The 117,011-nt window shown below is 41.0% G+C and overlaps 1 protein-coding gene across 2 annotated transcripts; it reads left to right on the forward strand.

Annotated features, from left to right (window-relative positions):
* Positions 1-8,186: 8,186 nt before the first annotated feature.
* On the forward strand, positions 8,187-105,004 carry snx7 (sorting nexin 7). Of its 2 annotated transcripts, none has more exons than XM_087990486.1 (10): positions 8,187-8,344; positions 43,796-43,978; positions 59,890-60,000; positions 63,026-63,184; positions 69,347-69,545; positions 70,648-70,847; positions 72,360-72,446; positions 72,649-72,753; positions 83,324-83,476; positions 102,957-105,004. In XM_087990486.1, exons 1-10 carry the CDS (start codon positions 8,222-8,224, stop codon positions 103,035-103,037), a joined length of 1,401 nt encoding a protein of 466 aa, XP_087846612.1. In that variant the 5' UTR covers positions 8,187-8,221; the 3' UTR covers positions 103,038-105,004. The 2 variants fall into 2 exon arrangements, with proteins under 2 accessions (XP_087846612.1, XP_043554808.1); XM_043698873.2 differs by lacking the exon at positions 8,187-8,344 and adding an exon at positions 42,251-42,327.
* The last annotated feature ends 12,007 nt before the right edge of the window (positions 105,005-117,011 follow it).

The following is a 117,011-nucleotide window of genomic DNA, read 5'->3' on the forward strand; positions in this document are numbered from 1 at the left end:
AGTTGGAAGCTTGGCACTGGGTTAATGTGGGGGGAGGGGAAATGAGGAAGCTGTTGGAATCTACATTTATCCCGTGTGGTTGCAGGGGTCCAAGGCAGAATATGAAGCGTTCCTTCTCCAAGCATCGGGTGGTAGCAGTTTTGTGGTGGAAGAGGCCCAGGACTTGCATGCCCTTGACAGAGTGGGATAGGAGTTGAAGTGTTCAGCCACGGGGCGGTGGTGTTGGTGGGTGTGGGTATGCCAGAGATGTTTGTTCGATCAATGTTTACAAGATCAGCATTATTTGAGGCTAGGAACTTCATTCCTCAGTCCAATAACAGCCGGGAAGAAGCTGTTCTTGAACCTGTTGATGCGTATGTTCAGGCTTCTGTATTTTCTGCCTGAAGATAGAGGTTGTAGGAGAGCATTACCGGGGTGCTTTGGGTCCTTGATGATGTTGGCAGCCTTTCCATGGCAGCAAGCCATGTTAATGGAGTCCATGGATAGAAAGTTGGTTTCCTTGATAGTCTGGGCTGTGCACAGCATCTTCTGTAGTTTCTTACGGTCCCAGGCAGAGCAGTTACCATACCAAACTGTTATGCACCTGGACAGTATGCGTTCAACATTGCATCAGTAGAAGTTAGTGAGGGTCCTTACAGACGTGCCAAATTTCCTGAGCCGCCAGGGGAAGAAGAGGCATTGACGTGCCTACTTGACCATCGTATCTACACGTGAAATCCAGGACAGGTTGACGGTTATCATCACTCCGAGGAACTTGACGTTCTCCACCCTATCCACCTCAGTTCCATTGATGTAGTTGGGGCCAAGTTCTCTTCCTTTCTTTTTGAAGTCAATGATCAGTTCTTTAGCTCTGCTGATGTTGAGAGAGAGGTTGTTCTCATTGCACCCCAACACCAAACCTTCTATCTACTTGCTGTATTTTGACTCATCATTGTTAGATATCCATTCAACTATGGTGGTGTTGTCAGCAAACTTGTAGATGGCATTTGTTTGGAATTTGGCAACACAGTCATGGGTGTAAAGGGAGTACATTAGGAGGCTGAGGGCGCATCCTTGGGGGGCTCCACTGTTGAGTGTTATTGTGGAGGAGGTGCAGTTACCTATGCTCACTGATTGTGGTCTCTGCCCCAGAGAAGTTCCCAATGCAAGAAAAATCTGATGCCCTCATATCTTCTCCAGTTCTCCAGCCATTGCATTCACCAGCTTGTGGACATTCCTAGTAGGTGCAGAAAAAAGGCTTTGACAACTTTTTGTTCAGCAGTACTCATGTTGTCTATGATTGTGAAAGGCTGTCAACATTTAAAGCATGCTCTTGCCTACCAACTGGACCCGTTGGTCTGGCCAAGTGTCCACACAATACCAATTAATCTTGGTCACATTTCTGCTCCTGTCATATTTGGTGGAGTCAGCCATTATTCTAGTCTTTACAAGATTAATCCTGTTCTTTTGACAGTATTTCTTTGATGGGAGAAAGTGAGGACTGCAGATGCTGGAGATCAGAGCTTAAAAATGAGTTGCTGGAAAAGGGCTTCCTGAAGAAGGGCTTATGTCTGAAACGTCGATTTTCCTGCTCCTTTGATGCTGCCTGACCTGCTGCGCTTTTCCAGCAACACATTTTTAAGTATTTCTTTGATTCCCGCTGTTTCTAATTTATTTGCTGTTACATACTTGCTTCCTGCGTTTACCACAAGTTAAAAAAAGGTTTCCTGCCTTTTCCAAATCCTCAATGGTCTCCTAACATTCTTCTTCTGTTAGGCCTTGTCCAAATAGACTTTAAACGAACCCTTTATTACTTTATATTCTGGCTTTACAAAGTTCCCAGGTTTACGATCCAACTTAAAATTGCTTTGTGGTCTTGAAGCTTAACTTTGCAGTGCTCATTCATCATGGTCATGGAATCATAGAATCCCGACAGTGTGGACGCAGGCTATTTGGCCCATTGAATCCACACCAACCCTCCTAAGAGGATCCCTCCCAGATCCACCTTGCTATCCTGTAACCCTGCATTTTCATCTAGCCTGCACATCCCTGGACATAATGGGCATCTTAGCATGGTCAATCCATTTATTCTGGTAGTGACACTCAATATGAGCTATAAGTGTTTTTCTTACTTTTCATGTTCTCTGCTTGAAATTTTTCAAAAACACTTTCTTTTGCCCACCTTACAATTTTTGTACCTGAGACTTTTAATGGACTAAAATCATCTTACCGAAAAGGGAAATAACTGCCATAAAATTGCTGCTGTAATCACCTGATCACTGATTGAGGCTCGTCCAAGACACTCAAATGGAATAAAACCATTTGAACTCAAGTTAACATTGTTTAAAGCATTGAAACCATGCAACTGAGTCAACAACAAGGAATTTGCATCTCCTGTTTTAATTCAAATTTGAATGATAAATGCAGACATTAGGCAACAGTTCACTGACATAGTCATAAAGCAATGAACCATAATTCAGTAGCTGGTTTTCAGCAGCAGAGTGAAGCAACAATGAATTTGAGAGTGGTCTCATGTTAAAACTTTAACATCTCAAGATCTCTAAGAACATTTAAAGAATATAGTTTTTACTCTTCCTGTATGCACCAGATGCTCTCCTAATTTAAATGATCAAATGTTGTCTGTCATTGATTTTGCATATTATTCACTTATTTCTCAGGGTTAGTAAATCAGAAAATTCCTCTCTTTTCAGACAAGAAAACCTTAATTTTGACAAATGTGCTGTTGTAATTGAAGTGGGATACCTGGTTGCAATTGACCAAGAGGGAATAACAAATAGGGAAATTAAATTACCTTTTCTCACTTAGTCAATACAGGCTGAAACTCAATTCAGGACTGCTTCTGTCAACTCTGGGATCAAACTATAAATACCTCTTACCATAAGTCGATCAGGCTGTGGTCAGCATCTAACGTCCTTGAGACACTTCAAGAAAAGGAGAGTTGATCCTGTCTGGTGGTTCCTGGATCGGACTGTCAAAGTAATTTGATAGAGTGCCTTCTCACCAAAACTTTCCAACAAGCATCAATACGTCACTTTGCTGGTGGTGAGAACGGCATTACCTGTGAGACCTTTTATATATATCTGGACTCTCCACCACCGCTGCTGCCCTCGAAATGGGGGAGGGACTCTCAGACATTTCTTCTGGATTTTGCCTTTGCAAAGAAGTTCTGGAGAGAGATGGAATGGTTTTTGTTAAGGGTTGCCCTGAGCAGCTTCATGATGCAGGACTCTGTGGCCTATTGGCCTGTTCCCTGCGATGCACGCTAGTACAAATATTGACTGTGCCTGAAGGGCTATCAATTCGGTGAAAGATGCTCTTTGGTTTGCCAGAAACTTTGCTGGTCTTTCAGTGCAATGAGTTGACCTCGATCAAGTGATGCAGACTGGCACTTTCCAAGGTCCAGGACTACATGTTGAGAGATACTCTAAAGCCTGAGCGGCTACCGGTAAGGTACAGTGGAGAAAGACCACCACTTTTAAGGTGTTTCTGCCAAAATACAAGAGGGGTCCATTTAGTTATCAGACCCTTCCAGTGTCTCAAATATACATAAATACATGTAAGAAATGCTTTGGGTTTTTTGAAACTGCAGGGTATGCCAAATTCCAATGTTTGTTATTCATGTGCAAGCACTGTACAAATATGCTTCAGCAGCTCTATGTATATAAAGATTATTTATGAATAAAGCATATTTTTTGCAACTCTGGGATCATATACAATTTGTGACTGCCTTTGAGTGAATAGTACTCAAACTCTCTTACAGCAGTGCTTCTGGGGATTGGCCATGGAAATGCACCGAAGGCGTAAAGTTGGTACTAGAGTCCACCAATGCATCCGGAGGACAATGTTAAACCCATCAATCATAATGGCCTCAATAAAGATTTCAGACTTTATGCAAACTTCCAGAGAATATCAAATTTATCATTGAAGCCACTTGGCCCTTCTTGTTCATGTGGGCTTTTAGACAGAGCGCCTCAGGGTGGTGTCAATTTTCCTGCCTTTCACACAGAACCAAGTTAGATCCGAGATGGTTGAACTCCTGGAACCTTTCATCGTTTGAGTGATGTTATTTTATGTTCCGAACAAAAACGAAGAATTGCTGGAGAGCTTCAGTGTGTCTAGTAGCGCCTTTAGAGAGAGAGAGAGCAGAGTTGATACTTTGGGACCAGGGACTCTTCTTCCAAACCCTTTTGAGTTTGATGTTGTGCAATGGAAAAGGGCTAATTAATTGTGTCCTGTGAAGGATCGTTGGGGAAACAACAACCCACAACATAGAAACATACAAAATAGGTGCAGGAGTAGGCCATTCAGCCCTTCAAGCCTGCACCACCATTCAGCATGATAATGGATGATTGCACAATCTCAGTATCCCATTCCCACTTTCTCTCCATACCCTTTGATTTCTTTAGATGCAAGGGCCATGTCCAGCTCCCTTTTGAACATATCTAATGAACTGGCCCCAACAGCTTCCTGTGGGAGAGAATTCCACAGGTTCACACCTCTCTGAGTGAAGAAATTCTTCCTCATTTCATATAGTCTCATAGAGATGTACAGCACAGAAACAGACCCTTCATTTCATTCTTCCTGATGAAGGGCTTTTGCCCAAAACGTCGAATTACCTGACCTGCTGTGCTTTTCCAGCACCAGTGTAATCTTGACTCTAATCTCCAGCATCTGCAGTACCCACCTCCGCCTACATTCCATCTCGTCCATGCTGATCACATATCCCAATCCAATCTAGTCCCATTTGCCAGCACCAGCCCCATATACCACCAAACACTTCCTATTAATATATCCATCCAGATGTCCTTTAAATGCTGTAATTACACTAACCACCCCCCATCCTGTGACAGCCCATTCCACACACGCACCACCCCATGCATGGAAGTTGCCAATTGGGTCCCTTTTAAGTCTTTCCGTGCTCACCCGAAATCTCTGCCTTTTCGTTCTGGACTCGAGTAGGGTCGAGCTAATTAGATTATGGGGGCGGAATTAGGATGGGGGCGGGGTTAGGATAGGGGCACGGTTAGGATGGGGCGGGGTTAGTGTGTGTGTGGGTTTTGATTGGGATTGGGTTTAGTTTGGGGACGGGGTCAGAGTGGGTTGGGTTTGAGGGTGGGGTTAGATGGGGGCGGGGTTAGATTGGTGTTGGTTTTGGGGGCAGAGTGAGCGTGGGGGAAGGGTTAGTTTGGGTTGTGTTTGACTGCGGGGTCAGTGTAGGTGCGGCGTTAGATTCCGTTTGGGTTTGAGGGCAGGGTTAGATTAGAGGCAGGGTTAGATTGGGGGTTATGGGGGCGGGGTGAGTGTGGGGGCAGGGTTAGATTGGAGTTGAGTTTGGGGGCGGGTCAGTGTAAGGATTGGTTTGGGAGCGGGGTTATATTGGGTTTGGGTTTGGGGGCAGGGTTAGATTGGGATTTGGTTTGAGAGCGGGGTTACATGGGGTTGGGTTTGGAGCGGCGTTAGAGTGGGGTTGGGTGAGGGACAGAGTCAGAGTTGGAGCTGGGTTAGAATGGGGTTGGGTGTGGGAGGTGGCGTTGGGGCGGGGTTAGATTGGGGTTGGGTGTCGGGGAGGGATCAGTGTGGTGCGCATTTTGATTGGGGTTAGGTGCAGGGGCGGGGTCAGAATGGGGGCGGGTTTTGATTGGGTTTGGGTTTGGGGTGGAGTGAGTGTAGGGCGGGGTTAGTTTGGGTTTGGCGGCGGAGTCTCCCCTATCCCCCACTTATTTTGTCACATAGCACTGGCTTCAGCCTTGGTCTTTCACAGCTCCTACTCTCCCTATAATCTCTCTATGCACTGTCATTATCACCTCTTTATTGTTACCTTTGCTTCTGGAGCAATGACTCACCTTTTCTCAGGTAAAAACGAGGGTTGCAGATGCTGAAAACCAGATTCTAGACTAGAGTGGTGCTGGAAAAGCGTAACAGTTCAGGCAGCATCCGAGGAGTAGGAAAATTGATGTTTCAGGCAAAAGTCCTTCATCAGGAATACGGGCAGAGTGCCTGCAGGGTGGAGAGATAAATGAGAGGAGGGTGGGGGTGAGGAGAAAGTATCATAGAGTACAATCGGTGAATGGGGGTGGGATGGAGATGAGAGGTCAGGGAGGAAGGTGGGGGAAGGTAGCAAAGAGTACAATGGGTGAATGGAGGTGGGGATGAAGGTGATAGGTCAGAGAGGAGGGTGGAGTGGATAGGTGGAAAGGAAGATAGGCAGGTAGGACAAGTCACGGGGACAAGTGCTGAGCTGGAAGTTTGGAGCTGGGGTGAGGTTGGGGAAGGGGAAATGAGGAAACTGGTGAAGTCCACATTGATGCCCTGGGGTTGAAGTGTTCCAAGGCAGAAGATGAGGCGTTCTTACTCCAGTCGTCGGGTGGTGAGGGAGCGGCGGTGAAGGAGGCCCAGGACCTCCATGTCCTCAGCTGAGTGGGAGGGGGTGCTGAAATGTTGGGCCACAGGGCAGTGTGGTTGATTGGTGCTGGTGTCCTGAAGATGTTCTCCAAAGTGCTCTGCTAGGAGGCATCCAGTCTCCCCAATGTAGAGGAGACCGCATCAGGAGCAATGGATACAATAAATGATATTGGTGGATGTGCAGGTAAAACTTTGATGGATATGGAAGGCTCCTTTGGGGCCTTGGATGGAGGTGAGAGAGGAGGTGTGGGCGCAGGTTTTGCAATTCCTGCGGTGGCAGGGGAAGGTGTCAGGACAGGAGGGTGGGTTGTAGGGGGGTGTGGGCCTGACCAGGTAGTCACGGAGGGAACGGTCTTTGCGGAAGACGGAAAGGGGTGGGGAGGGAAATATATCCCTGGTGGTGGGGTCCATTTGGAGGTGGCGGAAATGTCGTCGGATGATTTGGTTTATGCGAAGGTTGGTATGGTGGAAGGTGAGCACCAGGGGGTCTGTCCTTGTTACGGTTGGAGGGTTGGGGTCTGAGGGCGGAGGTGCGGGGTGTGGACGAGATGCGTTGGAGGGCATCTTTAACCACGTGGGAAGGGAAATTGCGGTCTCTAAAGAAGGAGGCCATCTGGTGTGTTCTGTGGTGGAACTGGTCCTCCTGGGAGCAGATGAGGCGGAGGAATTGGGAATACGGGATGGCATTTTTGCAGGAGGTAGGGTGGGAAGAGGTGTAATCCAGGTAGCTGTGGGAGTCGGTGTGTTTGTAAAAAATGTCAGTGTCAAGTCGGTCGTCATTAATGGAGATGGAGAGGTCGAGGAAGGGGAGGGAGGTGTCAGAGATGGTCCAGGTAAATTTAAGGTCAGGGTGGAATGTGTTGGTGAAGTTGATGAATTGCTCAACCTCCTCGCGGGAGCACGAGGTGGCGCCAATGCAGTCATCAATGGGTCAGTGTGGGTGGGGGTTTTGATTGGGGTTGGGTGTGGGGTCAGTGTGGGTGCGGGTCTTGATTGGGGTTGGGTGTGGGGCGGGGTCAGTGGGTGCGGGTTTTGATTGGGGTTGGGTGTGGGGGCGGGGTCAGTGTGGGTGCGGGTTTTGATTGGGGTTGGGTGTGGGGGCGGGGTCAGTATGGGTGCGGGTCTTGATTGGGGTTGGGTGTGGGGGCGGGGTCAGTGTGGGGGCGGGTTTTGATTGGGGTTGGGTGTGGGGGTGGGGTCAGTGTGGGTGCGGGTTTTGATTGGGGTTGGGTGTGGGGGCGGGGTCAGTGGGTGCGGGTTTTGATTGGGGTTGGGTGTGGGGGCGGGGTCAGTGTGGGTGCGGGTTTTGATTGGGGTTGGGTGTGGGGGCGGGGTCAGTGTGGGTGCGGGTTTTGATTGGGGTTGGGTGTGGGGGCGGGGTCAGTGTGGGTGCGGGTTTTGATTGGGGTTGGGTGTGGGGGCGGGGTCAGTGGGTGCGGGTTTTGATTGGGGTTGGGTGTGGGGGCGGGGTCAGTGGGTGCGGGTTTTGATTGGGGTTGGGTGTGGGGGCGGAGTCAGTGTGGGTGCGGGTTTTGATTGGGGTTGGGTGTGGGGGCGGGGTCAGTGTGGGTGCGGGTTTTGATTGGGGTTGGGTGTGGGGGCGGGGTCAGTGTGGTTGCGGTTTTGATTGGGGTTGGGTGTGGAGGCGGGGTCAGTGGGTGCGGGTTTTGATTGGGGTTGGGTGTGGGGCGGGGTGATTGGGTGCGGGTTTTGATTGGGGTTGGGTGTGGGGCGGGGTGATTGGGGCCAGCCCCTGTGTGGGGGAGGGGCCGGTCCGGAGGTCGGGCTGACACATCAGCGACCGTTGGAGGAAGGGGCGATGGAAGGTACGGGCTTGGCCGGCGGCAAAAACGCCAAAGCGGCCGTTCCCCACCCGCTGTCGAAGGACGTGTTGGGTTTTGAGGAAGACGATGATGACGATGACTTGGAGGTGTTCAGTAAGGTCAGTTTATCCGCCCTTCCCTTCATGTCGCTGCCAGTGCCGGAGCCCGCTCCAACTCCCCGGTTAAAGTTTAATGTGAGCGCCGGTACCGCCGAGCCACCACAGCCCGGGCCACTGGGGCTTGTTCCCCCGCCGCTCCGCTGCAAGGTGAATGTGAAAACTGTCCCAGGAGCGAGTTCACTGCGGCCCTTGTTTTAAAAGCAGTGATTTTTAAAAATATGTCTTTACTCACACTCTCGGTTTTCCACTGAAAGGAATCTGCCTTTCCCTTCCCAGGCGGAGCCAATCTTTATTGTTTTATTGTGTTTGCAAAAATAAACCAATTAGCCGAGTTTGTTGTTTTAACTGCCGCAAGCGGGGGATTTGGAGTTTTCTCCTGCAGTTGCGGGGAGACTTGTTGTCAATACTTGACACACACACACCCACCTTGAGTGAATTCAAATGCAGACTGCGTTCCTACAATTGTCTGATTCTTTGGATTGTGAGGGAGAGTGGAAAGGTTCCCACCCCTATAAAGTATTTTTAGTGTTGGTAATTAGATTTGTTCATAACCAGATAATTGAGATGTGTTTTTGTTTTAACTTTCTTAACTACATAAATTGTTTTTTGTAAGTGCTTAGGCATGTACAAAATAATCTACCTAATCTTAAGCTTCTGTTTTGAAAATGCATTAGGCAAGTCAGGTCATGTTTGGAAGTAATTTTCAGATTTTAACAAATTTGCTGTATTATATTTTTGATTTGGGCTGATTATTTTTGTAAATATTTGTTTATATTAAGTTGAGATCTGACATTGTCTTGCCTCTGTATTGTGTACATAAGGGTAAATTTCTGTTGAAATGTAAGGTTGGAGTAACTTTTCATTTAATAGCAATTCAGGCGTCACACTGGAATCTAGGCACAACACTGGAATCTAGGCACAACGCAACTCCATCAGAAATGATGCGGAGGAACATACTTCACAATTGCCTGATGTGGAATTCTAGTGCTGTGCTAATTTCAAATATGGATTCAAAAATATTTGAGTAGATCCTTTTAAGCCTACCTGGCAATAATTTAGTTGATTATGACTAGAAACAAAATTCTAGATCACACTGTCACTTTGCTAAAATTGTTAAATATTCGTCCCACCAGTGCACATTATACTTTTAACCAGTGCACTTGGAATTCTGCACAACAAGTTGTGGTTGAAAGGATTGTGGTTTAAGCTGTGCCCTGTACCTGAATTGGTTGCTGGCTGTAATCAATATTTACTGTTGTCAAGCAGCTAAATTCTAAATGCACAGAAGCTGGTTAACTTAGATTTTATTTTTAAGCAGATTTGTCTTTTGTCTATAATGCATCCTCATTTGCATCTGAGGTGCTTCACAGGTGCATTAGCAGAGATGACTCTGAGCTGTATGGGATATTGGGGTAGCTTGGTCAAACTGACAGGTGTTAAAGGAGGAGAAAAAAGTTGTGGTTTCAGGAGAGGATTCTAAAGCTAAGAGTTATGCAAGCTGAAGGTACATTTACCAACAGTAGAGCTAGAAAGTATGGGATATGAGGAAATTAGAATTGGAGTATAGATATACTGGAGGAGGTTTGAGATGGAAGGATGTAGACGTAGATGGAATTGAAAACAAGATTAACAATTTTAACCTGAGTTTAGACCGAGCAGAAATTGGTCTTGGTTAGGCAGCAGAGGATGAAACACGAATGAACTTGATGTAAGTATGGTCTAGGAGAAAGTGAGGACTGCAGATGCTGGAGATCAGAGCTGAAAGTGTGTTGCTGGAAAAGTGCAGAGATCAGGCAGCATCCAAGGGGCAGGAGAATCGACGTTTCGGGCATGAGCCCTTCTTCAGGAAGTATGGTCTGCAGAGTTTGGAAGAGTTCAAGTTCAGACAAAGATGGGAGACCAGCCTGGAGAGCATTGGAATATTCAAATCTATAGCTCACACTTTACAGATAATGGTCTCTCGCAACCGATAAAGTAATGATTCGGAGATGCCGGTGTTGGACTGGGGTGTACAAAGTTAAAAATCACACAACACCAGGTTATAGTCCAACAGGTTTAATTGGAAGCACACTAGCTTTCGGAGCGACGCTCCTTACAATCACCTGATGTTTAATTGAAAGCACACTAGCTTTCGGAGTGACGCTCCTTCATCAGGTGATTGTAAGGAGCGTCGCTCCGAAAGCTAGTGTGCTTCCAATTAAACCTGTTGGACTATAACCTGGTGTTGTGATTTTTAATCCGATAAAGTAAGGCAGGATCAGCATTAGTGCTATTATGAAACCACAAGTCAGTGCCTTGGTGATCACTGGGGTCAAAACCTTGAGTGGTCTGGTTTGGTTTCAGTCAATTGGCAGAGAATGAGTGGAGTCAGTAGCCTTATTCTTTGTAGGAACCTTGTGCTTTCAGTTCTGAAAAATGGAACTAAGGTTTTTCAGGAAATTATCAATTCTTTTTTATCCTCCAACTTTGTTGTAGTTGATGGTACATATAAAAGGTGAAATTAAACAGGCAACATTATTTTCCATGCAGGTATTATTCCCATTTTGCCAGCATGGAATGGGTATAATACTTGCATTTTCCCTCCAATGCCCACGCCATCCTCTCTTGGAACTGAATTGCTATTCCTTCACTGTTGGGTCAAAATTCTGCATTCCCTTTCTTAAGGTATCCTAACTGTGGATGTATCTATTCCCCAACCCACCACTGAGAATGCTGTGGTTTGAGAAGGAGCCTCAGCACCATCTTGCTGAGGGCAATTAGGGATGAGCAATAAATGTTGGCCTAATTCTCAGTAACTCCATAATCCCATCTATGAATGCAAAAAGAAATGATGTTGATGTCGTTCTTTTCTGTCTTTCAGTTGGCTGCAGAGCAGAAGCATTTACAAGACTAATTTTGCCAGTTTACAATTGCACGAGCTGAAGTTTCTTAATTCGATTGGAAAGAATTTGTATAACCAGCTATTATTTTTGCAGTTTTATAGGATTGGAAACAAATTTATCTCCTGATTGAGTGGTAGAGAAACATTGGCATCCTTATTGATTTCTACACTTGGTTTGGGTTTCTAAAACTAGAATAAAGAAAACCTGAAAGTTTGAGTAAAACCAGTTTCGATTTTTGTCTGAGAGGAAAGCCTACTTCAGTAATAGATGTAGGAAGTGGGGTTATAGACAGTTTCATTAATTCATTTGTAAAGTGTGATTTATCATTATTTTAAAGTCATCCTGATATTAAAAACATCTTCAACTTCAGGTAACTAGTCTTAAAATTAAAAAGAAAATACTGAAAAGTTCAATTTTGAAATATTTTGTGACAGATTATCTTACAAAATAGATTAATTGCAAATATTCATTTAAAGTAATTTGCTCAAAATTATTTTACAACATAAATAGCAGGGGTGTCTTTGAATATTAGTGGGATAACTAAATGCCAGAAAGATGCGGAACAAGAACAATTAAGTGCTTCGTGAAGCCACCTTGTACTTCTGAATGTTACCAGTAGTAGTTTTGAGCAGTAACAATACTTAAATGCTTGTGATTTATTCTTTAAAGTTTAATCTGTATATCATAAGTTTTTTTTAAGAAAGGACATATGTTGAGCTGTTGTTTTGTTTGGGTTATATTCTTCGTATAGGGGTCAGTTAGCTCAGTTAATTGTCTGGCTGGTTTGCAATCCAGTGATGCCAACAGTGTGGGTTCAGAAAGCCTTTCCCTTTAACTCAAATCCTCCAGTCGTGGCAACACCTTTGTAGCTCTTATCTGCATCCTCTCAAGTTTAACAACACCCTTCCAATTGATGGGCAATCAGAATTGTACTCGGTACTCTAGAAGTGGCTTTGCAAATGTCATGTACAGTCACGACATGATGTTCCAATTCCTGTACTGATTGTTCTAACCAATGAACGCTCCTATGAACCTGTAACCCTAGGTCTCTTTAATCACTAGTACTGCCCAGGACCCTACCATTAAGTGTATAATTCCTACCATGGTATGGTTTGCCTTGCCAAAGGGCAACGCCTCACATTTATCACATTTTTCAAACTTCATCCTCTCAGCAGCTGTATTAATATTCATAAACTCTTTACAAGCACCTCACAGCTTCGCCCAACAAAGATTTAGCAACTTTCCCAATTTTTCAGCTCGAGAACTTTCCTTGGGTCCTGACTCTAACACTTAGCCATATATCAATTCCTCGAACTTTCTGCTGAGTTGAAATAGCATAGATCTATCAACTGCACTTGGTTCCTTACTGAGGTCCATACACGAGTTGTGTATCTTCCCAGCTGTACAGTTAACTACAGCAGTCTATCTCTGTCTCCTCCCCAACAGGGCACAACTTAAAAGTATTTTTGCAAAAGAAGAGAAGGCGACATAAAAAAATCTTTACATGTAGAATAATTAGAATGTAGAATTCACTGTCTGGAATTGTAGTGGAAGCAGGTTCAACTGAGGCATTGATAGTTACATTGTCTCCATTTAAATAATCTTCCAATGTGCAGGGTGTTGGGGAAAATGCAGGATGGCAGGAATAAGTTAAAATTATCAGAAAGCCAATGCAGGCATAATGAGTACTGGGCTCTTTCTGCACCTTAATGATTCTGTGATTAATAGAAACATAGAAGATAGGAGCAGGAGGAGGCCATTTGGCCCTTTGAGCCTGCTCAGCTGTTCATCACTATTGTGGCTGATAGTTCAACTTAATAGCCTAATCCTGCTTTCTCTCTATAAGCTTTGATCCCATTTGCCCCAAGTTCAATGTCTAGCCACCTCTTGAATACATTCAATGTTTTGGCATCAGCTGCTTCCTGTGGTAAGGAATTCCACAGGCTCGCCACTCTTTGGATGAAGAAGTGTCTCCTCATCTCAGTCCTAAATGTCCACCCTGAATCCTCAGACTGTGACCCCTGGTTCTGGACGCACCCACCATCGGGAACATCCTGCATCTACCCTGTCTGGTCCTGTTAGAATTTTCTAATTCTCTGAGATCCCCCCTCACTCATCTGAACTCCAGCAAAAACAATCCTAACTGAGTCAACCTCTCCTCACATGTGAGTCCCACCATCCCTGGAATCAGCCTGGTAAACATTCACTGCACTCCCTCGAGAGCGAGAGCACCTTTCTCAGAAATGGAGTCTAAAACTGCACATGACATTCTAGGTGTGGCCTCAACGAAGCCCTGTGTAATTGCAATAACATACCCCTGCTCCTGTACTTGAAACCTCTCACATTGAAGGCCAACATACCATTTGCCTTCTTTACCACCTGCTGCTGTACCATGCTTACCTTCAGCGACTGGTGCGCAAGGACACCCAGGTCCCGCTGCACACTCCTCTCTCCCAGTTTACAGCCATTCAAATAGTAATCTGCTGCCTTGTTTTTGCTTCCAAAGTGAATAACCTCCACGTTTATCCAAATTTTACTGCTTCTGCCATTGATTTGCCCACTTACCCAACTAGTCCAGATCATACTGAAGAATCTCTGCATCCTCGTCACAGTTCACCCTCCCACCCAACTTGGTATCATCTGCAAACTTTGAGATGTTACATTTTGTTCCCTCATCCAAACCATTAATGTATATTGTGCTTAGTTGAGGTCCTAGCACCAATCCTTATTGCAATACTCTTTTTGTTTCCTCTCTGTCAATCAGTTTTCTATCCATCTTAATACACTTTCCCCAATCCAATGCACTTTAATCTTGCATAATAATCTCTTATGCAGGACTTTGAAATGTTTTCTGAAAGTCCAAATATACCATGTAGACTGGCTCCCCCTTGTCAACTCTATTAGTTCCATCTTCATAGAATTCTAACAGATTTGTCAAGCTTGATTTCCCCTTCATAAATCCATGCTGACTCTGTCTGATCCTGCCACTGCTTTCTAATTCCTCCGCTATAAAGTCCTTGATAATGATTCAAGAATTTTCCCCCACTACCGATTTTAGGCTTACCGGTCTGCAATTCCCTGGTTTCTTTCTACCTCCCTTTTTGAATATTGGAGTGACATCAGCTACCTTCCAATCTGCAGGAATTGTACCAAAGTCTGTAGAATCCTGGAAGATGACCACCAGTGCATCTGCTATTTCTAGAATCACTCCTTAAGTATTCTGGGACATAGATTATCAGGCCCTGGAGATTTATCCACTTTCAATCTCTTCAATTTTCCCAGCACCCCTTCTCTACTAATATTGATCTCACTCAATTCTTCCCTCTCACTAAATCTTGTATTCTCCAACATTTCTGGTTTCTGATTTGTGTCCTGTTTTGTGAAGACAACCAAAGTATATATTCAGTTGCTCAGCCATTTCTTTGTCCCCTATTATACATTCCCCCGTTTCTGTCTGTAGGGAACCTACATTTGTCTTCACCAATCTCTCTCTCCTTCACATACCTATTGAAACTCAGTGTCAGTCTTTATGTTCCCTGCAGCTTGCTTTTGTACTGAATTTTCTTCTTTTTAATCAATCCATTGGTCCTTCTTTGAATTCTAAACTGCTCCCAACCTCAGATCTATTTTTGTGTCTTGGCCAATCTGTACGCTTCTTCCTTGGATTGGATACTATCTCTAATTTCCTCAGTAAGTCATTGATTGGCTCTCTTACCCATTTTGCTTTTGTGCCAGATGGGAATAAATAGTTGTTGCAGTTCCCCCATGTGTTCCTTGAACATTTGCCGTTGCCTATCCACTGTCATCCCTTTAAGTAACTCTTCCCAATCTATCAAGACCAACTCATGCCTCATATCTTCATAGCTTCTTTTATTAAGATTCTGCACTCAAATCTCCGAATCAACTATCTCACTCTCCATCTTAAAAAATTCTCTCATGTTATGGTCTCGCACAGCTAGACTAGCAATGATTTCCTTCTTATTGCACAGTACCCAGTCTAAGATGGCCTGCTCTCTAGTTGGTTCCTCCACATATTGGTCAAGAAAACCATCCTGTATACACTCCAGGAATTCCTTCTCTGCAGCATTGTGGCTAATTTGATTTGCCCAGTCTATGTGCAGATTAAAGTCACGCATGATCACCAATATTCCCTTACCACATGCATTTCTAATTTCCTGTTCAATGCCATTCCCAACATCATCACTGCAGTTTAGGAGTCTATATATGACACCCACTAAATGTTTTTTTTGCTCCTTGGTATTTCTCAACTCTACCCATACAGACTCCACATTGTCAGAACTAATATCCCTTCTCACTATTGTGTTAATTTCCTCTTTAACCAGCAATGCCACTACACCACCTTTTCTTTTTTGCCTGTCCTTTCGGAATACCAAATACCCTGGGACATTCAGTTCCCATCCTGGGTCACCCTGCAGCCACGTCTCCTTAATCTAAATTATTATCACACCTGTTTACGTTTATCTGCATGGTTAGTTCATCCATTTTATTGTAAATGCTCTGTGTTAAAGCATGAAGCCTTTAAGCTTGTCTTTTGAACATTGTTTGTCTTGCTACAATATTTTTCTCGGTAGCCCTGTTTGAATTTTGTCCATGTTTCTCTGTCTATCACTTTTCTTATTCCCTTTTCTACCTTTCGTTTTTGTTCTCGCTCCCTCCTTCTGATTCCTTACAAAGATTCCCAGTCCCTGGCACATTAGTTTAAACCCTCCCCAACCGTTCTAGAGAACACTCCCCTTGGGACATCAGTCTCAGTTGTGCCCAGATATGACCTGTCCTATTTGTACAGATCCCACCTCCCTCAGAACTGATCCCAGTGCCCCAGGAATCCAGAACCCTCACCCGACAGCATCTTTTCAGCCAAGTATTCATCAGATCCATCCTGTCATTCCTACTCTGACTAGCACATGGCATCAGTAGTAATCCTGAGATCACTACCTTTTGAGGTCCAATTCCTTAACTTTCTTCCCAGCTCCCTGTATTCTGCTTTTAGGACCTTATCACTGTTATTACCGATGTGTACCACAACCACTGGCTGTTCACCTTCCCCATCCATTATGTGCTGCATCCACTTTGAGACATCCTTGACACTATCACCAGGGAGGCAGCATACCATCCTGGGGTCTTGTTTGTGTTTAAAAAGTCTGTGTATCCCCTATAGTTAATCCCCTATAACTATTGCCCGGCACACTTTTTAACACCTCCTCTCTGCAGCAGAGCCAACCATGGTGCAACAAGTCATGGAGCTGCTTGGTATGAGCCTTGTTTCTCACTGAATGAACACCTTGACAAATACCACTGCATTCCTCTCCAGGCTTCCTTTGCATAAGCACATTCCAGAAGGGAGAGTGTGACAGTGTCATCCCCTTCTTAGCCACTTCGAGGGCAGCGTGCGGTGGCGCAGCCAGTCCGGGGATACATAAAGGATCTCGCAGGCAAAGCCCTTCTCACCACCAGCCAAGCGATGTCCAAGTGCTTGTTTGAAAGTTCTGGCGATGAGACATTCTGCCAAATGACTTTGACAGTAGAGAAGGAGGGAGGGAAGGAAACACTGAAGTACTGTTTGGGATTGAATTGCCCCTTGACAACAATTGCCCCCTCCACAAACCACTGTTTGAAGTGGTGACTGCACCAATACAAATCTTCACCCCTACAGCCAATCAGCGTCGTTACAGTCCTCTGCTTGTTTTATTTATTTGTCGTATGTGATCACCACTGAGGCCAACCTTTCCCTAATTACCCTTGAGAAGGTGGTGATGGGCTCTTGCTATAATCCCATGTGATGTAAGAGTATCCTAAGTGCTATTGCGGAAGGAGCCCCAGGACTTTGACCTAGAGACAGTGAAGCAACAGCAATATACTTCCAAGTAAGAATGCTATGTGTCGAGTGAAACAGGTGGTGAAGTTTCCATGTGTTTGCTGCTGTCCTCTTTCTGGGAGACAGTGTGAAGCTTTGGAAGGGACAGTTGAAGGAGCCTTGCTGAGTTGATGTACACTGCTGCCACAACCCATGGAGGGTATATATTCAAAGTGGGAGATGGTATGCCTGTTAAGCAGGTTGCTTTTTCTTAGGTTGTGAACTTCTTGAGTGTTGAAGGTTTTTGACCTAACGAGAGGAATTGCTATATTGCTTCCTCAGCAGATAACTTGGTAACACAGAAGATATACAGCATAGTTTCTATGCTGCAGACCTAACAAAGTGTTTCTCAGTGACTGAATGAACACCTTCCTGTTGTCATTAAAGCAAGTTCATCGTATTCCATTGTTGTTTGTGGAACCTTGAATGACTGGCTGTTTTGTTAAAAGTTAAAAATCTCTCAACACCAGGTTATAGTCCAACAGATTTAATTGGAAGCACACTAGCTTTCGGAACGCCGCTCCTTCATCAACCACCTGATGAAGGAGCAGTTTTCCGAAAGCTAGTGCTTCCAATGAAACCTTTTGGACTATAACCTGGTGTTGTGACTTTTAACTTTGTACACCCCAGTCCAACACTGTCATCTCCAAATCATGTTTTGTTAAAAGTCATGTTGATCTTTTCAATAGTCTCTCTCCTGCAAAGATGAATAATCTGTGAAATAGTGCCTTTCAAATCTATTTGAACCATCATTTGTTTTAACATCTTATCCAAGCAATGCCAAATTACAGAATTCTCCAGTTGCACTGAAGCGTTAACCTAAATTATTCATTTTCTGGAGCATGGCTTGAACCTGTGACCTTCTGATATACCAGTGACAAAGATGATACTAAGCCAATCTGACAGAAGATATAATAAGAGAACAAGAAACAACAGCATGGCTATAACAGTCTTGAGAAACATTTCTTAAAGGGTCACCCACTTCTCAGCCCCACTCCAACATTTATAAACCTTGATCCATTAAGTCTCTCTCTCAATTTCTTCTGGCTGTTTCATCTGTGCACATACTTTAAGATTTTTCATCTGGTTCACTTTTTTTTCCCCTTGATTCTGTACTTTGTGCAATTTCTTTTGCCTTACTCCACCCTGTGATTCTAGTTTTGACCTTTAAACCTCCTTGAAACTTTCAAAAGAACCCGAATGATGGAGTCTGCTTCTGATCACCCTCATACTGCGCTGCTTTTTCCAAACATTTCAATGCTGAGCCGACAGTGCGGTGCTGGCAGAGATATGAATCGTAGCACTCAGCAGTTTGTTACTTTAACTTATTTAGTTTCCTGATGTTTATATTTTTTCAGTGTCTCTCCTGTTGTTTCTTATTCTAAGTATAGTTTTTTATTAATTCACGTTGATGCACTTTCTTTTAAAATATAACTCTGCCTCTTTTAACTAATGTTCCTGGTGTTTCTTTTCTTCCATTCCGGTGTTTTTTAAAATACAATGCTAATTTGCAGTAACTATTTTCTAGTCTAATTCAGGCTGATGATTTCTTTAGTTTTTTTTCTGACTCTTGGAAAGGAAACCATGATTCTACTCTTTTCTCATAATCCTTTTCAATTTTTTAAAATGCTGCTTGCTTTATATTCTTTACATTCCTCTTTCGACATTTTACTTTTATTTTCTCTTGCTGTACCGCTCAATTCATCTACCACCAATTTTTCTGGAAATTCTGGATTCTCTAGATTCTCAATGTTCACTACCACCACCACCCAGACCATTGTTCTTCTCTCTCCACTGCAACATCTTTCTCACTGCCAGTGGCCATTCTAATTCCACACTGATTCCATCCTTTTTGCTATTGTTTTCCATCTCCTAGTCTTCATGTACAATCTGAGCATTCATAAGTGAATTCTCTGAACATTGTTGCAAGCAACCTGGAAGAAAAGTTTGAGACTGGAATTAAAAATGTACACTGAAATGTTTTTAATACCTGTTCAAACATTTTGAATATTATTAATGCAAAATCGGAGATGGGGGACGAAAGGCTCTTTAACAGGATGCAGCAACAGAAGTGAGAAGTAATGTGGTTAAACCTTGACAAATATACCTGACTATTGTAATCCTGTCCTCGAGCAAACCTGTCAACGTGCTGTTTTACCAGGAAATGTTCATCATCCGTCTTGCATTTAAAATATGGAGGTGCAAAGCCATTAGAAGCTGTCAAAGGAGTGATTAGTGAAAGTTCTAATGAGGTAAATGATGTTTGTGAGGAAGGGTCACTGGCTGCAAAACGTTAACACTAATTTCTCTTCATGGGTGTTGCCAGACCTGTAAAGCTATTCCAGCAACCTCTGGTTTTGTTTCTTTTTAAATTGATTGGCCAGACTAGCCAAACTATAAATAAGATTGAAACAATAGGTTCCTTCCATTAAAGTTAAACTACAGCAGAAAAAAATGCCTTGCACTGAACAGACAATGTACTGCACCACAATTTCTTTTAAAGAGGAGGCAGTGGCATAGTGCTGATTACACTGGAATGACGGTCCTGTTGCTTTGAGGTTATTTTATCTCTTTTTTTTTGGAGAGATTTTAAGGCAGAGGTGTCATGCAGTCTACCAAAACCACCAGAGCAAACAGTTTGAGGGCTTGGGTTTTTTGTTTCAAGATTGTAGCAATAGAAGCAATCTGAATGGATGGGATCGAGCTCGTATAGAACCAGGATTTGTAGTTTTTTTCAGCAGTAGCAGTTGCTGGGGTCTCAGCAGGGTTGGAAGACAGTGAGTCTCTCCCAGTTGCTTCTCTCTCGCATGCGTTCACTCAGGGTTTTCTCTCCTGGGCTGCTGGAATTGCATGTGAGACAATGCTGTTTTCTGAATTTGCCTTTTGCCAAGGGTGTGTTTATGGGTTGTTACTATCTTGGAACAAGTACTGTTTAGTAGTAAAATTATCTATTATTCTTGCAAATTGAATTGTTCCAAGTTTTTTTTTGTATTTTAACTATAGTATTAGAATAAATTTATACTTTGCTTAATGTCGAATACTTTGACTAATTGAATTGCATCTGGGACGTAGCACCTCACATTTCCTTTTAAAATAAGAAGTTAGGATCTAGGCAACCTTAATATATTTTGGGGTCTAGTCTGGTCCGTTACACTGGGTTAGTAGTCTAGAAAATCTTTCCAAGCCTTTTTAATATCAAGACACACTTCAGTGAGACAAATCATTCAATGGCACAGCCATTTCTTTCACCTCAATTGATTGCTCATGAGCATTACATTTACTTGCATTTACTACGCCATAGTAAGAATCGAAACATCAAGTGATTGAGGCTTCCCTGTGGGGTCCTCTTTCCCTGCCTGCCACTCATCCAACCACCTTTCTCAATATATGGCAATCTTGACAAAATCATCTGGCCTAGTCATGAAGAGGAAGCCTAATAAGCCGGATGGGATTTATCTTAGGATTCTCTGGGAAGCCAGGAAAGAGATTGCAGAGCCTTTTGGCTTTGATCTTTTACGTTGTCATTGTCTACAGGAATAGTGCCAGAAGACTGGCGGATAGCAAATGAAGGGAAGTAGAGACAACTCTGGTAATTGTAGACCAGTGAACTCACTTCTGATGTTCTTTTCCACTTTTGAGTCCTTTACCATTTTTTGCTGCTAAAACAAGTCATCAAACACTGCAGATTTTATTTTGGATGATGCATTCTTGGAAACTGTAATCATCAGCAAATTTCTGTGTTGGAAAAGGTTATAAGAGATAAGATTTATAATCATCTGGAAAGGAATAGGTTGGTTAGGGAATAGTCAACACGGTTTTGTGAAAGGTAGGTCGTGCCTCTCAAACCTTATTGAGAGGGTGACCAAACAGGTGGATGAGGGTAAAGTGGTTGATGTGGTGTATATGGCTTTCAGTAAGGCATTTGATAACGTTCCCCACAGTAGGCTATTTTACAAAATACAGAGGCATAGAATTGAGGGTGATTTAGCATTTTGGATCAGAAATTGGCTAGCTGAAAGAAGACAGAGGGGGTGGTTGATGGGAAAATATTCATCCTGAAGTTCAGTTACTAGTGTTATACTGCAAGGATGTGTTTTCAGGCCACTGCTGTTTGTCATTTTTAGAAGAATGGGTTAGTAAATTTGCAGATGATACTAAGGTCACTAGAGCTGTGGATAGTGGCGAAGGATGTTGTAGGTTACAGAGGTACAACAGATAAGCTGCAGAGCTGGGCTGAGAGGTGGCAAATGGAGTTTAATGCAGAAAAGTGTGAGGTGATTCACTTTGGAAGGATTAACATGCATGCTGAGTACTAGGCTAATGGTGAGATTCTTGGTAGTGTAGATGAACAGAGAGATCTTGGTGTCTATGTACATACGTCCCTGAAAGTTGACACCCAGGTTAAGAATGCATACAGTGTTTAAGCTTTTTTAGTAGGGGGATTGAGTTTCGGAGCCACGAGATCATGCTGCAGCTCTGCAAAACTCTAGTGCAGCCACACTCTGAGTATTGGGTACAGTTCTGGTCACCGCATTATAGGAAGGATGTGGAAGCTTTGGAAAGGATTCAGGAGATTTACTAGGCTGTTACCTGGTATGGAGGGACAGTCTTACGAGGAAAGGCTGAGGGACTTGAGGCCGTTTTTATTAGAGAGAAGGTGGTTGAGACATATAAAATAATCGGAGGGTTAGATAGGTTGGACAGAGAGTGCCTTTTTCTTTGGATGGTGATGACTTGCATGAGGAGACATTAGCTTTAAATTGAGGGGTGATAGATATAGGATTGATGTCAAAGGTAAGTTTTACACTCAGTAGTAGGGGTGTGGAATTGCCTGCCTGCAGCAGTAGTAGACTCGCCAACTTTAAGGGCATTTAAATGGTCGTTGGATAGGCATATGGAGGAGAATAGAATAGTGTAGGATAGATGGGCTTCAGATTGGTTTCACAGGTTGGCGCAACATCAAGGGCTGTAGGGCCTGTAATGTTTTATGTTCCAATCAGCAGCAGTAACCATGGCCCGTGCTGAGGTAGTGAGCCAAAGCCTTCTCCCTTGGAGTAACAGTGGCGCTCAGCCCTGTAAAAGGGCAAAGCCCAAGGTAACAGACTTAGTGGCTCTGCACACTGAGTGCCAGTGTCCTTTGCCAATCAGACCCTGAAAGCTTTTCTACTGAGAGTCCAGGCCAAATTAGTCTTGAAGCAGTGTTGGAATAACAGAACAAGAGCATATAAAGAGATGATTCATTCTTTATTTTAAAGTCATGCATTTTGTTCTTAGTCTGATCATTCCTTCAGTTAGTGTTCCTGTCACACTGAAATTACAAAATCTTGCCACTGATGGCACTGCAGTATTTGAAATTTGTTTGATTATAGCATAGCAAAATTATGTTGCTTCTGTTCTAAAATTGCACATAGGAAATTAGTGTCAAGTGCCAACCGAAGTTAAATTTATTAAATTATAAGATAATAGAAAGTGTATTCAATGACAAGTCAGAATCTCCTAACTCTATCTTCCTTTGTCCTTATGTTATTGCTTCATGCTTTGTCTCTTTTTCTGTTTCTGACGTTCTTTTCCATGTTTGAGTCCTTTACCACTTTTTGCTGCTAAAACAAGTCATCAAGCACTGCAGATTTTATTTTGGATGTTGCATTCTTTGAAATTGTAGTCAACGGGAAATTTCTCTTCCCCCTTAACTCTGCTTATCACAGTTGCTTTACCCTCGTACTTTGTTCCCACTTATCATCCACCTGTTCGTTTTCTCATACTTTTCCCCTCTGCTGCATTTACTATCCTAAACTTTTTGGTTAGAGGTTAAATATATAGTTGCAAAGAAAATATTGCTTTATAATCATTCATCTCGCCCAGAATTCTCCAGCTATCCTTTCTCCATATTTTAATCATTTGCTATAGGAAAGTAAGTTGTAACACCCCAATCATGTTTTTTTTTAATCACTTCCTCACTCTGCATTTTAATTTTAATGATTTGGGGTATGAGGGAAAAAAGCCCAGTAGATTTAAACACTTGCAGATTCGTGTCCTAGATCTTAAAGTAAAACGAAGATGAGACAATTTGTTTAATTTCGGTTACTTGTGGTTGGTTAAATTAAAAGTGAGAGAAATGACTCTTAAAGTGGCTAAACAGGTCCTAGGTTTTGAAGATGATTCCCAGATTTGCCAAGAAAGCTTAGAAAAATAAATCATGCTCTTAAAATTAGCAAAGAGATTAGAATTGGGTTTAACCAAGGACAAAAGTAAAGCTGAAATTTATGGGGATTACTCAAACACTTAGGTGTGTCAGAGAAACAGACAAGTGCAGTAGAGTTAGAAAAACTTAAATTGCAGTTGAGGAAAATGGAGTTAGAAGTTCAACAAAAAGCAAGGGGTGGGGGGAACGAGAGAGGGGAAAGAGAGGAAGATTCTTAGCTGAGCAAAGGGAAAGAAGAAAGAGGGGGAGAGAGAGAGTGAGAGGAAAGAGAATGAGAAAGAAGGTTCTCAGCTGACCAAAAAGAGAGCGACTTGGAACTTGAAGTTGCAACTTAGTCAACAAAATCACTTTAACAGGATGGAGATTAACAGAGAAGGTCATGATATATGCAAATATGTCAAAACTGCCACGTTTTGATGAGAAAGATGTCGAAGCCTTCCTTATTTCATTTGAAAAATTGGCTAAGCAGATGTGGTGGCCTGAGGATTTATGGGTAATGCTAATTCAGATTAAACTGGTGGGCAGAGCTAGTGAAGTATTTGCCACACTGTCAGATAAAGGGTCAAGAGGTTATGAAGAGATCAAAGAGACTGTTTTAAGTGTTTATGAATTGGTACCACAAACGTATAGACAGCGCTTCAGTAACATAAAGGAGAAACCAGGTCAGACTTGTGTTGAATTTGAAAGAATTAAACATAGTCATTTTGATTGAAGGCTGCGGGCTTTAAAGATTGATAGGACCTTTTGAGGCTCTACGAGAAATTATGCTGCTGGATTTAAAAACTCACTTCCAGAGATAAGAATTCCCGTGGATGAACAGAATGTTCAGGAAGTAGAAGGGCAGCAGAGTTAGCAGAAGGATACATGTTGGTGCATAAGACAGGCTTCCGGCCAGAATTTCATCCTGTGGGGGATAGAAGTTGGGAGAAGAGCAGATCCTATACTATGAAACAGAGTAGAGAACACTGGTAAGTGTCTACCACCGATTAAAGAAACCCAAGAGGGTGGAAAGGATGTGAAAGGCCTCAGTTTTTTTCACTGTAATGGAGTGGGACACAGAAAATTACAACACTGGTGGTTGAAGAAGGGCACTAGGAAAAGGTATTTCCACTGTGGTAAAGTGGGACACGTAAAGTCACAGTGCAGGTCATTTAAAAAAAGGCACTGTGGGAAAAGATGTGGTAAAACAAGCTAAGCCGGTGGCATTAGTGAAAGTAGTAAACAAAACTCCAAGAAGAGCCGAGGAGCTGCAGGAGAGTGCACAGCCTAGGCAGGGGCTGGGTATGGAGTTAGTGCCTCACCTCTCTAAAGAATTCGCCTGTGTAAAGTTTACTTAGAACAAGGAGAGAAGGGCAATAAGTTATAATTTTGAGAGATACAGAATCTAACCAGTCTTTTGAGATGTGTGTTTGCACACTTTCTGATCTGTTTGCACACCTGAGAGTGTGGTACTTTGTGGAATAGATGGACAGAATTTTAGCATTTCCCTATGTAAGACCAGGTTGGAGTGCCAACTCAAGACTAGAGAAGTAACAGTGGGGGTGATTGACAAGGATGTCAGTTCCAGGAATTCAGTTTGTTTTTGGGAATGATTTAGAAGGGTCCAAGGTGGGAGTGGTTGTGGAAAAACCCAAGGAAGATCAAGAAAGTGAGGAGTCAAAAGAAAAACGTCTTGGTATTTTCCCAGACTGTGGAGTAACAAGATCCCACTGTCATAAATCACAGCACAAAGCAAAAACTAAAAAGAAAGATGAAGTGGGGTTCAGTTTGCAGATATCTGGTTTGACGTAATGGTGTAGGAAAAACCTGAACAAGCAGGGGGTCAGACAGCAGTGTTTAGTCCTGACGGGCTAAGGGACTTGCACCAGAAAAACAAAACAATGAAAGATATATGTGTGAATGCGTACTCCGAAAAGGAGGCAGAGAACATTCTTGAGCGTTATTATCTAAAAGATAGAATCCTAAGACAAAAATTGAGACCACAGCAGGTTAGTGCAGAGAAGAAATGGGCTGAAGTGCACCAGGTTGTGTTGTTGGTAGCATACAGATGACCCAGGTAAATACAGAGAAAAATCTACAAAGGAGAATTAACAAAGCTGACTGGTTTTGAAATGTGATTCTTTTGTTTTTGTAAATCTTAATTGTCTTTTTTTATGGGACTAGTAGAGTGGGAGGTAAAAAATAGGCTTAAGAGAAAGGAGTTGTAAATAGTTGTCCCACGTTCTTATTTGGACTTAAAGAATAAAACTGTTAATTTTTACTTTAAATAGTGACATCTGGGATAGTTCTTTGCCTCACGAAATTTAACAGGTTACGGCATGAGGTGAACTTCTCTGTCTGTTGGGTTTAAATTAGCCGACGGGTTTATGCCATGTCATTACAATGGATTCTTTCAAGATACTCTGCTTGATATCAAACATCATTTGTTTTTGAAAACAAATGAATTTAGAATTAGGAAGGAAACTTGATTTTAAGCAAAAAAACTAGTTGTTCAAAAGTTCATGAAGCATTTTCCCACATTTTTTGCAGAAGATATGTTTTTACTGCTTTGTATTCCAAATAGAGCAATGTTGTACTAAGTTTGGGATAGTGTTGAAATTGTTTTTAGTATGACAGCATTTAATTACTATTTTTCATATGAATATTGCAAAATTAAGATGAAGCTGTCAATTGAGTCTTTAATTGACATTTAGGTTCCGTCTGGTTCGTTGCTCATGGGATTTTTCTATCACTTCATGGAACCAGTGGCCTTGAGTTTTTAGTTTACTTTAATGACTGTACTGCCATTTTCACGCAGTCTGAGTTCTAGAGACGATAGTTTAGCCTCACAGCATTGCACAAAATATGCTGACATTTTCTCTTATTTAATGTAAAAATTAAGCTGCAGTTATGAAATGTAAAGCAAATGTGGAACAAATCAGTTTGTAATTTTTTAAGCTGCTAAGTCATTATTTTCAATCTAATTCACTGACATTGTATGATATACTTAAAAGTTTTACTGTTGCTGGCCCAGATTCTGCCATGCCAATTATGTCATTCCTGCTAATGATCAAATTCCATGCGATTCTGCTGAGCTCAGTACTGTTATCTCCTCATAGTGAAAGTAAGTTTTTGTATGTTAAGCCTGTTATCCAGATGAGTGTCAGAAGGATGAATAAATGATTTGTCAATCATTTGCTTTTGCAGATAAGACTGGAAAGTCTTTAACAATACTCTGTATGTCTGCCACAATAATTTACTTTTAATGATTTTGAAACCCTCTTCACATTGATGAGGAACTTCATTTTCTTCAGCCATTCCAATCAGGTTTTTATTCGTTATTCTTTCATGGGAAATCAGCATTGTTGGTAAGGTCTGCATTTGTTGCTCATACCCTGTTACACTTGAGCTGAGGGTGGCATGGTGGCTTAGTGGTTAGCACTGCTGGCTCACAATGCCAGGAAACTAGGTGCAATTCCAGCTTGGGTGACTCTCTGTGTAGAGTTTACATTCCCTATGTTTGCATGGATGTCTGCCTGGTGCTGCAGTTTCTTCCCACAATCCAGAGATGTGCAGGTTAGGTGGAATAAGCATGTGAAATTGTCTGTAGCGTTTGGGGATGGCCAGACTAGGTGGATTAGCATGGTAATTACAGGTAATAGGAAGGGGGCTGAAACTGGGTGCAATGCTCTTTGAAGGGTTAGTGTAGACTTGTTGGGTTGAATGACCTCTTTTCACATTTGGAGGGATTCTATGATTGAGTGACTTGCTAGGCTATTGCAGAGGACAGTTAAGAATCAACCTCATTGCAATGAGTCTAGTGTTGCATGAAGGCCGGACTAGAATTGCAGATTTGTTTCCTGAACTACAGGGGAACCTCGATTATCCGAGTGAGATGGGTGGGCACTATTTCGTTCGGATAATTGATATTTCGGTTAATTGATTAAATGATTTTCCTCTGGAGCTTGGTCTGCTTCCCTTTAAGGAGACTGCAGCAGGACACAACATGCGAGACCCTGCTCACAATGCCCCCGCCCACCCCACAACCCCGTCCAGCCCTGCCCCCCGCCTGACTCTGCTCCCCGACCCCATACAACACCGCCCCTCGACCCTGTCCAACGCTGCCCCTGTCGTGTACCCTCTCACCCTGCCCCTCTCTGGGGCAGCCGGACTGGACACCAATAATAAGGTGGCTGCTGCTGCTTTAGTGAAGTAAGTCTCCAAATAGTGCGTGCGCGCAACTTTTTACTGCTACTTTTTTGACAGGTTCCACATTTGCCCTGTGCAGGACAATGTTGGCGAGATTATCTGGGGTAGCGAGGGTGGGGGTGGGGGTGTGGTTAGGGTACACCCCTCTGAAGAACTCCAGGGAAAGTGTGGCTGGAGAGAGAGGGTGGTAGGTCAGTCATTTGGAGATGGTGCCTGTTAAATCACTGTAAACAAAAGACGCAATCACTGTAGGAAACGCGTCTTTGATGTAATGTTTCAATCGGGACCTTGAGACCTCCTTCGGATAATCCAATTTTCGGATAATTGGTATTTGGATAATCGAGTTTCCTCTGTACATAGGTGAATTAGACAGTTTTCATGTTCTATCTCCCTTCACTTTTGCAATCTTTTCGATATATTCTCCCCAAGCCTCCCTCTCTCTGACTCTTGGTCTTTTGTTTAGCTCTTCACCTCATTTGCTGCCCTGCTTTCACACTCTAATTTCTTCATTAAACCCTCCACCTTTCCAACTTACTTTCTTCCTTTTAAAAGCTTACATGAAGCTAAATTCTTTCAACATGTTATTGGTCAGAGTGACTGGATAATAATTGTTACGAGGCGCCCTACTATTTTTTTCATCCTATTTCTTGTATCTTGGAAACAGTTGTTGATTCTCAACTGTTACTAGAACTGAGATTAGCTAGTGTTTTATTTTGTGATGACCTTTGACATGGAAACAATGCAGTCAGCAAATTTTTAAATTTAATTTTGAACCTGTTTTTAAGAATCAATGTTCGAAATGAGCTTTAGGCTCTCATACATTTAGACATAGACATAGAAAAATACAGCGCAGTACAGGCCCTTTGGCCCTCGATGTTGCGCCGATCCAAGCCCACCTAACCTACACTAGCCCACTATCCTCCATATGCCTATCCAATGCCCGCTTAAATGCCCATAAAGAGGGAGAGTCCACCACTGCTACTGGCAGGGCATTCCATGAACTCACGATTCGCTGAGTAAAGAATCTGTCCTATACCTACCACCCCTTAATTTAAAGCTATGCCCCCTCGTAATAGCTGACTCCATACGTGGAAAAAGGTTCTCATGGTCAACCCTATCTAAACCCCTAATCATCTTGTACACCTCTATCAAGTCACCCCTAAACCTTCTTTTCTCCAATGAAAACAGCCCCAAGTGCCTCAGCCTTTCCTCATACGATCTTCCTACCATACCAGGCAACATCCTGGTAAACCTCCTCTGCACCCGTTCCAGTGCCTCCATATCCTTCCTATGGCGACCAAAACTGCACACAGTACTCCAGATGCGGCCGCACCAGAGTCTTGTACAACTGCAACATGACCTCAGGACTCCGGAACTCAATTCCTCTACCAATAAAAGCCAGTACGCCATATGCCTTCTTCACCGCACTATTTACCTGGGTGGCAACTTTCAGAGATCTGTGTACATGGACACCAAGATCCCTCTGCTCATCCACACTACCAAGTATCCGACCATTAGCCCAGTACCCCATCTTTTTGTTACTCTTACCAAAGTGAATCACCTCACACTTACCTACTTTGAACTCCATTTGCCACCTTTCTGCCCAGCTCTGCAGCTTATCTATATCCCGCTGTAACCTGACACATCCTTCCTCACTGTCAACAACTCCACCAACTTTCGTATCATCCGCAAACTTGCTCACCCAACCTTCTAGCCCCTCCTCCAGGTCATTTATAAAAATGACAAACAGCAATGGTCCCAAAACAGATCCTTGCGGAACACCGCTAGTGACGGCACTCCAAGATGAACCTTTACCATCAACTGCTACCCTCTGTCGTCTTCCAGCCAGCTAATTCCTAATCCAAACCTCCAACTCACCCTCAATGCCATACCTCCGTATTTTTTGCAGTAGCCTACCATGGGGAACCTTATCAAACGCCTTACTAAAATCCATATACACCACATCTACCACTTTACCCTCGTCTACCTCCTTAGTCACCTTCTCAAAGAATTCAATAAGGTTTGTAAGGCACGACCTGCCCTTGACAAAATCATGCTGACTATCCTTGATCACATTATTCCTATCCAGATGTTCATAAATCCTATCCCTTACAATTCTCTCTTAGACTTTGCCCACAACAGAAGTGAGACTCACCAGCCTATAGTTACGAGGGTTATCCCTACTCCCCTTCTTGAACAAGGGAGCCACATTTGCTATCCTCCAGTCTTCTGGCACTATTCCTGTAGACAACGAGGACATAAAAATCAAGGCCAATAGTTCTGCAATCTCCTCCCTTGCTTCCAGGAGAATCCTAGGATAAATGCCATCAGGCCCAGGGGACTTATCTATTTTCACCCTTTCCAGAATTTCCAACACCTCTTCTCTACATACCTCAAAGCCGTCCATTCTAATTAATTGTGACTCCGTATTCACATCGGCAACAATGTCCTGTTCCTGAGTGAATACTGACGAAAAATATTCATTCAGTGTCTCCCCAATCTCTTCAGCCTCCACACTCAACTTCCCACTACTATCCTTGACTGGACCTATTCCTACCCTAGTCATTCTTTTATTCCTGACATACCTATAGAAAGCCTTTGGGTTTTCCCTAATCCTACCAACTAAGTACTTTTCATGTCCCCTCCTTGCTGCTCTTAGCTCTCTTCAGATCCTTCCTGGCTACCTTTATGACTCTCAATCGCCCCAATTGAACCTTCACGCCTCATCTTTACATAGGCTGCCCTCTTCCATTTAACAAGGGATTCCAATTCCTTATTAAACCACGGCTCCCTCACACGACCCTTTCCTCCCTGCCTGACAGGTACATACTTATCAAGGACACTCAATAGTTGCTCCTTGAACAAGCTCCACATATCAATTGCGCCCTTGCCTTGAAGCCTATTTTTCCAAGCCACGCATCCTAAGTTGTGCCTCACCGCATCATAATTTCCTTGCCCCCAGCTATAACTCTTGCCCTGCAGTGCACACTTATCCCTCTCCATCACTAGAGTAAAAGTCACCAAATTGTGGTCACTGTCCCCAAAGTGCTCACCTACCTCCAATTCTAACACCTGGCCTGGTTCGTTACCCAGAACCAAATCCAGTATGGCCTCACCTCTTGTTGGCCTGTCTACATATTGCGTCAGGAAACCCTCCTGCACACATTGGACAAACACCGACCCATCTAACGAACTCGAGCTATAGCTTTCCCAGTCAATATCAGGAAAGTTAAAGTCCCCCATAACAACCACCCTTTACTTTCACTCTTCTCTTGAATCATCCTCGCAATCCTTTCTTCTACGTTTCTAGGACTATTAGGAGGCCTGTAGAAAACTCCTAACAGGGTGACCACCTTTCCTATTCCTAACCTCAGCCCAAACTACCTCAGATGGCGAGTCTTCATCCATTGTCCTTTCCACTGCTGTAATACTATCTTTGACAAGCAATGCCACATCTCCCCCTCTTTTACCCCCACCTCTGACCCTACTAAAACATTTAAACCCTGGAACCTGCAACAGCCAATCCTGTCCCTGTTCTCCCCATGTCTCCGTAATAGCCACAACATCGAAATCCCAGGTACCAACCCACGCTGCAAGTTCACCTACCTTATTTCGTATACTTCTTGCATTAAAGTATACACACTTCAAGCCACTTTCCTGTTTACAGGCACCCTCCTTTGAGATTGATGCCATGTTCCTAACCTCCCTACATTCCAGGTCCTGCACCCTAAAGCTACAGTCTAGGTTCCCATGCCCCTGCAGAGTTAGTTTAACCCCCCCCAAGAGCACTAGCAAACCTCCCCCCAAGGATACTGGTGCCCCTCAGGTTCAGGTGTAGACCATCCTGTTTATAGAGGTCCCACCTTCCCCAGAAAGAACCCCAGTTATTCAGATACCGGAATCTCTCCCTCCTGCACCAACCCTGTATCCACGCATTTAACTGTTCTTTCTCCCTATTCCTTGACTCTCTATCACGTGGCATGGGTAACAAACCAGAGACAACAACTCTGTATGTTCTAACTCTAAGCTTCCAACCTTGCTCCCTGAAAGCCTGCCTAACATCCTCAGCCCTCTTCCTACCTATGTCGTTGATGCCAATGTGGACCACGACTTCGGGCTGCTCCCCCTCCCCCTTAAGGACCCGGAAAACACGATCAGAGACGTCACTTACCCTTGCACCTGGGAGGCAACATACCAAACGTGAGTCTCTCTCGCCCCCACAAATCCGCCTATCTGTGCCCCGAACTATCGGGTCCCCAATAACTATTGCTCTGCTCTTCTCCATCCTTCCCTTCTGAGCAATGGGGACAGGCTCCGTGCCAGAGGCCTGAACCCCATTGCTTACCCCTGGTAAGTCTCCCCCCCCCCCCCCCCCCCCCCCCCCCCCCCCCCACAAGTATCCAAAACGGTATACTTGTTCTTGAGGGGAACGGCCGCAGGGGGTCCCTGCACTGGCTGCTTCCTCCCAGTCCCCCTCACTATCACCCATATGTCTGCAATCTTTGGAGTTACTACTTCCCTAAAGCTCCGATCTATGACCCCCTCTGCCTCCCGAATGATCCTAAGTTCATCCAACTCCAGCTCCAGTTCCCTAGCACGGTCTTGGAGGAGCTGGAGATGGGTGCAGTTCCTGCAAGTGTAATCAGCAGGGATGACCATGGCATCCCTCACCTCAAACATGTTGCAAGAGGAACATTGCACTGCCTTCACTGCCATCCCTCTAAAAGTAACCTTTTTAAAAAAAAACTAGGTCTAAAGAATGGAACAAGCAAAATGCAGCACTTACCTACTTACCACAACGGGTCTTATTATTAGGTTAGAGGAGGAGGGCGGGTGGGAGACACTATCTCTGTAGTGCCTCGGATTCCTCTCCTGCATGCTTTTATAGGAAAAAAAACCTACCCAGGTAAGCTTGCGCTATACCAGCTTCCGGGTCCGCTCCATGCTTTTTTTTAAGAAAAACTTTCAAATTTAAACCGTTAAACAAATGTCACCGAGCCTTCAAGCAGCCACTGCCAAACAGCCCTTACCTGCTCTCCTGAGAGAGTGTAAAGAGATCTGTTGGAGGGTTTGGTGGTTACGCTGAAGTGTTTGGGATGGATTGTGTTTTGGAGTGGGTGAATAGTCAGTGATGATACTCCGGTCAGTTACCCTGGATAACTGATGCGTTACACTGTTTAACATCCTAACGTTTCTCAAGTAAGAATGCAGGTGAGTTTCACTTATCTAACCCAAGTTGTTGCAGTATGGAGTCAGCTGATTGGAAGTTCAGACTTCTTGGATTGTTTTCACATACGCACAGTCCTTAGGTTGAGAATTTATTCTGTTCTGCATTCCATTTGCAAGTCGATTTGAATGCAAATCAAAACACAGTGCAGGACATGGAAAACAACTGTACATTAGTACGTGAATTGTTTTATATTGACAAACGTGGTGCTAGAAAAGCACACCAGGTCAGGCAACATCCGAGGAGCAGGAAAATCGATATTTCGGGCCAGAGGTGGCCTTGAATTGTTTGTATGTTGTGTCTTTTAAATTATGACCATGTATGAGATTGAGTTCGTAAGTGTGAGTGTTCATAAAGCAGACATTCGCAAATTAACGACCTCCTGTATATCTGTGCTTCACAATTTCTGCGGGGCCCTGATTTCTTTTCTCCCAATGTGTTTTCCATCTCTGATGATCTGGCAATGAAAAGCTTTAGGCCATGGTTTTCCTAATCACTATTTAATGGTTTGGGTAATGAACTTGAACTTGATTTTTGATGTCTTATGGACTCAAGAAATATGGGAAGCAGGCAGGGAAACAGTTAAAATCCAACATCACGTGTGATATTAAAGGTGGAGCAAAGATAATGAATCTTAAGGTCTTTTGCTTCTATTTATTTTCTTCTTATGGATCCACTATTTTTCTTGCAGAATAGGTGCTGGTTGGTGACTTGGCAACCATTTGACCTGGGAGCAGTACCAACAGGAAATAGATTAAGCTAAAGGATGTAGTGGGGCCAGAGACCACACAATCTGTAGCTTCTTTGAGGAACAGAGAAGGCATATTTACAAGGTGTTGTGTGTGTGCAATAAGGATGGAAAAGCAAAACTCAATCCATCAATGTTAACATCATTTTATGAAGGATAAATCACATTTGACTAATTTGCCAGAGTTCTTTGAAAATGTCACAAGCATGGTGGATAATGGAGGTCCTGTAGGTGGAGTATATCTGGGCCACCAGAAGGCATTTGATAAGGTGCCGCACAAAAGGTTAACACACAGGGTAAGATCAAATTCGTTAGCTTGGATGGAGGATTGGCTAGCCAAAGAAAGTTGAAATAAATAGGTCTTTTTCTCATTCTAAGATGTAACTAATGGCATGCTACAGGTTTCAGTCATCTGGCCTTAACTAATCACACTCTGCATTCATGACTTGCATGTAGGGAGAGAAGGTACTATAGCCAAATTTTCAGATGACACTAAAGTAGGTGATAAGCTAAATTACAATGAAGAATTAAGAAATTTACAAATAAATAGGGATAGATTAGATGAATGGACCCAGATTTAGCCAGTGAAGTTTAAATTGGATAAGTTTGAGATTATCCATTTTGGTCAGAGGAATAGAAAGGCAACTTATTATCCAAATGGAGAGAAATAGCAGAGTGCTTCAATGCATGGGGATCTGGACGTCCTCATGCATGATCACAGAAAACTTGTAGGTACAGCACGTAATAAGGAAGGCAAATGAAATTTTAATATTTATTGCTAAAGAAATAGAGTAGAAAAGTAGAGACATGTTGCTGCATCTGTACAAGGCAATAATGAAATCGCACCTGGGGTATTGCATAAAATTTTGGTTCTCTTACTTGAGAATACATATAGTTACTTTGGAGGCAGTTCAGAGGAGGTTCACTAGATATATCTCAGATGGGGGATTTGACTAATGAACAGAGATTGAGCACTTTAGGCACAGACTTCCTGGAGTTTAAAAGAATGATGGAGCAAGCTTGGACTGAATTGCCTCTTGCCCCTTGTCCTTATGCTCTAAAGCTGAAGACAGTCTAAGAGCAGGGATGGGGAATTAAACAGTTCTGCTGTAAGGCATTCATTTTGCTAGAACAAAGCAGACTGTTTGCTTAATTTATATTTTTTTTAAAAAAGGGGATCAGACAAAGGAGTCTTGAGGGAATTTGTACCCTAACTGCTGTTAATGTAGGTAAGGAAGTTCTGGGATTGTATCTTTGACTGATGATTATCGTCAGAAAACTCTTGCAGAATATAGTTGCTAGTGAAGTATTCCGAACGGCAAATTGATTGAGTTGTGAAGTAACAGATCCTACATACCAGAGCGCAAATTCAACAACTTGGGAACTGCATATGGCACCACACATTTCTGGGTGCTTTTATAGTCATTCAGCATGGAAACAGACCCATTTGGTCCAACCAGTCGGTGCTGACCATAATCCCAAACAAATTTTGGTTTTGTAAGATACATCTTTCTTATATTGACTGTCTTAATGTGAAATATTTTGTTTTATTTCAGTTATCATTTGCCTGTTAATTGATGTGCATTGGTTCTGATTCATGATAAAGGAAAAGCGAAATCCTTTTGATAATTTCTTTATTTAGGGGTTATTTGGGTACACTTGGTTCATTTACCCTGGCCCATTTCAGCACAGCTGATTCTTAGTGTTTTATAACCTTCTGGTTGTGATATGTTTGTGTTACTGCAATACATTTATTCTCATTCCTGATTATACTCAGAAATACCACTTTAAGAACTGTCACTTTAGAGTCTGAAAGTTTCACTGCTAAATGTGGCTAAGACTCTATTTTACCTGAATTAGTGTAATTTGGGAAGAATCAAAATTGAATTTCTCAATATCTTGCAAAATGTTGATGTGAGACTACAAGAGCAAATTAATGTTTGTCACTTTGAAGGAATTTCATATTTGAGGTTAGTTTCTCAGAATTGTGAAATTACTGAATCTAGGTAATTCAAATTACTGAACAAACAAGTAGACATTCTGAAGGACTGAGAAAGATCTGAGGACTGAGCTAGAAAACAAATGTGAATGTAAGATGGCTGCTGATGACGATGACATGTTGCTCAGGCAACTTGATCTAAAGACTCCAGAAAACCCTGCTTATGAAAACTAATCAACTTTCCAATGAACGGTGGAAAAAGCTTCAAAGCACCAAATGATTCCTATTCTATTAGAAAATGAGACCAGCTTGCCACAGTAAAGCAGTAAGGATGAGTTGAGTAGGTTGAGTTAGACAGCACCCAGTCTTACAGTCTCAATGAATGATGATACTGATAACTGCAGAAATCCTTTTCTAAGAAAGAAACAGCTACAGAGAATGTATATGAAGATATGCCAGAGCTGAAAGTTGCCTCAGTTCGAGAGATAGGTAGATACTGCATTTTTGTCAATGCATCGAATCTGAAAATAATTAGTGGCCCAAAATTTTTGCTCTGTAAAGGAAAGTCAATGATGTTGAATCTCCCCAAAACATTTGTGATGGGTACACTACTTTAAATCTGGCACTCTCAGAATGGATGCTGGTCCAAATTTTGGATATTTCCAGAGTTGAATCAGACATTTTGAGTCCTGGGCAGTCAGGTCAGACTGTTGGATAGAGTCAAGGATTCTTGGGCTGTCAACAAAGTCCGTAACTCATCTAGAATTGCACTGTGCTTGTGCCGTGCCTGACCGAATCAGCCACGTAAGTTTTTAAATTTTATTCCATTGAAATTTCTAAAAATGGCTGATTTTCAAACACCACCAGCTTTCAACTTGCCAGATTTGTCAATCTTTGTTGTATTTACTGGCACAATTGTTCTGCAGGAATTGTTGCTGGGTTCACTGTTTGTCATTTATATAAATGAGTTGGATGAGAATGTAGGAAGCATGGTTCATAAGTTTGTGGGTGACACCAAAATTTGTGGTATGGTAGACACTGAGGAAGGTTATCTAAAACCACAAAAGGGATCTTGATCACTTGGGCTAAAGGGCTGAGGAGTGGCAAATGGAGTTTAATTTATATGAATGCAAATTGTTGCATTTTGGTAAGATGAACAAGGGCAGGACATACACAGTTTAATGGCATGACCTTGGGGAGTGTTGCAGAACAGAGAGACCTGGGGGTTGAGGTACATAGTTCATTGAAAGTTGCTTCACAGGTAAACAGTGATAAAGAAGGCTTTTAGTCGGCTTGCCTTCATTGCTCAGAGCATTGAGTATAGGAGTTGGGATGTCATGTTGTAGTTGTACAGAACATTGGTGAGGCTACGTTTGGAGTACTGGCTATAGTCAGGTCCCCTTGCTATGGGATGAGTATTATTAAATTGGAGAGTGTGCTGAAATGATTTATAAGGATGTAACTGGGATAGGAGGATTTGAGTTACAAGGAGAGACTGGATAAGCTGGGACTTCTTTCCGTAGAGTGTAAGAGACTGAGGAGTGTTTTTATTAGAGGTTTATAAAATCATAAGGGGCAAGGATAGGATGAAATGGCTAAGGTCTTTTTCCGAGGCTTGATGAATTCAAAACGAGTGGGCATAATTTTAAGGTGAAAAGAGAAAGATTTAAAAGGGACCTAAGGGGCAGCTTTTTCATGCAGCATGATCATTACTTGGAATGAATGGCCAGAGGAAGTGGGAGATCCAGGAACAGTTACAACATTTAAAAGTCATTTAGGTAGGCACAGGAATAAGCAAGATTTAGAGGGATATGGACCAAATGCAGATAAATGGGACTTGTTCAGTTTTGGAAATTTGGCATGGGCGAGTTGGTCTGAAGGGTCTGTTTCCATGCTGTATAATTCCAAGAATTATTTTATTAAAATAAACTGATTATTTCTTTACAACTTAATATGTTGATACTATATTCACTCCAGTAAATTTTATATTTTTTTAGGTATCATAGCTCATATATATTACCTCTTGAAACCACCTAACATCCACCTGAAAATGGAGGTTGACTTGATGTACCAAGTATAAAATGTGAACCAATGTATGGTTCCTATTTTGAAATGTGAAAAAAAGACAGTAATGCATCTTAAATCAGTGTGGTTAATGGTCTATTAATGTATTCTATTAGGATAATAAAAGGTGTCTTAAAGCATGTCAAATTAGTTTAGTCAAGTGGCTTTGGCATTTTTTGTAAGAATCTGGCTGCAGATCAGGTATGTTTTCAGTTTCATAATAACCCTCCACACAAATCATTTTCATCTATTGAACTAAACAAGCCTCACTTTTTATGAACGATCTGATGAACTTGGTATACCTGTTTGGTGGTGAGATCACAAAATATCAAATGAGATATCTTTGCGTATGTTATTTTTATTGTTGTAACATCCTCCTCACCCATTCAGCATGCAGCAGGTACTTAAATGGCTTGTTGAAGCACACACATCCAACGGTTGAACAAGAAATGTTTGACTCTGGGTGTAACTGCAGTTTGGTTATCTTTGCATGTGCCTTTTGATATCATCAATTTATATGGGGCCTGAACGTGACTCAACACGAATAAGCTGTGTTCTGGGTAGGCCATCAGGATGCCCCATCCATACATTCCATTCACAACTTCTCTTCATCCTCATTCATTCAATTGTTATTGCTGACATTGTAATGTAAACTGCAATTTAGTTTGGATTGGGTTTTTGAGTTAGTAATATAGTTTTTCTGTGTGTCTGAAGTTAAGAATTCTAAGCTGCACTAAGTGGTTAAAAGCCACCAAAATCTTAAATGTTGCTGATAAATGTACAGATCTAAAATAAGCAGGAGCAAAAAGTACAATGCTGGAAGGCAAGAATCCTGACAAACAATAAAAATAAAATGTTAAAAAAGTACTCAGAGTTCATTGGACAGACTCTTACTCTTTAAACCTTGTGGCAACATAGAGTGTGGAACATCAGTATCCAGTGGGTTTTCTTACCTTGATGGTCTTCATTTACTTGGCTATTCCTAGCATATGTTTGCAAAGTTATCTTACATTGACGTATTAGTTATTTTCCAACAGTACTAAAATAATATGCTGTACTTCGTCATGTTGTATTGTGAAAAGGATTGAAGAGAAAGGGACAAATACTGTGGTATGTGCATGAAGAAGTGATATCGTCTTGCTGTAAGGAGAACAAGATTGTGTTTTGAACTTAGTTGTATAGAAAGAGACCATAAGAACACTGTTGTGTCATGAAGACTTTTCTGGCTTCATAGCAAATAGTAGATTCAACTGCTTTTTAAAATAAGCATATGTAGCAGCAGAATTTATAGAATAGAATTACAAAATGATTACAATGCATGAGGAGAATATTATGCCAATTGAATCCACACTGGCTTTCTCAAGGTATAGTGAGTTCCATGCTGTAGCAATCACAAGATTCAGTCCTCTTTTGAAAACTGTAATTGATCTTCCCTCCGCCATCCTCCTCAGTCAGTGCTTTCCAGATCCAAACTTCTCTCACTGAAAATGTTTTTCATGATGTGTGGGAGGAAACCGCAGCACTCAGGAAACCCACACAGACAAGGGAGAATATGCAAACTCCACACAGACAGTCGCCCAAGGCTGGAATCGAACCTGGGACCCTGGTGCTGTGAGGCAGCAGTGCTAACCACTGAGCCACCGTGCCACCCTGTTATTATAGTTTCCCAGCTACCAGACAGAAAATAGACTGTGACTATTCTTGACTATAAAGTCAAAGACTGGCAACCCAGTTCACAACTTTCTCCTCAAGTCCTTCATCTTGGCAGCCCTCACTAACATTTTAGGGCAGGTTTTACAGGCAGTGACTGCCCAGCCCTATTGGTGGATTTCTGATCCATCTGAAATACTGTTCTACATTTCATTGCTGTATTTCGAAGCATGCTGGCATTTCTTATAGAAATGATACTGCCAGGGCACTTTGCACACAGCAACAGGCACACAATTCATGAACTTATTTTATTTATTCATTTTTGGGATGAGGGTGTTGCTGGCTAAACCAGCATATATTGCCTCTCCCTGATTACCCAGCCCAGCAGGCAGTTAAAAGGCAACCACATTGCTGAGAGTCTGGAGTCATGTATAGAGATGACCGTTTCCTTCCCTAAAGGACATTAGTGAACTAGATGGGCTTTTCTGTCAATCGACAAGAGATTCATTGTCATCGTTAGACTCTTTTTAATTCCAGATTTTTATTGAATTCAGGTCCTGCTGTCTGCTGAGCCTGGGTCCCCAGAATATTGCCTGGGTCTCTGGGTTAACAGTCTAGTGATAATACCACTGAGCCATCAACTTTTTGGGATTGGACCAGAATGTACCTCATGGCTCCTCGCTTGCTGTCTTAGCACTCAGTCACTTCACAAGTACTTGAATACTCTCAGCATGTTGTCATTACTGTGGCTTTTGACCCTTTGCCTCTCAGTCAGAACTTAAAGGCGTATAATATGTCAATCCTGCTTTTAGTGCAAGTACAAAGTCTGGCACCTGGTCATTGTCAGTAGTAATCAGTCGAGGGGTTGGACATTGTTGTTGTGGGGTATCACAAGTCTGTATGATATGCTTCAACCAAATAGTCAAGCCTCAAAGTTGGAGGGGAATAGACCTCCATCAGGTCAAGAGTGACACCTTTCAGTCAGGGGAACTCAATTGTGGGGCCTAGAGGCAGCATGCTTGGGTGCAGAGGGAACAATATTTGTGAAGAGGAAAACTCAACATTTAAGGGATAGGAGAGGAGAATAGTGCATTTGAGGACGTGGGTCAGTGCAGGAGGGAGGGATTGTTGGTCATCACAATCTTTGTCTTGGCACAGGGATAATGCAGCATGATAGCATGGCTAACCTATTGGGCTAAAGCTGTGGGCAATGCTAAGAGATGAAATTTTAATTCACTGGTATATGGGACTATGTGGAAGCTAAGTACTGATGGGCTGGACAGGGTGTTAGGGAACCCATGGCTGAAGCAACATAAAATGGCTGTGTGTGGTTCTCAGTTGACATGAAATGGCTGAGCAAGATTTTTAGTTTAAACTGCAGCTTCTATCGTCTGCTGTTTGAAGTTAAACTATAAACTAGAGTAATTGTAGCCTTCATAGTGTACCCAAGGTAACAAGATTAAAATAACAGTTTTATGCAATACATACAATGGATGCTGTTGAAACAGAAACAAATGCAGCTGTTTGTGTCAAGACAGTTTGATACGGAACATCCTTGAGAAATCCTGATCGAAGCCCCCTTTTCAGGCTAGTCCAGAGTTTGATATTTAGTATGTATTAAAAAGAAAGGGACTGCTAAGAACCCTGAGCAATTATAGCTGCATGTTTTATGATATATAAAGTATACAGGCATTAAGGGATTTAACTGCATTCCTGTGGAAAGGGAGCTAGAGAAGGGCCCCTTCCTATGAACAGAGATTATTGCAGCAGCCTAAAGTCTGGAATGTCACCGAATGAGAGATGTTACGAAGGCCCAAGGTTATGTAATTAGGGAATTGTTGTAAACATCATGAGAGGATCTAAAATTGATCGTGCAATCACATAATTGAATGTGCATGTAATCAATCATTGGTTTACAACAGCCAAAAGTGGCCTTAGAGCAAGTATATAAAAAGGGTATCTTTGCCTTTGATCATTGAAGTCCCTCGATTGCAAAGAGGTTTTCTTCCCCTTTGTAAAGCAATAAACTCACAGATGCTGGAAGCGAGCGTGGGTCTGACATGATTAATTTAGTCATGCTGCCCAACAAGTGATGCCAGGAGAAAAGGAATGTGGGGAGGGGATGGGCCTTCATTAACAGCCTGACCCTGTGCCAAGCATGATCTGCATTGCCTTCCATAATCATACAACTTGTAAATGCACAGTGGAAAGATAAAATGGTTGTGACCCCACCTGGGGTGGGTGGCATAACTAATTTTTTTCTGTCTGGGCGTGTGGACTCCACTTGTGAATGACACCATGCACTTGAGGCAATTGCATTAATTAGGCATTTTCACAATACAGGTTGACAGTAGCTCTCATCATTCCACCTTTCATGTGAAATGCATGCAGCATCGAATTGTGTTGGTACACATGGTCTTGAGCAGTCTTGATCATGTTATTGAAAGCTGTTCGTGGTAGATAGTCTGTCTGTAAAGCACAAGCAATTCCAGCTATCTTAGAGATAATAAGGACTCCAGATGCTGGAAGTCAGAGTTGATAAAATGATGAAGGATACTGACTCGAAATGTCGACTTTCCTGCTCTGATGCTGTCTGACCTGCTGTGCATTTCCAGCTCCACATTTTACCAGCTACCTTAGAAATGGGACTTGCGGGCCACAATTCACAAATAGTTCAAGATCTCAGGCTGAAAAGGGCACAGAACTGGTTTCTTCTTCCTTTGAACTGTGTTTGCCAACACATTTGATGTGGTATTATATTTCTGAAGACGGTATCTATAATCCTACAACAGTTAGTTGCATTCATTGGAGTAAGATCCCAATGTCAGAGATCCCTGAAGTGGCCTTATTGGTAACTTTGATAGCCATGTATGGAGGAGAGTGCTAAACCATCAGAGGTTGCATGTTTTACAAGAGTAGTTACTGGGATACCAGGGCTACCTTCTGTGACCATGCTTGCTGTTATACACCCTCTGGTCTGAGGCTGAGCACAGGCACAGTGTAACCCATTATTCAACCAGGGGAATCAATCATGGAACAGAAGATGCATGTACTGATGGTAAGATTGTCTTGCTTGGGTCAGTCTGGGGAGCCTTTGTAATCTTAGTATGCTATGCTTTGCACAATTGCAGGAGGTGAGAAAGTTATTGATGGACTCTGAGGAGCTGGAAGAATAGCATCAATCTTCCAAGGAGGAAGATGACATCAAGTAAGAGGGATATCATTTTTTCTGCTGGATAGAGCACTGTAGAGTGGAGCACAATAAGCCAGACCAGATTTTATTACAGCTGGTTCCAACAGCTGTGAGCTGGATGCAGTGATTACTCATTGACTGACTGTACATTTGATGTTAGCTGAAAGGCAAGAAGTTCTTGTATGTTCCCAAAAAGACCTTAGTTTGTCTTATTATTCTCTTTGGCTATTATAAAATCAGAGGTATAGAGCATAGAAACAAGCCTTTTGGCCCAACTCGTCCATGCCAGACGGGTTTCCTGAACTGAACTAGTCCCAAATGCCTACATTTGGTCCGGATCTTTCTAAGTTGAAACTTTATTGCTGGAACAGCACAGCAGGTCAGGCAGCATCCAGGGAACAGGAGATTCGACATTTCGGGCACAGGCCCTTCTTCAGGAATGAGCAGAGAGTGTTCAGCAGGAGAAGATAAAAGGTAGGGAGGAGGGACTTGGAGGAGGGGCGTTGGAAATGTGATACTTGGAGGAGGGGCGTTGGAAATCTCCCCGGATCTTTCTAAACCTTTCCTATCCATGTTCCTGTCCATATGTCTTTTAAATGTGCAATCATACTCCCCTCTACCTGTTGCTGAGCAATGAGAGAATGTTGGGCTACAGTGGTCACCCAGTTAAAAAGAGCACTCGTTTAGGTAGGATTAAGAAATGGGATGAAACTAAGGGCAGGTAACATGTAGCTTGGTTCTTCAGTAGCAATATATGCACAAATGTTTTAATTCTATGTCCAATAAAGTGTCAGCTGCGCCATCTGTATGCCTTGAGAAGCATTTGTTTCTCATTGTTCACCCACTGCATATTCAGTGAAGGGCAGTTCCTGGCTAGCAGTGCTTGACTGGGTGCCCAGCTGGTCTTTAAAGATGGCACTGATGTCAGAAATCTCAGGAGGTTCCAGCAGTGATGAGTACATCCACCTGTTGGGTGAGGGAAGGTAGGATGAGTGAGGCACCATAGGCTTACAGTTGACAAGGTGTATTTGAAATTATCATATAAGAAATATTGCTAGGCCTCACTGAGAGGAACCCTCTATGAAACTGACAGTTGATTTCTGATACAAAATCACTCCGTTAGCTCAGTTTTCCCCTTAACAGATGCTGCTTGATCAGCTGAGAACTTCCAGCGTTTTCTGTTTATTTTCTGATTTGGTTTTTGAATACGCTGTTGTATTTGAGGTTTGATCACATTTGTGTGTGAATTTCTGTTAATAAATTTGAATTCAAAACTTCTCTTGGGTTGTACTTTTATTTGAAATGCGACATAAAAAAAAAGTACATCTGTTTGGTGAGTGTATAAGATTGAGACCTTTTCAAAGCCAAATTGCAATATGCTTAAATTCCATATCTGGTTTTATGCAACTATTTCAATGCCCTCTTGTGCTAACAACATTTCATTTTAGATAAATAAGGAATATTGTCTTCTGTTTTCCAACAGGATGCTAGCTTCACTGATGCCAGTTCGTTCAGTATCTCCATGCAGACTTCTCCATCTTCTATGATTAATCAGCATACTTTGGATGATGAACCTGACAGCAAAGATATTTTTGTCACGGTTGACGACCCAGCAAATCATGTTACAACACTTGAAACATTTGTCACTTACAGAATTATTACAAAGGTAAAAATAAATTACTGCTGAATGTGCTTTCAATACTTAATTCCAAAGATTGATTAACTTCATTTTGTTAACATTTCGTTGTAACACAATGATGCAAGTAAATTGAAGTTTATTATGAGCGATTGAAGATACCCAGCAATCCCCAATCTTAAAATCCAGTTTGCCACATTAACTCAATGTGATCAGCTCATCAGTATTTTCAATGTATTCCATGGTGACTCAATATTCTTTTGATTTTCTGACATGAAATCTGGTGCCAAATCTTTCATGACTTCTTAATCCTTTATTATTTTAGTTTTAGATGCTTTCCACCCAAAGGTGATTGGCAGACAATCAGATACTATTGCGAAACAAGCTTTTAGAATTGCTCTGAGTCTTAAACATGCCTTTGTTATGGCCAGGTAACTCCACAAACATCTGAATGTTTGTGGGCAAAGTCTTAGAGAGAATTGTAAGGGATAGGATTTATGCACATCTGGATAGGAATAATGTGATCAAGGATAGTCAGCATGGTTTTGTGAAGGGCAGGTCGTGCCTCACAAACCTTATTGAATTCTTTGAAAAGGTGACGAAGGAGGTTGATGAGGGGAAAGCGGTAGATGTGGTATATATGGATTTTAGTAAGGCGTTTGATAAGGTTCCCCATGGTAGGCTACTGCAGAAAATACGGAGATATGGCATTGAGGGTGAGTTGGAGGTTTGGATTAGGAATTGGCTGGATGGAAGAAGACAGAGGGTAGTAGTTGATGGCAAAGTTTCTTCATGGAGTGCCGTCACTAGCGGTGTTCCGCAAGGATCTGTTTTGGGACCATTGCTGTTTGTCATTTTTATAAATGACCTGGAAGAGGGGTTAGAAGGTTGGGTGAGCAAGTTTGCGGATGATACGAAAGTCGGAGGAGTTGTTGACAGTGAGGAAGGATGTGGCAGGTTACAGCAGGATATAGAGAAGCTGCAGAGCTGGGCAGAAAGGTGGCAAATGGAATTCAATGTAGCTAAATGTGAGGTGATTCACTTTGGGAAGAATAACAAAAAGATGGGGTACTGGGCTAATGGTCGGATACTTGGTAGTGTGGATGAGCAGAGGGATCTTGGTGTCCATGTACACAGATCTCTGAAAGTTGCCACCCAGGTAAATAGTGCGGTGAGGAAGGCATATGGCGTACTGGCTTTTATTGGTAGAGGAATTGAGTTCCGGAGTCCTGAGGTCATGATGCAGTTGTATAAAACTCTGGTGCGGCCGCATCTGGAATATTGTGTGCAGTTTTGGTCGCCATACTATAGGAAGGATGTGGAGGCACTGGAACGGGTGCAGAGGAGGTTTACCAGGATGTTGCCTGGTATGGAAGGAAGATCGTATGAGGATAGACTGAGACACTTGGGGCTGTTTTCATTAGAGAAAAGAAGGTTTAGGGGTGACTTGATTGAGGTGTACAAGATGATTAGGGGGTTAGATAGGGTTGACAGTGTGAACCTTTTCCCACGTATGGAGTCGGGTATTACAAGGGGGCATAGCTTTAAATTAAGAGGGGGTAGATATAGGACTGAAGTTAGGGGTAGGTTCTTCACTCAGCGAGTCGTAAGTTCATGGAATGCCCTGCCAGCAGCAGTGGTGGACTCTCCCTCTTTATGGGCATTTAAGCGGGCATTGGATAGGTATATGGAGGATAGTGGGTTAGTATAGGTTAGGTGGGCTTGGATCGGCGCAACATCGAGGGCCAAAGGGCCTGTACTGCGCTGTATTCTTCTTCTATGAATGCCATTCACTAGTACACAGGGTCACTTTGCAAAATGGATTTTACCGGATGCTGGATGTTAATGCAAAAAATTATCTCTTTTTTTTTTTAAACTAATCGAAATTTCAAATAGTATTTAAAAAGCAGTTTTAAATGATTGAGAATTTGCAAATGACATTTAAAAGTCTTGTATTGATTTTGGTTTTAGAGTTGGTTTTCTTAGGAAAAGCAAGGAGAAAGTGAGGACTGCAGATGCTGGAGACTAGAGTTGAAAAATGTGGTGCTAGAAAAACACAGCAGGCCAGGCAGCATCCAAGGAGCAGGAGAATTGACCTTTCGGGCATAAGCCCTTTTTCAGGAATGAGGCTGGTGTGCCAAGTGGGCTAAGATAAAAGGCAGGGGGGAGGGAATTTGGGGGAGGGGTGCTGGGAATATGATAGGTGGAAGGAGGTGAGGGTGATAGGCCGGAGAGGGGGTGGGGGCGGAGAGGCCGGGAAGAAGATTGTAGATCAAGAGGGCGGTGTTGAATCCGGGGGTTGGGACTGAGATAAGGGAGGGGGGAGGGGAAATGAGGAAGCTGGAGAAAGCTGGATTCAGCACCGCCCTCTTGACCTGCAATCTTCTTCCTGACCTCTCCGCCCTCACCCCCTCTCCGGCCTATCACCCTCACCCTCACTTCCTTCCACCTATCGTATTCCCAGCACCCCTCCCCCAAATTCTCTCAGCCCACTTGGCACACCAGCCTCATTCCTGAAGAAGGGCTTATGCCTGAAACGTTGATTCTCCTGCTTCTCAGATGCTGCCAGGCCTGCTGTGTTTTTCCAGCACCACATTTTTCAACTTAGTTACTGGAACTTGCTTCTCCTAATGGTGGTGGCTTAATAATGAATAGAAATCGAGATAACATTGCTGAGAAACTTTTTCAGTTTCTTTCACCAATGTGCAGTAGTAGTCAACTTATAAGGAAATTGGTGATGAACTGTATGATTTTAAAAAGCTCAAAAAAATGACTTATCAAGACTTTATCCAATTATAAGTCTTCATGAAAATTAGACAATAAAATTGCTCCTTTCACTTGATTCCATCTTTATTGACAGTTTCCTCAGAAACTAACCTCCATGTGAAAACTGATAAACGTAGCATGTTGTTTCCTGGTAGTAAAGGAAGATTTTGTTTCATTTACAGAGAATTCATTTTCCGTCATTAGTTTAAATTGACATATTGTGAAGGTTCTTCATATTTTATCTTTTTCTGGAAATGTAGGTTCTAAGCTGGAGGGAAATAGGTTTTAATTTTCAACTCTGTGAAGATATGAACTTTTTCAAATAAAAGGTCATAAAGCTATAGAGTGAGTTAAAGACTGTTTCTAAAAAATCGTGAAAGTTTAGCTAAATGATTAGCGAGCCCACAAAGATATTGCTAGGGTGTTTGCTGACTAGAGTTTTACAATCCAGAGAGAGAGGGGCTAATAAAGCAGGATTATTTCAGGGAGAAAAGATCTATAACAGCAGAGGTGCTTTTTGGTTTAGCAGCCTCTAAAACAGTCCGGACACGGTAGAAGAGGTCTCAACTTGCTTGGAAGAAAACTACTGAGGCAAAAAGCTGTGGAGATGTCTGAGAGGGTGAAATCCTACTGAGCTGTCAAAGACAGCTGAGGTTTTTAAAAAAAAAACCCATGTCCACAAATAATGGAAAAGTTAATTTTTTGAGGATCTCAGGGGATGATATTAGTGTTGAATGAATGTACAGAACTTTACTGAAAACAAAATTGATTAGTTACTTGAAAAAGGAGATTTGGTGGGGAGACAGGGTTGATCCTTCACTGAGATTTGAGTGTCTGTAAAGTTGTTATTGGAAGTCAAGGGTTGAAGCGTTCTTTCGTATTCATTCCAATAGTAGTTGTATGCTGTAATATAGTTATTTTTTCATTTTGGAAAAATAACTGTTAAACTTTCTTGATGACTGGTTCTTGCGAATTTTTTCATAACTGACCTGTTTTGTATATTTATGTGGAAGTGCCACTGTTAGACTGGGGTGGACAAAGTTAAAAATCATAGAACAGGTTATAGTCCAACAGGTTTATTTGGAAGTACAAGCTTTCAGAGCACTGCTCTTTCATCAGGTAGCTAGTGGGGCAGGATCATAGGACACAGAATTTATAGTAAAAGGTCAAAGTGATTAAGTCTTAACAACAAACGAAGTTTGTTCAATACATCACATACTTTGATCTTTCTCTATAAATTCTGTGCTCTATGATCCTGCCCCACTAGCTATCTGACGAAGGTGCAACACTCTGAAAGCTTGTCTCCAAATATACCTGGTATTATGTATACAAAGTAGAACTCATATAAAGTAAAACTTATTGTCTATCAGGCCGGATTTGACTTGCCTGGTAATACCATCTACTACAATTATGACAATATCCTATTTTTGGGGAACCTTTTCAACAATTCCCGGGATTTGATAAAAGTAGAATTTTTGCTGCATTTAAGATTTATCATTATCTAACCATCACCCTTTTCTTTCAATAGCACTACCATGACTGACCCCTTCATTACCAACAGCCATTGGCCAGAATCTGAATAGGACTGGCAATATACAGGGGAACTTCGATTCATCGAATGAGATGGGCGGGCACTATTTTGTTTGGATAATCGATTTATTTGGTTAATTGATTAAATACCTTTCCTCTGGGGCTTGGAACTTTTAAAATCTGCTCCCCGTTCAGGAGGCTGCAGTAGCACACAGTGCGAGACCTACCCCCAGCATTGCTCCCCGGCCAACCCCGCCACGTGCACGAACGCGCGCGCACACACACACAGTATTTGTGGACAGCGGCTTAGGGTACACTCCCGTGTAGAACTCCAGTGAAAGTGTGGGGAGAGAGCGGGCAGGAGGTCAGTCATTTTGAGGCGGTGCCTGTTTAATCACTAAACAAAAGATGCGATCACTGTTGGAAACATGTCTTTGATGTAATGTTTCTATAGGGACCTCGAGATCTCCTTTGGATAATCCGATTTTCGGATAGTTGGTGTTCAGATAATTAAGGTTCCTCTGTAATGGCTGTGACTACAGGAGCAGATTAAAGTGTGTATCCTGCAGCAAATAACACAGCACCTAATTTGCCAAAATATGTGACTTTCGATGATGGACAAGTCAGGACTGTGGTGCAATACTTCCCTGGATGCATGCAGCTCCAACAACAGTCAAGAAGCTTTATACCATCCAGGACTAAGCAGCCAGTTTGATTGGCACCACCTTCACAAACATTTCATCCTTTCATCTCAGACATTTGCCAGTAACCATGCACCCAGTACAAGACGCACAGCATCTTCCAAACTGTCAATAACTGCCATAGAGAAAGACCAGGGAAGGGGATGCATGTAAACGCTGCCACTTGCAAGTACCCCTCCAAGCCACTCATTGTCCTGACTTAGAAATATAAAGTCACATTACAGAAGTGGCCCATCAGTCCATCAAGTCTGCACGGACACAAAAAAAGGGTTGCCACAGTGGCTCAGTGGTTAGCACTACTGCCTCACAGTGCTAGGGACCTGGGTTCAATTCCATCCTCAACTGTCTATGTGGAATTTCCATGCTCCCTGTATCTTTGTGTTTCCTCTGGGTGTTCATGTTCCCCCCCACAGTCCAAAAATGTGCAGGTTAGGTGGAATGACCCATAATCTTGGAATGTGCAAGTGAGGTAAATTAGAGGTTGGAAATATGGGGGCGGGGGGGGCACAGGGGGGGTGGGGCGGGGGGGGGGCGCAGGGGGGGTGGGGCGGGGGGCGTGGGCGAGGGGCGCGGCGCGCGGGGTGGGGGGAGGCAGGGGGGCGGGCAGGAGAGGGGAGGCCCAGGGGAGAAGTGTTTGGTCTGGCTGGTGTGCTCTTCAGAGAGTTGGTGTGGACTTGTTGGTATGCTTCCACACTCTAGGGATTCCATGATTCTGTGAAATCACTTATTAACATTAATCCCATTTTTCAGTACTTCGTCCAGACCCTTGAATATTATGACATTTCATGTGTTCCTGGGAATTGATGTGCAAAATCATGGATTCCGTAGGACTATAGTTACTGGAGTTTGCCAGCGGGATGACCAAAATGTCGCTATTCCTTAATTCCTTGGTTGATACCCTGGAATTGTCCGTAATAGAATTGTGGGTGTATATACAACAAATACCGATTCACAATGGCATCTGCCACTTTCTCAAGGGTAACTAGGGGTGGGCAATAGGGCCCAGAGAGTGCATCCAAAATCCAGTTAATTTGCCAAAAATTTATCTAATATAAAAAGAAACTAAGCATTACTAAACAATAATGTTTCTCCAAAAATGAATGTAATTTGGGAGTGGGAAGCAGCTAGTTTTATGGCATGAGTACCATCACTTTTTTTTTAAATTTTGATATTTGGTTAAAGTGATGGCCTGTTCTAATGAAAATTTATAAAATTAAGATTTTATCTGGAATAAAGAAAATAGTAGCAGGAGTAGGCCATTCAGACATTTTGAGCCTGCCCCACCTTTAAAACGATCACAGCTGATTATCCAACCCAGTTCCCTGTTTCCAGTTTCTCACAGTACGCTTTTATCCCTTTAGCCCCAAAAATTATGTCTACTTTTTCTTTGAAAATGTTCCATGCTTTGGTCTAACTGCTTCCAGACTCACCACTATCTGCATATAGACATTTATCTTCGTCCTAAATGGCCTATCCCGTAACCTTGGACTGTGACCTCTGGTTCTGGACTGCCAGGTCATCAGAAATGTCCTTCCTGTGTTTACTGTGTTCAGTCCTATTCAAATTTTATAGGTGTCTGCAATATTCCCTCAATCTTCTAAACTCCAGTGAATATAGTCCTAACTGATTCCATCTCTCTCCAAATATCAGTCCTGTCATCCCTGAGTCAGTCTGGGGAAACCTTTGTTGCACTCCCTCAATACTCAAAACATCTTTCTTAAGGTAAGGAGATCATAACTGCATACAGTACGAGAGTGTGATCTCACCAAGGCTTAGTATAATTGCAGCAAGATGTTTCTGCTCCTGTATTGAAATCCTTTCACTATAAAAGCCAATATACCATTTGTGTTTTTCATCACCTGCTGCACCTGCATGGTTACTTGCAGCAATTGGTGTATAAAAGCACCTGGTCTTATTGCACCTCCCCCTTTCCCAACCAGTCGCCTGTTCAATATTCAGATAATGATCAGTCACCCTGTTTTTGCTACCAAAGTGGATAACCTCATTTATTCATGTTATACTGCATCTGCCATGCATTTCCCACTGACCTCAACTTGTTCAAAACACACTGAAGTATCTGTGTTCTCACAGTTCATCCTCTCACTCAGCTTTGTGTCATCTACAAACTTGGAATTGCATTAAGTTCCCTCACCTGAATCATTTAATAATTGTGAATAGCTGGGATCCAAAACCTGATCCCTGCAATACCCCAGTAGTAACTGGCTGCTACTCGGGGTGGGGAGGGAAGACCTATTTTACTCCTAGTCTTTGTTCCCTATCCGTCAACTAGTTCTCTATTGGTGTCAGTACACTACCTCCATTATCACGTGCTTCAATTTTTCATGTTAGTCTTTTCTGTGGGACCTTATCAAAAGACTTCTGAAAATCCAGGTAAACCACATCCATTGACTCCCCTTTATTAACTATACCAGTTAAATCCTTAAACATTTCAGGAAATCTATCAAGTTTGATTTCCCTTTTTTAAATCCATGCAGACTCTGTCTGATCCTATCACAGTTTTTCAAGTCCTCTGTTATTGTTTTTCTTTTATAATCTATTCTAGACATTCCCCATTATGGATGTCAGGCTAGCCAGTCTGTAATTCCCTTTTTTTCTCACTTTACCTTTTTTTTAATTTAATAGTATAGTTACATTAGCTACTCTCCAACCGTAGGAACTGACAAGAGTCCATAGAATCTTCAAAGGTGACTACTAGTGCATCCACAATTTCTAGGGGCCCTTAAATTTGTACTTTGGGTTGTAAATTGTCAGGCTCTGGAGATTTATTAGATTTCCATCCCAGTGATTTCCCAACACCATTTCTCAGCAAATGCTGATTTCTATCCCCCTCATTAGACTCTGTGTTTCCCAATACTTTTTGGGACATTATGTGTGTGTTCCTTTGTGAATACTGAAGCAAAAATATGTATTTAATTTGTGAACCATCTTTTTGTTCTCTATTATGACTTACCCTGTTTTATTCTCTTCATGTACATAGAAGCTTTTACAATCTATTTATATGTTCCCTGAAAACTTTCTTTTGTAGTCTCTTCCCCTTTCTTAATCCCTTTGTCATTCTTTGAAGTCTAACTTTCTTCAAATTCTCAAGTGTGTTGCTTTTTTTTTGACCAATTTGTGAGCCTCTTTCTTGGATCAAATACTATCCTTGATTTCCCTTGTTAGCCACAGTTGAGCCATTTTCCTGTTTTGGTTTTGTGCCAGATGAGCACAATTGTTGCATTTCCCGGTGACATTCTTTAATTGTTTGCCAGTGCCTATCCACTATCATCCCTTTAAGTAACATCCCTTAATTTATTGTAGCCTGCTGTAGCATCATGATTTCCTTTATTTAGATTCAGGACTTGATTCTCAGAATCAATTATGTCACTCTGTATTAATGAAAAGTTCTATCATATTGTGGTCACTGTTCCCCAAAGGGCCTTGCACAGTTAAACAGCCAACTATTCCTGTCTTATTTCACCATATGTAGCCTACGATCACCTGTTCTCTTGTTAGTTTCTCAACATGTTATTCCAGAAAACTATCTCACACACACTCTAGGAATTCCTCCTCTGTGGCATTGTTATTGATTTGCTTTGCCCAATCTATATGCAGATTAAAGTCACCCATAATTATAGTTGTACCTTCATTACTTGGATCTCTAGTTTCCTGTTTAATGCATTCCCAATGTTACCAGTACAGTATGGGACCATATATACAACCCCAGTATTGTTTTATGCTCTTTGGTGTTTGTTGGCTGTATCCGTACAAATTCCACATCATTGGAGCTAATATCCTTCCTCACTAATGTGTTAATTTTCTCTTTAACCAGCAATGCCTCTCCACCTCATTTTTCCTTTTTGTCTGTTCGTCTTAAAAACTGTTGCTGGATATTCTTTTCCTATTCCTGGTCACCCTGCAGCCATATCTCTGTAATCCCAAACATATCAGTCCAGGCATAACTGCATTATGAATAGTAAATTTTAAAAGTATTCCAACTAGTTTACTTAATCTAGATTATTCATTTTATGTTTCACCTCCACAATCTAGAAACAATGATTTTTCAGTGTTGGATCATGGATAGTGAGATAGGCTTGCTTGAAAATAAGGTAGTGGAAACTTGAAAATTTGCTAATGTTGTGCCGGGGCTTTGTTAATAGTGGTGACAGTTATTCTGAAAATTGACAATTTGAAAAATTCACATGAAAATATCAAGAACAAATAGAGAAACCTAAGTATTTTTCCTACTCTCTGCTGCAAATGTTTGACTGAGTGGAGGGACTACCGAGAAGTACTTGCCAAGCTATGGTAAGGCCCAATCTGGTGTTGATTATTAGAGTAACTGAAGCTGCCTGAGCATTGTTCTGAGTTCCTTATTTGCCAAACTTATTTCAGTCAATAAATATGTTTATCAGTATTTGAGGTTTGGTACTGAACAGGAACAGAGTTTGAAGTAGTTGGCTCATGCACAAATAACTATTAGAATTTATAGCCGGTTGATTTTTTTTTCCTGAACTTCCATTTTCAATGAGTCAGATTTCTGATGAAAAAGCAGTTCAATTGATTTCATTAACTTTTGGAGTAGCAAGTATTGTAGCACATTTCTTATTTGACTCCCCAAAGCTCCCCCAACAAAAGTTTGCCCATTGAGAACAGCATAAGTCTTATCTTTTAATACCATATTATTTATTCTGGCCATTGATGCCCACACTGATTATCCATCTTCCAATCCCTAATTGGAATTGAGATGCCAGCAATGAACTGTGATTTTAAGCTGCAGCAGTCCATATGTTGAACCTATCTTTAGAGTGTTGCTAATGTTGCTGTTCCAAGATTTTTACTTGGCTACGTTGAAGGAAAAAAGGAAAAATTAAAAGACTGGTGTGTGACTACGAAGATCTCTGAAATTGTGGTGTTACTCTTGATACTCTTCTACTTGGAGTCATAGAGATGTACAGCATGGAAACAGACCCTTCTGTCCAACCCATCCATGCCGACCAGATATCCCAACCCAATCTAGTCTCACCTGGCCCATATCCCTCCAAACCCTTCCTATTTATATACCCATCCAAATGCCTCTTAAATGTTGCAATTGTACCAGCCTCCACCACATCCTCTGGCAGCTCATTCCATACGCATGAAAATGTTGCCCCTTAGGTCTCTTTTATATCTTTCCCCTCTCACCCTAAACCTATGCCCTCTAGTTCTGGACTCCCCCACCCCAGGGAAAAGACTTTGTCTATTTATCCTATCCATGCCCCTCATAATTTTGTAATTCTTGATAATAAAAATTTCAGATTTGGAAGATACTGCTGAAAATGTGTCATTGATCATTGAGCTGATGCAATGTATATTATGACTTCAGCCGATAGTAATAATCGACAAATCAGATTCTAGAGTGAAACCTGGCTTGGTAGACCATCAGTTTTGTTTTTATTTTTGTTAAACATCGAGGCCAGTCACTGAAAATATACATTGACAAGCTCTTGTGAATTTTTAACAAAAGAGCATAGATGTTTATGACATATAATTAGCATTTTATGTAATATAATTTGCAAGAACTATGAGAACAACCTAATTAAAAAGATTCATCTTCTTTTTACCCCAGCAATACTCTTAGACTTTCAAACTTTAATGAAAAGTCACCCCCAGTCTCAGTGCTGAAGCTTCTTGTTCAGCTAGTGCAATTGGAATTGTTTTCTTTTGTGCAGCAATTTGTTCATTCATTCAATGCTGTTTTCTTTCCAGTTACATCTCTAAGTGGGACCCTTAAAACAAATGCTAACTTAACAAATTTGTTAGTTAACATGGGTTCCCTAAACACATCTTCAACAGACTTTTAGCATATCTTCCTCTGTAATAACTCCACAACTACCTTTCACTGACTGCTAAACCACTCTGGCCTTCTCCCCAGCCCTGACAGTTTGGAGACTGCAAATAAAGTACCTCTGTGCCAGTATGCCGTGTAATCCTTCGTGAACCTGCTTTTGACCCTTAATTTCTCTATCTGCTCAAGACAAAAAATGCCTTAGCAATTATCTCAGATGGCTTTCTTGTCATTTATTTGAAATCGCATGAATTCTTGTTAATGCTGTTAATGCTGTTTTGATTTTCATCTACTTATCCAAAGGTCTTTTAAGCCTTATATCTGTACCTGCATCCATCACTTCATCTGGAACTTTATTCCACAAACGAACCGTTCTCTGTCTATTTATTTTAAAAAGTTGCCACACGTTTTTTTTTAAACCTTTGTCCTCTCAGCTTAAAATTATGTCCCCTAGTCTTGAAATCCCTCATCCTAGGTAAGAGACTCCTGCCATCCATGTTATCGATACCCCTCATGATTTTATGAACCTTCTATAAGGTCACCTCTCAACCTCCTCTGCTCCAATGAAAAAAATTCCAGGCTCCTTAAAATTCAAACCTTCTATTCTTCGCATTATTCTGGTAAATCTTTTCTGAACCCTCTCCAACTTAATAATAACCTTCCTTTAACAGGGTAACCAGAACTGGACACACTTGTCCAGAAAAGGCCTCACCATCATCCTGAGCAACCTCAACATGATATCCCATCTCCTGTACTCAAAGGACTGAACAATGAAGGCAAGCATGCTAAACGCCTTCTTAACCACCCTGTCTGCATATGACACAAAGTAGTAAATGTATTTTTCTTCCACTTGAGTCCAAGTTCTCAAATAATATTTGTAAGAAATTTGTACATGATACATACCACAACCATAGCACAGTCCTGAAGAGTGTGCATACTTCAGATTGGTGCCAATGAAACAAATTGCATTTTCTTGTGTGTCCTCAAGGGTCCTGTGCTTTGTTGAAGCTATACTCGTGTAGCCAAGTGGTGAATATTCTGTCACTGTTCTTGCATGTGCCTTTCCAATGAGTAGACTAGATTTGGCGATCCAATGAGTAGACTAGATTTGGTGATCAAATGAGTGACATTCTGCAGTATTCCTAGCTTCTGATCTGCACTTGGGGCCATAGTATCTATTAGCGCGTTTTGAGAAGATTTTAGCTCAGGTTGAGGTTCTGGATGTAGGTTTGCTCACTGAGGCTGGAAGGTTAGTTTTCAGACGTTTCCAATGGTACCCAATGAACACAGTCCGCCGATTTCTCAGCAACAAACCCAAACAAGCAGACAAAACGCATCCAGAAACCCTAGCCACTCTCCCCTACATCAAAGACATCTTGGAAATGCCTGCCAGACTACTCAGACCACTTGGCATCATGGTGGTCCATCAACACACTAAAACAGCAGCTAATGAACTTGAAAGACCCCTATGCAGATGACAAGCAAAACTAATGTCATTCACAAAATACCTTGCAAGAACTGTAACAAACACCACATTGCACAAATAGGCAGAAAACTAGCCACCAAGATACATGAACATAAACTAGCCACAAAACGACACAACCCACTCTCACTACTATCCTTACATATGGATGAGGGAGGACTCTACTTTGACTGGGAGAGCACATCCATCCTAGGACAAGTCAAACAGAGACATGCATGAGAATTCCTAGAAGCATGGCATTCCAATCAGAACTCTATCAATAAACACATTGACTTGGATCCCCTTTAGAACCCCCTGAGAAAAAGAACAGGAACTGACATCACCATGGAAAATGACAACATCGATCCAAGGAAACCCAAACATATAAATAGAAAGCAGGCTGCACCACCAGTATCCTGAGGCTCACTGAAGATGTTACCTAGTATAGTGATGAAATGTCTGAAAACGAACCTTCTCGCTCAGAGAGCAAACCAACATCGATGGCATCTGTGAGAGGTCCAGGAAATTTTCTGGTTTATAGTGACCAGATGGTCGAGAATTCAGTAATGGTGATGCTGCCGAGTGTCAAAGGGAGATGGCTAGCTTTCACTTGTTGCAGATGGTCTCTGTCTCTCCCTTGTGCAGAGTGTTATGACGGTTGGCACATTAGACACTTCTCTGAGGAAATCCTGTTGTGGTACCCTAGAAAAGAGATTTTCGGCCTTGAACAATTGCAAAACTTTTCGTATATAAAAGCAGAATACTCAATGGTGGAGATTGCAAAAAAAAGTATCATTGGATTCAAAACTTTAATTCTGTTTCTCTAGCACTTTTTAAAACATTTTTATAAGTTTTGAATCCAATTATACTTTTTTTTTTGCAATCTTCCTACCAGTTGCAGGTTTTACCTGTAATTTCCATTGATTTCAATCTTGATTCCATACTGTTGAATATTGCTTTGAGAGCATTCACCTGCAATTGTCCTCTGGAGGTTCATATTTCTTTTCTGTTTCAGGACCATTGTTATAATGAGGTCTGCAACCAAGTGATCTTGATGGACCTAATCAATGAGAAAGATATTGCTGAGAAAATGGCACTTTATAGTCTGATTGTGATTTGCTCAATGGCTTTATGGCTTATTTGAGAGTAGGGGAAGGGACGGTTATTTGCAGAGTTTGTTATTAGCTGGTATTTCTGTGGTAGGGCCACACCACAGCATTTTCTACATTGTAAGTAGATGTCAGTGTTATACTTCTAAAACAGCTTGACTCGAAATGGCTGTCCTTGTGGGGCAGAAATTTTGTGTTACCACCAGTATCACCAGTTGGAAGATTTGAGCTATAGAGAGAGGCTGAACAGGCTGGGCCTGTTTTCCCTGGAGCATCGGAGGCTGAGGGGTGAACTTACAAAGGTTTACAAAATTGAGGGCCCTGGACAGGATAAATAGACAAGGCCTTTTCCCAAGGGTCGGGGAGTCCAGAACTAGAGGGCATAGGTTTGGGGTGAGAGGGGAAAGATATAAAAGAGAGGGAGGTGGGCTGGGCGCTAGCAGGTGGGAATAGATTGGATTGGGATATCTGGTCGACATGGACGGGTTGGACTGAAGGGTCTGTTTCCATGCTGTACGTCTCTATGACTCTATGATTCAGTGATGGCAGTGACATGGCTAGATTCTCTCTTGTTGGAGGTGGTCATTCACCTGTTGTTTGTATGGCATGAATAATACTTGTTCATTTCAGCTAAAGCCTGACTCAGTTATCCAAGTTTTGCTGCATTTGAACATGAATTGCTTCAGTATCGTGTGGATGTGCTGAATGTTTTGCAATCATTTGCAAACATCCCTACTTCTGACTTTTTGTTGCAGGGGAGTTTATTGATGAAGCAACTAAAAGGTGGTTGATCCTAGGGCACGACTATGGGGAATTCTTGCAGAGTTGTCCTGAAGCTGAACTGACTGATCTCCAACAAACACATTGCCATCTTTTTTTGTGCTAGTTATGGCTACTATGAGCAGAGATTTCTCCCGATTCCCATTGATTCTAGTTTTGTTCAGGCGCCTTGATGCCACACTTGATCAAAATGTACTCTTGATATACGGTACTGTCACTCTCACCTTCTCTCTGCACTTCATCTCTTTTATCCATGTTTGAATCAAAGCTGTAATAAGGTCAGGAGCTGAATGGTCCTGGAGGAACTTAAACTAAGCATCAGTGAGCATGTTATTGCTAAGTAACTGCTGCTTGATGGTGCTGTTGAAGATCCATTCCAGTTCTTTACTTATAATTTAGTGTAGACTGATGGGACAGTAATTGGCCCATCTGGATTTGTCCTATAAATGATATATCACGGAAGTTTGCCACATTCGGGTAAATTCTATTATTATAGCTGTACTAGAACAATTTGCCCCAGTGCAAGGCAAGTTCTGGAGCATGTTATTGCTATAATATTGTCAGTGTCCATGGTATTGGCAGTAACCAGTGTCTTCGGACATTTCGTGATGTCACGTGAAGTGAATCAAATTGGTTGAAGACTCCCATCTGTGATGCTGGGGTTCTCCAGAGGAGGCTGTGCCAGATCATTCACTTAGCAATTCTGACTGAATGTTGTTGCAAATACTTAGGCCTTATTTTTTCATTGACCTGGGCTTACCCATTATTGAGATACTATTGAGTGTTTCCTCTTCCAGTGAGCTATTCAGATTTTCACCACCATTCATGACTGGCTGAGGCAGGACTGCAGAGTTTTGATTTGATCTGTTGGTTGTGGACTTACTCAGCCTTTTTCTAACCCTTGCTGCTTATGCTGCTTGCCATACAAGTAGTCCAATTTTGTAGTTTCACAAGATTGATACCTCATCTTTACGTACGTCAGCTGATGCTCCTGATTTGCTCTTTCTGCACTCTTCATTGAACCTTTGATAGTTGGTTATTTACCACCTTCATTCGCAAGTGGATGTGACCAGCCAGTCTTGTGTAGTAAGCACATGTTCACTGTCTAGGCATGTGAATAATGCTTGTTTAATACATGACAGTTGAGGGCTTCTGCCTTGCATTCCAACTGTTTCAGAAGAAAATATTTTCAAGAAAAATGGGAAAAATTAAGTAATAATTGGCTGGAAAAATAAAAATATCAGAAGAGTATAAGAGCAGAATCAATTGCCTGTTTTGCTATTTTAAAAGGTTAAATTTATACTATTTTGCTAAGTAATTTTATTTGAGTTAACTCCAAGAGTAGACTGTATTTCGAGAGATTAGCTTTGCTGTTCTGAAGAACGGTCTCTGTACCTGAAACATTAACTCTGCTTTCTCTGCACAGATCTGTGAGACTTGCTGAGTATTTCCAGCAATTTCTGATTAGATTCATTTGGTATCATGATCTACTTCTCACAACTATCCAGTTTGAATTCTGTTTTCTATTTTGTTATTAACGTGATTTGATTATCTGATTAAACATTTTTTAATAATTTGATGTACTATAAGTTCTCAGTACAGTAGTTTTCAACAAATCACCCTGAAGGAATCTTTGAATAGTTTGTGGTGCTTTATCCACATAATAAAGCTCATCTTTTGTAGTAGAAGGTATCTTTTAAGTATGTGACTGTTTCAAAATAATCTGTACTGTTGTTCTCTGCTTAATAATGCCACTTATTTTATAGACAACTCGAAGTGAGTTTGACTCCTGTGAGTATGAGGTTCGTAGACGTTACCAAGATTTCTTGTGGCTAAAGGACAAACTTGAAGAAGCTCATGCTACTTTAATTGTTCCTGTAAGTGTAATATGTCTAGCAAATTGTATACTTGGTTATACTGGGATCTTACCAAAGTTTCCAAAAAGCATCTTTTATTTTTCACTGCATGCATGTGCACTCAGTGTTACATTGTGACATTTTGTGGGAGGGAAGAAGATGATCCATTACATAAAAATAATCAAATCTCTGTTCAAGAGTTCAATTTCTTCAATTAACCCAATCTTAACAATCATGGCTTTGAACCCAAGGTTAAAGGTAAGCAATTAGATTCCAGAAGTTAGAGATCAGAGCCAAAAATATGGTATCGTTTCTGATTTGATTTATTCACAATAGTGCAGACTGTTTTTCTATAAATGGATTCTGTGGAGTAGGGGCACCTTAATAGATTGGTATCACTTCACTGTTGATGCTTGGAAATAAACTTCTAACTTTGTGCACAAATTACATAATTACTTACCAGAAAAAAAAAGTGTCAAACCTAGTAAACTTCTCCCTCCTATGATGGAAATTGTCTAATATGTTTTCTAGCCGCGAACGTAATTTAAACTTGAGGCCTTCCCCTTCTCGATGGATAGCGATATGAGACGTCTATCATAATGCTAGAGGATTTAGCCCAAGTTTAGTCTTTTTGTATTATTCAGGCGATTTGGGCTTTGCTGACTGTGATAGAGATGTACAGCAGGGAAACAGACCCTCAGTCCAACTTGTCCATGCCGACCAGATATTCCAACCCAATCTAGTCACTCCTGCCAGCAACTGGCCCATATCCCTCCAAACCTTCCTATTCATATACCTATCCAAATGCCTTTTAAATGTTGCAATTGTACCAGCCTCCACCACATCCTCTGGCAGCTCATTCCATACACGTGCCACCCTCTCCATGGAAAAGTTGCCCCGTAGGTCTCTTTTAGATCTTTCCCCCCTCACCCAAAATCTGTGCCCTCTCTAGTTCTGGACTCCCCAACCCCAGGGAAAAGACTTTGTCTATTTATCTTATCCATGCCCCTCAGGTTTTATAAACCTCTGTAAGGTCACTCCTCAGCCTCTGATGCTCCAGGGAAAACAGCCCTTGAGTATTCAACCTCTCTCTTTAACTCAAATCCTCCAACCTTGGCAACATCCTTGTAATGTAGTGGTGAGCTGCCTCCTTGTAACACTGCAGTCTATTTGGTCTGGGTGTAACCACAATGTTTTGTAGGGAAGGAGTTCTGGAATCTTAATCAAGAAACAGTAAAGGACCAGCAATATAGTTCCACATTAGGATGGTGAATAGCTTGAAGAGGAAATTGCAGAAGGTGTTTCCTTGTATCTGCTCCCATTGTCTTGTCTTGTGTTGTGCTACTGTTTTTTATTTCATAGTTAGTCCAGCTAATCTTAGTCACCTTGTCTGAAGATCATAAGGTGGAGTACAACCAAAACACTCAACATCAGGAAATACAGATTAACAAAAGATTAACAAGAAAACTGTAACAGAGGTGGTTGGTTATGTTTAAACAAGTAGAAAACACGCAAATAGAATAACAGAGGTAAAGTCATTGATGGAAAAAATGGTCGAGGAGCATGAGCAGAGATTAGCCCTCAAACCCTTAACTGACTGTTGTGCTTTGGAGAGCTTGAAGTTGGTCACCTGAGCCACAACAGTGTTCACGTGGCTGATCAGCTTGATTTGTTCCATACATCAGCTGTGTTGGCTTGTTAAATCTAGAAAGTTTCTGTAATCTCATGGGAAAAGTTCTGTGATTTTATTTTTCTTCTGCTATTGTTTCTAGGCTGCACTCCCTCGATCGAACAAAACTCCAGAATATTTGTTTAACCTGGCTGCACAAGATTTTTGAGTGGGTTTTTAATGTCCTGATTAAATTAGCGCTGTTGTTTCTGCAGCGTGAGTGAGCACTGAATGATTCAAATCACCTCATGGAGAACAAATCAACAACTGAATCTCCAACTCCTGTTCTATAATCCAGTTATCCATTGAGTTTTCAGGGTGTGTAGTTGTAAAACTTTATACTTCCAATGTATAGCAGCTACTGAACATATAGATTTTTAAAGAACAGAACCTGTATACATAATCCTTTACAGGCCTTTAATAAAATTTTTGCTGTCCAAGATGTATTTTTGCATGTTTATTTATTTCCATTTTCATGACATTGAAACCTTTGTGATACTTGAATGCAAGCAGGAATCTGAAGTGGAAAGCAATCACTTATTGCCAGCTTAGTAGCCCAGTTGTCATCAATGGATGTTCTCAGCAGGTTTGTTTATGAAGTGTGCCTAGCATGTTTGTGTGGAACATGAGTTTTATTTATGCTATGGTTTATTTACTACTTGTGTGCAGTTCATGTGCGTTTTTGTTCTTACTGTGTTTGAAACTACAGAGAAAATCTAATGATAGCATAACATCACAGACCTTATTTTTCAACTAAGTTAAATGTATCTTTGCAATTTTGATGCTTGCAAGCAAACAAAATAACTTTGATTGTTCTTGGAATATTTTGTTTATTTCATGGGCATGATTGCTATAAGAACAAGCTTGCCAATATAACAAGTACACTTTCTAATAATTTGTTATTTTTTGAGTTTTCTCCATAATTTGCGTTCCCCATCTTCAACCTCTCAAAGGCACAACGTTGTCTTGAATATGATTTTGTGCATCAAATTGGTTATCATTCAAGTGAGCCATGTCAATAATTGTCAATGTGCCTTTGGTATTGATTAGATTTCAAACCACAGAAAATACAAGCTTGAACAAATTAATCAAACCTACCCCTTGCTATTTTTGAATGGTATTACAGGAATTCTTTTGTACAGTATTTTAGCTAAAAATTCCAGTCATTCCCATAAATTCAATGCATTTGGAGTTCAGATGCATTTTGGAGTTGATTTTATATAGAAACTCTAAGATACGTTTTCTCATTTATTTTAGCAGTCTTATTTTGAAATAAATTGTCAAAATAAAACTGCAGTGGTGCGATAATTCACTGTGGATGAATATTCCATAATTATGTGAATGTAAAAATATTTTTATCTTTCTCTTTTTCCTTAGCCATTGCCAGAGAAATTTGTAATGAGAGGTATGGTGGAACGCTTCAATGAAGATTTCGTAGCAACGCGACAGAAGGCACTACATAAATTTTTAAACAGAATTGCTGACCACCCCACTCTGTCTTTTAGTGAAAATTTCAAAATATTTCTAACAGTACAGGTATGGGTTAACTCTATTCCTCTCTATCTATTAATTTGCAAAAGTTCCTTAGGTTAGTGTCCTAGGTCCAGTCATTTTCAGCTGCTCCATCAACGGCCTTCTGTCCACATAAAGTCAGAAGTGGGGATGTTCACTGATGATTGCACAGTGTTCAGCATCATTTGCAACCCTTCAGATGGTGAAGCAGTCTGTGTGCAGCAAGATCTGGGCAATATTCAAGTTTGTGCTGAAAAGTGACATGTAAGATTCATGCTATACAAATGTCAGGCAATGAACACCTCCAGTAAGAGACAAACTAATCATTGCCCCATGGTATTTAATGGTTTCACTATCACTGAACCCACAATTGTCAACATCCTGGGGGTTACCATTGACCAGAAACTCAGCTGGACTTGCCATATAAATACAGTGACTACAACAGTAGGTCAGAGACTAGGAATACCTCAGTGAGTAACTCTTGACTCTCCAGAATCTGTCTGCCATCTACAAGGAACAAGTCAGGAGTGTTGGGGAGTACTCCCCAGTTGCCCAGATGAGTACAGCCCCAACAACAGTTCGGACTTGATACCATTCAGGATACAACAGCCTGCTTGGTAAACACCAGAACCACAAACATGCACTCCGTGAGTTTTGAAAGGATTTGTAGCTCAGGTTGAGGTTCTGGATGTAAGTTTGCTCACTGAGCTGGAAGGTTCACTTTCAGACGTTTTGTCATCATAATAGATAATATCATCAGTGAGCCTCCAGTGAAGCACTGGTGTAAGTAACCTGCTTTATATTTGTGTTTAGATTTCCTTGGTTTGGTGGTGTCATTTCCTGTTCTTTTTCTCAGAGGGTGGTAAATGGGGTCCAAGTCAATGTGTTTGTTGATGAGGTTCCGGTTGGAAAGCCATGCTTCTAGGAATTCTTGTGTGTGTCTTGTTTGGCTTGTCCTAGAATGGATGTGTTGTCCCAGTCAAAATGGTGCCCTTCCTCATCTCTATATAAGGATACTAATGGGAGTGAGTCATGTCTTTTTGTGGCTAGTTGATGTTCATGTATCCTGTTACCTAGTTTTCTGCCTGCTTGTCCAATGTAGTGCTTGTTACAGTTCTTGCAAGGTATTTTGTAAATGACAGTAATTTTGCTTCTTGTCTGTATAGAGTCTTCTAAAATCATTAGCTGCTGTTTTAATGTATTGGTGGGTTTGTGCCTAGAAAACCAGCGCACATCCATCTAATGGAGCAAGGGCAGCAGATACATGGGAACATCACCACTTGCAAGTACCCTCTAAACCACTTTTGGAAATGTTTCACTGCTCTTTCAATATCACTGGGTCAAAATTCCAGAATTCACTCCGAAATGGCATTGAAGGTGTACCTTCAGCAGGTGGACCACAGCTGTTCAAGAAGGCAATCACCATCACCTAATGGCAACTAGGAATGGACAATAAATGCTGGCCCAGGCGGTGCCCATGCCCCACAAGTGAACAGATTTTTAAAAGTACAGAATTGTGCAGGGAGGCCTGTGACCAGTGGAGTGCCACAAGGATCAGTGCTGGGTCCTCTACTTTTTGTCATTTACATAAATGATTTGGATGCGAGCATAAGAGGTACAGTTAGTAATTTTGCAGATGACACCAAAATTGGAAGTGTAGTGGACAGCGAAGAGGGTTACCTCAGATTACAACAGGATCTTGACCAGATGGGCCAATGGGCTGAGAAGTGGCAGGTGGAGTTTAATTTAGATAAATGCGAGGTGCTGCATTTTGGGAAAGCAAATCTTAGCAGGACTTATACACTTAATGGTAAGGTCCAAGGGAGCGTTGCTGAACAAAGAGACCTTGGAGTGCAGGTTCATAGCTCCTTGAAAGTGGAGTTGCAGGTAGACAGGATAGTGAAGAAGGCGTTTGGTATGCTTTGCTTTATTGGTCAGAGTATTGAGTGCAGGAGTTGGGAGGTCATGTTGCGGCTGTACAGGACGTTGGTTAGGCCACTGTTGGAATATTGCGTGCAATTCTGGTCTCCTTCCTATCGGAAAGATGCTGTGAAACTTGAAAGGGTTCAGAAAAGATTTACAAGAATGTTGCCAGGGTTGGAGGATTTGAGATATAGAGAGAGGCTGAACAGGCTGGGGCTGTTTTCTCTCGAGCGTCGAGGGAAAACACCTTATAAATGTTTACAAAATTATGAGGGGCACGGATAGGATAAATAGGCAAAGTCTTTTTCCTGGGGTCGGGGAGTCCAGAACTACAGGGCATAGGTTTAGGGTGAGAGGGGAAAGATATAAAAGAGACCTAAGGGGCAACTTTTTCATGCAGAGGGTGGTACGTGTATGGAATGAACTGCCAGAGGATGTGGTGGAAGCTGGTACAATTGCAACATTTAAGAAGCATTTGGATGGGTATATGACTAGGAAGGGTTTGGAGGGATATGGACCGGGTGCTGGCAGGTGGGACTAGATTGGGTTAGGTTATCTGGTCAGCATGGACCGAAGGTTCTGTTTCCATGCTGTACATCTCTGACTCGATACGTGCTTTAAAACATTGCCTAATAAAATATATATATATCTTGTGTTTTCAGTATAAACAATATTTGAATTGATATTTCTCAAGGGTAGTTGTTTTCAGAATAATTAATCTGTTTGGATTTCATTATATCATTGGGGTAGGTTTTCCTCTGGACATACCATTGTTATGTGGGTGTAGATCAGGATCCCTCAGAATACTCCTTGTAACACTGAAGGGATTGCCTGGGAATCTGAATTTTATGCTGGGCAGTTTCACTACGCCTGGAAACATACAAAAATCTTCATTGAATCAAAGACTCAAGCCGATTTTGATGAAATTAAGTAAAATTATTTAGTCAATAAAAGTTGACTATTAAATGCATACTTACTCAGGAGTCAGACTATTAAAATGACTTAACCACTTACCTCGCTGGCATGCCCCAGACCCTGACCCAACATCGCCTTCTGAATGAGGCTAGGACTAACTACCATATGAAACTTTTGTAGTAACGTCCTGTAGATGAGATGATTAGCTTCCAACAACCACAACCATCTTCCATTCCAAGTAACACATGAAACTTCAGCGGTGTGAGGAACAGTATATAAAATTCGAGTGAGGGATGATGGTTTTTGAAATGCAAAGCACTAATAAAGAGCTTCAGATATTTAGGAATTTAAAATTGATTCACAAGCCACTTAGAGGTGAAAATACATGTTTTTGTTTAATTCATGTTAAATGATCCACGATTATTAAATCTAAGTGTAATGCAGTTTTCTGGAACTTGTTTTGAAAACAAAGATTTCTCTGTCCTATTTTGAATGCTTAATGAAAGGAATATGAACATGTGGTCGAATACTTATTGTGCACCAATAAATTTCAATTTTTTGATGAGATTACAGATCTTTTTCACACCTATCACAACTAGCTCAGATTCTGGAAATGAAGTACTCATAATGTACTTGCGTCTGACTTTTCTCATCCTCTACTCAAAATTAAACTCTGATTTGCACCCTGAACTCATTGAGTTTAGCAAAAGTGCAATGAAAATGTGCAGTGTAGATCCCAGGTAAAGTAGCCATAGTCCCAGAAGACTAGGGCTGCGCTGTCATTAGATAAGACTGGTGGTAAATTTAATTTGAGGGTCATAATGCTTTTAGGGGAGGTGCAAGGTTGAAAAGTGAGACCTTAATGATAACCAATCCTAGCACTCTTGGAAAAGACATGTAAATCGTGACTCCAAGCATAATGTTCAAATCATACGGATAGAAGACCTCTAATCCAAACCTTCATTCTCTCAACCAAATGGTGATACTGAAAGCAATAGAAGAATATGGTGATATCTGCAAGACAACCAATGTAGTTCTATTCTGAATGTTTTACTTGGTATGGCATGTCCAGTGAAAGATGTGCACCTCACCCTTTATTTTCACCTTGGCCTATTTGCAGGTCAAAATATATATATACATGCTAATCTTGCCTTATTATAGTGGTGTATAGATTGAAAATCCATGAAGTATACATTGTAAGAGGTTATGATTTCTAGTAAATAGGAACCTGCAATTCCACTCTGTGGTTGTGACCATCATTTTGGATGTTCCTAAACTATTATCACCATTTAGTCCAGAAAGTAATTGACTAAATCCTACTACAAGTTTATTTTTAAGAAATGTTTCTGCAATCATGCCAAGATACATCAAACTGCTCCCAGGAAACCAAAAGGCAATTTTATGAGACATGCGTTAATAAAAGCATTGGGACAATGGCATGATCTAGTTTGATATACTTCATAAGAATGTTAATAAAAGCTATGCAATAGCTTACTTTGTTCTGAAATTCCATGATTCAGAGACTGTTGCCTTAGCATTACAAGTTTATATGAATAATAGGATTTTACAGTTCAGAAAGAGGCTCTTTTGCTCTAAAAGACTGGGCTAAATATACACAGTCTCTCAGATCTTGCTCCATAAGCTTTAAGTTTTTCTTTTTGAATATTTATTCAATTCTGTCTGATTAACATAGTTAAGAATTCTGCTTTACCTATTTCTGGAACATTCTGTATACTACGTTGAACTTTCCTGTCAATCTTTTGATGATTTTCATTTTATACCTCCTAGATACTGAACTAATTACCAATAAAAATAGATTTTCCTGGACCATAATATAAATTTTGAACACCTGTACCAGATAACCATACAACTATCTTTGTTCTAAAGAAAGTAGCCCAGTTTTGATAGCCTCTCCTCAGACACTTGGACAACATCTGAGTTTAGTTATTTCTTCTGAATGGTTTATTGTCACTTGTACTCCACAGTGGAAACTTCAACTGCTGCCACAATCCTGTACCATTTTGAGTAGTTTAAGAATAAAAAGGAGGAGCTGAAATGGAGTCCATTTTTGTTCCAACACCTCCGCCATGAGCCCTGAACCCCGAACCAGTTGATCAATGACACTTGTGCCGCCACCCCTACCTGCCTGTGCTGGACCCACCAAAGTCAGAGTCCCCCCTCTTCAGGCACCATCTGGGCCCACCTTAGCAGGCTACTGATGCCAGTTCCCTTACTGGACCCACACTCTCCCTGCATCAGGAAGCTCCGGTTCCACTATACTGTCGTCACCTCACTGATAACCAGGAGTCCCCACTCTGGGCCGACCGCAATCAGGAGTTTTTGGCTGCGTTGCCACTGCTGCCTCATCAAGTCTTGGAGTCCCTACTCGGGGCATACCAAACTGCCGCTGCCTTGCTGATACCTGGAGTCCTCCCTCTGACTGTTGACCTTCACGATGTCACCTTCTCTGCCGCTGCTAACAGAAAGATGATGAAGAAACAGAAATGAAGAAAAGCGTCCGATCTGGAGCAAATGGGCTCAGGAGGCCGAATGCTGCCTACTTTGCCAGCGCCACCTTCTTGAAGCATCTTCTGTATGCTCTTTGACTTGAAATATCTTTCCTAAAGTGACATGCCCAAAACTTCAGTCTAATTGGCAGTCTGTAAAACAACATTTCTCTTTTTTTCCCCTATAGTTTTATCAATATTCTTCCACTTGCAATAATTTATCTTGAGTCCAAGGTCTTTGATCCTCGACTCATATCAAAACTTTATCACTTAATGCATATAACCTCTTCTATAGACTTTTTCCTAAAATCTATCACCAAGCATGCCTCCATCTAAAAATTTAATTGGCACGCTGTGGCCTCAGTACTAAAGTCAAGAGTGTCAGTGTGTTTTGGTATTCTGAAAGTACTTTAGGGGGATTTAGGTCCTGTGATTCTTTTTTTTTGTCAGCTGTGATCTAATATAATTAACTATGTTTTGTAACTGTTGATCATATGTCCAGTGGTGTGGTAATCCAAGAAAAGGCATAGCTCTAACATTAGAAGGAGGCCATATATTGGTACTGACCTGAATCATTTCTTCGCACAGGATTCTTCCAAAAAATCTGTTGCAGTTAGGTAATTTGAAAATTGGTAGGTTTTTGTTCAGTAAAAGTACTTTGGACATAAGGTAGACAGGTGAAAATACAGACTGGCCATAATCTAATTGAATGGTTTAAAATGGCGAAAGAGTGTCTGCTATTCATATGTCTTTATCTCATCCATTCCTTCTCGAATTTCTCATATGTCACATATCATTATTTTCCCTTCTGGGTTATTCACTTTTGCTTGCTTTAATGTAGGATTTAGCATCTCACAAGAAACTTGGTCCAGGATTCATCAGTAAAATGGGAGAAACAGTCAAGGCTGTTGCTAACACGGTCAGAACTATTAAGAATCGACCAGATGAATTCACAGCAAAGAGTGACTATGTGGATGTTTTCCGTCAGAAAATGGGAACTTTGGATAAAATAAGCCAAAGAATTTTAAAGGAGCTGAAAGGTTGGTACTCCATTTTCTATTGCAGGTGGTCATGAGTCGTAGAAATCAGTCTCTATCCCCCATTCATACCCAGGGGTATGCGGACAGATGTGTATTTGCAAAGGCATACAAATCGGCTCTACTTTGGGTCACTTCCCCCCCCCCTCCTCTCCCCTTCACATATACCAATCAGTGTGTCTTATCACATTTTTAGTATAGCTACTGCCTGCAGTTAACCTTTGGATGAGGAGACTGTGTCTCATAGGCAGACAGGAAAAGAAATGTAGCAAAGTTTATAGTCAATGCATGCTTTTCCTGGTCAGGTACATAGATTTCTGGTTTTTCCAGCACTGAGGTAGTCACTGGATTACATTGTTGACCTCTGGATCGATCAAGTTAGTGCACAAGTATTCCAGGCCTGCTTGGCACCTTGCTGGTAAATATGTCTTCTAATTTTAGCGTGCAGTACTTGGAAAGCAGTACACAATTTTATTACTGCTTTAAAATGTTTTGTCACATTTATGTCTCTGGTACCCATTTATATCAGATTCATTCTGTTGTGGTTAGGCATTGTAACATTTATCTGACGTTCTGAATGCCAGACTGTCTTAGTCCCAAGCCTTCTGGATTCAAGAGGTTACAGTGTGTCATCCTGTTCCTGGTTGAAACCCAATCAAACGTTTTTCACTGGGGAAAATTGCCCTGAACAGCGTGCGCGCACACTCACCCCCTTCCCCCCCCCCCCCTTTCCAACTCCCTCTCTCACCCCCAACTCTCTCTCTCACCTCCCCCAACTCTCTCTCTCCCCCTCTCCTCTCTCCCTCTGGGTCTCATCTCTTTTCTCCCCCCCCCAAAAAAAAAGTGCACACACGTAGATACAGCACAAACAATGTTCTGATAATTTTATTTGTAAAACTGCAGCAGCATCTTCCACAGCTACCACAATATTGTTTCCCATTTTTAAGTTCACGGTTCTTAAAATAAGAGTTGCCTTGAAATCTGTCCAAATAGGTAGCATGTTTTGGATAAGTGCATTTCAGTTCTTGATTGTGATTCTTTGATTGTGATGTTTTGAGGTTGATGAGAAGGAAAGGATCAACTATATATTTTTTTGCTTATAAAGAGCACTTGACTGAGATGAAGGAATACGGTCCCATTTATACGCTATGGTCAGAATCTGAACAGGATTTGGCTGAACCTTTGAAAGGAGTAGCTAGTTCTATTGAAAACTGCTGCAAGGCTATTGAAGGACTTACAATAGGCCTCTCGGAGGATTTGCTTCCTGCTTTGCATGAATATGTTCTATGTGCAGAAACTCTGAAGGTAGGTATTTTTTAATTTGAATCCCAAGGTCGTAAAATGATTTGGGCAAGTTTGGTCAAATCATAGGCTTATTTTAAGTGGATTTGCTTGTACTTTGTAGGTGAAGTGTGATGTTTAATATTAGATTGTTATTTTGTTAAAAAGAATTACAGTTTGTGTTCATAATTTACTTCCACATTCTACACTTACATAGTAAAAAATAATGAATTCAGTTGTTTAAACGGTTGTGAAGAGATTGGTCACATTAGCTTTGCAAAAATGAAATCGACTTAAGTGTCATTTGCTAACTTCTCAGTTATTTGCAAACAATAATCTAATCAAGGCTGTCCTGCAATGTTTTGATGTTGTGTCACATCAGATTTTTTTAAATTCTTGGGGGAAGGGTAATGCTGACAAGGCTGCAGTTATTATCCATCCCTAGGTTCCTCAAGAGGATAACAGCTGCCATCAATAGCTATGGCCTTTGATGATAGTACACCCAGGATAGGTTCGTGATTGAATGACTTCCTGCAAATCACTTGTTGGTTTATTTTAAATGGGATGAGCCAGAAATGATTTGCACCTATTGCAGAAGCATTATGGAAGAAATATTTTACAAGGTTTGACAGAAGAGTCCCATACTCTCATATGTATTTTATAGCTTTTAAAAAGACAGCTAAATTTCTTCATTGTTTTATATGAACAATAGTCATCATATTGTGATGTCCTTGAGTAATTAGTAATTTGAATATTTATCATTTGACTTTGTAGTAAATGTCAAAGACTAACTTTTCAAAGACTAACTACAATTTTCTCAATAATGCATTTATAATAATGGCAATAATTGTAATGTGTTATTTCTGTTTGAGTGGTTGAATGGATTGGTCAGAGATTAACCTCAAGTATTTATTACTTTTTAAGGTTTAACTGTGGTACTAACATGCTATATTTGAGGTTCTATTCTATACAGTTCTTTTTGGTTCTGAGTTTCTATCTTTTTGCTATATATCAAAGCTCCCTCCTGTAAGACAAAGAGGCGCAAACTTAAACTCCAGGGTTTATTTCAGTTTTTATAAACATTTTCTTCAAATACATTTGATATTGTGCTTTTTATTCTGTGCACAATGTAATGCAGCACACTTCCTAAAAATTATCATTTTTTGCATCATGTCCCGTAACAATGTTTGTCTATCAAAATTAATCATTGGACATTTGAAATGCCCATTTATTTAATATGTAATCTTGGTATTATTTAATTGATGGAACAGACTTTAATGCAGGGTACATAAGTGACATTTAAAAAAAAACGTGGAAATGACATTTCAGCTTTGACTCCAAAAGTAATTAAGGTACTAGATTTGTTGGCAATTACTGTATTGTTTAGATTTTTAATGCAACTCCGTGTTAGCAAGTGGAAGGAAACAGCATTGGAAATGTGTACTGCATATGTTACTGAAGTTAGTCAAGAATTTAGCTGTAGTTGTACTACATTACGCATAGTTGTAAGGTAATGTTTAACACTTCTTTCCTTAGTCAGTGCTGAAAAGAAGAGACTTAATTCAGGCAAATTATGAATCACAGGTCGATGCTTTAACTAATAAAAAAGCTGATCGAGAAATGGTAAGCATTTTCTTTTTATTTATTGTTTTCTTAATCAGAAAATTGAATAATTGAATTTAAGGTAACAAATTATATATTTGATTGTGGAACAAATACTCCATATATTTAATATGTAATTGATAAAACCAAATTTGTGCAAACATTTATAACCCGTATCCCACGACATGTTCTTTTGACTAAAATCTATCACTTCTATTATCAGCTGGAGCACTCTGACCTAAGTTTTACATTTGGTGCATTCTTGGGTAAAAACGCAGAGGAAATGAAGCTGCAGAAACAGCAGAAGATTGATCGTGAAATTGAGGAGGTATAGTAAAAAGTATTGCGTCAATCAGAATTATTTTTACTTTATCTTGAGAGACAACATTCTGTTTCATTCAGTAATTTTTTTCTTCCATAACTCCAACTTTATTTAAAGCAAAAGAGCATTGCCAGGGCATTTCCACATGAATTTTGATTAATTTTGGCGGCGGGAGGGGGGGAGGAAAGAGGCCTTTGTTTGTCCTCTTGTTAGCATGTGTAAGGAGCTTGATACCATGTCAGCATGTGGTTGGGGGGGAGCCTTTGATACATCACAATGTCATTTCACTGCTATGGTATTGAATATAGCCTTTGAATTAGGTTTTTGGAACATAGCCCTATAAATTGACTCTGTTGAGCTCTTTCCCCACCATCAGGAAATGAGTGAAACAGTACAATATTTCACTTGCCCCATTTAATCCAAAATTTTTCAAGTAGCTTAAATTACTAATCTAACCTGCTAGTAGAATGCAAAAGCATAAATCTTAGTGGATAAAGTTCTTTTAAAAAAAGAGTATAGTAACTGAGTGCGTATGTAAGCAATCACTTTGTGAACAAGTTAAATTTATTTAAAAAGGTTTGAAATTCTTATTTCCAACTTGTAAAATTCATCTCTCATCCATCGAGTTGCAAACTTCAGTATCCAATTATCCTTTCTCAAATATTTGTCATTTTGTTAAAATATTTTTCAGCTAACTTTTTAAAATTAATTACTACATATATTCAGTAACACTACAAGCTGAGTCATATAGTTTTTCCAGTGGACGACAGTGAGGAATGCAGATGCTGGAGATCAAGAGTAGAGACTGTGGTCCTAGAAAAGCTCAACAGATCAGACAGCATCCGAGGAGCAGGAGAGTTGACGTTTCAGGCAAAAGCCCTTCATCCAGGAATCCAATTTTTCCATTGTAAATTTCACAGCTCCAATTTATAATGTTACTGTATTGCAAAATGTTTGAAACTGGATTTCATGATTTTCTTGGTGTTTGTTGTGTGTAATAGTTTATTCGGTGTGGAAAATGTAAAGAAAAATTGGTGATTTTTCTCAACGTCACTAGTTATGGAGAACAATTCAACTTTCCAATATTGATGCAAGCACTGGTACTATTTGCATACCTTGCAAAAAATACTAATATATGAAGAAAACTTAAATGGTTATTACATTGACAGTAGTCATGACTTTGCAACAAAAAAGTGTGTCTGGATACAGTTTGGATTTTAACAATCGGTTTTGAATCGGCTTTTCTATGTATGCACAATACCAGTTATGAATCCAAGTGCTGGAAAGAACCTCTATGTATTGCAAACATTTCTAATTCTTATGGGATCAGAACACAGTAGGATGGTATAATGCTATTGAAATGATAATCCAGAGGCCTGGATTAATGATCTGGAGCATGAATTCACATCTGACTACAGCAATTAAATAAATTCAAACATTAATTAAAATTAATAGTATGAAGTATATATTCTCCTTCATGGTGACCCTGACTACTGGATTGTCATTAAAGAAAAAATATATAATTTGTTTATGTCCTTGAGAGAAGAAAATCTTCAGTCTTTAACTGATTCAGCCTGTATATCTAGCCTCATAGCAATTGACTTAGTTCTGAAATAGCCCAGAAAGCCACTCTGTTATGTTCAAGGAAATGGCTCACTGCCATTTCAGCATTTAGGGTTGGATAATAAATTCTGGCTTTGCCAGCGACACCTACATCCCATCAAGGTAATAAAAACAAAATTCAAAATTAACTTCAAGAGAATTGTACAATTTCACAAAAATAAATAATTGGAGTAATGACTCAATCCACGCAATCTTAGCCAAGACTTGTTTTGAACAAAAATAAATTAATTGTATTGGGGGAGTGTTTCAGTATTTCCCTGCAATAGTGAGATTGATGATACACTGTAAACCTGGCTAGCTGGCAAGCCATTGCATCTGTATTTTCCAATGTCAGTTATTTCGGTTGGTTTGATGACTGGTTTGTGATACTGTGACACCATTCAATAAATCCCATACAGGATTCAATTCCCGAACCAGTTAAACTTACCATAAAGATCCCTCCCTTTCAACCTCTCCCCTCACCTGAGGTATGGTGACCTTCGGGTTGACGTCAGTCGTCTCTCTCTTGCGCGCTCTCTGTTGTGAGAGAGCACCATTGTGGACCTCTGGGACTGTAGGTACTTACTATTTTTTCAGCTAACTATATGTCAGCGAGTAAACAGTCTTATAGTTGTGGCCATTGAATGACAGCACTATTCACAGTCAGAGATGTTTAGATACTTTTCTGTCAGTTTAAATTGCAACTTCCGAGAGAGAAAAGTAGATTGCTATGTCTGAAAATCTATATTTTAACAACAAAATAGTGGCTAAAATATTTATAATGTGCTTGTACCAGGCATAATTGTAGTAAGAAAAGCTATTTTAATCAGGTTACATGATCTAAATTTTAATTAAATCTGAATGAGGTTTTCTTCCTATAAATGGCATAGCCCCTTGTTACTCCATTATTGAGCAGATAACCAAATCCAACCAAAATAGAGCGACAGACATTGTCAGAGTGAAGGGTTTGCAATGTCTCTTTATGCACCATTATTTGCTAATTTGGCTTCCACAGAAATGCTAATCTATATATTTGTGTATTTTTTAAGGGGTGGTCTTTTCAGAGGGAAATCATAATTCATTGCCATCAGTATTTTACTTGTAATTAAAGTAAACATGTTACATATCCCTTTCAGAGGAAAGGGTGATGTTGGATGTCAGATCCTGTTCAGCTCATCATTGAATCTTTTGTAAGGTATATGAAGTGCAATGTTTATTAATAGTATTAAGAGTGTGGTAAGGTAAACAAGTTGCAATAATAAATATTTAATAAGAGAGCAAGAAAATTCACGTTTTAAGTAAAGAAATACCAATATAGAAACAACTGCATAAATGAAAATGAAAAGTAGACAGCTTGTTTTCCATAAACATTTTCTCATGGCTTTGGATACAGAAAGAATAGTTGGTCTATATTTGAAGAGCTGTGACTTTTTAAATTTCAGAAGACAAGAGGACATAAGGCAATGAAAGCTTAATGTTACCTATTGGCCAAGCATGCTGGTGTTTTACCATCCTGGATTGCTTATTAGTACACTGTCTTCAAAGTGATGTACCACACATGACACCTTGGTCAACTGCTTTTGTATGTTAGTAGTGGTTAGTAATAACAGTGAGGCTGATCACTATCACTATGGAGTAAATTGGACAACAAACTTCCAAAACGCACCTTATGTTAAACATGGAAATATGTAATCTATTGTCACAGACACTCTGCTCTAACCAATACCCTGCAACAGTCCTTGCCAATGGACTCAGAACTGAAGTGCATTAAATTACAGTATTACCCACTCATCCTCACTTAAGACAACAGAAAACATTGTGGCAATTCAGGGGTAACTCACTTTTTCATAGCATAAGTGATGGAATCTTTTTGACTTCAAATTAATTTATATTGGAGACTTTCTTTTCGATTTCTGTGTTTCTCTTTCTCAACCCTGTCTTTCCCCACCTTGAATCTTCAACAGTTGTTTTTCTTGTTTAGATTTGACTTATGCAATTAAAGTTCTAAATATATCTAGTTGTGTGTATGCATGTTGTTTTGTAGCAGTGTTGAGTACTCTTGCTTCAATACAAACTCTACTTTATCAGCAGATTTCATGTTAGATAGAATTATTTAAGAATTGAATACTTTTAGTTCGGATAATTAAATTTCTCCTGCCTGCAATAAGCCAACTAATTCTATTTTTGCTTGGTGGGTCAATTTAAATTTACACTAGTGTGACATTCGTTTGCCCAGTTTCCTGGCATCTGTTACATGCCGGTTGTTGTTCTGTTAGAACACTTGTTTCAATTGCAATCCCTACAGTGTGGAATCAGGCCATTTGGCTCATCAAGTTCACACTGATCCTCCAAATGCATCCACCCTGTCCCTGTAACCCTGCATTTCCCATGGCTAATGCACTTAGCCTGCACATCCCTATACACTATGGACAATTTAGCATGACCAATCCACCTAACCTGAACATTTTTGGACTACGGGAGGAAACTGGAGTACCCAGAGGAAATCCACACAGATTCAAGAAAAATGTGCAAACGCCACGCGGTCACCCAAGGGTGGAATAAAACCCAGGTCTCTGGCACTGAGGCAGCAATGCTAACTGAGCTATGGTGGATTCGACTGTCACTTCAGGACTTGAGTGAGAAAATCAAGTCTGACGCTGCAGTGCAATAGTGAGAAGATGTGCTGCATTGAGGGAGATACCATTATTTGGACGCAGTATCAAATCGCAGTCCCTTTAGTCCCCTCAGTAGATGTAAATGATCCCATGACATTATTTTGGAGAAGCAAAGTTATCCATGCTGTGCTGATGAACACTTACACTTAAGTCATAGAGATGTACAGCATGGAAACAGACCCTTCGGTCCAACATGTCCATGCCGGCCAGATATCTCAACCAAATCTAGTCCCACCTGCCAGCACCCCGGCCCGTATACCTCCAAACCCTTCCTATTCATATACCCATCCAAATGCCCCTCAAATGTTGCAATTGTACCAGCCTCCACCACATCCCCTGGCAGCTCATTTCATAAATGTACCTTCCTCTGTATGAAATAGTTGCCCCTTAGGTCTGTTTTATATTTTCCCTCTCGCCCTAAACCTATGCCCTCTAGTTCTGGACTCCCCGACCCCAGGGAAAAGACTTTGTCTATTTAACCTATCCATGCCCCTCATAATTTTGTAAACCTCTATAAGGTCACCCCTCAGCCTCCAGGGAAAACAGCCTGTTCAGCCTCTTCCTATAGCTCAAATCCTCCAACCCTGGCAACATTCTTATAAATCTTTCCTGAACCATTTCAAGTTTCACATCATCTTTCTGATAGGAAGGAGACCAGAATTGCATGCAACATTCCATCAGTGGCCTAACCAATGTCCTGTACAGCTGCAACATGGCATACCAAACACCTCCGTCACTATCCTATCTACCTGCAACTCCACTTTCAAGGAGCTATGAACCTGCACTCCAAGATCTTTGTTCAGCAACACTCCCTAGGATCTTACCATTGAGTGTACAAGTCCTGCTAAGATTTGCGTTCCCAAAATGCGGCACCTCGTATTTATCTGAATTAAAGTCCACCTGCCACTTCTCAGCCCATTGGCACATCTGGCCCAGATCCTGTTGTAATCTGAGGTAACCCTCTTCGCTGTCCGTTACACATCCAATTTTGGTGTCATTTGCAAACTTATTAACTGTACCTCTTATGCTCGCATCCAAATCATTTATGTAAATGACAAAAAGTAGACCCAGCACTGATCCTTGTGGCACTCCACTGATCACAGGCCTCCAGTCTGAAAAACAACCCTCCACCACCACCCTCTGTCTTCTACCTTTGAGCCAGTTCTGTATCCAAATGGCTAGTTCTCCCTGTATTCCCTGAGATCTAACCTTGCTAATCAGTCTCCCATGGGGAACCTTGTCGAATGCCTTACTGAAGTCCCTATATATCACATCTACTGCTCTGCCCTCATCAATCTTCTTTGTTACTACTTCAAAATACTCAATCAAGTTTGTGAGACATAATTTCCCACACACAAAGCCATGTTGACTATTCCTAATCAGTCCTTGCCTTTCCAAATACATGTACATACTGTCCCTCAGGATTCCCTCCAACAAGTTGCCCACCACTGAGGTCAGGCTCATTGGTCTATAGTTCCCTTGCTTGTCTTTACCGCCCTTCTTAAACAGTGGCACCACGTTTGCCAATCTCCAGTCTTCTGGCACCTCACCTGTGACTATTGATGATACAAATATCTCAACAAGAGGCCCAGCAGTCACTTCTCTAGTTTCCCACAGAGTTCTCGGGTACACCTGATCAGGTCCTGGGGATTTATCCACCTTTTAACAGTTTCAAGACATCCAGCACTTCCTCCTCTGTAATCTGGACATTTTGCAAGATGTCACCATCTATTTCCCTACAGTCTATATCTTCCATATCCTTTTCCACAGTAAATACTGATGCAAAATATTCATTTAGTATCTCCCCCATTTTCTGTGGCTCCACACAAAGGCCGCCTTTGCTGATCTTTGAGAGGCCTATTCTCTCCCAAGTTACCCTTTTGTCCTTAATATATTTGTAAAAACCCTTTGGATTCTCCTTAATTCTATTTGCTAAAGCCATCTCATGTCCCCTTTTTGCCCTCCTGATTTCCTTCTTAAGTATGCTCCTCCTTCCTTTATATTCTTCAGAGGATTCTCTCGATCTATCCTTTCTATACCTGACATATGCTTCCTTCTTTTTCTTAACCAAACCCTCAATTTCTTTCGTCATCCAGCATTCCCTGTACCTACCAGCCTTCCCTTTCACCCTGACAGGGAAAAACTTTCTCTGGATAGATTATCTTGTCATTATCGCACTGCTGTTTGTGAGAGTTTGCTTGACAATAGTGACCGTACTTCAAAAGTAATTCATTCACCAAGGTGCTTAGGGCATCCTGTGGTTATAAAAGTTTCTGTATAAATGTTTAAATAATTTGATACATTTAAGGTGGATTGATGTTGGGTAATTTGATTATTAGTTTTGCCAGAACCCTATCGTAGTGCCAATCAAGAATAGTTTTTTGCCACTCTAGCCAAAATGCCAAATATTTACCAGAATTTGCCAGGTACAGGAATTTATTCTGATACTGTTGCAGCATAATTAATGCAAACCTGTGTGCAGTAAAATTGTTCTTGAACTCTTTTGGTAGGAGGGTGCATTTTTAATGACCACATTCTCCTTTATTAAAGAATAACGAGTCTCCTGTCACACGTAATGCAAGTTGTAAAAATGGATGTTTCTCTGCCATTTGCTTCTATTAGATGCTTGGAGGCAAAGAAAGGCTGATTTTTCCCTCTTCTTTGGAAAGACATTTGGTTTGTTTTAGGATGAAGTAACTGAACTTAGTAGTTAAATATGCAGACTATGTCACTTGTTGATGTTCCAGCATATTATTACACTAGCTTTTCACTGTGTATCTGGACATATTTAACTCCGTATATGGTGTATTTTTAATTTTTAAAATTGCAAATATATTACATGATTAGTTCTGCAGTGTCATCTTATCCACATAAATGGGCTTTTATTTTTTTAAGAAGCGCAGGGTCCATATTTATGAGATTACTTCCATTGAATGGTATGCAATGAACTTGTGGCCTGCCTTGAGGAGGCAGTTTCCTATTTTTTTACTTGTTGGGACAAGTACCATGGGAAAGTCAGCTTTTACTCCTATTTCTGATTGTCCTTGATGTTAATGAGTCATCTTGTTGAATTGTTTCTGTCGGTGTTGGTAGACCCAAGTGCTAGAAGAATGGTGGCTGGAGGATTTTGATGCAGTAGCAGTAAAAGAATGATGCAGTTTTGAATTGGAATCCTGAGGGTTTTTTAAAATTCACTTATGGGATGTGATGTCGATGGCTGACCAGCATTTAGTGCCCATTGCTAATTGTTCTTGAGAAGTTGGTGGTGCACTGCCTTTTTGGAAATGTTGCAGTCCATATGCTGTAGGATGGCCCCAATGTCCTTGGAGAGAATTTTAGGATTTTGACCCAGCGAAAATGAAGGAATAATTATATATTTCCAAGTCAGTATGGTGAGTGTTTTGAGGATGAGCTTACATGGGGTGATGTTCCTGTGCATGTGCTGCCCTTGTCCTTCTGAATGGTTTAGTTTGTAGGTATGAAAAATGCTGTCAAAATGGTGGATATTATCAAAATATAAAAATGGGAATTTATATAGAGCTTTCACAGCATCATGTCACAAAGCACTTTGCAGCCAATTATTTACATTTCAAATATAGTCTTTCATGAGGAAATACACAGTCAGTGAGATTCCTGAGTTGTGTACCACACCTGACTCCATAAAAGTAATTTGCAAGCTTTTTTAAAAATTTTTGTGCCATCAGAAGCTGGATCATTAGCAATTTTTTTTAGTATCAGGCACCAATAAATGTATGCTGTGCATGCACCATCCGTTAATACTTCCAAAATGGCATCATATTCTTAATGTTATACTGGGAACCTACTTGCTGTACATTAGGCACTACCTGTTTCTAGCATGTAACTGGTGTTCCAGATTCAAAACCCATATCAAATGGCAGTGGGCAGAACTGAATGTGGGTAGTAAATGTTGTCATGCATTACCACATCATTAGTATTCAGCAGTGAAGAATAAAATCATCTCTTTGCTAATTTTGTAAGAAACTTCTCACCATTACGTTATTTGTTCAAAAGGGAATAATTAAAAACAAAAGAATGTGCTTATACTCAGGACCACATTACAGGTGTTAAAGGTGAGTAAGATGAATTTTGTGGATGACAAGTTTATCCTCATTGCCTTTGCTGACTGATCAATACTTGAAAATTCATATTTCGAGTATTTTCAGTTAATTCTTATTCCATTTTATTCCAGTTTAAAATGCTTGCTGATAATGTCAGTCTCTTTAATTTAAAAAGCCAATTTCCATTTCCATTCCATTTTGTCTTTGCTCACATAGAGCTAGTTGACTGAAATGTATAACGAGTATAGTTGATTTATTTGACATTTGAAATTAGGAAGTTATGATCATAGATGGGAAGATACCAGCGCCTGCAAAACACACAAGGCTAAATGTGCTGTACTAAATACTCTGTGCTACATACTTTTGACTTATCCCTTTTTTTTTGTCCATTGTAGCAAAATCACATACGTGATAGTCTTTATCTATAAATGCTTTGTGCATAACAGGTCTTGCTCATGCATTTTACATGGAAGAGATTTGTAAAGCTCTAAAACCAGGTGCAATGAAACAACCCCTAGTTTAGCTCTTTTCCTTAGGAAACTGACGAACATATGGAGCATATATTCGTACTGCAGTATTAGAGCCAACCGTGAAATGGATGTTAGTTACTGCCACTCCTGCTGTCTCAAGTAGATAGTGCTAAGGTCCCACAGTTTTATATGGGTTTGATACTTCAGATGTCATCTGATCAAAAAGGCATGCAGTTCATACTGACAGTAGAATAGCATAATTTCAGTATTGTGGACCATTTCCAAGTCATGCTAGAATGGATTGTGAAGCTAAATAGTCTAACAGTTTTTTTTTATTTGGTGACTGAAATTGAAGGTCAAAATAAGGAAGACCTCTGGAAAATGGATTTGATATTTTTCTCCTTTTCATTCAATTTCAATGCAACTTTTCCAATTGAAGTACAAATCTGGTGTAAGATTTCTGAGGATTTTCTCCTGGACCTGCCTGGCAAAAGTTTGTCCTGCCAAGATCTGACCACTGAAATTAGTTCTGTGTAACATAGAGTAAGAAAGGCCAGCTTCTATGTTTTAATTACTCATGGGTTTAGTCGGCTGTTTTTTTTTCCCCCAGGAAGAGACAAGTTAATAATTGAAGAACCACATTCCCATCTTCTATATGAACCAATCTATTATTAGTCTGGTAATACGTATCGCTGGGAGAAACATGAAGTCTTGATGCAACTTTAAAACTTCACTTAACTGCACAAGTAAAATATCAACAGTGAGATCAGATTTAGAAATGGATGCAAATTGATTTGACTTGATTTTGCCAAGAATCTTGGCAAAAATGACTGAAGAAAATTCAAGTTAAATTTTGGAAGATATTTAATTCCTGCTGTTGAGTAAAAGGTTTATACTTTAAAATTGGAGCTAGTTTAATTTTGAAAGTTCTGAATAAAACATTCAAAAATATGTATTGCCATTGGGCAAATTAATTTTGTTTATGCATTAAGTACGAAATTGTATCCAACATTATGCCAAAATGCATCTTGCCTTGAGGCTACGTTATTACTTAAAACTGTTTTGTTTATTGCAAAGCTGTTTTCATTGTAGCCACTCTGTTAGGCTGCAATTATAAACACTGCAATTCAGGCAGCATCCGAGGACAGGCAAAATCGACGTTTCGGGCAAAAGCCCTTCGTCGATTTTGCCTGTCCTCGGATGCTGCCTGAATTGCTGTGCTCTTCCAGCACCATTGATCCAGAATCTGGTTTCCAGCATCTGCAGTCATTGTTTTTACCTACCTTGCAATTATAAACATGCCATTTCAAATTACTGCAGCCTTGTATGTGTGATGATCATGAAAGGGAAATGAATTAATGTATGCAAGATTTCATTAGTATGAATTACTTCTTTCATTAGGTGTCCTTACCAGATAATACCTTTGGTACTTTTTCAGCTATGTATTATAGATTCATGATACAGTGCCTTCCAGGCAGCTGATAATTTGTATATAACACTTAGATATATGCATTGGATTCTTGCCTCTGTCTGTTTTATTTTTCTAGCATTCCATTACATATTCAGTTGGGTTAATCTTCAACCTTTTTGAAAACATTGACGAATGGTGTTAGAAGTACTCCGTTCTGCTTAACATGTCTATTCATTATTATTTGCCTATTTCTGCCCTTTTGTGAAGTATTAATTAACATTAGCTTAATGTTTCAGTTATACTTGTACATTAATGTGGTTAACGTTAACTTTATTTTAGCTTCAGGCCGATATTGGACATCTTGAGGATAAAGTTGAATGTGCCAATAGCGATTTGAAAGCGGACTGGGAAAGATGGTCTATCAACATGCGGAATGATTTGCAATCTGCTTTCCGAAATGCAGCTGAAAATAATATTCTTTATTTTGAAAGGGTAAGAAAATTCAAAAATTTGAATTGATGTTCCAGTTTGGTAATGAAGAAAAGCAAATTGAGGAGCAAAATGGCCTCAAGCATGTGGTTACCTACACTGGAGTGGTTGGGGAATAGCTAATCTTAGTACATGTTGTTTTCAGATAAAACCATTTGGACTGAATAGATTAGATTAGGTTAGATTAGATTCCCTACAGTGTAGAAACAGGCCCTTCAGCCCAACCAGTCCACACCGACCCTCTGAAGAGTAACCCACCCAGACCCAGTTCCCTCTGACTAATGCACCTAACACTATTGGCAATTTAGCATAGCCAATTCACCTAACCTGCACATCTTTGGACTGTGGGAGGAAACCGGAGCACCCGGAGGAAACCCATGCAGACACGGGGGGGAATGTGCAAACTCCACACAGACAGTCACCCGAGGTTGGAAGCGAACCCAGGTCCCTGGCACTGTGAGGCAGCAGTGCTAACCACTGAGCCACCGTACCACCCGTACATTAAAATTATTCTTCATCCTTGCACTTATGTTCTGCCTTCCCAATTAATTTCCAACCTTTGCTTCCTCGAGAGCTAAATTTTGGATTTAGTAACATACATTTATGAAAATAGAGTTAAAAATCACACAACACCAGGTTATAGTCCAACAGGTTTAATTGGAAGCATACTAGCTTTCGGAGCGTCGCTCCTTCATCAGGTGATTGTGGAGGGCTCGATCGTAAGACAGAATATATAGCAAAAATTTGCAATGTGATGTAACTGAAATTGTACATTGAAGAATTGATTGTCTATTAAGCCTTTCATCTGTTAGAATACAGTGATAGTTTCACTTCTTTCATGTATAAATCACAAAACCCTTTTTTTTTTTTAAAAGTTGCATTCTCGGGTTAGCTGTTAACAATGTTAACTTATGAAAATAAGTTAGGTGCAAAAGTAGGCCACTTAGTCTGCCAAGTGTGATCCACAATTTAATAAGATCAAAGCTAATCTTATTGTAACCTCAACTCCACATTTCAACCTGCTTCAATCTCCTTTCATCCCCTTGATTGCCAAGAATCTACCCCTTTCTGCCTTAAAAATATTCAAAATCCTCTGCTTTTGAGGAAGAGTTCCAAAGAATCAAAACTACATATGTTTTGCCTCATTTCTGTATTAAATGGGTAACACCTTATTGTTAAACTTGGCTCTTTAGCCCCAAGAGGAAACATCCTTTCCACATCCACCCTGCCAAGACCCCTAAGGGTCTTCAATGTTTCAATCAGCCCATTACTCTTCTAAACTCTGATAGATACAAGCTAAGCTTGTCCAGCAAATTTCCTAATAACACAACCCACCCATTCCAGACAATAATTGTGGAAACAATCTCTGAATTGCTTCCAAAGTGCACAATTCCTTCTAGTAAGGAAACCAATTCTTTAAGCAGTACTGTAGATGTGGTCTCATTAGTGCCCTGCAGAATTGAAGGATAACCTCCCTGCTTTCATATTCAATTCCCTTTACAATAAGAAATTGAATTCTATTAACTTGCATTGTTATTTGCTGTACCTGCATACTAGCAGTTTGCAATTCATATCTGAGGACACCTGGATCCTTTTATAATTCCAGGTCAGCAATTTCTCACCATTTAGATGGGCAATAAATGTTGGCCCAGCAAGTGTTACCCACAACCGAGTGCTGAATAACCAAAGATAATATGCTTCACTTTTATTCATTCTGCTAAAATGAACAATTTCACAATGTAGGAGAAAGTGAGGACTGCAGATGCTGGAAATCAGAGCTGAAAATGTGTTGCTGGAAAAGCGCAGCAGGTCAGGCAGCATCCAAGGAGCAGGAGAATCGACATTTTGGGCATGAGCCCTTCTTCAGGATTCTCCTGCTCCTTGGATGCTGCCTGACCTGCTGCGCTTTTCCAGCAACACATTTTCAATTTCACAATGTACTCTACTTTTTGGGTTTTTTTTTCCTGGAATCCCGACAATGTGGAAGCAGGCCATTTGACCCATCAAGTCCACACTGACCCTCTGAAAAGCATCCACCCGCTATCCTATCCTGTTACCCTGCATTTCCCATAGCTACCCGCACAATTGCTTAAGTGCACAAAATTCTAGGGCTCGGATGATACTAAAACAGAAAAGCAAAATTCAACTACTCTCAAATAAAAACAGAATGTTTAGTTCAACACTGTTATCTTGTGGTTTTGCTTCACATTTCTCAGGTTTAACTTACAAATGAGATTTTAAGTTTGTTTGCACGATAAGTTTTTCCACACTACACATTTCCCAAACTTAAAGTAAAGTAATCAGTGGCAATGTTCTACTTGATAGCAAATGTAATTCCTTCACTCAAAAAAAGGGTCACAAAAAGCAGGAAACCATTTCCACTTAGCCTGCACATCCCTTTACACCAAGGGCAATTTAGCATAGCCTGTCCACCTAACCTACACACCTTTGAACAATGAAGAAACCAGAGCACCAGGAGGAAACCCACACAGGCACAAGTAGAATGTGCAAACTCCACGCAGTAGCCTGAGGGTGGACTTGAACCCTGTTCCTTGATGCTGTGAGGCAGCAGTGCTAACAACTGAGCCACTGTGCCATCGAATAGGGACAAGCAAGGAGTTTTGTCAGACCTTTGTCTACCTGCCTCCTTAATAGGATCCTCTTCACAGCTTTTATCCCATCTTTTTTGTTGTCAGCAACCTTAGCAACCATATCTTAGTCCTTTCATCCAAGTCATTTATGTAAATTGTAAGAAGTTGAGGTCCAGCACTGAACCCTGTGGTACGCCATGCATATCATTTTGCCTTTGAAAAAAGAACATTTATGCTGACACAGTACCCTGTTACTTTCCCACTCTTCTCTCCACACAAAGATGTTTATCCCTACGCCATGAGCCTTCACTTTCCAGTTACTTTCTGGAATTCTGAGTGCATCCACAGTACATGTTACTACTTCAAAGAACTCCAGTAAATTTATTAAATATGATTCCCTTGCACAAAAACGAGTATGGAGATTAGTCTAATCTTAGAGTAGGGTAAAAGGTCGACACAACATAGTACAGGACCTTCGGCCCTCTATGCTGTACTGTTCTATAAAACAGATTGGCTCTGTCTGATTCCCTTCAATTTTTTTAATGTTTTCCCTTTGACAGATTTTAAGCTAACTGGCATGTGGTTTCCGGCTTTTTGCGACCCTTTTTTTTGAGTGAAGGAATTACATTTGCTATCAAGTAGAACATTGCCACTGATTACTTTACTTTAAGTTTGGGAAATGTGTAGTGTGGAAAAACTTATCGTGCAAACAAACTTAAAATCTCATTTGTAAGTTAAACCTGAGAAATGTGAAGCAAAACCACAAGATAACAGTGTTGAACTAAACATTCTGTTTTTATTTGAGAGTAGTTGAATTTTGCTTTTCTGTTTTAGTATCATCCGAACCCTAAAATTAGATTATGAATTTTGTGCACTTAAGCAATTGTGCGGGTAGAATTATTTTACAACAAAGCATAAAAGAGCATTATTGTAACAGCAACTCATTAAATGTAAAATCCAATATGTAATAATGCTTGGAATTGAGGGAGAAGAGAAAGAAAATGCTGCATTCATTTGATTCAATATGCAGCAGACTTTTCATACTCTAATCCATTTGGGATCTATTTTGCAGTTAATTGCAAAGGAGATTATCTTCACTTTTTATGCACAGATAATTATGGAAGGTAGTTCTTCTGCCCTGTTTGTTTCTTCAGAAGCAATTGCTGATCCCTGTATAAGCTAAGTTGCAATCTTTTTGTTTTCATTTGTGGGAAGTCGGCGTCGCTGGCTGGCTAGCATTTATTGCCCTTCCCTAGCCACCCTTGAAAAGATGATGATGAGCTGCCTCCTTGAATCACTGCAGTCCATGTGCTGTACGTAATCCCACGATATTGCTAAGGACTATGATGATGTGGCCATAACTGAGATGAGTTTCACAGGGGCAGGAGTGGTTGCTAGATGTTCCAGAGTTTAGAAAAGTTAAAAAGAACAGGGAGGGGGGGAAAAGAGCATTGCTAATCAGAGAATGCATCACAGCTACAGAAATGAAGGTTGTCAAGGAAGGTTTGTCTATTGAGTCAGTATGGGTGGAAGTTAGGTATAGCAAGAGAGCAGCCACCTCATTTCTACAGACCCCTTAATAGCAGTAGGGAGATTGAAGAACTCATAGGCTGGCAGATTTTGGAAAAATGTAGATGTAGCAGGGTTGTTATTATGGGTGACTTCAACTTTCCCAATATTGACTGGAACTTCCTTAGTGCAGATGGTTTGGACGGAGTCCTTTTTGTCATGTGTTCAGAAGGGTTTCCTTACTCACTATGTAGACAGGCCGACGAGGGGAGAGGCCATTTTGGATTTGGTGCTGGGCAATGAGCCAGGACAGGTGTCAGATCTCACGGTGGGAGAACACTTTGGTGACAGTGACCACAACTGCCTCACATTTCGACAATAGGTGCAGAAGTAGGCCATTCTGCCCTTCGAGCCTGTACCACCATTCAATATGATCATAGCCATGGAGAGGGAAAGGAGCAGTTCCCATGGGAAGATACTTCCTTTTTGCAAAAGGAAATTATGACGCTATCAGACAGGATTTGGGAAATACAGATTGGGAGCAATTGTTCCACAGAGAGGGCACAACAGACATATGGAGACTGTTTAAGAAACAGTTGTTGTGAGTGATGCATGAATTTGTTCCTCTAAGACAGGCAAGAAGGGGTAAGATTGAAGAGCCTTGGATGACGAGAACAGAGGAGCTTCTTGTAGTTTTTATAAATGACTTGGATGAGGAGGTTGAGGGGTGGGTTAGTAAGTTTGCCGATGACACAATGGTTGGAGGTGCCATTGATTAGTATTGAGGGCTATTGCAGGCTGCAACGTGATATGGACAGGATGCAGAGCTGGGCTAAGAAATGGCAGATGGAGTTCAACCTGGATAAATGCAAAGTGATGAATTTTGGAAGGTCGTACTTGAATGCTGAATATAGGATGAAAGACAGGATTCTTGGTAGTGTGGAGGAACAATGGTGTGGAGCAACTTGGTGTTCAAGTACATAGATTCCTCAAAGTTGCTACCCAAGTGGATAGGATTTTTAAGAAAGCATATGGTGTTTTGGCTTTCATTAACAGGGGGATTGAGTTTAAGAGCTGCGAGGTTTTGCTGCAGCTGTACAAAACCCTAGTGAGACCAAAATTGAAATGTTGTGTCCAGTTCTGGTCACCTTATAGGAAAGATGCGGAGGCTTTGGAGAGGGTGCAAAGGAGGTTTACCAGGATGCTGCCTGGATTGGAGGGCTTGCCTTACGAAGAGTGGTTGACTAAGCTCAGACTTTTGTCTTTGCAGTGAAGGAGGAACAGAAGTGACCTGATTGAGGTAAACATGATAATGAGAGGCATGGATGGGGTCAGTAGCCAGAGACTCTTCCCTAGGGCAGGATTGACTTGCACGAGAGGTCATTGTTTTAAGGTGTTAGGAGGAAGGTATCAAGGAAATGTCAGGTAGGTTCTTTACACAGAGAGTTATGAATGCATGGAATGCGTTGCCAGCATTGGTGGTGGAAGCAGAGTCATTGGGGACATTTAAGCAACTGCTGGACATGCACATTGACAGCAGTGAATTGAGGGGTGCGTAGGTTAGGTTATTTATTTTGGATTATGATTAATCCTCGGCACAACATCATGGGCCAAAGGGCCTGTTGTGTGCTGTACTTTATGTTCAATGAAGGAACTCCAGGATTTTGACCCTGTAACATTAAAAAGGAATGGTGATATATTTCAACTGTTTTGGTGGGTCAGTGTTTTGGAGGGGAATTTGCAGGTGGTGGTGTTCCTATGTATCTGCTGCAGTTGACCTTCTAGGTAATGGTTATAGGTTTGGAAGGTGCTGTCTGAGGATCTTTGGTGAATTTCTGCAGTGCATCTTGTTAATAGAACTCACTGTTGCTACTGAGCCCCAGTGGTGAAGGGAGTGGATGCTCATTGATGTGCTGCCAGTCAAGCAGGCTGCTTTTTCCTGGACGTTGTCAAGCTGCTTGAGTGTTACTGGAGCTGTATTCATCCAGGAGTGTTCCATCATACTCCTAACGTGTGCCTAGTAGATGGTAGACTGGCTTTGTGGAATGAGGTGGTGAGTTGCTTTTTGCAGTATTCCTTGCATCCAGTCTGCTCTTCTTTCCACCATTTATATGGTGAGTCCAAATGAGTTCTTTGTCAATGGTAAACCCCAGGATGCTATTAGTGGCAAATTCAGTGTTGGTAATGCCATTGATTGTCAAGAATCATTGGTCAGATTGTCTTTTATTGGAGATGGTTCTTGCATGGTATTTATTATGTGGTGTGAATGTTATTTGCCATTTGTCAGTTTAAGTTTGGATATCATCCAGGTCTTGTTGCATTCGAACATGGACTGCTCCAGTACTTGAGTTGCAAATGGTGCTGAACATTGTGTGATCATCATCAAACTTCCCTACTTTTGAGCTTACGGTGGAAGGAAGATGTTTGGGCCTGGGACATTACCCTGAGGAACTCCTGCAGAGGTGTACTGAAGCTGAGATGACGGGCCTTCTACAACCACAACCACAGCCATCTTCCTGTGTGCCAGTTATGATTCCACCCAGTGGAGATTGGTTGGAATCTCTCTGATTCCAGTTTTGTAGTCCTGTGTACTACACTCAGTCGAATATAACCTTGATGCCAAGAGCTGTCACTCTCCCCTCACCTGGAATTCAACTTTTTTTTTTTAATCCGTGTTTGAATCAAGGCTGTAATGTGGTCAGGAACTGAGCAGCCCTGGCAGAAATTAAACTGGGCATCACTGAGCAGGTTGCTGCTAAGCAGGCACTGCTTGATCGCACTGATGACACCTTCCATCACTCTACTGGTGATTGAGAATAGACTGATGTAATTGGTCAGGTTGGATCTGTCCTGCTTTTTTGGGTATAGTGCCTCTTTGACATTGTCTGGTAGATGCCAATGTTGTAGTTGTACTGGAACAGTTTGGCTAGTTGTGTGGCAAGTTTGTGGAACTCAAGTCTTCAGCACTAACAATCAATTGATAATGCATTAGGATTCTTAATCAAATAAAATGTTGAACTCTTGTGAGTGACTATGGAACTACTTGCCAAACATTCCCCCTTGTGACCCAATTTTAATGTTTGAAAATTGGTGTGATTTCAAATTGAGAGCAGATGCTGAGGGATTTTTGAACAACAACCAATGGTTATGTCCACAGCCATTTTGAAGCCTGAAGTACTACGAATTGAGCTACGAATTTTACCTATTCACTTAATGTCGCTTCAGCACTAATCCCAGGACTGTTCCACTTGAGAGTTTCCACTCAGTCCCCCATTGCAGACTCAGTGCTCAATCGTGTTTTGACCAAAACCTGGGTGAAGTTCACCAATTCATTATGGTTCTTGCGGAAACACTGCAAACTGTTCACCTAGGTGAGGAGGAATGGACTGGGCCCCTTTCTTCTTCACATCCCCTACCTCAGCTGCTTGTAAAAACATTTATTTAAAGGATCCCTTCCCTTTTTAGATATTTTTCTCCCAGATGTAAATTGAACGTGTGCTTTCCAAGGAGCAATTTAACCAAGCTTTCTTAAATTAACATAACGAGTTTGTTACTTATTTAATGTGCAAAGAGTTAGTAACACATCACACATGCACATAGATTAGAAATAAAAGATGTATACAAAAAGTGAAGATTTAAGAAGAAACATATATTGGTCAGTTTCCAAATTGTTCACAAAGAGCAGGCGATTGAGCGGTTGAGACCATTGCAGTGGAGGTTATTGATAGCATTGATATAAATAGTTGAAACAGTTTTGAGAGATTCTTGATTTTATAGGTTGATCTTTGTGTCTTTGTCCTGATTCGCTTTGTTAACTGATTTGCAGAACTCTAGTCAGAGGGACTGTTTACCTGAAAGCATTGTTTAAATGTTCTTGTATCTAATTTCAGGAATCCATTTGTTTAGTGCTTGAAAGTATGCTGGGGCTTTCACTGCTTGTTATATTGAATTGTTATAATATTTAAATGCAGTGCAGAACTGGATGAGCAGTTCTGTCCACCTCTAACAGTTACTGTGATTGCTGCAAATGTGGCATCCTGCCTCCATCAGTATATCCCACTCCCTGTGCTCATGGTTTTAAATGGAATTTAAGTAACTTAGACTTAATATGACAGCTGTTCTCCTATTCAATTCGTCCTAAGTCTTGGGCGACTTCTCCAAATAGCTAACAAGCATTCAAATCAAAAGAAATCATTAATACCATAATGTCTATATTTTCAGCAAGTATTATGTATAAATACAACATTGCCTCGATTTTTTTTTTTGTGTTTTCTTTTGGTTATATCTGAATGCAACTTTTTAAATGAAAATGGAATACTTGGATTTCTGTAGTGTCTTTCATGACCTGAGGATGTCCCAAAGTGCTTTATACCTAACCCTGTATTTATAAAGTGTAGTTACTTTGAAATGTAGGAACTATAACAGTCAGCTTGTACTCAGCAAGGTTTCAATGATGGCATGAAGAGAAGTGACCAGGTAATCTGATTTGTTCGCTGGGTGAGGGATAATGATTGGCCAGGATAGCTGTGTTACTCTTCAAAAGGCACAGGGTCTTTTAGTCCATCTGAGAAAAAAAATAGATGTTAATATAACACTAGATTGGTTGGCAATTCCATGCTCCTGTCCTTAAAGTGAGCCTTTAACCCACAGTGTTTGGATTTTATCATGATTGATATGTGACAATATCTTTCCATAACTGTTCCAATTTTACTTTGTGGCTAAAGTGTTTGCTGTGCTATGCTGTATAGGAATTTATGAAAGAGCTGTAAAATTTGTCTGTTTCTTTGGTTAGTGTGCAGCCAGTTAGCTGTAGCAGGTTGAAGGGATATGCTCTGCTGTGCAGATTTTGCACGTCTGCTTTATGGAAGAAATTATGGGAAGTGTTGCCTTAGCAGGTTTTCTCAATCTCATTTGAGGCTGAATAGACTGGGCTATTTTCCCTGGAGCACCAGAGGGTGACCTTAGAAGTTTATAAAATCATGTTTGAGTGAAATAGGAGTTGATGGGAAGGGTGAGGGCAGTAACAAATTAAAAATACAATACATGAATGCACGAAGCATTAAAAATAAGATCGATGAGCTTGAGGCTCTTTTGGAAATTGGCAGATACAATATTGTGGGGATAACTGAGACGTGGCTTCAAGTGGACAGGGCCTGGGAAATGAATATTCAAGGCTACACGTGCTATCGTAAGGACAGACTGATGGGCAGAGGGGCTGGGGTGGCCAAGTTGGTAAGGGATGATATTCACTCCCTTGCACAGGGGGACCTAGAATCAGGGGATGTAGAGTCAGTGTGGATAGAGCTGAGAAATACTAAGGGTAAAAAGACCCTCTGAGGAGTTATCTACAGGCCCCCAAACAGTAGTCTGGAAGTCGGATATAAGTTAAATCAGGAGCTGAAATTGGCCTGTCGCAAAGAACTCAAGAAAGAGACTTTGTGGAGTGCCTCAGAGATGGATTCTTAGAACAGCTGGTGCTGGAGCCTACCAGGGAGAAGGCAATTCTGGATCTGGTATTGTGCAACAAACCAGAATTGATCAGGGACCTTGAAGTGAAGGAGCCATTGGGAAGTAGTGACCATAATACAATAAGCTTCAATCTGCAATTTGAGGGGGAGAGGGTACAATCAGAAGTGACAATTTTTCAGTTGAATAAAGGGAACTATGGAGCTATGAGGGAGGAGCTGGCAAAAGTTCAATGGTGCAATACCTTAGCAGGGATGACAGTGGAGGAACAATGGCGGATATTTCTGTGTATAATGCAGAAGTTGCAGGATCAGTTCATTCCAAAAAGGAGGAAAGATCCTAGGAGGAGGAGGTGGCCGTGGCTGACAAGGGAAGTTAAGAAACTTATAAAGTTAAAAGAGAAAAAGTATAACAGCAAAGATAAGTGGGAAAACGGAGGACTGGAAAGATTTTAAAGAACAAAAGAGGATTACTAAGAAGGAAATACACAGAAAAAATGAGGTATGAAGGTAAACTGGCCAATAATATAAAGGAGGATAGTAAAAGTTTTTTTAGGTATGTGAAAGGCAAAAAAATGGTTAAGACTAAAATTGGGCTCTTGAAGACAGAAACAGGGGAATATATTACGGGGAACAAAGATATGGCAGAAGAATTGAATTGGTACTTCAGATCTGTGTTCACTGGGGAAGACACAAGCAATCTCCCTGAGGTAACAGAGGCTGAAGGACCTGAACTTAAGGGAATTTATATTTGCCAGGAATTGGTGTTGGAGATACTGTTAGGTCTGAAGGTTGGTAAGTACGTGGGGCCTGATGGTCTACATCCCAGGGTACTGAAGGAGGTGGCTCGAGAAATCGTGGATGCATTGGTGAGTATTTTCCAGAGTTCGATAGATTCGGGATCCGTTCCTGCAGATTGGAGGGTGGCTAATGTTATACCACTTTTTAAGAAAGGTGGGAGAGAGAAAGCAGGAAATTATAGACCAGTTAGTCTGACGTCAGTGGTGGGAAAGATGCTGGAGTCTATTATAAAGGATGAAATTACTGCACATCTGGATAGTAGTAACAGGATAGGTCAGAGTCAGCATGGATTTATGAAGGGGAAATCATGCTTGACTAATCTTCTGGAATTATTTGAGGATGTAACTGAAGATGGACGAGGGAGATCCAGTAGATGTAGTGTACCTGGACTTTCAGAAAGCTTTTGATAAAGTCCCACATAGGAGGTTAATGAGCAAAATTAGGGTGCATGATGTTGGGGGCAAAGTACTAACTTGGATTGAAAGTTGGTTGGCTGATAGAAAACAGTAGTGATAAACGGCTCCATTTCAGAATGGCAGGCAGTGACCAGTGGGGTACTGCAGGGATCAGTACTGGGACTGCAGCTTTTTACAATATATGTTAATGATATAGAAGATGGTATTAGTAATAACATTAGCAAATTTGCTGATGATACTAAGCTGGGTGGCAGGATGAAATGTGATGAGGATGTTAGGAGATTACAGGGTGACCTGGACAAGCTAGGTGAGTGGTCAGATGCATGGCAGATGCAGTTTAATGTGGATAAATGTATGGTTATCCACTTTGGTGGCAAGAACAGGAAGGCAGATTACTACCTAAATGGAATCAATTTAGGTAAAGGGGCAGTACAGCGAGATCTGGGTGTTCTTGTACACCAGTCAATGAAGATAAGCATGGAGGTACAGCAGGTAGTGAAGAAGGCTAATAGCATGCTGGCCTTCATAACAAGAGGGATTGAGTATAGAAGCAAAGAGGTTCTTCTGCAGCTGTACAGGGCCCTGGTGAGACCACACCTGGAGTAGTGTGTGCAAATTTGAGGAAAGACATTCTGGCTATTGAGGGAGTGCAGTGTAGGTTCACGAGGTCAATTCCTGGAATGGCAGAAAGACTGGAGTGACTGGGCTTGTATACCCTTGAGTTTAGAAGACTGAGAGGGGATATGATTGAGACATATAAGATTAAAAAAGGATTGGACACTTTGGAGGCAGGAAACATGTATGATGGGTGAGTGCTGAACCAGAGGACACAGCTTAAAAATACGGGGTAGACCATTTATGTCAGAGATGAGGAGAAACTTCTTCACCCAGAGAGTGGTGGCTGTGTGGAATGCTCTGCTTCAGAGGGCAGTGGAGGCCCAGTCTCTAGATTCATTTAAGAAAGAGTTGGATAGAGCACTCAAGGGTTATGGAAATAAGGCAGGAACAGGATACTGATTAAGGATGATCAGCCATGATCATATTGAATGGTGGTGCAAGTTCGAAGGGCAAAATGGCCTACTCCTGCACCTATTGTCTATTGTCTGTGAGGGGCATGGATAGGATGAATAGACAATGTCCTCTCTGAGGCGAGGGAATCCAAAACTAAATGACATAGGTTTAAGGTGACGTAAGGGACAATGTCTTCACACAGAGGTGATGCGTGTATAGAATGAGCTGCCAGAGGAAGTGGTGGAGGCTGGTACATTTACAACATTTTAAAATGCATCTGGATGGGTATATGAATAGGAAGGGTTTAGAGGGATATTCAAAGTTTGTGCGAAGATTTGTAGCTCGGGTGCTCGTTGCTGTGGTTCTGTTCGCCGAGCTGGAAGTTTTTGTTGCAAACGTTTCAAAAGGACACTATTCAAAAGGGCCACAACACACTGCAGTACACCAGAACTGCAAAAAGAAGAGGAGGAACACCTATACAAGGTATTCGCCAAAAACGGATACCCGCGCAACTTCATCAACAGATGCCTAAGAGAAAGACCACGGAACGAGGACATACCACAACCAAAAGGACTAGCCACACTACCATACATCAGGAGCATCTCGGAACTGACAGCCAGACTACTGCGACCCCTAGGACTCATAACGGCACACAAACCAACAGCCACGCTCAGACAACAACTCACCAGAACGAAGGACCCGATACCCAACATGAGCAAAACTAATGTAGTGTACAAAATACCATGCAAGGACTGCACAAAACACTATATAGGACAAACAGGAAGACAGCTAACAATCCGCATACATGAACATCAACTAGCCACGAAACGACACGACCAGCTATCCTTAGTAGCCACACACGCAGACAACAAGCAACATGAATTCGACTGGGACAACACTACTATCATAGGGCAAGCCAGACAGAGAACGGCCAGGGAATTCCTAGAGGCATGGCATTCATCCACAAACTCCATCAACAAACACATCGACCTGGACCCAATATACCAACCACTACAGCGGACAGCTGAAACTGACAACCGGAAGCGGCAGGGACAGACCACTATAAACACCGGAGGAAACATCAAAGAAGCGCTTCGCAGGAGGCTCCCAAGCACTGATGATGTTGCCTAGCCAGGGGACGAAACGTTTGCAACAAAAACTTTAGAGGGATATGCCAAGTGCTGGCAAATGGGACTCAATTTATTTAGGATATCTGATCGGCATGGATGAGTTGGACCGATGGCTCAGTTTCCCTGCTGTATATCTCTCTGACTCCATGTCACCTGGATTAACCTTCTGAACCATAAACACACACACTGCTTTTAAGTGAAATAGGTGTTCTGCACCGTTAATAGGGACATCCCTCTTGTCTCGTTCCTGAAGCAGCATTTTTGATCTTGAGGTTGATTGCTGATGCCATATTCATAAAACAGTCCATCATCATGAGCAATTATTATTGGATTCATTTCAAAAATTATATTTGTACCAAATATTCTGTTTCTCTGTATTCCTCAATGAGTGATTTTCTAGATCAGAGCTGGTTTAGGTTGGTTGCTCTCTTTGAATATTTAATATTAGGGCAGATCCAGAGGAATCTACTCGGCTCATTTCACCCAAAAATGCTATAGCTGATGTGTCACAAGCAAAAGCAGTCCACCAATAGATAGCTTTAATTACTATAATCAAATCCACCACAGGAAAATTCACAACTAATACAAAAGCAAATTACTGCGGATGCTGGAATCTGAAACCAAAAGAGAAAATGCTGGAAAATCTCAGCAGGTCTGGCAGCATCTGTAAGGAGAGAAAAGAGCTGACGTTTCGAGTCTAATTGACCCTTTGTAAAAGCTTAAAAAAAGGGAGAAATAGGGAGGTATTTATGCTAGGCTGAGAAGCTGACCACCTTCGGTCTGACCACCTTTGGACCTTCCCGTGGCTTGCCACTTCAACACACAATCCTGCTCCCATACCCACATGCCTGTCCTTGGCCTGCTGCAATGTTCCAGTGAAGCTCAACGCAAACTGGAGAAACAGCATCTCATCTTCCAACTAGGCACGTTACAGCCTGCCGCTCTCAACATTGAATTCAACAACTTCAGGTGATTATCCCATCTCGACCCCTCTGTTTTCATTCTGCTCCGTAATTTTATTTCATTTATTTTATTTATCCTTTTTAAAATATTTTTTTCACTGTTTTGTACCTGATTTCTTGATTGTCTCTTTCTCTCGCTCCCCACTCTCTCATCACCTTTTTCCCTCTCCTCTTCCCCCTTTGATACCCTTCTCCCTTGTTTTCCATTTTTCCTCTGCTTCACCCATTCCCCCCATCCCCCACACATTTTGTCACATAGCACTCGTTTCGGCCTTGGTCATTCACAGCTCCTAATCTCCCTATAATCTCTCTATGCACTGTCATTCTCATCTCTTTATTGCTACCTTTGCTTCTGGAGCCATGACTCACCTTCTCTCGGCCTGGTATAAATACCTCCCTTTTTCTCTTTTTTTTTTAACTTTGACAAAGGGTCAGTTAGACTCGAAACATCAGCTCTTTTCTCTCCTTACAGATGTTGCCAGACCTGCTGAGATTTTCCAGTAGATTTACAACTATACCTGGGATTGCATCTTATAAACAATCTTCAGTGGGGATTCCATGCTCAACTGTCTAAAGCAAATGGAGTTTTTGGATTTCTGAGGAGGAATCTTTTATGAATTCTCCAATTCTGGATTATGTAAACTGTATGGGTTTCTTAAACAAAGTGAGATACATAAATAATAAAAGCAAAATACTGCATGTGCTCAAAATTTGAGGCAAATACAATGCTTGAGAAACTCAGCAGGTCTGGCAGCATCTGTGGAGCGAGAAACTGAATTAATGTTTTAAGTCCAGTGTAACTCTTCAGATATGCAAATAAGATTGAAGCACTTCTAAAGAATATACCAATGTCATGTCCTTGATGGAGGATTTGGAATAGGAATAACTACAGCAAAGGACAGAAATATAGATTGACCAAGTTCTTTAAAATATGCAGTGGACTGGTAGCAATTGAGAGAAATAAGTACATGGCCTCCAGTAATGACAAAATACAAAGTAACCATCTACGCAAACTGCAAAATCTTTTTGTTTTTAAGGTAATGTATGGCAATCATTTTCGCAAGGACAATCCCACAATGGAGCAAGCTACCAACTAAATATTACGTGAAACCTTCCAGACGCGTCCTTAAATTATTTCCATTTAAAAGTTTTCAAATTCAGGTCATGCCTGGTTAGCTGTTAATGTTACACATGTAAGTGTTAGTAAAGTGCGGTCATTGGTCTGTGATGCTGTTCGATCTGTAGCGGAAGTGCAGATTCCATTTTCGTTCAAACTAAGGCATTATTGGAAATCCTACAGCAAAGTATTGCATTGATCAAGTAAGCAAATATCAAGGAAACTTCAGTAAATGTCATGAGCTGCAAGCCGCTCATTAGATTTGAAGGTAAATGTTTTTAAATGTATTGAGATGCCCTATAGAAGATGCCTGACATGATAAAATGTGCAGTAGAAGAAAACCTGTCAGATATGTCAGTGATTAACCTTTGTTGTTTTTCATGACAGTGGAAGTCAAGGTGTCAGCAAAGTAAAATTGTCGCTTGTGATTTTTAAAAAAAAAGCATTGAACCTAATTTTGCTAAGAAAAACATTTTGTTTAAGATCAAGTCTCTGAAGTACATACTTCATTGACAAAAAGTACAATAGTCGATGTTTTTTAAGAATGAAAATACAGTTTTGGGGTTTGATTGTCATATAACTAGAGAAATCCTCTGCACTAAATTGCTCAGGTCTTTTTGTTTTATTGACTCATGCTGAAGTTTGAGAATAGGGAAATTCTTCTTCCATTCATCTTTTATGTACAATTGGTCATCGGTTTTCTGATTTTTGATAAATAACTTAGACCTGAGGGTATCAAAGTCATAAAAGAGATTTTCAGTAAGTAGCCCTAGCATAGTGCTCCCAGAAGAAGAATATTCATATAAACATTATTCACTTAGTGTTTGCTGTGGTTCTTCTTAAACTTCTATATAAACCATATAGTAACAACCTGCTTTTATGTAGAAATGACTCCAAAGGCACTTTGGAGGTAATCAAAAAGATTCTGGATGTAAGTTTACTTGCTGAGCTGGAAGGTTTGTAATCAGATAGTTCGTCACCATATTAGATAATATCATAAGTGAGCCTCCAGTGAAGCGCTAGTGTTATGTCCTGCTTTCTATTTGTGTTTAAGTTTCCTTGGGTTGGTGATGTCATTTCCAGGTCTTTTTCTCAGAGGGTGGTAGATGGGATCCAAATTGATGTGTTTGTTGATAGAGTTCCGGTTGGAATGACATGCTTCTGGGAATTCTCGTGCATGTCTCTGTTTGACTTGTCCTAAGATGGATGTGTTGTCCCAGTCAAAGTGGTGTCCTTCCTCATCTGTATGTATGGATACTAGTGAGAGTGGGTCATGCTTTTTTGTGGCTAGTTGATGTTCATGTATCCTGGTGGCTAGTTTTCTGCCTGTTTGTCCAATGTGGTGTTTGTTACAATTCTTGTAAAGGTATTTTGTAAATGATGTTTGTTTTGCTTTTTATCTGTATTGGGTCGTTCAAGTTCATTAGCTGCTGTTTTAGTGTGTTGGTGGATTTGTGTGCTACCATGAAGCTAAGGGGTCTGAGTAGCCTGGCAGTCATTTCCGAGATGTCTTTGATGTAGGGGAGAGTGGCTGAGGTTTCTGGCCGCGCTTTGTCTGCTTGTTTGGGTTTGTTGCTGAGAAGTCGGTGGACTGTGTTCATTGGCTATCGGTTCTTTTTGAATACGCTGTTTAGGTGGTTTTCGTCTGCTCTTTGTAGTTCCTCTCTGCTGCAGTATGTTGTGGCTCATTAAAATAATGTTCTAATGCAGCTTCATTTGTAGGTGTTGTGATTGTTTCTGTAGTTCAATATTTGGTCTGTATGTGTTGTTTTCTGGAGATGCTGGTCTGAAGTTCCCTATTGACTGTTCCACTGTGACATCTAAGAATAGCAGTTTGTTGTTGTTTTCCTCTTGTGAATTTTATGCCAGTAAGAATATTGTTGATGGTCTTGAAGGTTTCCACTAATTTGTTTTGTTTAGTGATGACAAAAGTGTCATCTACATAGCAAATCCAAAGTTTGGGTTGGATGGTGGCAGAGCTGTTTGTTAGAGTCTCTGCATTACTGCTTCTGCTAAAAACTCCAATATCAGAGATCCCACTGTTGTTCCATCGGTTTATCTGTAGATTTTGATATTGATATTGAAAGTGAAGTGGATGGTAAAGCATAGGTCCACTAGCTAGATGGTGATGTCCTTGCTGATAAAGTTGATGGTGTCTGGTGTATGTGTCTTGGTTCTTCTAATTGTGTAGTCGGTGTTTCTTTGGCCAGATTGATGTTGATGGAAGTGAACAGGGCTGTTATGTCAAAAGAGACCATTATTTTGTCATCTTCTATCTTGGTGTCTTTGGTGTTCAGGAATTCTTTGGAGGAGTGAATGGAATGGCATGAGTTTTCTACTCAGTGTTTTACTCTTTGGTGTAGTTCCTTGGCTAGTTCCAGGTAGCAAGACTATGGATCTGAGGGGACTCCTGGTTTGTGAATTTTGGGCCATCCATAGAAGCGTGGTGTGTTGGATCCATCTGGTTTCATTTTTTGGAAGTCTGTCTTGTTTAATTCTCCAGAGTGGGCGGCACGGTGGCACAGTGGTTAGCACTGCTGCCTCACAGCGCCTGAGACCCGGGTTCAATTCCCGCCTCAGGCGACTGACTGTGTGGAGTTTGCACATTCTCCCCGTGTCTGTGTGGGTTTCCTCCGGGTGCTCCGGTTTCCTCCCACAGTCCAAAGATGTGCAGGTCAGGTGAATTGGCCATGCTAAATTGCCCGTAGTGTTAGATAAGGGGTAAATGTAGGGTTTTGGGTGGGTTGCGCTTCGGCGGGTCGGTGTGGACTTGTTGGGCCAAAGGGCCTGTTTCCACACTGTAATCTAATCTAATCTAATTTCTGAAGTCTTCAGAGTAAGGCTGTAATTGGATTCTTTCATTGTGAGGTCTGGTCTATTGTCACCTGTTGGTAAGTCTCGGTATCTGCAAGCAGTTAATTCACTTTCTCAATGTAGTCTGATCGGTTTAAAATGACCTGTCAAGCGTCCTTTGTCTGTAGGTAGGATAATCTTTCTATCCTTTTTGAGTCCTCCTAATGCTTTGTTTTTATGTATTGTGCATTTCCTTTTTATTTCTGCTCACTCTCCCCTGTATCAAAGACTTTTCAGAAATGACTGCCTGACTACTCAAACCCCTTGGCATCATGGTAGCCCACAAACCTACCAACACACTAAAACAGCAGCTAGTGAACTTGAAAGACCCAATACAGACAACAAGCAAAACAAACGTCATTTACAAAATACCTTTGCAAGAACTGTAAGAAACACCACATTGGACAAACAGGCAGAAAACTAGCCACCAGGATACATGAACATCAACTAGCCACAAAAAGACATGACCCACTCTCACCAGTATCCTTACATACGGATGAGGAGGGACACCACTTTGACTGGGACACACATACATCATAGGAAAAGCCAAACAGACAAGCACAAGAATTCTTAGAAGCATGGCATTCCAACTGGAACTCTATCAACAAACACATTGATTTGGATCACATCTACCACTCTGAGAAAAAGAACTGGAAATGACATCACCAGCCCAAGAAAAGCTAAACGCAGAAAGTAGGACATAACACCAGCGCTTCACCAGAGGTTCACTGATGTAATCTAGTATGGTGACAAAATGTCTGAAAACGAACCTTGCAGCTCAGCAAGCAAACTTCATCCAGAACCTCCACCTGAGCTACAAATCTTCTCAAAACTTGCTGATCAAAAAGATATACTAGCTGAATCAGCATTGTGGGGTCACAAAGGGTAACCAAATGGTAAAAGTGGTGAAAGGTGGTGAAAAGGTGAAAGTGAAATTTAGAAAAAGTTCAAGTGGAGGTGATATAGTGCCCCCACTGGTGGAAGGGTATAAATTCAACATTATCACTTCACTGTGGCAGTTTCAAACATTAAACAGAACATGACTGCACAGAAATTCACCTAGGATTGTCAGTGTTTCTGGTCTGCATGATTATCCTCTCAAATTGCATCACATTCAATCAATGTATCTTTCTATGCCTTTCTCCACATTTAATTTAGCTTCCCTTTAAATACATCTAATAATATGGATTTAGGAACCTAATATTAATGAGAAAGTAGAAACAAAGGTGAAATGTATGATTTGAAAATGGGAATAAATATCTGAATGCCCTATTCCATAATCTTGCTTGACTTCAGGATTAGTTTATCTTGCCAACTTGCATGTATGCATATAAAATATATCTGGTATGATAGCATTTTTCTTTTTAAAGTATTTCTTTTGAATACAGGTATAATATGCAATTAATCTTGTAATATTCTACACATTACTCAATATTAGTGTACAGAGTGGGTACAATAACATTTCAGCTAGTAATAACAAAGGGTCCACAGTTGAAATGTTATTTCATTTGATCTGTCCACATTTTTATATTAGATCTGTTTTGCAGGATTTGCTGCTTTTGTTTCAAGTTGACATCTTTCTTAAGACTGAAAATTTAATATTAAAAGCAAATGTTTTTGTATTTCAGTGTTTAGCTACATGGGAGTCTTTCTTGGCTTCTCAACAGATTGAGACGAAAGTTGACAAGAATGTGAAAGAAAGTGCATAACAACATATCTGAAATTTGGCTGAACTGCTGCATTTAGGTTTTGCTGTTCTCTGGCTAAAGAATTGTATGTGTTTATTAAAGAAGAATGCTGGACTCTTGTTTTATAATTTTTGAAGGAACATTTACCCTGTTTGCATTTTTTGTTATTTTAATGATTTGAACATTCTACAATCCAAAGAATAAGCAGGCCAATGGAATTATCCAATTTTAAACCTCAGGTAATGCTTAGTTGATGACTTTGCAAAATCAACTATCAACGCACATGAATGTTTCTGAGATAAACACATCACAAAATGAAAGGGTGTTTACTTATATGAATTTAACTGCCTTAATTAAATTGTCTTGATAGAAAAAAACAATTTATAGACAGTTTTATAAAATTCTTTTTCTTCCCCATCTTATCCCTAGTTGGGGAATTTTGTTGGAAAGTTTGGGTGCCAATAGTATAGCATTACATCAATGCAGCAAATGACACATCATGTTATCAGATAATTTTGTCTTGCCTAGAGGTTGTTCATTCTTCGCTACTTTGGATTTATTGATCTTAATTTCTTTAACTTGAAAACATGTTTTAGAATGAAGTTGGGCTATGGCAGTAACCTGAAACACACATTAACCAATACAACTAATTGTGCAACGCAGCATGCTTTAGGGAACATAGGCACAGGATATTGGGTTGATCATTTAAGACTGAGATGGCAAGGCCGTTCTTCCCCTGGGTAAATGAGTTTCTTTAGAATTCTGTACTACAGAAGGCTGTGAATGCCAGTCAGTTTGCATATTTAAAGCTGAGACAGAAGTTTGGACTCAAAAGTAATCAGGTAGGAAGATGAAATGGAGGCTGAAGATAAGCCATTCATTTTTTGAATGGCAGAACAAGTTCAAAGTGCTGTTTAGGCTGCTATTTCTTCTGTTTTTATGTATACTTTTCACCCCCCTTTATTTTCCATTGACCTGACCTCCATTTTGTATTATTGCCAAAGACCAATTCCTTCAATATGCCACTCTACTCAACTGATTAATAGTAGTGGAGCGCATTGCCTTGTATCTATGAGCTATAGTCCAATTTGTGTAAAGTCTCTAATAGTTTGAATTATTATACATTCATTTATGCAAATATTTTTTAAAACTAAATATCTGGGTTCTTCAAGGAAATTGTACTGTATGTTATCCTTAATCTTTTTCTCATGACAGCTTGTGCCTTTTTGAGAATAACATAAAGCATTTATTTGATAAAATTTTCACTTTTCACTTCATCCTCAATAGCTAAGCCACTGACGATAGAAATGTGATTTTAGACTTTTAAAGAACATTGCAGTGCATCATGAAAAAACTGGACTTTATTATGCATTCATATGCAGTGTTTCTTCGACCAAGCTCTCTGAAAAAACATTTTGGCCTGTAATTTCTAAGAGCATTTTACCATGTATTGGGCTAGAACAAAATGTAGCACACAATTTAAGTGGCATACTGGACCAAATAAGAACCAAAACTGAATGAATGGTTTTATCTTTTTTAATATTGACAATAGACCTTTTTTGAAGTTTTCAAATTATTTTTCAACAAAATTAGCTTTGATCTCAAGTTTGTGTGATATTTTTAAATGCTTTTTGAAATAAAGTAAACTATTTCAAAATATTAAATCTAAACTTAGAAAATCAGATTTGGTATTTTATTGAGTGACCAGTAAATGAAAGTTCTTCATTGAAGTAGAATTGTGAAACCATGAGTTATATGTAATGTATAAACTTGTTTTCTTCCAAGTACAATTAAATAGATGCATAAATATTAGGGTTAGGTTGAAACACTTTCCAGATTAGTAATACGCATGACTCAATTTAACTGTATTTACCTTAATGTATTGGAATCTATCAAATGTATTTTTGAAAATGTAGAGGCAATGTATGAAAATGTGATTTCTATTGTGGAGAAGTAATAAATGGAAAATAAAACTCAATAACAATTGAGTCAGCATCATGTTATGTTTTATTAAATCGTTACACAGCAGCATGAGATAGAAGTAGGAGTAAACAGTGTGCCTGTTGAGACTGCTCTGCTGGTCAATATAATTATTGCTGATCTTGGACTTCAACTTAATTTTCTCATCTGCTCCTCATGTCTCTTAGATTAGATTAGCTTCCCTACAATATGGAAACAGGCCCTTCGGCCCAACAAATCCACATCGACCCTCCGAAGAGTAACCCACCCAGACCCATTCCCCTACTCTATATTTACCCCTGACTAATGCACCTAACACTATGGGCAATCTAGTGTGGTCAATTCACCTGACCTGCACATCTTTGGATTGTGGGAGGAAACCAGAGCACCCGGAGTAAACCCATGCAGACACTGAGAATGTGCAAACTCCACACAGACAGTTGCCCGAGACCAGAATCGAACCCGGCTCCCTGGCTAACCGCAGAGCCACCATGCACTGCAACGTTCTTGATTTCTGGAAAACTCAATCTGAATATTAAAATCTTAAATGTAATCAACACTCTAGTGTCCATAACACTTTGGAGTGGGAAATTCCAAAGATTCTTTGAAGACATTTTCCATCTCTGTACAAATGATAAACCGCTTATCCTGAAACTGCCCCCATTTTCTGGTTTCCCGAACAGTGGGAATCACCCCTGTCTTCTGTATTCAAGCCCCTTCAGAGTCTTGTTTGTGAGAGGTAAGCAATTCTTTTGAATAGTACTGTAAGTCATAATATTTTATGGCACAGAATAGCATATTACATTTGGTCTGTTGTGCCTATAGTGGGTATTTGAAGGAGCTGTCCATTTAGTTGCATTCCTCCCTCTATCTCAGCTTTGTAAATGTATTAAGTAATTCAAACTTCTTGCACCATCAGAACAACAAATCCTACAAAAAGAAGAAAGGAAGCACCACTAAAAATACTTAAACTGGATCACAGCTAGTGTTTACTACTGCAGAACATAGGCATGGAAATCAGTACAATCCAATGCAATAGTGAAAGAGCACTATTATCGAAGATGAGGACATGATGAAGGGTCATCCCTGAAACATCGATTCGTTTGCTCCTCAGGCGCTGCTGTCTTGCTGCGCTTTTTCCAGTGGTGCACTTTATCAAATCTGACTCTCCAGCATTTTGCAGTCCTCAATATCTCCTTTGATTTTCAGAAGGCAATTGATCTGGTAGTATCACAGTGCAAGATTAAAATGAATGGATATGGATTAAGAATGGCTATAAGACACAAGCAGAATAAGTAAATGGATCAATTAAAGGATGGATATGTTCACCAGCGGACTGTTGCGAAAATCACTGTTCTGATCTTAATTATTTCCAATTTATGCCATAACTTAGATGGGGAGATTGACTATCACCAATACAGGCTCACTGGTGTAGTCAAAAAGTGTGGTGCTGTAAAAGCACAGCAGGTCAGGCAGCATCTGAGAGGCAGGCAAATTGACCTTTCAGGCGTGAGTCCTTCATCAAATGGTGTAGACCTTGGCGGAGATGTAAACTGTTGGAAAGATGCAAGCAGACCAAAAAGCAACATAAATTAGTAGAGTGAATAAGAAAGTGATGCGAAACATTATAACTAACGTGCATTGCTGTTCAGTGGATATAGTTGTACTTGTCACAGAAAGTAAACATAAATATTAAAAAATTAGAAAAGTAAGTTTTTTTTCTCTTTATTGTTCAGTGGTTAGCACTGCTGCCTCACAGCACCAGGAACCTGGGTTCAAATCCAGCCTTGGGTGACTGTCTGTGTGGAGTTTGCATGTTCTCCCCATGTCTGTTTGTATTTTGATCATGTGCTCTGTTTCCGCCCACAGTCCAGAGATCCACAGTGCAGGTGAATTGACCATGATAAATACAAGCTTATAGGAATGCGCTTCAGAGGGTTGGTGCAGACTCAATGGTTGAATGGCTTCTTATCTCACTGTAGGGGTTCTATGATTCTGTTGCAGGGCTGAGTATTGGAGTGCTATGCCTGGTCTGGTCATCCTGTGTGAAGAACATACTTGCTTTCAAAGGGTTGCAGTGAAACTCAATAGATTGCTTCTTGGCGAAGTGATTATGTGGAACGCACCAATGTTTGCTAGAGTTTAGAAGAATGTGAGATAATCATGTTGTAACAAACAACATTACTAAAGCTTCATACTTCAAGAGATGCTTGAAAGGTAGTTTCCTCCATTGGGTCATAGAATCCCTACCCTATTATTCTACATTTACCCCTAACTAATACACCTAACCTACATCTCTGAACACTATGGGCAATGCATCATAGCCAATTCACCAAAGCTGCACATCTTTGGATTGGGGGAGGAAACCCACACAGACACAGGGAGAATGCACAAATTCCACACAGACAGTTGCCCAAGGTTGGAATCGAACCTGCTTCTGGTGCTTGAGGCAGCAGTGCTAACCATTGAGCCACCATGCCACTTGCCCTAGTTTCAAGACAAGGGGTCAACAAAATAGAACCAAGAAGAGAAATTCTAACCTAAAATGCTGTGTGTGCTTAGGGTTGAGGAAATGCAGGGATAAGGTAGCAAAAGTGGATTTCATGATGTGAAGATGCTTCACATTTAATCATTTGTATGAATTTGAGTTTGGAGGCTTGTACACATTTTTAATCTGTCTATAGACATGTCGTCGCACCTGTGGAGCAAGTGAGCCTTGAATTTAGGGGTACCACCATTTGTGTCAGAAGTGTCCCTCAGGATTATGTAGATGCCTGGATTCTTTTCTAAATGTCAATGAAAAGACATTCAAACTTGTTTTAAAACAGGGCTTTTTTTGGAAACCACATGATTCCAGCTAATTTATGATCTTTCTGTTTGAGGAAGACTGGGTGGTGGTGGAAGTTTTTTTTCCGGACTGGAGGCCTATGACCAGCAGTTTGCCACAGGGTTTGGTACTGGGACCACTTCTGTTGTCATTTATATAAATGATTTGGATGAGAATATAGGAGGCACAGTCAGTAAATTTGCAGATGACATCAAAATTGGTGGTCTCGTGGACAGGTGAAAAAGGTCACCTAAGGGTACAAAGCAATTTTGATCAATTGGGCAGATAGTGTTTGCATTTTGGCAATACAAACAAGGTTAGAACCTATACAATTAGTGGTAGAGTCCTGGATAGATTTGTAGAACAGAGACCTAGGAGTTCAAGTATATAATTCTTCGAAGTTTGCATCACAGGTAGCCAGGGTAGTTAAGAAGACTCATGCCTTCATTGCTCAGACCTTTGAGTATAGGAGTTGAGACATCATGTTGAGGCTGTACAGGACTTTGTTGAGGACTCTTCTGGAGTACTGTGGCAATTCTAGTCACCCTGGATAGGTTGGGACTTTTTCACTGGAGCATAGTAGTTGAGGAGTGATCTTATTGAGGTGCATAAAATGATGTAGGGCATAGATAAGATAAAAGACAAGGGTCTTTTCCCTAGGGTGTGGGAATTCAAAACTAGGGGGCATATTTTTAAGGTAAGAGGAGAAAGATTTGAAAAGGACATATGGGGCAAGTTTTAACAGTGATTCATGTGTGCAATGAACTGGATGTGGATGCAGGTACAGTTACAATGTTTAATAGACATTTGGATAAGTTCATGAATAGGAAAGGTTGAGGGATTTGGGCCAAACACCGGCAGGTAGGACTAGTTTAGTTTGAGAACATGATCGGTGTGAACTAGTTGGATTGAAAGTCCATGCTGTTGAAGTTTTCCATGCTGTATGACTCTATGCCTCTACCCTACAGAACAAACTGTTCAGAGTTGATAAAATGTGGAGATGGAAGAGCACAATAGGTCAGACAGCATTGGAGGATTAGGAAAGTTGATGTTTAAGGGCAGAACCCTTCATCAGCATATCAAGCTGTTCAGTTGTGTTTCTCGTTTCTGAAACAGCATTGCTGTGAAATCTGGGTGAAAGCTGATTGCTGTTCTTGAAGTTGCTCAGAGAACTTCTCAACATTATATTTCCTGAGCAAACAGTATCTGTCAAGAGCCCAGAGACAATCCTACATGATTAGTGCCAAATGCAAGAACACCAGATTGACAGACATTGGAATATTCCAATGCCTTGTCTTTTTGCTTTCAAGAATAACCACCACTGACCAGAAAGTTGTTTTTTAAATTATTGAATCTTTGTTTGTATCTTCTTTATTTGAAGTTTGTTTGTACTATGGCTTGTTTTATGACTGCCATGAAAGGAAAGTTGGGTGTACAATGCAGTCTTGCTCTTCAGCTGTTCACATCTTGCAAATTCACTAATCTGCACAATACTGTGGGACAACTTTGTGTCAACTGTGAACCTAATCTTCCCTTATTCCCGCTTTTAAAGGGCAATAAAATAAACTCACTTTCTGGAGTTAAAGTGCGCACTGCACATGCATTGTGTATAACACATATGTTGTCCACCATTTGCAAAAATCACTTATCATAGCATTCTTTAGGAATATATTCCCTGTGATATTACTTATCTTATTGGGATTGTATTATGAGATCTGTTATTTGTAAGAATAATAGGATGGTTATGGTAAGGGATTTTAACATTCCAAGCATAATCTCGGACTGCCATAGTGTTAAGGGTTTAGATGGAGAGGGGTTTGCTAAGTGTTGTACAAGAACATTTTTGATTCAGTATATGGATGTACCTAATAGAGAAGGTACAAAACTTGACATACTCTTGGGAAATAAGGCAGGGCAGGTGTCTGAGGTATCAGTAGGGGAGCACTTTGGGGCCAGCGACCATAATTCTATTAGTTTTAAAATAGTGATGGAAAAGAATAGACCAAATCTAAAAGTTGAAGTTCCAAAGTGGACAAAGGTCAATTTTGACGGTATTAGACAAGAACTTTCAAAAGCTGACTGGGGGCTGTTCTTTGCAGGTAAAGGGATGGCTGGAAAATGGGAAGCCTTCAGAAATTAGATAACAAGAGTCCAGAGAAAGTATATTCCTGTCAGGGTGAAAGGAAAGGCTGGTAGGTATAGGGAATGCTGGATGACTAAAGAATTGGTTAAGAAAAAGAAGAAAGCATATGTCGGATCTTGACAGGATAGATAGAGTGAATCCTTAGAAGAGTATTAAAAACAGTAGGAGTATACTGAAGAGGGAAATCAGGAGGGCAAAAAGGGGACAAGAGATTATTTTGGCAAATAGAGTTAAGGAGAATCCAAAGGGTTTGTGCAAATACTTTAAGGACAAAAGGATAACAATGGAGAGAATAGGGCTCAAAAATGTGTTGCTGGAAAAGCGCAGCAGGTCAGGCAGCATCCAAGGAGCAGGAGAATCGACGTTTTGAGCATAAGCCCTTCTTCAGGAATCATTCCTGAGAAAGGGCTTATGCCCGAAACGCCGATTCTCCTGCTCCTTGGATGTTGCCTGACCTGCTGCGCTTTTCCAGCAACACATTTTTCAGCTCTGATCTCCAGCATCTGCAGTCCTCACTTTCTCCTAGAGAATAGGGCTCTTCAAAGATCATCAAGGTGGCCTTTGTGTGAAGCAACAGAAAATGGGGGCGATACTAAACAGTATTTACTGTGGAAAAGGATGTGGAAGATATAGAATGTAGGGAAATAGATGGTGACATTTTTTAAAATGTCCATATTACATGGTAGGAAGTACTGGATGTCTTGAAATGCATAAAAGTGGCTAAGTCCCCAGGACCTGATCAGGTGTACCCTAGAACTCTGTGGGAAGATAGGGAATGATTGCTGGGCCTCTTACCTGTGACTATCGATGATATTTGTATCATCGATAGTCACAGGTGAGTTGCTGGCAGACTGGAGGTTGGCTAATGTGGTGCCACTGTTTAAGGTGGTAAGGACAAGTCAGGGAACTATAGACCAGTGAGCCAGATGTCGGTGGTGGGCAAGTTGTTGGAGGGAATCCTGAGGGATAGGATGTACATGTATTTGGAAAGGCAAGGACTGATTAGGGATAGTCAACATGGCTTTGTGCATGGGAAATCATGTCTCACAAACTTGATTGAGTTTTTTGAGGAAGTAGCAAAGAGGATTGATGAGGGCAGAGCGGTAGATGTGATCTATATGGACTTCAGTAAGGTGTTCAACAAGGTTCCCCATGGGAGACTTGTTAGCAAGGTTAGATCTCACAGAATACAGGGAGAATGAGCCATTTGGATACAGAACTGGCTCAAAGGGAGAAGACAGATGGTGTTGGTGGAGGGTTGTTTTTCAGACTGGAGGCCTGTGACCAGTGGAGTGCCGCAAGGATCGGTGCTGGGTCCTCTACCTTTTGTCATTTACATAACTGATTTGGATTAGAGTATAAGAGGTACAGTTAGTATGTTTGCAGATTACACCAAAATTGGAGGTGTAGTGGACAGCGAAAAGGGTTACCTCAGATTACAACAGGATCTGGACCAGATGGGCCAATGGGCTGAGAAGTGGCAGATGGAGTTTAATTCAGATAAATGCGAGGTGCTGCATTTTGGGAAAGCAAATCTTAGCAGGACTTCTACACTTAATGGTAAGGTCCTAGGGAGTGTTGCTAAGAAAAAAACCTTGGATTGCAGGTTCATAGCTCCTTGAAAGTGGAGTCGCAGGTAGACAGGATAGTGAAGAAGGCATTTGGTATACTTTCCTTTATTGGTCAGAGTATTGAGTACAGGAGTTGGGAGGTCATGTTGCGGCTGTACAGGACATCGGTTAGGCCACTGTTGGAATATTGTGTGCAATTCTGGTCTCCTTCCTATCGGAAAGATGTTGTGAAACTTGAAAGGGTTCAGAAAAGATTTACAAGGATGTTGCCAGGGTTGTAGGATTTGAGCTATAGAGAGAGGCTGATCAGGCTGGAGCTGTTTTCCCTGGAGCGTGAGAGGCTGAGGGGTGACCTTATAGAGGTTTACAAAATTATGAGGGGCATGTATAGGGTAAATAGACGAATTTGTTTCCCTGAGGTCTTGGAGTCCAGAACTAGAGGGTACAGGCTTAGGGTGAGAGGGGAAAGATATAAAAGAGACCTGAGGGGTAACATTTTCAAGGAGGTAAAAACAATGACTGCAGATGCTAGAGACCAGATTCTGGATTAGTGGTGCTGGAAGAGCACAGCAGTTCAGGCAGCATCCAAGGAGCTTTGAAATCGACGTTTCGGGCAAAAGCCCTTCATCAGGAATAAAGGCAGTGGGCCTGGAGCGTGGAGAGATAAGCTAGAGGAGGGTGGGGGTGGGGAGAAAGTAGCATAGAGTACAATGGGTGAGTGGGGAGGGGATGAAGGTGATAGGTCAGGGAGGAGAGGGTGGAGTGGATAGGTGGAAAAGGAGATAGGCAGGTAGGACAAGTCCGGACAAGTCATGGAGACAGTGCTGAGCTGGAAGTTTGGAACTAGGGTGAGGTGGGGGAAGGGGAAATGAGGAAACTGTTGAAGTCCACATTGATGCCCTGGGGTTGAAGTGTTCCTCCAGGCATCTGGTGGTGACGGAGCAGCGATGAAGGAGGCCCAGGACCTCCATACCCTCGGCAGAGTGGGAGGGGGAGTTGAAATGTTGGGCCACGGGGCAGTGCGGTTGATTGGTGTGGGAACTTTTTCACATAGAGGGTGGTACGTGTATGGAATGAGCTGCCAGAGGATGTGGTGGAGGCTGGTACAATTGCAACATTTAAGAGGCATTTAGATAGGTATATGAATAGGAAGGGTTTGGAGGGATATGGGCCGGGTGCTGGCAGGTGGGACTAGATTGGGTTGGGATATCTGGTCAGCATGGATATCTGGTTGGAGTGAACGGTCTGTACATCTCTATGACACTACGACTCTATCTTATGGCCTTATGGTCAGAGTAATGGCTATGCTAATGTCTGTAGCCTTGGTCTTGAGGCCCTGAATTTCACAGTACCATAAGGTCTTTCTTGACACAATCACACAAACTTCTATCTTCTAGGATTGAGAAAGCCATGATCTGACTCCCAGCTAATGTAAGTTGGGAGTGGAAACAACATGGGAACACTGAGGTGGGTGTGTAACAATGAGTTGTGCCATGGCATCTTTATACAAAATCAATTTTAGTGTGTTAAATCCTTCTGTATTGGGAAACAGGTATCCTCAATTTGTACAGTCACAGAATCTTGATCAATTGGGCCAATGAGCTGAGGAGTGACAGATGGGGTTTAATTTAGATAAATGCATTTTGGTAAAATGAACAAGGGAGGACTTACACAGTTAATGGAATGGCCCTGGGGAGTGTTGCTGGACAGCGAGAACTAGCAGTTCAGATACATAGTTCCTTGAAAGTTGTGTCACAGGCAAAGAGTGTGGTAAAGAAGGTGTTTGACACCCTTGCCTTCATTGTTCAGACCATTGAGTATAGGAGTTGGGACATCATGTTGCATTGGTGCGGCCACATTATGAGTACTATGTGCAGTTCTGGTGTAGGAAGGATATTATTAATTTGGAAAGGATGCAGAAAATATTTACCAGAATGTTGCTGAAATTAGAGGGTTCAAGTTATAAAGACAAGCTGGACTGGCTGGGACTTCTTTCACTGGAACATTGGAGGTAGAGGGGTGACCTTACAGAGGTTTATAAAATCATGAAGGGCATAGATAAGCTGAGTAGCAAAGGTCTTTTCCTTTGAGAGGGCATAATATTAAAACGAGACGCAAAAGATTTAAAAGGGACTTGACGGATAACTTTTTCACAGAGAATGGTTCGTGTGTGGAATGAACTGCCAGAGGAAGTGGTGGATGCAGGTACAGTTACAACATTTAAGAGACATTTGGGCAGGTACATCAATGAGAAAGGATTAGAGAGGCTGTGGCAAATGCAGGAAAACGTAACTTCTTTAGTTTAGTTTGACTTAGGTCGGCATGGACGGGTTGGACTGAAGGGTTTGTTTCTGTGATGTAAGATCCTATAACGTTTTAATCAACATGTTAAAATGATTCAAAGTTGGCATATTTAACCAGGTTGAACCATGTAAATTTGTTGTACCATTCCATCTCAGTTATTTCGCACTGTGAAAATTTGTTTTCCGTGTTGGTGCTTCATGTGGACGAACCAAAGTCTGTTCTTCACTCTGCCTTTCTACTATTTCCCATTTTCTGTATCAAAACTTGCAAATGACACTTGGATAAGTGGGCATTACTAAAGGAGTGCCAGCACAGAAGGCTCAGGTTAACTAACTTGACTAACTTGATTGAATTCTTTTGTTTAAACAACAGAAGTTGAATCAGAGAAATGTTGTTCACCTGTTAGGCTTATAAAATGTCAAAGGGCACAGGATATAGATGGTGGCATCATGGATATGAAATTTGGTAAAGAATACTTGTGGAGGGAGGTGTTCCCTCATCCTTTGTTTCAAACTCACTTTTTTAAAAATGTGAACAATCAGGGTCTGCCGATACATGAAACTTGACAGCACAGTTACCCATGAGAAAGAAAAGATGAACCTTGAAGATAGGTTGTAGAATGGCTGGAAATTAAATTCTATGCAGACAGTGGCTGGTGACGAATAAGGATAGCACTTACACACAAGATCAAGCAGTGTTAAAGGGAATACAAGAACTGAGAGTCCTGGGGATGTGTGGGTACAAATATCTAAAGGTGTTAAGTTAAGTTAACAATGTTATAAGTAATAAAAATAAACTGTTTCCAATGGCTGTCACAGAAAGTACATTTTTAAGTTGAGTAGCAAAAGAATCTGATGCAAGATGGGGAATTATTCTTTTAGGCAGTGAATGGTCAGGTGCTGGAATGCATGATGGGATTAAAACAGATCAGATGGTAGTGTTCGAAAAGGAATTGGACAATAACTCTCCATGCATAAACATTATAGGCATATGGAGAGCGAAACTGATTAGATTGCTGTTTGGAATAGATAGTATACACTTAGTGGATCAAATACTACCTGAGAGATGGCCAAGTCTCTGATCTGGACCTTGGGAAGGCCTGGAGACTCAGTGGACTAAAAGAGGATTGTTTGTTTATAAATAAAATGCCCAGTTGCTACCTCAAGCATATTTTAACAATATTATTGATCTTTTTCTCCCTTCAGTAGCACTTACTTAACTGTCCTGACTGCACGAATAGATGCACTCACAACCAATTAAAGATAATCATTGCAGCTCATATTATGGCTCATTTACACTAGCAAGAAGGGATATATATTCAAAATCAGGGACCTGTCCTCTGAAAATAAAAGGAATATGCTCACACCTTGCACCTTTCATAGAATAACCTAGGAGGTTGGGGAGTGTCTAATTCCCTACTGCTCTTTCCATAGCAACATATTAGTCAATCAGAGTCAAATTGCTAACCATTCAGCACCCTTTTCTCTTCAAGTACAAATTATAATTATTTGAAATGTGGCCAATTTGCATTTATTCTGATGAGAGTGTAGTGATTGGAATGATGTCAGCCAGGAGGATCTCACAGAATATGAGTTCCCTGATTGGGTCTGTTAACCTGGTCCCATCAGGGAGTCTGGGCTGACCGACATGAACAAGATTGTCAGGGGTTTTGCTCACTTTAGGAGCCGGCTCTGAGCTGTCTGGGTCAGTATCACATACTTTGCAAGTGTAAATAAGGTGTCAGTTAGTGCTGGGATACCAGCCTTCGTAGAGTTATTTCAGTGCTGACAATAGGAAAAAACATGCCACTGAAGATATTCTCTCGCAAAGGTCATCTTTGAATTGGAGTAAACATCATGTTGCTATTTGGGATGTTTGACTCAATCAATCCTGCCATTGAAGACTGGGCCCAGTACGTGAAAAGAATACATTATTTCTGCCAGACAAATGACATTGGGACAGAGGAAAAGCAACAAATGAGTCACCTGACAGCTGGTGGATCCACAGCTTTTTTGGTTATTCGGAGCTTAATATTCCCAGAGGGACCAGATACTAAAACCTTTCAAGCGTTGACGGCTTCAGCTGAGGTATATTACAGCCCATAGCCTCCTCTAATTCTGAGATGCTATTGGTTTTATTCAACAGTTTGAGAACAAGGGAAATCCATATCGGGATTTTTGTCAAGATCAAGGTGACTGGCAGAGGCTTGTGATTTTGGTTTAACCCTAAATGAGATGCTGAGAGATGGTTTGGTATGTGGGATTAATGATGGGATCATGCAAAAGTGCTGACTGGGTGAAACCCAGCAGGACTTCAAAGAGGCACGACAACTGGCTTTGTTATTAGAAAATACGTCAAGTGGAGCTTCTGAGTTACAGGGTATTCCAATGGAAGTGGACAGGATAAAAACAATGACTGCAGATGCTGGAAACCAGATTCTGGATTAGAGTGGTGGTGGAAAAGCACAGCAGTTCAGGCAGCATCCAAGGAGCAGGAAAATCGACGTTTTGGGCAAAAGCCCTTCATCAGGAATTAGAGGCAGAGTGCATGCAAGATGGAGAGATAAATGAGAGGAGGGTGTGAGTGTGGAGAAAGTAGCATAGAGTACAATAGGTGAATGGGAGTGGGGATGGAGGTGATAGGTTAGGGAGGAGGGTGGGGGAAGGTAGCAAAGGGTATAATGGGTGAATGTGGCTGTGGAAGAAGGTGATAGGTCAGAGAGAAGGGTGGAGTGGTTGGTGGAAAGGAAGACAGGCAGGTAGGACGAGTCATGGGGACAGTGCTGAGCTGGAAGTTTGGAACTGGGGTGAGGTGGGGGAAGGGGAAATGAGGAAACTGGTGAAGTCCACATTGATGCCCTGGGGTTGAAGTGTTCCGAGGCAGAAGATGAGGTGTTCTTCCTTCAGGCGTCAGGTGGTGAGGGAGCGGTGGTGAAGGAGGCCCAGGACCTCCATGTCTTTGGCTGAATGGGAGGGGGAGTTGAAATGTTAGGCCACAGGGCGGTGTGGTTGATTAGTGCGATGTCCCGGAGATGTTCCCTAAAGCGTTCTGCTAGGAGGCGTACAGTCTCCCCAATGTAGAAGAAACCGCATCGAGAGCAACGGATACAATAAATGATATTGGTGGATGTGCAGGTAAAACTTTGATGGATGTGGAAGGCTCCTTTGGGGCCTTGGATGGAGGTGAGGGAG

Source organism: Chiloscyllium plagiosum, unplaced genomic scaffold (assembly GCF_037043375.1).
Source record: "Chiloscyllium plagiosum isolate Xiang-an unplaced genomic scaffold, Cpla_swu_hap1 HiC_scaffold_9, whole genome shotgun sequence".
NCBI classification, from domain to species: domain Eukaryota; kingdom Metazoa; phylum Chordata; class Chondrichthyes; order Orectolobiformes; family Hemiscylliidae; genus Chiloscyllium; species Chiloscyllium plagiosum.

What these genes read in the sequence shown, in the direction of transcription:
- snx7 (XM_087990486.1), top strand. Translation starts at nt 8,222, where the DNA reads ATGGAAGGTACGGGCTTGGCCGGCGGCAAAAACGCCAAAGCGGCCGTT. An exon ending in TATGTGCAGAAACTCTGAAG is followed by an intron (nt 70,848 to 72,359) that starts GTAGGTATTTTT and finishes TTCTTTCCTTAG; the next exon opens with TCAGTGCTGAAAAGAAGAGA. An exon ending in ATATTCTTTATTTTGAAAGG is followed by an intron (nt 83,477 to 102,956) that starts GTAAGAAAATTC and finishes TTTGTATTTCAG; the next exon opens with TGTTTAGCTACATGGGAGTC.